This window comes from Eubalaena glacialis, chromosome 3 (assembly GCF_028564815.1).
Source record: "Eubalaena glacialis isolate mEubGla1 chromosome 3, mEubGla1.1.hap2.+ XY, whole genome shotgun sequence".
NCBI lineage: Eukaryota > Metazoa > Chordata > Mammalia > Artiodactyla > Balaenidae > Eubalaena > Eubalaena glacialis.
The window spans coordinates 43,364,135-43,486,030 of NC_083718.1; the positions used below are offsets into that span (position 1 = coordinate 43,364,135).

Here is a 121,896-nt window from a genome sequence, read left to right on the forward strand (position 1 = left end):
ACATTCAAGGGCACCACTGTCTTACCTCAAGGGAATGGAACCAGTTCAGTTTTCAAAAGTTATGTAAGGAGCCACAGGTGGCTCCGTTAATTGGCTTTATATTTTTTTATTTTAGTACCTCTTAAAGATTGACATCCCTGGAGCTCTTTCGCTGGCCTGCCCCAAATCCAACCCTGCACCTTCTCTCCAGCCATTCTTGTGCTCTGATGCTTTGCCCCAATTCCCCAAACACGGCACACTTTCTCAGTTCCCTCCTACCACCACCACCTTTGCACCTGTTACTCCATTTGTCTGGAATACTGTCCATCCCACTCCCTTATCCATTCTCCTAGCCCTGATCATGTCTGTCTAGAGGGCACAACTTGTCTTTCAAGACTCAATGCTAACTTTCTCTCCTGTACTCTGGAAAGCCTTTCCTAGCATCATAGAACAAGCAATTCCTCCATCTATAGTGTTCATAAACCACTTTGTACATAAGTCCACCTTAACTTGTTATTTATCATTATTTGTTTATATGGATCTCACAGTGGCTCAACTTCAAATTCCTTGTAGCTAGCATAAGCCCTGTAATAAAAGAGGCATGCAAAAAAATCTTTGTTAAATGAAAATATGAGAAAGCAGCTTATTAATAATCATGTAAGAATTTGGATGAGCCCTCAAGGACTCACGTTTCGATAGCCTCCAGCCCTGTGGCAGAGACTAAATACTGGGTAAAGAGCCACCCCAAGAGTATGGAGAGTGGCTCCTAGGCACATATGTTCATTCAGCAAATATTTATTGAGCACTTTTTATGTGCCAGATATAATGATAGGAATTAATATGCTGAGTGTTCATTAAAAAAGAGACAGAGATGGTAAAGAGTGACATGGGTATGGCATGACAAACCCTAAAAACATGCCAGAGTTATCCCATATCATTGGGTGGGAGTGAGGGGCAGGACAGCCTAGACACTGAGAAGAAAGAGACATTGGTGGCTGAGGAACATGTGGAGGTCGATCAGGAACACTTTAGAGGAAATACCCCTTCCCCCATCACTTCCTCCCTCCTTCCTTCATATTCCACCCATCCTTTAAGACTCAGCTCAAGCCCAGTTTCTTCCCTGAAAATTTCCTTGGCTGCCTTCAACCCACAGTGACCTCCTAAAAGAGCAATTAACTGTGTTCTTTACTCATTTAGGATGTGCCATATAATAGTCTGAATTACTTGCTGCTCATGTATATCTATCTTACCTGACCTATTAAATCGAAAACTCATCCTTCAACAAATATAAATCGAGGCCCCGCCAGGTGCTGAGGATACCCCAGTGAGTGGGACTGATGTGCAGTCTTGGAGGTGGAGGCAGTAGATGTACCAAGGAGACAGAGAAATGCAACCATTACAAATTCTGCTAAGAATTAAGAAAACAAAGAACTGAGACAGAAATGGAGAAGACTACACTGAAAGAGAGAACTAAGAGATGACCGGCTCCATAAGGGCGGGACCAAGGCTTGAACTTGTCTATAACCAGGTTCCCACACCCAGGGTCTGATTCAGTGTCTTCACAATTTTCTTGCTAAATATGCTCATTGTTGTCAGTTTTAATTTAAATTTGGTGAAATCTCAAATAAAGAGATTATTTGCACTATGTCTGTGTGTTCTGCTCACAAGTGCTCTACAGGTGTTCCCAAAGACACCAACAAATTTTTAAAAGAAGCTCCTTGGAAGACTAATGGGCACCTCCAACTTAACGTGTCCAAAATCATACTCTTGAGCTTTGTCCCAGATTTGTTCTACTCACTGTTTTCTTCGTCTTAAGTAACTAATGCAGGTGATTTTTTTGTTGTTTCTTTTGTTCACTGCAGTATCTCCAGCACCTAAAACGTGCCTGGAACGTAGTAGGCACTCAGTTGGCATTTGTACATTGAAAGAATGTACCAGCGAAGGAACAAACAAATGAGCCATCATACTCCATTGCCCTCAGCTTCCCTTTATATGTTACATTAAAGACCCACTAGAGGGCTGTAAATCACCGCATGATAAACGAGGAGTCAGTACGTCTGCACCAGCCCACCCCCAGACCTGTCCTGACAGGACACTTCGAGACTTGCATATTTAGCACGTCAAATCTCAGACAAGACGTTTGTGTGTCTTATCTCCACAATTACTTGGAGCCATTTGAAGTCATGGATTATGGAAATTCTTTAAAGTGCTTAATAAAGATTTCTAGAAATAAAAGAGAGAGATAGAGAGATTCTTTAGAAAGAGTAGAAGCTAAAAGATGTTAAAGAAAGGTGCACGACATAGTATGTGCTCAATAAATAACCATGTTCTAGAGGAAAAAATGAGGTGTTATGGAGACTGACCCTAATAGCGACCCACCACTTGATCTAAACAGAAGGACAAGATGAAGCTGAGAGACAGCTTTGGGTTTAATGGCAGGCAGCTGATGGAAGAGGATGATAAATTTTTCTTTGAGACCACATTGTGGTTAGTTCTAGCTCTGTCACATTTTAAAGAGGGATAGCGTCATGCTTGCACCCAAGGGTACAAGTTAGGGAAAGGCTGACTTCTGTTCAATACAAGGATAAACTTTCAGACAAAGAGAGCCACTCACAAATTTTATGGGTTTTTAAAAATGATATTTGTATATTCAGGATATATATTATCAAATCTCTAAGAATATTGATAATATAAATTGGTTAAGAAGAAAGTTAGAACGAATCACAGATGCTGAAGCCATAATGTGTATCTAAGGGACTTCAGGAGCGTTTAGAGAACACTCCTAATTTTCCCTTCATGGGGCAGCACAGTGAAATTGTAGGAGCAGTGAGCATGAGGTCTAGGAACCCAGGTTCGGCTAGTTCTGTTTTGATGAACTGTACGACCTAGGAAATCCACTTCACCTCCCTGTAAAATGAGGGTTTTAAATTTGATGACCTTTAATGACCCTTCCAGCTTCACATGAAAACTGAAAACTGAAAACCCTCCTCCTGAAAACTCACCGGAACTGCTATCAGAGCCAGAAAGCTGGTCTGCTTAGCCCTTGGTTTGACCCCAGATAACAGTTTTTATTAAGAAGCTATGTCTGCATTAGCTTTCTCATCATCTTCTTCATTCTTGACTTTTATCAGCAACATTTATTGAGTAACAGACACAGCGACAGGTGCTGGAGATAGAAAGATAAAAGATCAGCACTTGCCCTCAAAGAGGTGTCCCTGGAAAGGTGAGACGTGTAAATCAGCTTTCCCTATTTGGTGTGATAATCTCTCTGAAAGAGTTTTGCCTAAATGTCAAGGGAACCCGGAGGGAGGAGCCAGGCTCTGATAGGGATGGCAGGGAGTGCAGGTCAGGGCAAGTGTTCTTGGGGGAGGTGACCTCTGAACTACATCTAAAGGATGAATTAGAATTAGGAGAGAGGGGACTGTGGGTGAAAACATGAAGGCATGCAGGGGCCTGCAGGTTAGTGGACCAAAGGCTGTCTGTGGTTACCTTGTGAGACAGCCAGTTAGGTAAGCAGGATGACCCAGGAGTTGAGGCAATCTTCTGAAGGTGATGGAGTCACAGTGGAAGCTTTGAGCAGACAAATATTACCAGGCTGTGCTCTAGAAAGATCACCCCAGTAACAGAATAGAGAATGAATGTGGGAGGACAGGACTATGTTACGAGAGGTTATGGTAACAACTCAGGAGGAAATGATATCAGCTGAACTGAGGCAATGGAGGAGAAGGAGGGAGTCTAGAACCGTTTGGGTGGTAGATTAGATGAGATGCGGTGAGCACCCTGTGTAGGGGAAGTCGGGAGGACAACTCCTGGCTTGAGTGACCAGATGGATGGCGGTGTCCTCCACTGCAGGAGACGATGCTGGAGGAGGAGCAAGTTGGGGTGGGGGACACTGAGAGCATGATGAGCCCACAGGCCTATGGGGGGACTGGCCAGTGGGCAGCTGGATACAGACTCTCAACAGAGTAGTCTAGGCTGGAGCCAGAGAACTGGGAGTAGGTGCTGACAGAAGCCAGGTGTGGGGATGAATACGCCCCAAGAGTGGCAGAGAAGGGAGACTGGAGGTTATACTGGGCTGTAAAGGAAGAAAAGTCAGCAAAGGAGACCAAGAAACATGACCAAAGGGGTAGAAGGCAATATGGAAATCATCTCTAACCCAGGTTTCCAATAGAGGAGATCGTTTTAAGAATGTGGGAGTGGTCCACGGTGCCGGATGTTGCAAAAAGAGCACAGAAAGGATGGGCAGAAATGAAAACAGTGGATTTGGTCATTTGGAGAGCACAGGTGACCTCCCTGAGAGCATTTGCAAGTCGAGTGGGGCAGAGACCAGCCTGCGGGGGTTGCCGCTGGACCAGATGTGGAGGGCGGGCAACAGAGTGTGTGTGTGGACAGCCCCACACAGCCTTCCAGAGCAGCTGCGGGCCCGGCCTTTCTGTTTGTTTGCACCTGGGTCCTGTGCCCCTAGAGAATGAGTGACCTCTCCCGGAGGCATTTCCGCCCTCATTGTCACCACTCCCATGACCCCAGCCTGCAGATGACGTCACGTAACACACTCATGACATGTCACCCAGAGGAACGAGTGGTTCCTCACAGCCAACGCCTGCCCCAGGTTCCCAGCTGCTGCCAGCCACTGCCAGCGCGGTGGCCACGGCGACCTGAATGCAACCCACGGAGACCTTGGGAGAGGCTGCGTTTGCTTAGTGAGGAGGGTTTGGAAAGAAGTCAGAGAAGGAACTTTCATTTCGACTTTTAGGAGGCAGAACGCAAAGACACCGGCTCGGGCCTGTTCCACTATAGGGCCCTCCACGAGCTCCCAGGTGCCTCCGACCAGCAGCCGACTTGAGTCTGGATTCAGTCCGGAAGAGCCCCGCGCCCTTTGTGTTGTTTTTCTGTGCTAATCCTTTAACAAAGCCCAGCTAGAGAGTCACCTCCGTGCTGCTGCCTTTCGTTAGGGAGGACGCCCCAGGGCAGAGGCAGAAAGGAAAGCCTGCAGCGACAGCCTGTTGCGGTGACCAGTGACCGGTCGCTGAGCTCAGGTCCAGCACCGGGTAAGCCTTTCTCGCTCCATCTCACAAATGCCCACGGGGAATTTACAAATGAGGAGCTGGAGACACAAAGACATTAAATAACTGACTCAGGGTGCTGAGTGGCAGATCCAAACTGAAGGCCCGGTGGCGTCCAGTATGGGATCCAGGATCTTGACAGCTAGTTTGTGTGACTTGCCTGGTCTCATCTAAGGGGGAGAGGATTTTCAACAGCAATGGCAACCACCCAAAGTCTACCTTAGGTTCTGTTTTAACAGCTGCGCCTCGAGGCCTGGCATCTGCCTGCTGATCAGATTTCCCCACCCTCACTGGACCCCAGAGAGCTCAGCTACTGCAACCGTTAGACACCACGGCGAGAGGGGCTCTGAGCTCCTGCTCCCGAATCACCCGGACCTGACGTGGATGCCCAGCCTGGCACACAAGCTGGGTGAGACCACGGCAGTGACCCTGTAGAGCGGGGGAGATGGTGCCAACCTCCCAGGGCTTCACTGAGGGTTGAATGCAATAACGTATGCAGTGTCTGCCCCGCTGCAGATGCCCCAGACAGGGTGGCTATTAGGGTCTTTAGTGCAATTCTCTCACTGGGTGGAACCCTGGAGGACGGCGCAATCCCTAGACTTTCTGCTGACGGCCAAGGCTTCCTGAGGGGCATTTTATCCAACCTGGCCACCCTGGCCAGCATGGCTAAGGGCAAACACTTCCTCCACTGGCCTGGCTCATTCCCTTGGCTTCTGTCCTCTCTGCCTGTACGTGGCATCCTGCCTTGGGTGGGTTCTCAAGCCTGCATTCAAGGGTATTCGAGCACATTATCTCTCAAGACAAGGCAAGGAGAGCAAGGCCAAGACATGGCTGTTTTGGGGGCGGTTTAAAATCCACTTCCCCATTGATGAGCAGATGCAAACAGCCCCCAGGTGCCTGCCAGCCTTCTTTTTCTGCTCTTACCTTCTCTCTCTCCCTTGTTTCCTTCTCTTCCCATCCTCAGCTACCCATACAGGGCAGAGAGGGTATCTGAGGAGAGGAGAGGCCCTGGTCCTTGGCCTTTCAGACCTTATTCCCTCCCCCACAAGCCTCAGGTTTCAGAACTGGCTTCACTCAGGTTTGAGACATGATGCAGAGACCTCACTCTTCCTCTCTTCTTTTTCAGGAAACATCTGGAAGCTCTGCTGGGGAGATCTGTCACATGGCCTCTAGTGAACTTCAGACTCCTGCATATTCTGCCAGAGTTCTTTGTTTGTTGAATATTATGAGAAATCATATATATATATATGTATCTGTCTCCCAAATACATAGCTTGAACCCAAAGCACAATGTTGTTAGTTAAATCTCTTAGTTAAGAGAACCCAACACCTGAAATCAGAATTCACCACACACAGTAACTGGGAAGGGGATGATTGGAGACACAAACCACTCCACTTTATAAAAGAATTTGCTACTGATTATTTTAAATACCAATCTTCCAGAGTGCTCCTAAAACACGGTTTAAGTTGAAAATGTTCTTTGCACTTTTGTTTTTCTGGAGCAATGTTGTCGTGCATAGAGACCTAATTTGAGCAGGTCTTGGCAACTGTCAAACATACAACACTTCAGGTTCAGGCCAGGCTGTTGCATCATCACGTTGCTGCCCTCACACTGCCCCTGACCCTGGGCAGCAGCAGAGGGCTGTCCTGGAGCACGTGGTGAGCTGAGGGCACAGGTATACCTGGCCTGATGGATGTGGCCCGTGGAGCCGGGAATGATAACAGCCACTCCTCTGCGCCAGGCACTGTGCTTCTCACCCTATTCCTTCACTCTTCACCACGTACCCATAACTGGAGTGTCAGTTTATTCGCATTTTTCAGGAAAGAAAACCGAGGCTCGGGATGGTTAAGCCTAAGGTTTCAGGCCACTATAACAGTTCTCATCTGAAAAAGAGAAGGCAGAAATGTGCCCACCCACCCTACAGATCCTTAGAGGTCTGGCTCACGAGTCTCTGAGGAAGCTCCCTCAGCCCCTCAGCCCCTCCACTCCGGACCACCTAGAAACCATGGGCTCCTGCAAGGACTCTGGTCAGAACTAGTGCCTGCAGGGGGACAAGTCAGGGGTCAGCAAGACCCCTGGCTCGGTGGGCGTGCTCATCACACAGAGGGAAGGATACGGGTGGGGACGAGGGTTGTTTTTATAGATGAAGAGGCTGCAGCCTTCTCACAGCCTCGCCACAGAAAAAGGGAAGCCAGACAGAAACTGAACAACTGGGCCACAGCAAGTCCTGCCCAGCAGGGAGCTGGTGAGACAAGGAGGACCTGCCCTGGGCACACAAGGCTGGGGCAGGATGACGCTGTCCAGCATCACCCGTTCACCCGGGGACCCAGGCTGAAGGCTGTTTCATCTCTACACCGCCTACCCCCAGCTCTCCGTGATGCGAGAGGCCTGGCAGGCGCCTGGAGTGGCCCAGGCCTGGGCTGGCAGCCTCCAGGAGTAGTAACCAGGCAGGGAAGGGTGTCAGGACCTAGGAGGCCCGAGGAATCCAGGGTGTCCAGCAAGACCCAGTGACTCCCTGGAGTGACATGTTAATACAGAACCTGGGCTGTTCCAGTGCCTGGCAGAAATTTACTTCTGTGCTAATGGTGATGGAAGGGTTTGCTGTGCACATCACCAGGGCAAGAAGATTATGGAGAAAAGAGTTCTGTATTTCCTTAAGCAGCTCTGCAACCTCCTAGGCCTGTGTTTCCTCATTTGTAAAAAGTGGTCCACAGTACTCAAATCTGTCAAGGCATCAAAAACAGGGCAAGTCTAAGAAACCGCCAGTCTAGAGGACCTTAGGGAGCCATGACAATGACACCTAAATGTCATGTGGCATCCTGGAATCCATCTCGGAACAGAAAAGGGATGTTAGGTTAAAAAAAAAAGGAGGGGGGGACCACTACAGAAATCAGAATCAAGAATGGACTTTGGTTAATGATGTAACAGTATTGCTTCATTCTTTGCGACAGACATACCACATTAATGTAAGACGTTAACAATGGGGGAAACTGGGTGTGGGGCATGTGAGAACTCTCTGTGCTAGCGTTACAACTTTTCTACAAACTGAAAACTCTTCAGAAAGAAAAGATTTATTTAAAAAAAAAAATCAGCCTGATCTCTAAGCTCTGCGAACTGAGAATTTTGTTCTCCTTTACCAAATGCGGATTTCTAACACATCTTTTCAAGTTGCTTGGCAGCATCTTGGAGCTTTCAGTTACTAACTGTGTGCCAATGACAAGTGGTTCCTTAAAGGAGGCCCATCAGGGGTCCTGCCAGGCGCCATCTCCAGCGGCCTGTGAAACTGTGACACTAACATTGACAATAATGTAGCTACTCTTCTGGGGCATTGACTGCGTGCCAGCCGAGGCACAAGGCACCACAACCTGAAGACCAGATACTATAATAATCTCTGTTTACAGATGAGGAAACCAAGGGTCCAGGGGTTAAGTAATCTGCCAAGTTCAGACCACTAGAAAATGCCAGAACTGACCTTGCCTTTGCTTCTGCCCGACTCCAAAGTTTGTATCCTAACCACTGCTAAAGAAATAAAGCTGCACTTATTTTAATATATTTTATAATTAAGAAGCCTCTCCCTACCCCAGCCCAGAGTATACTGTATTCCAAACCCACACACTCTGAGTTCAAGGAATCTAAACCCATGGGCCAGAGTATGGCTGCATTCCCAAAAACACTGTGTGTAGACTATGTGTGAGACCCTTCCTGGAGCAGCCTCCAGGCTTTCCCAGGCTCTATCAAATATTGGTGAAGTCCTGTGTCTCCAGGAGCCCTTAAGGGCCCTCATGCCGCCATCAGCCCTGTGAGGGGAAGAGGACCAGCATGACACTGTCATGCTTGTGGGGGACACTGTCCCCCTTCCTACCCAAATTACAGGGCACATGGCAGGGTGGAGACAGGACCAAATCCAGACCAGGGCTGCCGTCATCAGACTGCTGCACTGTGTGACATTCTCCAGAAGCCACCTGGGCAGGGACGCCAGGGCAACTTCTGTGCAGGGCCAGGTCACCTGCCGTGGGCATGAGGGGAAGAAAGTGGCCTGTAAGATTTAGATATAGGCATTTAATACAAATATACCAGCACATGCTTGGACATGATTTTTAATGGTCTTGTATCTTCTGACCACCGAGATGAAATGGCATCACGAAAAATCAACGCCCATGGGAGGGAGGAGTTGAGGCAGATACCCAGCCTCCTGAGTGTGCAAGCCGGCAAATGATGGCACCATCCATGGAGATAAGGAGGAGGGGGGAGCAGCTCTGGGGAGGAGCTCATGCCGACCCAGACGTGGAGCCTCTGAAGTGCCTGTGGCCCTCCCACTGGGGATTCTGACACAAGGCAGATAGATGATCCGGGAAGGAGATACATAGAGATATGGGGTCATCAACAGGTAAATGGTAGTGGAAGCCACAGATGTGGGTGTGGATGAGGTGGCCCGGAGGGTGGGGTAGAGTGCAGGGCAGAGTGAGGTGAGCAGAGGGTCACAGGTGGGCAGACACCAGTCACGCAGCGTGAGTGGGGAGAGAACTCTCTATCTTCATGACTTTGCAAGCTCCTGCTCTGACGAATCCAAAGCCAGCCAAATTCTGCCTACAGTCACTAAATTAGGCATGGCGCCTGGAATTGAAAGTAGTTCTCCAATACATTGTTTTATGTAATTATTGGCTGCTGCCTTCATTAAGATCTACTGATCAAAGCGTTAAAACTGAGCTTATTGAGCCTGATTGAAAGAAAGAAAATTAGAATATAGAAGAGAGTTAGAGATGCCTTCCTTCCCCCCAGTACAAGCACCACACACAGCGCAGTGATGGGCTTTGGGAGGAAGTGAGGGGGGCGGTAGGAACGCTGGCAGCAGGGCAGGAGGAAAGGCCCAGAAGCAGCAGCGAGCGGTGTGGGGTGGCACTACAGCAGCTCAGCCTGGCCCAAGTGGGTCCATGCCCGGAAGTGACCTTCTTTCCTTCCTGCACCACACAAAAGAGGTGGCAGAGAGTGGGCAGTGTTGAAATTTGCACGCTACACAGGAAGCACCAGAAAGGGAAGTCTGCAAGGTGAGCATGAGCCTCTTTGTTCCTCTGGCCACTTTCGCTCTTGCCGGAGGTGCAGTGGGCTGGGCTCAGGGAGGCAGCCTCCCAGGGGAGAGCTGGGTCCTGGCAGCACCTGGGGGATGAGGCTTGCACCCTGGCCCCCACCAGGCCCTCCGCCTTGTCTGCCAATCCCAGGGAGCAGGTGCAGCTGCTCTGCTGGTGTGGTCTGAAGCCCACTGCCCTGGGGACAAGCACCTTGGCCCACCTCCTCAGCGGGTCTTCTCATGGTCTTACTTTCACACGCCTGCAGCATATTTTCCTCATAGACTTAAAAGTCGTGTCAACAGCCCACCTCTAGAAACTAAAGAAAAGGACCTACTTTTGGAAATTGTGCCTGGAAGCCCAACTGCTATACCTCTGTTATAAGTTGAAATATGTCCCCCCCAGAAAAGATACATTGAAGTCCTAACTCCAGGTACTTCGGAATGTGACCTTCCTTGGAAATAGAGTCATTGTGGATGTAATTAGTTAAGACAAGGTCATTTCAGTGGGCCCTGATCCAATATGACTGGTGTCCTTATTAAAAGGGGAAATCTGGAGACAGACAGGCACACAGGGAGAATGCCAAGTGAGGATGAAGACAGAAAAATGTGATGCTTCTACAAGCCAAGTCACATCAAAGTTGCCTGCAAACCCCCGGCAGCCAGGAGAGGGGATGGAACAGATTCTCCTCTCAGGCTGTAGAAGGAACTGGCCCTGCCCACACCTGGATCTCAGACTTCTGGCCTCCGGAGCTGTGGGACGGTAAATTTCTGTTGCTTAAGCCGTCCAGTTTGTGATACTTGTAACAGCAGCCCTAGCAGGCAAGCACACCTCTGCCCAGATTACTGCGTGGTCAGGCCCCACCTCTCACACCTGTGAAAAGGTGACTTCTTTTGAGAAGGAAAGGAGGGAGCTGAGTGTCCCAGAACAGAGTCTTCTGGCTTCTCTATTCAAGTTTCTATTCCAGATTCGCAACAAGTCACGCTCGGCCCTCTCCAGGGCCTGTCCATGACTCTCTGCATTTGGTCGTTCACGTCTTCATTTGTCGGTTGTCCATCTGTTTATTCATTCAGCATGTCTTTCTTGCCCACATCCTGTGTGCAAACTGCTGTTCTAGATGTTTGGCAACAGTGGGGAACGAGGCAGACAAAAGGCCTGTCCTCACGGCACTTTCATACGGTCAGAGGACGAGGTATTAGTCAAACAGTGCTGAAATCAGGGTTAATTCTGACAGTGGTAAGAGCTGCAATGACAGAAACAGCGATTAGCTGGGGGTCTTGATGTCCCAGCTAACCATGACCCTGACCCCCACCTGCTTCCACCAATTGAGGACAAGGATGGCTCAGTTACAGATAAGCAGCCTCGTAGTGCTCTAAAGGGTCTTGCCGATTGTGAAAGGCTGTGTTTCTTGGGTACAGACAGGGTTGTTAGCTTGTGTCTGCCCCATCACTGCAGCCGGGTATTTTGGGAGAGGTGCTTTCTAGCCAAGGTGGCAGGGACGCATAACTCCTGCAGTGGCTGGATTTCCTAGATAAAGACCATGAGGTGACAACACCACAGGGTTGTGAGAGACTCGGGTGGTCTCTGCTGGAGGTTGGGGGCCCTGAGTGTAGTTCAGGGCAGTGCAACTCGAAGGGTCACTCCCGGGACCACTAGTGCCGCCGGCCCCAGATCTACTGAATCAGGACCTCTGGGGTGGGGACCTCAGGAGTTGCCACTGCTCCCCAAAGACGAGAAACACTGGTATCAGGGACAAGCATGGCAGTCCGGACAAATGGAGTCCAGTTTGAGAACTGGCTCTCTGCTTTCTGAGGTTTAGTTCTCCTATCTTATAAGGGCATAAAAATAGCACCTAACTTCCGGTACCGACTTCTAAAGTTATGCAGAGGATATTAACTAAAGCATGTAAGTGCCTGGGACCTGGCACAAGTACAGTAAACATCAGCTAGTTTTTCTTTCATTATGATGTTGTTCTCCTGTCTGCATGTGGAGAGCAGGCCTACCTACCCTAACTTTGGAGCATTGGGAGGTTGTCAAAACCCTCAGCGTGACCCGAGGAGCCCTCTCTTGAACAGGCTGCCTGGCCGGCTTGGTGCTTTTTGCCACTCAGCAGGACTGGTGAGGCTGCTTAGCTCACTGTCTTGTGGCCCTGAGGGCTTATAGGCCAAGAGTTGTCAGGAATCTGGCCTCGACTTGCTCTAGGAAGTATGGCCTCAGATAAGGCTACACACGCACGCCGTCATCATGAGAGCAGACAGTGCAAAGTCAGTGCCTGGTGCAGGATCTGGAGAAGGAAGGCTGTGGGCACTGGGGGGAGGAGTGAGTGCAGGAGGGCGAGGTGATAAATAGGTGTGTGTGAAAGGGGAGGGAGCCATGGATTTCCCGGGAGGAGCCAGGCACCAGGCAGGGTGGGAGCACAGTCTTGGTGTTCATGTTGCCTCTTTGACTTCTTGATTAGGGCCCTTTAAGCACCTCTGTTCAGCTACGCAGGGAGTAGGAGGTTGTTTAAAGCTGTAATAAAGCTCTGTGCTTGAACCAGCTCTGCCACTGCTAGAGACAGCTGCCCTGAGCAGTTAAGAAGAAAACCACGGGAGATGTATGCACACACTGAGCTAATTCCCAGAATGTGCATTTCCTGCTCCGCCCCACTCTTCTGCCGGGAAGTTTTAACTGGGTGATGCTGGAGGGGGCCCCCCATGACATTAAGACTCCCAGGGCTGGCTGCATGGTGCAACTGGGCAGAGACCGGCCAGCCTCCTCTGGCACAGGGCGGGAGGCGGGGCGCACACACTTCTTCAGAGGACGGAGGCCCAACAAGGCTCTTCCTCAGCTCCTACCAAGGATTCCCTGGGAGGTAATCCGGTCGCTGGGCCACCATGCCAAGGTCACCCTGTCCCAGAGGGGGAGCCACAGCCCAGTTTGAAGTCCTTGCCTGCTAGGACACAGCCCTGGAGCGGCTGGGATGTGGTGGTCTCACCTGCATGCACAGGTAGCACCTTCCTGGTCTGTTCCTGACTTAGGTTTCCCTCTGCAGTGGGCTTCCCGACCCTAATCCCATCCCAAGCCCTGCAGAGATAACCAGCAAGGCTCTGGCATATTCCATGGTGTGCTCTCCTGCCACCCCCCACCCCACAATGAGGCTCACAGAATGGGGCGAGAAGGCTAACACCCCAGCAAAAGATATGCCAGGCCAGGGACAAATCAGAGAGAGAGAAAAACCGTCATCTATTCCTGTTGACCTTACATTCAGATATGTATTTTTGCCAATGATCCCGATTTTTATGACATGATTTATATGTCTTTTTGTTAACTGGATTCTTCAAAAACCACCTAAAATTGTTGATGAAAAACGTATTTTTTAGTGGTAGTCTACTCCTTATCTCAAAGGGGGTGAAATATAATTATGGGAAGAAAATGATCCCCAAGGCAGGGCACAGTCATGTCTAAGATATACGGAAAGGGCTGGGGTCTGAGTGACTTGGTGAGTTGGCCACTGTGCCCCGTCAGCTTCGGTCCCTCTCTCCCTGCCACCCTCTTCCCCTAGTCCCTGCCCACAGAAGAGGGTCCGATGCTCCTTTGCTCCTCCGGGAGCCCCACAGAGGCAAGGGAAGAAGGTGTCCCACCTCCTGTTAGCCCTACCCCCGCCCCCATTAAACAAGGCTTCTTGTCACAGCCGTCCTCCCGCAACCTCCTGCGGCCCGCCCCTGCCCAGGTCATCTCGAGCTCTGCCATCCTGTGGCTCCCAGACCTTCTGGCTCTCTCCCCTCCCCACGCAGGGTGCTTTCCTCTCTGTCTTCCTCTCTGTCTGACCCGAAGTCCCCAGCATCCTGTTGCATCTGATGCCCTCTTCCACTGAGAGCCCTGCATGGACTGCCCACTCCTGCTGGTAATTACCCCCAAACCTGAATCTGCAGCCATGCCCACATTTGTGTGATGGCCTGGAAAGCCTCAGGGCGTCAGGCTTCATGTGTGTCTCTTCTGTTCTGAGTGGCAGTTAGGCACAGTGCCGGACGCCGGCGCCCGCCCACTTGGGTGTGGGTCTGGCACTTACTGTGTGCCCTTGGGCACATCTTCTCGCCTATTTTTGTGGTTGTTATTTTAATTGTGGTAAAACACACATAACTTAAAATTGACCATTTTAACCATTTTTAAGCGTACAGTTCAGCAGCATTAAGTACATTCACATTGTTGTGCAAATCACCACCACTCATCTCCAGAATTCTTTTTGTCCTGCCAAACTGAAACTCTGGGAAATTCTGTCACATGTACAACATGAATGCACCTTGAGGACATTGTGCTAGGTGAAGTAAGCCAGTTACAAAAGGACAAATGCTGTATGATTCCACTTATATGGGGGTCACTAGAGTAGTCAAATCCATACAGACAGAAAGTGGAATGGTGGGTGCCAGGGGCTGGGCAGAGGTGGAAGTGGGGGGCTGTTGTTTCATGGGTACAAACAGTTTTGCAAAATGAAAAGAGTTTTAAAGATGGATGAACAGCAATGTGAATGTACTTAAACACTATCGAACTGTACATTTTTAAAAATGACCAAGATGGTAAATTTTATGTTGTGTGTAATTTACCACAATGAAAAAATCTTAAACTAAAAAAAAAAACAAACCCACAGCTGGAAATTCTGTACACCCCTCCCCTCTTTTTGCCTGAGTTTACTCATTTGTAAAATAGGAATCATCATGCTACCCAGCTAATAGGGTTGTCATAAGGATTTGCTGGGTAATATATATAAAGGGTTCACATCATGCCTGGCCGTCTGAGTGCGCTCATGTCAGCTGTTATCATTATTAATGTTTCAGGTTGAGCAGAGCAGGAAGGGGGCGAACCTGAAGATCTATTTTTCAGAGAAAGGGGACAGAGATGGCAGGATGACATGGTGGAGGTGTGTTTTGGGGGAGGGGAGTCTATTCTGGGACTTTGGGAATATGCCCCTCAAGAAGGAGGAATTCCTCAAGGCTTGTTGACCTGAACATCTGGGTCCCAGCAGAACCACCAAGGTCTCCCAATTATGTAGACTCTAATCTTTCTAAACTTATGCACAGCAGGCTGGAATTTCTGAGGCTTTTACCTAGCAAAAGGGGGAGCTGAACTCAGTTTTGGTACAGACCAGATAGGCCGAGTGCAGGAGAGTTTTCTGAAACTCTTAACAGAATAAACGACCTCCAAGTCCTTCGGCAGGCCTTTCTGGGAATACGGTGGCAAATTGTCTCACCTTTGAGTTGAGTAGATAGATCCTTAGCAATTTTTAAAAATGTATTCATTTTAAAAGCCTTATGACAATATAAAATGTAATGACATTTAATAAACAACTGTACTGACAGGAAAAAAATCACACCCTTGTGAATCCAGGAAGTATAGCCCCCAATTATATTGGGGTCCTACCCCAGTGAATCCTTGGTCCTGGACTCTGCCCCCCACGCCGTCCCCCCCTCTGTGACTGCAGGATGGCAATTGAACAGAGTCCCCCAATGCTGTGGAAAGATCCAGCTGCAGACGGGCAACAAGGACTAATGAGGGGTTTTACAGCATCTGCTGGACCAAATGTTTTCTGACATTTGTATTAACTCTCTTGGGCTCTCGCTCCAAGGCCTCTAATGACCTCATTTCCCCTAACTTTCCCCTCTGGCCGGCCCCAGGCAAGCACAGCTGTCTCCTGAGGGAGGGACTGGGGAGTGGGGACCACAGCCTGCTGCTCTTGCACCCAGCGTCCAGGGTGTGAGCGTGGACAGGTTGGGCTTGCATGGCTGCCTAGGAGTAAGAGCTGTGGGACCCCTCAGCACCTCACCCCTTCCCGCTGCCCTCCATCCTTAGGCAGTGGCTGCAGCAGTAATGCTGGAAGCGCTGGAGACATCGGTTTTTCTTCTTTCTTGTTTTATAGCTTTTTGAGGCTTAACTGACATACAATAAACTACACCTATTTAAAGTATGCACTTTGATAAGTGTGACATATGTAAACCCCATGAAACCACGAGATAATGAACATATCCACCCTCCCCTCCAATTTCCCCCCTCCCCCTCCAATTTCCCCCCTCCCCCTCCATACCTCCCTAATCCCCCCCCTCGAGGCAGCCATTGATCTGCTTTTTGTCACTATAAATTCATTTTATAAAATTTTACATAAATGGAATGGTACATTATAGTTTTTTTTTTTGGTCCAGATTCTTTTCACTCAGCTTAATTACTTCGTGATTCATTCATTGTTGCATGTATCACTGGTTCATTCCTTTTTGTAGCCGAGTAGTAGTCCATTGTATAAACACCATAATTTGTCCATCTAACTGATGATGGGCATTTGTGTACAGGTCTTTGTGTGAACATATGCTTTCATTTCTTTTGGGTAAATGGCTAGGAGTGGAATAGCTGTATCACATAAAAGGTACATGTTTATTTAAGAAACTGTCTCACTGTTTTCCAAATTGGTTGTACCATTTTACATCCCCACCAGCAGTGCATGTGAATTCCAGTTGCTCCACATTCTTGCCAGCATTTGGCACTGCAGGTCTTTTTTTTTTTTTTTTTTTTTATTTATTTATTGGCTGCGTTTGGTCTTTGTTGCTGCGCGCGGGCTTTCTCTAGTTGTGGCGAGCGGGGCCTACTCTTCATTGAAGTGCACGGGATTCTCATTGTGGTGGCTTCTTTTGTTGCACAGCTCGGGCTCTAGGCGCACGGGCTTCAGTGGTTGTGGCGCATGGGCTCCAGTAGTTGTGGCTCGTGGGATCTAGAGCACAGGCTCAGTAGTTGTGGCGCACAGGCTTAGTTGCTCCACGGCATGTAGGATCTTCCCAGACCAGGGATCGAACTCATGTCCCCTGCATTGGCAGGCAGATTCTTATCCACTACACCACCAGGGAAGTCCTTATTTTTTAATTAAAAAAAAATTTTTGGCCACACTGTGCAGCATGCAGGATCTTATTTCCCCAACCAGGGATCGAATCCGTGCCCCCTGCAGTGGAAGCGCAGAGTCTTAACCACTGGACAGCCAAGGAAGTCCTGGCACTGAAGGTCTTTAATCACAGACATTCTAATAAGTGTACTTTGTGGTTTTGATTTCCGTTTCCCTAACTAAAGATTTTGAGCATCTTTTCATATGCTTATTTGCCATCTGTATATCTTCTTTAGTGGAGTGTCTATTTTTAACATTGGGTTGTTTGCGTCTTTATTATTGAGTTAGGAGAATTTTTTAAAATATAATTTAAACATGAGTCTTTTATCAAATATATGCACTGCAGTCTGTGACTCGTCTTTTAATTCTCTTAATGGGGTCTTATGAAAAGTACAAAGTTTTGATTTTAAGAAGTCTAGTTTATCAATTTTTAATTTTATGGATCATGCTCTGGTGTCATGTCTAAGAAATCCTTGCTTAACAGAAGGTCACAAAGGCTTTTTCTTATGAGTTCTTCCAGATATTTTATAGATTTGGTTTTACATTTAGGTTTATGATCCATTTTGAGTTAATTTTTATATATGCTAAAAGGTATGAAACTAAATTTACTTATTTGCATATGTATATCCAATTTTCCCAGCACCACTTGTTCAAAGGCTATTTTTGCTCAACTGAATTGCCTTTGCACCTTTGCAGAATATTACTTATGCATTGTATTCTTTGGATTCTAAGACTGCCTAACAAAGTATCACAAACTTGATGGCTTTATACAACAGAAATTTAACTCTCTCCCAGTTCTGGAGGCCAGAAGTCCAAAGCCAAGGTATTGGCAGGCAGCACTCCCTCTGGAGGCTCTAGGGGAGAATCCTCTCTTGCCTCTTCCAGCTTCTGGAGGCTCCAGACATTCCTTGGTTTGTGGCAGCGTAACTCCAATCTCTGCTTCTGTCTTTACCTGGACTTCTCCCCAAGTATCTCTGTGTCTTCCCTTCTTCTTATAAGGATAACTGTCATTGGGTTTAGGGCCCATCCTTAATCCAGGATGATCTCATCTTAAGATCCGTAACTTAATTACGTCTGCACAGACCCTTTTCCCAAATAAGGTCACAGTCACAAGTTCCAGGTAGACATATGATTTTCATGGAGGGGGACAGGAGTCACCGCACTACTGGCATCTATGTGTGGGTCTATTTGGTTACTATAGCTTTATAATAAGTCTTTTTTTTTTGGCTGCGTTGGGTCTTCATTGCTGCATGTGGGCTTTCTCTAGCTGTGGTGAGCGGGGGCTACTCTTTGTTGCGGTGCGCCAGCTTCTCATTGCAGTGGCTTCTCTTGTTGCAGAGCATGGGCTCTAGGCACGCGGGCTTCAGTAATTGCGGTGCGTGGGCTCAGTGGTTGTGGTGCACGGACTTAGTTGCTCCATGGCATGTGGGATCTTGCCGGACCAGGGATCGAACCTGTGTCCCCTGCATTGGCAGGTGGATTCTTAACCACTGTGCCACCAGGGATGTCCTATAATAAGTCTTGAAATCAAGTAATGTTAGTCCTCCAACTTTGTTCTTTTTCAAAGTCATTTTGGCTATTCTAGGTCCTTTGTATTTTCATGTGAATTTTGGAATCAGCCTGTCAATTTCTACAAAAAAGGACTAGTGAGATTTTGGGGAGATTGTGTTGAATCTATTTGGGGAGAATTAACAGCTTAACAACATTGGGTCTTCCAAAATATAACCAAAGTGTATCTCTCCGTTTATTTAGATCTTCTTTAATTTCCCCCAGCAATGTTTTACAGTTTTCAACATACAGGTCTTTCCCATCTATTGTCATGTTTATCCCTATTTCATATTTTTTGATGCTATTGAAAAGGATATTGTTATTTTAATTTCAATTCTGTTTGTTCACTGATAGTGTGTAGAAATCCAATTGATTTGTGGATATTTACCTGTATCTTACAATCTTACTAGACTCACTTATTAGTTTTAGTGACTTTTTTGTAGAGTCAGTCAGATTTTCTTCATAGATGATCATATCATCTGAGCATAAAAACAGTTTTACTTCTTCCTTTCCAGTTTGGATTTCTTTTCTTTGCCTTATGCATTGGTTGGAATCTCCAGTGCAATGTTGGTAAAAGTAGTGAGCGTGGACATTCTGCTGTATACCTGATCTTAGGGGGAAAGTATTCAGTCTTTCACTACTAAGTATGATGTTAGTTATAGGTACGGTGACCAATTGTCCCAGATTTCCCAGGACTGAGGGATTTCCTGGGGTGTACCACTTTCAGTACTAAAACTGGGATAGTCCCAGGCAAACTAGGACAATTGATCACCTAGTTGTAGGGTCAGTTTCAACGATTTTTTCTCCTTATCATAGGTTGTATTTTCCTGTTTCTTTACACGTGTGGTAATTTTGTTTTGGATGCCAGATATTGAGAGTTTTACTTTGATGGGTGCTAGATATTTTTGTATTCATATAAATGTCCTTGAACTTGTTCCAGGATGCAGCAGTTTTATCCTTTCAGGTCTTTAAGATTTGTTAGGTGAGATGAAAGCAGTATTTAGTCTAGCGCTAATTGTTTTTCACTACTGAAGCAAGATCCTTCTGCGTAATCGCCCCATAAATTATGAATTTTTTCCCTGGGTAATTTGATAGTTTCAGACTTGACTGAAGTTGACCTCTACTGTACCCTATTTGGAGAATATGTATTAAATAACACCATCTCAGAGAAATGGGAGATAGAATTTGGAGACTAAGATATACCTTTAGAAATAAGATTGAAATAAAACTCTGAGGATTTAGGTGACATTATTCTGAATATTTTGGCTTACTTACAGATTTCTGCATTACCTTTCCTGAAATCAGCTTCAGAAGGTCCTTATCAAGATCTGCTACCTCAAACTTTATTCTACCAAAACCTTGAAAAGAAGGACACATCCTTAATACTACAATACCTGAGACAGAAGTATAAATGTGCGAATATTATTCTGTACTTTGTAGTAATGGGGATGGAAACTGGGAAAATAAAATAAAAAATATAAAGTCAAAAAAAAATTATGAATTTTTCCAATCTGGTGGGAGTAGGAAGTATTCCCAGCCCTGTGTGAGCTCTGGGCACTCTTTCCTTCATCTTTTTGGGTGGTTATTTCCCCAGCCATGGGTAGTTGCCTTACACACATATGCTGATCTGTGCTCTGCTGAAAATTTGAAGATTTCCAGGGTTTTCTCTGTGTAACTCTCTCCTCTTAGATACTCTCTTGTATGTACTATAGCTGCCTGGGTCTCCCCAGACCCCCAGCTCCTTCTCCCCATTCATAAATACTGCTGGGTTCCACCTCGGTTCCCCTTCCCTGCACTGTGGCTTAGACGTTCTCTCAAGGCTGTAAACTGGGGCATCTCTTGGGCATCACTGACCTTTGTTGCCTGCTGTCTGGTGTCTTAGAAGCCTCATTTCCTATATCCCTCCATCAGGCAAGGAGCTCCCAGCAGGTGTTATGCTTGCTCTTATCAAGCTGGGTGCTGCTCAAGCACAGATAAGACCTGGGCCTCCTCCTTCCTCTTTATCCTTTCTTCAAAACGTATTTAAGTCCATCACATTTTACTGCCTGGTTATTCTCCCCCAAATACCTGTTTGCTTTCATGTGACACAAATTATGCTTCAATCCCTTCAGATTGCCCTTTCTTCCCTTGATTGTTCCTGAGGCCACACATCCTCCAGGAAGTCTTCCTGGATGGAGTGAGATAGATGGTGCATCTCCTTGCCACACCATCTGCCCATGAGTTTATGAATCCTTTTTCCCTTGTTTACCATTGTCACAGCAGCTCCTCAGAACTCCCATCCCCAATCTGCACACCTTCAAAGCGTGCCCTGCACTTGCATTCCCCTGGAGTCATGCAACACTCAGCCCTAAGGAAGGGTTTGAAAGTAGACACTCCATGGGCTTCCTCATTTCTAACCTCCAATCACACCATCGCTCTGCTTGGAATGCTCTTCTGCATATTCTCCTGTCGAAATTCTACTCAAGTCCTAGTTAAATGGGGCCTCAATGAAACCATCCCAGGTTCCACAAGGCGTGGTAGTGACTTCTTTCTCTGTCCTCCCATGATCTCATCAGAGTCTGCCTTTGAACACGGCTGGTTGTGTCCAGGCCTTTCTCCCTGACTAGAGTGTGCCTTTCATGAAGACAGGGGCCATGAAATACTCATTTCTGTATTCCTGGCTCTTAATACAGGGCCTGGCCTGGGAGGAGCTCAGTGATTGAGGAGTAAATGACCAGATGAACTGAGGTCAAGTGGAAGCTGCAAAGAGCAGACTTCCTCAGCCCTTCCGGGAAAGTCTCAGGTGTAGCAAATCAGAGTTCTTCAGGGCCTCAAGGCAGGCTGAGGAGGGGGGACGTTTGGGCCATTAGGGTACATGGGTCAGCTCCGGGCAAAGCCAGGGGAGTGGCAAGACTCAGTTCAATGTCCAGCCTGCCGTGTTGACATCATCATGTTGCTGGACATTAAAACCTTGTAGAGGCATGCTCAGTGTGTTTGCGAAAGAGGACGCCCACCACATACACCTGCACGCGCTTGTGTGTGTCCAGGGAGCACTTAGGCAAACGCACGAATTACCACACAAGGTCACAGCCACGTGTAATTGTGCAGATGTGCACTTGGATGACCAGGCATGTAGAGATGCACGCGAGGCTTACGTGAACACACACACACACACACAGCCTCGGCAGTCTTTGAGAACCCACGAAACACAGCGAGTGTGATCACAGTTGTTAAAGGGCAGGGAAGTGAGAGCCCAGAGCAGACGCATGGGCTGTCTCCTGATAACCAAAGCCAAAGGATGCTTGGAGGGGCTGAACACTGAACGCCTTCCTTTCCTCTTTTCCAGAAAGTAGTCTGGGACTTAAGCTAGACCCTTGCAGCTTTGCCCCCATAAGGAACCACAGCGTCTGATGCTCAGCAGCTGGAAACAGCAAGGCTGTGTGTGTGTGTGTCCTCTGTCCAGGAGCTCCCCAAGGGCAGGGAGCGTGTCTTCTACAATGAGGCTGAGCCTCTCTTGAAGGAAGACCCCGGCTCCCTTGGGCTCCTCCCAAGGGAACAGGCATTGCTTCCTCCCCACCGTCCCACACCTGGAGGGCCCCGGAGGAGTGGTTCTGAGCTGGGTTTCTCAGTGACCTGTTTCACACTCTCCCCTACAGATCTTGGGAAATCCTGGCTGCCAAGGCCCCAGTGAGCCCAGAAAACCTTCGGGATTCAATCATTGGAGGCCTGGGCAGTGATTCCGTTCAATCCCGGCTGCAGGGCCCCCAGGTCCGGTGCGCTCAGGTTTCCTGGCAGATCGGAATCGCTAGGGAGTTGTTGAGAACCTGAGGTTTCCTCCATAATTTACATCCTTGCTCCTCCCTGGACGGGATCACATGGCCCGGGACCAAGTGGGTGAACACCATGCTGGGGGAACCTGATCTCCTAGGTCGGGTAACAACAACAAGGCGAACAATGCAAGGATTACCCTGAACTCTGGCCAGAGCTCAGGGAGATCCGGAGCCGACAGGAGGCCAGTGACCTGATAGGGCCGCTTAAGCTCAGCAGTGGCCTTTCACTTGCTGGGGGTGGAGGGTAATTGGGGAGGAGGAAGCTGAATGCTCTGGGAGCCTTAGGAAAAAGACGGAGGCTCTGTTTTGCCCAACCTCACTAGCCTGTGGGGCTGCTGAATGAGGTTACTCTGGTGCGGATGCCTCACTCCCCACCGTGTCTCTGCTGTTGACCAAACTGGAGTGTCTGCTGATCGTGCCCGTTCCTTGTTCTCTACCTGTGCTCCGGGCTCATCCCCTCCCCATGTCCCAAGTCTTGGTTCTCCTGAATCTGCACCCTTCTCTCTCCACTGGCTCCATTCCCTCAACGTATAAACACACTTGGGACTTGGGTATCTTAAAATAAATTCCCCTTTGTCCCTCCAGTCACCAGCCCACTTCTCTCCTTCCCTTCTTAGATCAGCCACTGGAAAGAGACTGAGGGCAACACGCCCTCCACACTGCACCCTGCCCACATTCCACTTGTCTCCACCTGCTCCACTGACACAGAGACACCCCCATGATTTATATACCCACAAACTCTCCTGGGCACCTGAATGTTCCACAGGCAGACTCTGAACTTGTTATTCATTCATCAAATGTTTTTAAAATACTTTCTTTGTGACAGACATTGAGCAATAAGGTGAGTACAATGAGGGTTAAAGAGCTTATTTGATGGTAAACAGATATGTAAACCAACCCTTACTGATCTGATTATTAAGGAATGCAACTGAAATCTGCCCAGAATGTTGTGAGAACCCAGGGAAGTGCATCAAACTGGGAGGGGAGGAGCAACTGGTCATAGTAGGCTTTCTGGAGGAATTGGGTTGGAACTGAGTTTTAAAGGATGTATAAGAAGTGGGTAGAAGAAATTGGGATTCTGGCTGCAGGACTCTTTCAATTTTAAGTGACAGGACTAACTTAAGCAAACCAGGACTATATAACTTGGCCAACTGGGTGAAGTGGCCTCAGAGCCTCAAAAATAGAACTACCATATGACCCAGCAATCCCACTACTGGGCATATACCCTGAGAAAACCATAATTCAAAAAGAGACATGTACCACCATGTTCATTGCAACACTATTTACAATAGCCAGGACATGGAACCAACCTAAATGTCCATCGACAGATGAATGGATAAAGAAGATGTGGCACATATATACAATGGAATATTAGCCATAAAAAGAAACAAAATTGAGTTATTTGTAGTGAGGTGGATGGACCTAGGGTCTGTCATACAGAGTGAAGTAAGTCAGAAAGAGAAAAACAAATACCGTATGCTAACGCATATATATGGAACCTAAAAAAAAAAAAAAAATGATACTGATGAACCTAGTGTCAGGGCAGGAATAAAGAGGTAGACGTAGAAAATGGACTTCAGGACATGGGGTGGGAGGGCGAAGCTGGGGCGAAGTGAGAGTAGCATTGACGTGTATACACTACAGAATGTAAAATAGTTGGCTGGTGGGAAGCAGCAGCATAGCACAGGGAGATGGGTTCCATGCCTTGCAGTGACCTAGAGGGATGGGATAGGGAAGATGGGAGGGAGGTTCAAGAGGGAGGGGATATGGGGACATGTGTATGCACATGGCTGATTCGCTTTGTTGTGCAACAGAGACTAGCACAGTATTGTGAAACAATTATACTCCAATAAAGATCTATTAAAAAAAAAAAAAGAAAGACGTACCACAATGTTCATGGCAGCACTATTTACAATAGCCAGGACGTGGAATCAACCTAAGTGTCAGTTTGGTGCTTTGCAATGACCTAGAGGGGTGGGATAGGGAAGATGGGAGGGAGGCTCAAGAGGAAGGGGATATGGGGACATATGTATGCATATGGCTGATTCGCTTTGTTGTGCAACAGAGACTAACACAGTATTATGAAGCAATTTTACTCCCATAAAGATGTATTAAAAAAAAAAAAAAAGCCTTCAGGTCTGCTGCTCTTCTTGTCTCTCCCTCTATGTTGGACTCATTCTCTCCTAACCAGTTAAGCTTCCTCTGTGTTTCAGGGGGCAGAAGGAGCATGGCCACAGGAAGTTCCAGGCTTATATCACTTCAGTTTGTTGACCCCACAAGAAAGAGAAAACTATCCCAGCACCCATATATAAAATCCCAGAGAAGGGCTCTGATTGGTCCAGATTGGGTCATGTGCCAATCCTGGACCAATCACTGAGGGCTGGGATACTATGATTGATGAGGCCTGGATCTCCTGCCCAACTCTGGGGCCGGGGAGCAGGATACTGTGATTGGTAGCTCCATCAGGGCCACATGGAATGAGACAGAGGAGGCAAGCCAAAGGAGGGGCTACTGAAAACACAAAAACAACAATATTCGTAATAGAGAACTTTCTAAACAGAGAGAATCGCATGTACAAAACTATACAACAGCCATGGAATGTGCCTGGGAATTACTAGTAGTTTCCTATAGCTGGATCTAAGGATGAACTTGGATGAGTGGCAAGAAATAAACCTAGAGAAGAAGAAAGAATTTTGGGGGCCATATGTGCTGAACAACAGAGTTTAAATATTATCCTAAAAGCTATGGAGAAGCTTGGGAAAATATTATATAATGTATTTATATGATCAGATTCTTATATTTGGGAAAAATTCCTCTTGGCCATAAAACTGTTCTTTTCTTCCTTATTTCAGTTAATGTCATCCCCATCTTGCCAGTTCCATGAGCTGAAATCTGGGGAACTTGGGGCTGTCTCCCTCAGCCAAGTTCTCCCTGGATCCGCTCCACATTAGCCATCCCTTTCCATTCTATGGCACTGTCTTAGTTCAGGCCCAGGTCTGTTCTTGCAAGGACTACTATGGTGGGCCCTGCTAACTTAGACCAAGGCATCCACTCTTCCAGGGAGGTTTCTGTGACCCAGCCCAGGCTGGGTTAGACCTAGTTCTCTCTGCTTCCATCCATAGTACACACCCTGCTCATAGCAGTCATCTCTGCATTGTAACTGTGCACCATCTGGCTCTGACCATATGCTCTGTGTACATAGGCTCTGTGGATGCCTCAGGAACATGACCCTGTTTTTCATTTCTTACCCCAGCTGCGCTGACGGTGTCCAGTACACTATAGACACTGGGTAAATATTTGTTGATCAATGAAAAGACAAATGAATAAATGAATCCCACCTCCTGCTACTGAGGCAAATTTAAACACACCCATAACTGAAAACAAAACAAAACAAAAAAGATTCTAAGGCCTTAGTGAGGCTCTCCGAAACAATGGTGTTTTCCTCATCAATTTCCAGGGCTCATGCTCTTTTTCTCTATCCTTCCAGCTCCTCTTTTCACTTTCCCTACCTCTATGGAACCGTGGACAGGGAATGTTGCCTGCCATTCCACTAAACAAAGAAGGTTGCCCGCCCTCAGTTCTACAAGGATCAAGCCTTTAGCCACTGCAGCCACCCACCAACCACATGCCCTTAAGGGAAATCAGGATGTAGAAAAGCAGGATGCATTCTGTGCTTTGGACACTGGCCCTAGATAGTTAAGATGCGTATCTAAGGAATAATTTCAAATGATCCCAGATTCTTGTCTCTTCCCGTGCATAGAAAAGTACTAAAATCATTAATTCGAGATGTCTGTTCTTTGTGATGAGCAATAATCTTTAGGTGTTCAACTACATGTTTGTTTGGTTTTTTTTCCAGCAAAAAAACTCCTCTATATCCTGGCTCCTCCCTTACCACTTCAGAGCAGTTCCTCAGAGCTACCTGAGAGGCTGTAGTCTCCTGGGCTACAGTCCTCAGCAGGTTCCCAAATAAAACTTAACTCACAACTTTTAGGTTGTGCGTTTTTCTTCAGTTGACAGAACTTTCTATCTTGTCTATCGCTGCACACTGAAGTCTGCAGTGTGTGTGTGTGTATACAGGAAATGCTTTGTAACAAATGCCCCCAACCATTAGTGGCTTAAAATATTGCACACACATTATCTCAGAGTATCTGTGTGTCAGGAATCTGGGCACAGCTGAGCTGGGCCCTCTGTTTCAGGGAGTGTCACCCAGCTGTAACTAGGTTTCATCTGGGGCCTGATCCACTTCCGAGCTCCCTTACATGGTTGGTGGCAGGGTTCAGTCCCTTGCTGGCTATTGGCTGGGGGCCACCCTCAGTTCCTTGCCAGGTCAGCCTCTCCACCATGGCAGCTGGTTTCATCAAAGTCAGCAAAAGACAGAGTCAGCTACATAATCTTTTGTAACCTAATCACAGATGTGACATTCCATCACCTTTGCTGTGTTCTATTTGCCAGAAGCAAGTTACTAGGTTCAGCTCATACTCAAGGGAAGGTTGTGAGTACCAGGGGATGGAGTCACTGGGGACCATCTTAGGAGTCTGCCTGTCACAGGGTGTAGCCATTAAAATCATGAATCTATTTGAATGTCACCTTTGCTCTTTCATACTGAATAAAAACGGAGCTCCATCAACACTTTTGTGTTAACCCCCTGATTAAATAAATTTATTTATTTAAATAAATACCTTGCTGTTTAACATTAAGTTGAAAACCAAATGATTTCTATCTTTGTTTACTGACCTCCTTATTTGCAAAGTGAGCCGACATATGTTTTGGGGCTAAGATGTTAGTTCAGAGTGTTGTGATTGCAAGCAAGAGGGGTAATAAGTTGGCTCCAGTAACCAAGGTGTGGGAAGGGCCTATGGACAGCTGCAACAAGACCTGCAGTGTCACCAGGCCTCTCTCTGCACACCTTGTGTCTGCATTGTCCCTCATGGCCACCCACAGCTCCAGGCTCCCTCTCCCAGCTTGGCCAGTAGAATAAAACTGAGACTCATGCTCTCAGGCCTTGAGGTCTAAATTGCTAAGAAGAGGCTCTGTTTTCCTTAGTTTGAGTCACATGCCCATCTCTGGACCAGTCAAGGGCAGTCAGTGGTGGTGCCATGGCACTCAGTTTGGGGCGGGTGTTGGGTCCCAGGGCAACCCCTGTGCTGGAGAGTGGTGGTTCTGTCAGAGCGTGGTTGTCTCCGTGGCACCACATGATTGGAGAAGGCCAAGCCAATTTGCTGGAAGAGGGAGGAGAGCTGGACAGATAAGACAAAAGCTCCGTCTTGCCCTCCCTGTGTGTCTCTCTCACAAGGCGCTTATCTAAAGGGAATAAAACTTGGGTGGTGGGGCAGGAATTGAAATCTGGGATCTATCCCCTCCCACTAGTTATATGACCACAGGCTGGTTCACTTCTCTCTAGACCCTGGCTTCACAATGCATGAGGAGGGAATTATAGTACCTGTCATTCTTGCTCCAGAGGGAGGCTGCGAGTGCAAGTTGTAGAGGACTGAATGGTGTCTCCCCAAAATTCATGTTTCCATAGGACCTGGGAATGTGACTTTGTTTCAAGAGTATCTGGAGATATAATTAATTAAGGATCTTGAGATGAAATGATCCTGGGTTTAGGGGGGCTCTAAATCCAGTGACTGGTGTCCCTATAAGAAGAGAGAGGGCACAGAGAGACAGAGGAAAAAGGCCACGTGAAGACGGAGGCAGAGATTGGAGAGGTGCGCCTACAAGCCAAAGGATGCTGAGCGCTGAGGGAAGCCACCAGAAGCCAGGAGAGAGGAACAGGGAGGTCTCTCCCTCACAGCCCTCAGAAGGAACCAACCCAGAAGACACCTGGACTTCAGATTTCTGGCCTCCTGAACTGTGAGAGAATAAATGTCTGTTGTTCTAAGCCATTGAGTTGGTGGTAATTTGTTATGGCAGCCGCAGGAAACGATACGTAAGGTTAAGATGAAAAGCGTGAGAAACACACAGCATTATGGGATCAAGAATGTTATTACAATAAGCACAGTGATTACACAGAAACCTATTAAACTCGGAGATCTTTTGCCTGGTTCTGAGTGCTGCCCAGATCTGTTCGTTATGTTGTCGCCACATCCACAGCCTTAATCCAGCCGTAGCCACCTCTCTGTCATCTGTGCAGGTGTGACCTGCAGCTTGGAAATCATCACTGAGCTCAGAGGAGGAAGTTAAGTGGACAGCTCTGGACAGTGGCCACTGAGTGCTCACCCACTTGCTGCCACTGTTCTAAGCACTTCATGAGGGCACCGTGCTCTCAGTGCTTTTTTGCAGATGGAGAGATTGAGCGCCGCAGTGAGAAAGTGGCGGCGCTACGAGCAGAATCCAAGGGTCAGGCTTCAGAGCCTGTGTGCGTGAACTGCCTCACCGTGCTCCCTCGGGCAGTGAGGGTCACCCCTTCCTGATTTACTGGGGACAACACAGCTATTACCAGAGCCTTGGGCTGCCAGCCTGCCCTTCCTCCTCCCATCTCCGCCCCCTCATCCAAGGCGATGGCAGGCTCTGAAAATCCCCGTGTTCTCTAACCCCACTCCATCTCAGGCCAGTCCGGACTTTGGTCTCCTCACTGGATGCCCAGCCCCCTGTAGCACGGGAAATGAGCTGGTTAGAAATGGGAACCAGCTATCATCCCGCTGAGGTGCTTCCTGGCAAGTGGCACGGCACAAGTCCCAGAGGAGCTGTGTGGGCGCCCAGCTGGCCTTAGATCCTCCGCTCACCAGGAAGCGTGGTCCTGCCAGCTTCAGCAGAGCAGGGCTCCGGGGGATGCCTCCCATCTCTAAGCCCTGAGCTTCAGAAGTTTTCAGGTCCCCTTTTTATCACTCCCACAACCATAAGCCCTCAGCCACCTCGGCCTTTACCCTCACCTCCGTAGGCCCTGTCCTCAGGCCCAGCCTTGCCCGCTTCCGTCTGAATCCTGCAGGGGTTCCCAACCCACACCAGCCCGGGGTGAGGTCACCCAGTCCCCTCATGTCCGAAGTGACCTCTCCTACTCCAGCACCCCCTGAGCTTCAGATCTGTGTTTTCAATCACTTATGTGACGTGTCCTGTTTCATAGCCGACCGGCTATGATGTCTGAAACTTCACATGTTGTCCTCTTCCGGCCCCAGTCATCCCAACCTGGGCAAATGGTGCCCTGATTCATGTGGTCGCTTCAGCCCCCCAACCCAGGGGTCATCTCAGTTCCTCTCTCTCTCTTTCACTTTCCACAGTCAATTCATCAGCCGGTCAGGTTTCACTTTTCTTCAGAATACACCACAAATCTGTCTCCGGTGCCTCAACGCCTGAGGCCACGCCCACCTCAAGCCTGGACCTCGTAGTTACCGCCCAGCTGGACCCTGTTTCCGTTGTGGTCTCTTTGACCCATTCTCTACACAGCAACCAGGCATCTTTGAAAACCCAGAAATCAGTTTCATTGCTCTGCTGAAAACCCTCCAATGGCTTCCACAGGACTCAGAGTAAAAGCTGAAGTCCTTGTGTGTCCTCAGGGGCCCGACCTCTAGCCCCCTCTCATAGACCCTCCAGCTGCACAGGCTTTGTCCGCCCAGCCCTGCCCACAGCTTCCCCACCAGAACGCGAGCCCCCGGTCCCGCCCTTGGAACTCTCTGCTCAGGTCTGCTAGCTGGCTGCCCACTTCCCATCATGCAGATTTCAGCTCCAGTGACCTCCCGGAGACATCTCCCTTGATCAACACCCCCTGCCAATCACACACTGATCATCTCCCTGTTTGATCTTCTGATGGCACTCGTCATAAATAAAATGACAGTCTTCCTCGTTACTGGAGGTAGTCATGTTCTGTAAAGTCTCCCTGAACAATGAATTAGCAAATATTGAGCCATCGGGGAAACACAGGTTTAGGCACCTATGAGCCTATTAACCGTGTTCTTTGTGTGTTTCTGTTTAAACACACCTTCTTTAAAATACTCCGTTGATTCATTAACATTGAACTCCCAGGACAACAGCACGCATGCCTGAGGGAAGCTTATGTAACACTCGCCTTCCCTGTGGGGCACTTCCCAGCCTTCTTGAACTTACAAACTCTAGACGGACAACTTCAGCGCTATGCTTGGGGCCATTTTAAACAGCGAAATCACCAACATAAAGCACATAAATGTTTAAAAAAAAAAAAAAGTGGCACTAAATAGACCACAAAAAGATGCTTGTTTATAGTATGAGAGCTGAAACGAGAAGCTTCTACCTCATCTGAATATGCACATCAGCCACTCAGGATTTTCACTGCTCTTTACTTGCCTCTGAATGACTCTGACAGTACTGGATGTATTGATCTTGGGGTTGCAAATAAGTTCTAGCAAATAGGTGAGCTTGCAAATAATGGAATCTGAAATTAAGGAGGATCAGCTGTATTTAGTTGTGTTATATTTCTCTTGACTAGAAGATAAGCTCCAGGAGACCTTGTCTGCTTTGTTCACTGCCACATTCCCAGCTCTTGGTACAATGCTTAGCACACGGGAAGTACTCAGTACATGTTCGTTGACTGAAAGAAAAAATAGAAGGCAGGAAGGAAGGCGGGAGGATGCCAGGGAGCTCCTCTGGGGGTGGTGGAGGAACTTACCACGTTCTTCGTCTGGCCACCTCCCCACCCCATGCTGTCAGGTGACACCCTGGTCTCAGTTCCCCAACCCAATGTCTGACCAAGAGTTGATGATCAGATTCTCTTTTATTCTCCCCTGGACTCTTCTGGGAGGTGAGAGTAAGGAGCTGCCTGACCGTCCATTTTAGTGTCTGCAGGCATTTGCACCTGCCTCTGTTTAGCTCTGATTTCGGTCTCTCGCAGGCAGAGTGCAGTCTCCTGGGCCAAGAGTCAGAAACCCTGATTTATGATATCAGACCTACCACCAATTAGCTGTGTGACTTTGGGGGTCATTCCCCCTCCCTGGCCTCAGTTTCCTCATGTGTTTTAAAAAAAGGATAAGGTCACTTATCCTCTTGTGTTTTGTGACAATCAAATAGCATAAGTGTATATAAAAATGCAGTGCAAACTGTAACGTTCCCTCCAATGGCATGTATTATCAGTGTTATTTTACCCCTGGTCCTCTTGTCGATGGAATATTAGATTACAAGGGGCTTAAACCGATCCTTGTCTCACACATCGAGAAGCCTGGAAGGAATTCCAAGATTCAGCAGCTTGACACTGTCCGGGCTCTGGGTTAGCATCTCTACCACGCTCTTGACTTCGTCACTAGACGGCTGTAGCCGCTCCAGGCTTTAGCCTCTCACACCGCCAGTCATCAGAGGAAGGTGCGGGCAGTGCGGGAGCGGGTTAGAAACATGAACCAGCTGTTGTCAAGCTCTGGTGCTTAATGTCAGGTGGGAGGGCACAGGCACTGGGGGAGTTGCTGATGGGGAGGAGGGAAGAGGCTCCCTCATCTATTTAATTTCAATCAAGGATGAAAACATCTTTCTCAGAAGCCCCCAGTAGACTAACTCTCAGATTCTATTGCCCAGGACTGGGTCACACTAATAAGCTGATTACTGGTACAGAATGAGATTCTAAACCAATCATGGTTCACCCATGGTTCATGGGTGGGGGGACGGCCCTTGCGGGCGGAGGAGCCAAGATCACCTGCCACATGTGCTGCCTCGTCTTCTCCTGGCCCTCCTGCATCTCCTCCTGCACCATCTCCTGCATCCCCTCCTGTAGCCCCTCCTGCACCCCCTGTTGCATCCCCTCCTGCACCCCCTCCTTCATCCCCTCCTGTATCCCCTCCTGCACCCCCTGTTGCATCCCCTCCTGCATCTCCTCCCACAGCCCCCAGCCTCTCTCACTGCCTCCTTCCAGGCTCTGCACTGTGGGCCCTGCCTTGCTCCTTCTTTCTGGCTCCTGCCATCCCTCCCAAGACTTACCATTTTCTTCTTCCTTTTCTGGGACTCAAAGTCCACTCCCTTCCCTTTCTTCTTTCGGACCCATAATACCTTCATACAACAACCACAACCGGAACGGTGACAACTACCGGTATCCCTGGTTGATAAAAGGAAAAGTCTTTCTCTTGTGCACTGACTTTCTCAGGAGATTCAGAAAGCATTTCAGGGTCTCATCAGGCCTGGTGGGTGGATGCGCGCTGTGGAATCAAGTCAGAAAGCCTTTCCTCAATAGCGACCCCCAACATTTACACAAAACTTGAGCATTTAGTTGGCCCTTTTCATCTAGCTTGACCCTCATGAGCACCCAGGAGGCAGAGAGGGCAGGCATAATAAGCCCTTTTGTCAGATGCATCACAAGGCTCTAGGAAATCAAGGAGGTTGCCAAGGCCGCGGAGCTCCTAGGAGCTGGATCTGGAGGGAGAATTCTTGGCTCTGGCCCAGGATTGCACGCCCCTTCCATCGCACCACGACCCCAGACAGCTCACAGCTGGCCTGTGTGAGTGTCCATTTTAGATTCCAGACAAGAAGGAGTTTGCCAAGTGAACAAGTTCCAAATAACAAAGTCCACTGCGTGTGCCAGGAAGGTCTAAAGCAATGCCAGGCGCAAGGGCAGAAACAATGGTTATTATGTTCCACTCACATAAAACTCCAGGGGTTCAAAAATTCCGTTCCCAGATCTTGTTCCCTTTGGTCTCACAACAGCCCTGTGAGGTGGACGTGGCAGGGCTGGTTACTGTTGCAGATGTGGAAACAGAGGCAATGTGACCTCCCTGGCTAGAAAGAAGCTGAGCTGGGACCTCACCCTAAGGTTCCTACTTCCCAGGCCTGGATTCTTCCCCTCACAGATGCATAACAATCATAAATCAATCTTAAACAGTCAAACAACCAAAAAACGATCATGAACATTCATCAACTTGCCCAGGCTCAGGACTTCTGGGGCTAACAGCTCGTCAACCAGTTTCTCAGAACAGAATGGGAGGCAACCAGAGCCTAGAAAGCAGTTTCGAGGAAATGGGGCCAAGAGAAGAAAGGACTTGGCAAGAGGCTAGGGGCAGGCCCGCTGAGCCAGCAACCCTGACTCAGCCCGGACACCCCAGGCCAGCAGCTGGGGAGCTCCCTGGGAGCAGGACGGGGCTGAGGGGCCTGGGGTGGGGGGGGGTCTCCAGGGTTCTCCTGCCAGCGGCAAAGGTTCACTCTGAATCCTTGCCTCGGCTTCGAGGCTCCTTCTCCAGGAAGCCTCCTGGGATTAACCCCTCCTCCGAAGCCCTTCAGCAGGGCCACAGCTAATCTCAGTGATGCCACCTGGGGTGTGTCAACACGCCGCTGGAAGGGCGACAGAGCTGTGTCCTCTCTCCTCTCCTTCATCCCCTTTCCAGTCCACCCAGTAAACACACCCAGCAAACAACAGCTGACTGGCCCCACCCCACCGTCCCGCTCTCCTGGGTTCTGGTGCTGGTTCCGTGGTGAGACTGGGCAGGGGGCGGGCTGAGAGGATGGCTCAAATAACAGCTGCAGTCAGTGAGGAAGGGAGAGGAAACAGAGATGCACAGGAGAAGAATGCAAACGGCGTTTTGTCCACAGAGCTTCTTGCCACCCCCTGCCCCTATGGGGAGCCAGTTCCTAGGGAAATCTGGTGGCCCCTAGACAGACCTCTTGGGTGTCCCTCACCGCAGTCCCCTGGCCCACTGTCTTCAGCTGTCATTGCGGTGGACGGCTCGGGTTTCCTGGGGACTTACACTCACCTCAAGCACGCACCCTGAGTCTTTCTGCTTTTGGCCTGGGGGCTTCTTTACTGTGCGGGGGAGGGGGGGGGTGGGGAGTGGCTGGAGGACACCCATTGCAAGGGCAACCCTCAAGTTTGGGGATGTTACCAGCTGCAGGGCCAACCCCTCACCAACGGGGGGACAGGAGGTGGAGAGTGACGGCCCTCCTCCGGCAGAGCTGCGTTCCCACTGCCTGTGATGGTGGCCTCAATAATGTCCCCAATATTACTTTTCCTCGTTCCTTTTCCTTTCCATGCCCTCTGCTCCCTGTCTCATTCCAGGAATCATCTCCCAAATAACTACCTGCCCCCAAAACCTTATCTCAGGCTTTGCTTAAGAGGGACCCCAAACTAAGACACCCCTCAGATGCGTGGTTATCTCTGCCCGTCTGGGCAGCCAGAGCTCCCGGCAGCCTTGCCCGCCTCCTCGGTGGGTCTGGTGTGCTTTTTTTACTAAGGGCGATAAAGGAGAAGAGGCTACAGCCCGGTGATCCATTTCCATTCCTGCAGCAGTTTAGCCTGCAACTGTTCCCCTGTCTGAGCCATTGCACGGAACTCCCCTGGAAAAAGAGGAAATCATAGTGGCTAAGAGGTCAGACTGCCTGCATCTGAATTTTGGCTCCGCCACTGCTGGTTGGGCGGTCTTGGGTAAGTCACTTAAACTCTGTGGCATTTCCTACATCTGTAAAACAGTGATAATAATAGTACCTACCTGCGGGGTTGTGAAGGTTAGAGGAGTTGGTGGGACATGCTTAGAACACCGCCTGGCTCACGGCAATGCTTTCTGTGTTTGGGACTCTTATCTCCTCCATAAGGGCTCCTTGTGCAGTGCCTTGGGGAGAGGGACAGAGCGGGGTCCCTGAGGACCCCCAGGGGCCTGGCTCCTTTCCATTCCTCGTTTCCTCCCTGGTGGTCCTGGTGGCAAGGCTGACTTCATAAACCAGTGACCTGCACTTGGTTAAATGCTCTGTTGTTTCCCATCTTGAAAAACTTTAAATTTTTGAACCACGGGCTCCACATTTCATTTTGCACTAAGTCCCACGAACTGTGTAGCTGGTCCCGCCTGGTGACTTAAATCTCGGGGAGAGGCCTCTGCAAATGATGAGGGTAAAAGGAACCCTGTCCTCTGGCCAAGCTGGGCTCAGCTTCTTCCCTCCCCTGAGCAGAGCAGAAATGCAGGCATAGTGGGAGCTTTTATCACAGCCAGCGTGACTGACATTGGCCCCTGGGGTGGGGACAGGCCTTAGGGGCCAGCTGGTCCAACCGCTCCCGAGTCCTGATCTCCTGCCCAGCACCCCTGGCACAGGCTTACCCAAGCCTCTTTGTGAATTCTTCTAGTGCCAAAAAGGACTCCTTTCATTGTCGATTCTAATTGTAACTGCCCTTCACCCTTGTGGGGTGTTTTGAGGTTCTCCAAACCTTTTCACAAGGATTATCTCACTGGAGTCTCACCAGCCCTCCGACACAATAGGCGTTTTCTTAGGCGTAGAAGTTGAGGAAATTGTAACTTCCAGATTAACAGCCTTTGTTGCCCCACTCAGCCTTTCCCTTCCTTCTATCAGCAGTTGAAATCTCACTTCCCCTATCAAGAGAGAAGAAAAAACTCCTTAATTCTTTCTAGTACTAAATTATTTTTCCCCCTGGGCTGTGGGGAATATAATGCCTTTTTTTCAGTTATGCTTCCTTTGAATAACAGTCATGAAAATGGCATGAGCTAAGCAGACTTTCAATGAACTGAAACTCAGAAAACTGAGCTGAGGTATTAGACTTCTGTTTAATGATGGTGGAATAAAGCAGGATCACAGAACCTCATTCCGTTTTTGCCCAAAGAAATAACACAGAAATTTTAAAACAAAACAAAAACCCAGCAACCTCAAAGAGCTGAAGAGTCCATCATACAAGGAAAGAGGGTAGAACACATGGCCCTTCTAAAAGGGCCAGTCAAGGAAAGAAGCAGAAGCTTCTAGAACCATGTGGTTTCATCCCGCCCCAGACTGGGGAAATAGGTCCATGGAGAAAATCCTGAGCCCTTCACCCGTGTCCTCGGATTTGAAGGGCAGCCGCCAGAGGGAGTGGGAAGGGCAAGGAACTACCTGAGAGTGGAGGTCCCCGGGACCCGGGGGCCTGCATGGGCAGGAAGGGCTGTCCTTGGCTTGCTGTCTGCCCGGTGGGTGCAGGGTTGACATGAAGACCCGGAGCCCCTGGAGGGGCTGCACAGGTAGAATAAGCCTCACATGCTGCCCTGCCAGTGAGCACACCCTGCACCGCCCAGATGTCTGTGGCTGAGCACGTGGCCACGCTTGCTGCTTCGCACCTGCTCCGTAGAACTAGTGCTCTCCTGCCTCCCTTACTTGGAGTAAAGCAAAAGCCTTTACTTTCATTTCCTTCTTGTCCGTGGTTTTCAGATTCTCCGTTGCTCTGTTCTGTGCCCACCGCCTCTCCTCCCTACCCGAACCCAACCATAAATACCTTTCAAATGAAAAACCCATGGGGCCTCCACTTGGGCTGGTCTGTGTTAGAATCTACCCCTGGGTAAGACAGGTAGCTCCAGCGGGGACGGGCAGGTAGGCCTCCTGTCACTCCTCCTCTTCCTCTTTCAGTAAAGAGTAGGTCAGTCTGAGTCAGTGCTTCGCCTGACACGCCACGTTTCCTCACTATTCAGACAGGATTCCGATTTATTCCAATGACTATTCCTGATCTAAAAAGCAGTGGATTCTGCAGGTTGAGTAGTCAACTAGATCATGCCTTTGCCTCCAAGGAGAAACTGCTTTATAAATTCCACAGTCATTAACTCACTCAGTCCCTTGCCTTTTTCAGTAGTTCTTTAGGAGAACAAAGCCAGGTTCTCCTCATTAGAAGCCAGCCCAGGACTTCTCTGAAGAGTATCATGCCGGGGCAGGCACAGATGTATCTCCACGTGTCATCACCGGCCGATGGCTCCTAGGTATTTCCAAATCTCTTCTAGGAGACCTGTTCTGCACTCTCATCTTTACCCTTCATCCTCTTTCTTGTGGAGTTCCACCTCCTGGTGTCAATACTCTGAAGAAGTTGTGTGAGTGGCGGACTGAACAGCCTGCTAGCTATCAGGCTGGGAAATCAAAGGCCCTTAGGGCCAGATGGGACTTTGAAACATCACCTTTGTATCACTTCTCCCCTCCAACCCTGAGCAGAGCCAGGCCTCAAACCCATGCCTGCTGTCCCAGCTCTGCCTAAAGTTCCTCTGTACTTTACCATGACACCTCCATAACCACAGGCAACATTTGATTCTAATCTGCCCACTTCCTTCTGATACCCAGATTTCCAAGAATTGAGTATACTGCACTTATGACTGGAAGTTAAATGTCAGTTCTCAAGATATAAACCTCAGAATCTTCTGCACCTGGAAAGGAAAAGGTTTTCAAAATTAGTGCAGCTTCCTAAATCTTTAGGATGCTGTCAATGCAGGCTTTTATATTTAGGATCGTATAAATTATTCATAGAGAACTGTTGGGCTGGTGGATAGCTTCCAACTACTAGAAATTATATTTCCCTCCCTTTTGATAATTAGTTCAAGGTCTTCACCACAAGCGACATCATGTCTCAGAAGCAAAAATAGGTCCCTATTAAGACTATGTAATGTCTTCTGTCTAGCAGGTCCTATTTCCTCTTTAGGCCCTAGTCTCCTCACCTTTCTAATTGGCTCTCTGACCACAAAGCCTTTTCTTGCTACTGTCTGGAGCCTTAGATAATTAGATATAGTCTGACTAGGTGAAGTTAGGAGCTTGGCTATGCTGATTGCATTTCAGTTTACCTAGGCCAAAGGACCCAGGGCTCTGGAAAATGAGATGGTGGGCATTATAGCCTATGCCACAGTGATACAATTCTAATGAACTGAACAGGTTATTTGGACCTTAGGCACAGCTAGGTGTAGGAATAGTTTATACCCTTTGTTAAACCTAGTTGGGGTGGGATAAAACAGCCTCCATTACGGAGCATTCAGCACAATGCGCTTCACATACACGATCTCATTTAACACTGAAAATACCTCTTTGAAAGTTTCCCATTTAACACAAGAGCATGAGGTTGAGAGGATAAGAAACTTGTCAAAGGGGTTGAGATTCAAGCTCATGGGACAAGTCCTGGGTTCTGCTGCCTCTCTGCGGGCTCCTACTTGGACAAGCCCTGGAACCCAGAGGCCACCATGATGGAGGGACGTTTGGGCACTTGAGGTAGTCATGAATTTACTACCTGCTGCCAGTTTCATACCTGGAATTCAGAAATGAAAGGAACTATTATGAGATTGAAATCTCTATCCCCTTCAGTCTGAAACAAAGGCATTCTCTTTACGTTGTACTCTACAGGGCAAAAATAAAAACAAAATACATTTCATGTCCATATCCAAAAAGATAAAAAGCATGGATTCCCGACTTTTTAGTGGCTAATTGTATTTCTGCAACAGCTGAGGGGAACACATATTAAAAAGTTATCTTCTAGGGTTTGGGAACTATTATGTTTATTTTAAAATCGGGGAAAAGGAAATTATAGAAGCTATTAGGTCCATTACCCCTTTAACAAGCATACCTAATCCTTTAGATTTAACTCTTATTTACTAAAAACAGAAATCCAACCGAGGCAATCTGCTGTTTTGAGGAAAACATTTGAATGGAAATCAAAAGACCTGGTTGTAGTCTCCACAATTCTATTAAGTAGCCATTTGAGGCTACCAGCAATGGACCAAAATTGCACCAGAATGAAATCCACCATCTCAGAACAAGGTGATTTCTAAAGTTCCAGTAGCTCTGAAATTCTAAGGGCCAATGAGTTATGCATCAATCAGTGCCAAAGATAATATAAAGGTTACTCCCAAACAAAACCTCCATTGTTTTAGATGGGTGTCCCTTTGATTAATGTGACTTATATGAATGAGTGATGGATCAACAGATCTAATCCTCTTAAAGTATTTGGAAACTCAAAAAATTTCCAGCTATTGAAATTATGGGCAAACTTGTCGAAGTGATAGAGCTCTTCTAGACCCATGTAGCGTCCTTTAATTATTCAAATAGCTGAGGAATTTTTTTTTTTACTGTGATAACTGGTCTTCAAAGATGGCTCCCAATGAGCCATGCCTTCCGGTGTTCATACCCTTTTGTAGACCCTCCCATATTGCCCTGTGACTCACTTTAGCCAAAGTGACATGGTGCCAGTCCTGGCTCTAAGCCAAAAGAAGTCTTGGTTGCTGCTACTTTTGTGCTTTGAGGGAGCCCCGAACTGCCATTCCTCTCACTGTTCCACACTAAACATATCAGAGTTCAACAGACCCAATACGGGCCCAGATGCCTCATTTCCAATGCCATCCTTTGTCCCTATTAAAAAGTGTACATATCAGGGAAAGAGAAAAAGCCCTATTGTGGGCTCTAGATTCCTTGATTAAAAGAGGCTCCTTGTCACCAATATTGAATTGTCCCTTTGTCTGGCGTCCTGGAGATGCCTAATGGCTGAGAGGCATATTTCTTCTGCTAAGAGGGCAAGAGTATCTAAAATGGCAGCTGGGATCCTCTAGAGGTGAGCCCTCAGGAATGGCAGTCTGAAGACAGTTCACATGGAAGTCGACTTCCTTAAGACCACCATGTTTGAATACTCCCTGGGGTCCTCACGTATCAGGGGTGTGTGTACCTGTTTGTAGACAGCAGACTTAGGCATTTTCTTTGTCTTTTAACACTCCTGGGTTCCTCTTCCTAGTACTCCAAGCTCTTCTAATCCCCTCCCAACTCCCCCCACTTCTAGGGATCTATTTTCTTTTCCCTTAGCTGTCCATCAGCTGATCCTGATAGAGTGTTAGCTGTTAGTTAACGAATAAAAACTGAAGACCTTTTCAGGGAGTTTTGCACCAAAAACGAAACAAAGGAATGAAGATGCAGCAATTGATATTTTAGGGGAGGTATCCTAGCCACGTGATTTCTCAATGACACCACTAAGACAGCTACTATAATCGCAAGGACTGCCCAGTGTTCCCTCTTCAGCAGTGAGAACTTTACCACCATCTCTAGAGTGAATCTCACACCTAAAAGGCAGAAAGTATTCCAAGGAGAGGCAACAGAAACTTTCCAGGGGAAAACTCAGGAAGGAGCTTTGTGATATGTTCATGATTTCTAGGAAGAAAAAAAAAAGTTCCAATTTCTTCCTTTGTAAAATGGGTTTACTCACCTAATTAAGAGTATTTTTCTGACTAGGAAAGGAGCCTGTCTCATTTCCAGTGGTTAGCCAACCCTCCTCCCACAATACGTTTGTGCGTGTGTTTATATGTGATCTGGGTAACTGATACTTAGTTTAACGTTTCTCAAGCCTTTAAGAGTTAAGAACAAGTTTATCCAAGTCCTGAGAGGTAAAAATTTATTGATTTATATTGTATCAGCGTGTTATGATATGGTCACACCTGCTCACATGGCTGACTTTTTCTTATAGCCAAAAGAGGAAATGTTTTCCTTTAAAAAATACATTTTTTCAGCAGGAAGAAACATTTTCTAAAAACAAACATTTTCCTATTAAGTGGAAGTTAAAAGCAATGGCTTTTCTTTTTTCCCCAACTCATGAAGAATAGGGCTGGTCAGCAACAGATCTCAGACTGCTTCAAAATTGCTTTCAGGCCTTTGCCCTCAGTCTGTTCTTTGTCTTCCACAGAAACCACAGTGGGGAAAAAATTACAGCCTCACCAAAACAGCAGCCTAAATCCAGATAGAAAAAGAAGAGGTAGGCTGAACTGTAACTCTTTAACTTATTTGGTAGATTGTGTAAGACATTTAAATACATTTAAAATTTTCAGTGGGATCAAACATACTGTCCAAAAAAATACCTAAACAATAAATGTTTTCAGTACTCAAAACAAAATCTTAGAGATGCCTGTTATCAGTTTACTTAGTTTTGAGAAATGAAAGCAAAGAACCAAATTTAGAAATATGCAAGCTTCCCATGCACTTCAGGAAAGATTTGCTGTTGTCAAATTCTTCAAATCAAAAGCACGCTCTGTAGGACAGATATTAATGCTTTCCCACCCTTTAAAGGGTCAGTGATAGGAATTTCCTGAGAGCAGTGAGTTTACTCAACACTAACGGTTAAATTAAAAAAAAAGCACAGGGCAGTGGTGTGTTGGAGACAGCCCCTACTGGCTCCCTACAGCTGACTGTTAAATTTTAGAGTTTTGCCAGCAGTTGCTAAACAGTTGTTATTAAAATTAAATTATATAAGCTTACAATGAGTGCTGAAGCTAAAAGTGGTTCACTTTAATTTGTACAAGAAATAGTTTAAGAGATCATGTATCAGATTGAATGACAATAAATTTGAGAAATAAGTGGATTACGATGTAATTCCATTATTTAAATCATGGTTGAATTGCGATCATAGATTGGCTACAAGAGTTCAGCAAAAATCAATTAAAGTATCCTGGGAGAATCAACTGGCTATATGGGATTTACAATAAAGTATATTTTATTATTATTTGTTAACTGTGTTTATATGTCCTTGCTATCAGCAAAATTTTAACAAACATATGTACACTTGAATACAGAATTTTTTTTCTAGGAGAGCAGTCTATTCAACATTTACCAGTATACCACTGGATGGGGAAAGTGGGAAGGAGTGGGGGAAATAGTTTAAAACCAAAGGAGGAAGTACAATGTTTTTTCATGGATTTTCAGTTTGCCCTCAGCATCCAACTGCCATGATACACGTCCACAGATGTTAATGCCTAAATATCTCCAGTAAAATACAACCACCCCATCCCCACTACTAAGAATTAAAAGCACTTTACTTGAAAAAAATCAACTTTATTTTTTCTAGGTTAAAAAAAATAGAACCAGCTATTAATTTTTGTTGAGAAAATGCTTCTTTTGGTGTTCACATCTAAATTTCTGAAAAGGTGATCTGGTTACGAAAATAATCCCAAATGCATTCATAAACCAGATCCACATGTGACCAGCCCTTTACAAAATTTAATTACAGTTGCCACAGCCTTTACATTCATTCTTATCATATATTACAACATGCAGATACACAAAGAAAGACAGGTCAACAAGCTGAAGTAAACATTATGGCATCAGGAAAATGAAAATCCACCTGTATAAAATAAATACAACTTTGTAATAACTGTAAAGAAAATGAAAGCACTTAATACAACAATGGCAATTCAATGTACAACTGTTTCATTACCCAATCATGAAATGAGTTACCGTAAAATGCATAGACTCCTTACATGTAAAGAATTTGTGCATCACAGTCATGTGTTCAACAGTTTTACACAATAAAAATAAAGCCATTCAAAATATGTGTGCACACCTCGCAACTAGATTACACTTAAGACTTTTTTTTGCTCTTTTAACTGTTTTAAAAAAATATTAAATGTAAAAATCCTCAAATGGAAATTTGCAGAAAAACCCTTATTTTATTTTCCATATGGCTACAGTCACCCTCCCCCAACAGTCCAGCACCCTCAGCTTATCCCCAGGGTCCAGTTCCTAATTGTTGGGTATCAATGCAAAATGATTACAATAAAGCACCAACCAGTGACTGTTCCAGAGAACACCTGGCCCCTTTGTGACTGAGAAATGTCCAATTTAGGTGGTTTTGGTCCCAAACGTATTAGTCTCTACTGCCTCATAAAGTGAACCAGTATACTTGCTGCCCAGGGTGGCTTTGACTTTGCCTTTCATGTTAACAGATGTAAGATTCACTGTACTACATTGCAAAAAAATAAGAAGAACCATTTTTATCCATCCTTTGTGGACCAGAGCTGACATACTCATAATGGTAACTCTGGAACGAAGTCCTATGTAATGAAGGAAATAATTGACTCTTCCTATTCAGCAATGCAAATAAAATTTTCTTAAATATAAAAAGAATCCAATAAGGCTATCCAGGATTAACTTTCTACGATTATAACCAGGTCCCAATAGTTCAGAACAGTCTGTAGGGAAGTGATTGTCAAGAAACGTTACTAAGACAAATCCACCAGAAGTGAGTAACGTGAGCAAAGAATGAGAGGCATTCTTAACACCGATGCACACACTATTAACACTACAGGGATGTTCCGAGGTTTACATTTGGTGATTTAACATTTCATTTTCACAAAAAGCCTCGTGAAAAATTACAATACCGCCAACTCTTGATTATTCATGGATTCCTTTTCTAGCCCATGGATTATTTAGGCTTTTGTGTTTCCTCTTCCTGAAGCTGTCTTTCCAAATCTTTTCACTACTCATTAACAGTCATAAATATATAGGCAATAGAAACTAATAAACTCAAATCATTTTTTAAAATTAATATGCATCCCTAGAAGAAAAAAAGTTTGATGATAATAAAAACTCAAACACCTAAATACAATTAGATTTTTGGCTTACTATGACTTATTACTGGATTAACTATCCAGTAATCTCTAGTTCTTTTACTGTGGAAAATTAAGGGTTGGTTGTAATATTAACAACTACTTAATAACATGACAGACCTGAACTCATAGCTAGCTTTAAAAAAACATCTACTATTTAGATTCTCAACTCGTTTGCCCACCCAAAACATCATTTTCCATTCTGTAACTTTTCTTTACCTTCTACTGGCATATAGCTTTCTCCACAATATCTGTATATTTCAACACCAATGACAGTTTCTGAAGTTAAGCATGAACTGCTGGGGTGGTCACTTCTGTAGTCACTGCGCCTGCCCGTGGCCAAGCAGATGCTCCCCTCACTGCGGCTCATTGAGACCAGGGTCCAGCAGGGAGTTCTCAACCCTCTCTGCTGTGTGAATCTAGACAGATCAGCTGAGACCAAGAAGTGCTGAGATTCTGCAAGCTACAGGCATAAAACTGGCACAGTTTTATTTTCTTTCCCCTTGACAAAATGTATATTTTCTAAACATCCTTTGATCTCACTTTGCAAAGAAAACACAAATTAGGACTTTTAATTCAGTTCTGTACAGTGGCATATTGCTGCTTCCCTGATTGCCATATAAAAACATGGATTCTCTCTTTACAGTCCCTAGTACAAGCAGGAGAACTCCAGTTACTGATAAGGAAAGCACTATCAATGCTCTCAAACATTTTGCCAACAGAAGAGAGAGAACATGTTGATAAAGAATCAAAGAGGGATAGGGCAGATCAAATACACATCTATTTACAACTCACAGATCTATTTTCAAAAGTTAACTCACACATCTATTGGTATTTGTCACTCTACAGACTGTTGAAATGACTGCGCTTGAAAAGTAAAGCATCTTACATAATAGTCTGTTTAACATATACAGTATATTAAACAATACCACGTTCCTTTGGAGCACAGTGATGGCAAAAGAGGCCCTAAACCACATTTATATATGCACGTATGCATTCCTCTCTCTTTTTTTTTTTTTTTTGGATGGGAGAACTAGCCACGCTATCTGTGGCTTGCTTAGCAATGAGGAAAAGGTCTATTGGCTAGGACTGTGCATGCCATACTCGACAGTGAGCAACTTATCCCCCAGATGGCTGACTAATCTCTCAAATGAACAATTTCGATTCATCTTGTCAAGTAGTGTTTGCTGGGCCTCAAACAGAAGCATCTTTAAGCTTCTTTCCGTCTTCCTATCATTATCTATACCTCTATATTGAGATTGGCTTCACCTATTCACTGTCACTGTAAAACACATAAGGAAATGCTTAGATTTCCAAAAAACTGCATTTTATAACAACCATTACCAAACCAAACACATTAACACTGTCTTCTGCATTTCACCAGTAGTAGTCTAATATTCAATGAGGTATTTCAGGTAACGCATCATTCTATTTCACATAGGCATTGAATTAACCCTAAAGATGAAGCTGCTGTGGGCTTTGATTTGGTGTTGCTTTGCCTTTCCCACATAACTGGGAGAAAATTCACATCTTTTCAGTTTTTTTGGTTTATTGAAGAATAGATAACACTAGCCTTTACTTTTATTTTCTGGCTACTTCTCAAAATTGTCATTTGTACGATTAGTGGCGATAGGGGAACCTACAATGCACACATCACAGATAACTACCACTGACTCACTAGGATCTAAATAGTTTTATAGTCCCAAGCCAAAAAATAGCCTCTCTCTCAACACTGGGAGTGCAGGTGATGGGCTGATGGCATGCCAGCACTTTTTGAGAAGTGTTTGGTTCTACTATGAGGTCAATCACATGAACATAGTGACAAATTAAAGAAAAAGAAGTTTTCTAGAAATAGAAGCTTGACTTTATCCTTTCCAAAAGCAATGGGAAGAGACTGAGAAGCCTTTTTGCTGGTCTCTCTCCTGGTTACACCACTCTGACATGGGCAGCTCCTTGATGTGCTAAGGGAACACAGGTTCTGGGGGTGCCACGTGAGAACTTGTCACCATCTGAAGCCAGTGCCTGGCTTATCTCTTATTTTTCTAATAAACTAGTCTATTTCACCTTAAATTTATCATTCAAATTTCTTACCTTAACTTGTTTCAACCATCCCCATATGCATTTAATGCTAATATGCAAAATGGAGAAAAAAAAAAAAGGCTCTGAGCGGGACGGAAGCCTCGGTGTGGCTGGTGCCCAATGCAGGCAGCGCTGGAGAGCGCCTGCACACAGATCCACGTGCAGACAGGCAGCCTCTCAGAAATCCCACTCGCTGATTATGCTTATGTTTGTTTTTAGGTTATAGTACTAATCCTTTGCTATATATGCATCTGATAAAAGTGCATTTTGTAAAAGACAATCATCAACCTATGATATGCCTTCTATACAAGAAGATAAATCAAGTGACCCACCCCTCATACAAGGGGAAGCACTAGTGCATGTAAACACAGCATTGGACTGAGCTGGTCTTTCTGAAGAACACATTCTAGTACCAGAATATGTCCAGTGGACACTGCTTTGCCCCCCAGAGCATGCTTGACACTGAACTTCACGTAGCTGTGGAAGACCGGAGTGTCGCTGCGAACAACAGGGAAAGAGTTCTTCAGAAGGTGTCGACCAGCTCCCCTCGAGGTTACCAGTAACACAGCAAGAGTTGGTGGATATGAGGGCGCTCTACAGCACTGCCTAACAGAGACTACTAGCTAAAAGGAACGGATGCATACAGCATTCTGAGCTTGAACTAGATTAACAGGTATATCTGCTGGCAACAGAATTTGTCTCAGAGAGTCTTCTAGGATGATTTTATGATTTCCTCTTCTCCAAAAGTGATGTTTGCTTAAATGTGTGGTGGAGTGTATCTTTTTAAAACATGAAAAGTCCTTAAAACATATTTGCAGGTCATTATATTATTGATCCTCATTTTAGTAGAGTTTTAAAATATCCCAAAGGGGGATAAATATTAATCCATCCATTGAATTTCCTTTTCTTTTTTTTCTTTTAATATTCTGATTTGTACATGTAAAACAATGCACACTTATGAAAGTCCAAGCTCCTGTGGTGACCTTGACAAGTCCAAGTCAATTCCTAAAACAGGCAATGGTAAAAATACTGAAAGACGTTGTACCACATATAGCCTGACAAAAATGCAAAAGACTGTATGAGAAATATCCACGCGTTGCTGAGCATCATTTCCCTGGAAACAGCTTCCTCCTGGCCCTTGGGAGGTGGAAAAGCCCCTAAAAGACAAGATAGAAATAATTTGTTTTACTGTGGTGGTAGGTGTCCTAGAATAAAAGTTGAACATTAGTTTAACTAGAGTTTTTTGCTCTTGTTTTTTTTAAAGCATCTTCTGTGACTTCTTGTTGCTCTTAAAGAGAGATATCATTTGAAATACAATTTTCAAACCGCTAAGCCTTTTCCTGCCTCTGAGTCTTTGCCTTTATTCTCTGGCTGGTACGCTCCTCCTCCACCTCAGTGAATGGCAGGCTCCTTGCATTCTTCCAATATCAGAAAAAGACCATCCATCTAGTCTCCCCTTCCCCGCCAGTCACTCTTATCTCTGTGTTTATTTCCTTCTTGGCACTTTCCACAATCTGTATTGATTCCAATCTACCTTTTCTTTTTTCTACAGACTGGTTTACTCTCTGTCTCCTGCTGGAATATAAACTGCATGACAGAAGGCACTATGGTTGCGTTGTTTTCCACTGCATCCCTATAGATTTCCACAATGGCCAGGACACAGGATGTGTGACTCAATTAAATAATTTCCAGGGAATTCCCTGGCGGTCCAGTGGTTAGGACTCTGTGCCCTCAGTGCCAAGGGCCTGGGTTCAATCCCTGGTCGGGGAACTAAGATCCTGTAAGCCGTGTGGCGAGGCCAATAAAAAAGAAAAAATTTCCAGAATAGCATAATTTATACTAATTCTTCTATTTACAAATTAAATGTTTTTGCCACAAAAGGGGTTGTAAATTACTGATATTATTTTCAAAAGGTAATATGGTTTATGGAATATGTCTTAATAAAAAGGAGAAACACAAAGTAAACAGATGTCTTTAAATTCTCTTCTGGAAAGGAAGGCTAGACCACTTTGGAGCAATATTACCTAAGGTCATCCTGAAAACACTCTTCAGCATTTCAAATAGTCTTTGTCCTTGCTGATAATCCCCTAGGATAAGCTGATTCAAGAGAGGATTTGCTTCTCACAAACAATTTACAGAGAACGCTTTTAAGTTTCAAGGTCTGTTATACAAATAGCTTTCTTAAAAAGAGTTTCTATTATTGTTGCTACTCTTTAGGCCAAATATCATAAAGAGATTGAGATTGAAAAAGAAGACAGATCTTGCTGGCCTTTTAGCCTTCTTAGATATCCATCCTAGCTCATCTTGAAAGAAATTTCTAGAGTAAGACCAAGGAATGCACACAGCAGAGAGAGGCATCTTGTTCAACTAGTCTTACTAGGAATTCTAATGGCATACACAATGTCCTACTCCTGTCATATTAATATGCACTACTCCAAAGCCCCAGGGTCGGAAAGTTGAGGAAGGAATCCTATTGAGGACAAAGTGAAACAACCCTAAACATAAAGAAAAAAGCCTTAAAGGTAATTAACAGTATCAGCCTTTCCTTATTAGTATTAGACCTTCGATAGTCTGAGTCAATATCTACTTTAATTCTGTACCCAAAAAGTCTAGGTGGGAAGAAAATTGGGCCTCTACTAATCTAAAACCCCATGGCTATTCTCAGGCCCGGGACAACTTTCTCTTCATCTTTTTATCCCTATTGCAGGGTCTAGAAAATAGACCTATGGCACAGCTAACTGTGAAAGCACTTTGGTATGCCTGGTGTTCTACCAATGTTATTTCCTTCTTTCCTAACTTCCTTTTTTTCCCTCCCTCTCCCCTCCCTGCCTCCTAGGTCTTTTTCGCTCATTGTAGTTGTCACAGAACGTAGAGAATATTGAGTATAGAAAAGGGATCTTAGGGTAAATGTCTCCCTAGGAGAAAAATGTAATAAGGTTATATCCATGAAAACTTAACATGTAAACTTTATCCCTCCATGTAAAGAAAAGAATAAAGCACGTGAAAATGCAGTTATTTATTTATTTATTTATTTGGCTGCACGACACGTGGGATCTTAGTTCCCCAACCAGGGATTGAACTCATGCCCCCTGCAGTAGAAGTATGGAGTCTTAACTCCTGGACCACCAGGGAAGTCCCTGAAAATGCAGTCAAAAGTGATCTGAAACAACTGTATGGTGACGGTATCAGTCAAACAATCTAGTACAATGCCAACACATGAATGATATTTGTTATTTCATAAGACAGACCATATAATCGTAAATGTATGCTGGCCGTCTTCCAGACTGTGTACTCTCTTAAACTAGATCCATTTATACAATGGATACTCACCATTTGATCTTTCCACACTGGCTGATGAAGTAAGAGCCTGAATAAATTTCACATAAATTTGTCTTTATAAAAATTCTAAGCTGAAATTCTTAAATACAGAAATACTGTGATTCCTTTAGGGTATCTGAAGAATCGAAAAATGGTTATCTCCCCTAAAGTACATCTTTGAAACTATCAGTAACATCAGGAACATGTATAATAGGACTCTGTGTACCTGTTTCATAAAAATGCGATAAGAGGTCCTCTTTTTCAATAAAACGCTGATAGAGCCAGTCAGCAAGGTTATCAGTCTCCAGGGGTATATCTTTAATTGGAAAGATCCTATCAAGAGTCAGAAAAAAAGCAGAAACTACTTTAATTCAGAAGTCAAAATCATTCAGAACCACAACTTAGCTTTAGATTATCCTATATCTACAAATAATTATTGAGAAATACCTGTCTCCCCATGTTTGTAGGTTTAAGTAGGAATGGTTTTTGGAACAGGTGAAGTTTTAAAATGCAGTTTCTTTAGAACACATTTAGAGTACTCAGACGCTAGGCCAAATAATGCATCTTGGCAATGTTCCTTTGGTGGGAATGCCTATGAACCAGACAGACTCTGCCTAAATTGGTGTCTCTTTGTTGATCATATCAGAGATACTGGTTTCATGAGCAGGGCCAACTCTTACTGACTGGGCGTGGTTGCTGGAAAATGATTCTGAAGAATCTGTGTCTGTGTCCTTACTCAACAGGAAATGGGCTGGGATGATCAGTGATATATATCCATTGCAAGTGAGAACAGAACAGTGGCAGCATGAGTAAGTATGATACTGGAATCGACCTTGAAAAGGCGTTTCTTTTCTTTTTTGTTTTCCAGTTTTGAGGGGGAGGTGTTCTTTATTTTTTTTCTTCATCATAGGTATAAAGGTGCAGTTTTAAAAATCTGCAAAAGATTTGTTTGTATGAAAAAATGCAACCTACCTCCTCTGCCCTTTGTTTCTCCCCCCACAGAGGAATCGATTTTTACCTCTTGGTATTTATCACCATATTTCTTCTTCAGTTTTAGGGCTTATCTACTGACTGTCGAAGATGAGGACTAAGCTCCTTCCTCTTCCTGTTCCCACCACACATGTACATCCTTCCCATCTTCCCAATGCACTTGTATGGTCATTTTAATTATCACAATATTTGATGTTTACACTATTATAATCATGTAAATATATTCAAAGGTAAGCCATGTAGTAAATCATGGCTACTTTTCCTTTCCTCCCCAATTTTTGTTCTCCCTAGATTGAGCAATTGCATTGTTTTCTATGTATACATAACCAATTCAACCACAAACTCTGGACCAATTGTCTAAAATCAATTCTCTAGATCTATCCTTTAAAGGGCCAGATAGAAAATATTTAGACTTTGCAGGCTATTAAGATCTCTCTTGCAACTACTCTACCCTGCTTTGCAGTGTGAAGGCAGCCATAAACAAGGTATAAATAAATTAGCGTAGCTGTGTTCAAATAAAATTTTATTTAAAAACCAGGCAGTGGGCCAGATCAACCTGTGGTCTAGATCTCCTCCCAGGCTATTCACATACATCAGAAATCCTTTCAATTTCACCCTCCTGAGGAAACTTCACCCAGATTCTGGATTTGCTGCCTGTAGTTTTCATCCCGCAAAGGCCCTTCACCATCATCCTGGGGATTCTCTGTACTCCTGAAGTGGATTTAATGTTTCCTACATCTCATGACTTCCTTTTTCTGTATTTCTTCCACATTTTGATGGAGTACATCCTCCAGCAGTTTCTTGAGAAAAGGTACTTGAAATCTTGCATTTCTGCCGATGTCTTTTTGTCTGTCCTCATACCTGGTTGATAATGTGACTAGATATAGGATTCAGGGTTGGAATTCATTTTCTTCCATCTCTGTTTTTTTGTCCTCCTTTCTGAGAGATTTCTTATTTAATTTCAAACTTTTTACTGAGTATTTTTTTTTAAATCATACTTTTAGTTTCTAAGGGCTCTCTGAGTGTTCCTTTTTTTATAAAATGCTATTACTGTTGCAATATCTTATCTCTACGAGAATCTTATTTCTATGAGAATTATAATGGGAATTTAAAAACATTCACAAAAGTAAAGAAGAAGGTTAATGAGCTCCCATGTACTATTAGTATTTTTGGAAGCTGTACTTTCCCTTTACAGTCTCTGTTCCTCCAAGTGACCTTCTTATGTTTGTTTTAGTCTCCATCTTTCACAGTAGAGGCTGATTAGATTCCCAATTATCTGGGGATTCTTTGTTGCTCACTCACGTTTACAGATGTGGGACTAAACAGCTAATTGAAAGTTCTCTGCCTGTGAGTGGAGTTTGTTGACTGTGATCTTCCCTGAGGATTATCTGGCTGGGCCATTTAAATTGGTCTTTCCTCTTGAACTCACTATTTACTCATAGAAAGATCCTCGAATTTCCTGCCTAGAGAGGAAAGCCCTCATTGCTAGCTTTCTGGTGGCAGAGTGAGATGCCAGGGCTGGGAGTCTCAACACTCAGCACGCTGACATCACCTAACCATGTTATTTTCATTACGGGACTTCTGCCTCAACTGCACCTGGTGTTCCTGAGTCCAAAGAGCCTCTGTTTCCCTCTAGAGCAGACCTCCACTATTTGCCAGGGTAGGGAAAAAATAAGCACCCAGCAATGAGGTATAGGGTTGGGGTTCTGGGGATCTGAGTTCTCCTTAAACAGATTTCAACTAGTCTTCCCAGGTTTAGCAACTTTCCACCTCATTTCCACAGGTACTGATGCTGGCAGTTTTTCACACTTTTGGCATTTCAAGGGAGGTAGTAGATTCAACTCATGTCTACTTCCGTGCTCTTCCAAAATCCCAGTAAAGTAACACTAAAGAGGTTTTTTAAGGTGTAAACCCACAAGGATGGGGCGAACGGTAGGAAGGACAACAGCAACAAAACTTGGGATGTTGGAAAACAGAGCAGTAAATAAGGTAACAGAATCCTAAGCCAGCTTTACCCATATTAGTGTGTGTGTGTGTGTGTGTGTGTGTATCCTTCTATACCACGGAGGCAAAAATGAAGCCAGCTTCGAGTCAGCCACATAAAAGTAAAAGGATAAAGTTGTTACCGAGTATTACAAAGAAGAATTCCTGACAGAGTTCCTTTAATATCAATATTGATACAATCAGAGGAGTAGAGACAAAGGGTTAAAATTTCAAATGAGGAAGAGTCCCTGGGCTATTTAAACAGGCTTGTTTTCCCATCTCTTCAAAGGATAACTTCTATCCTTTGAATTATAAGAAACCCTCAAATTAGAAATAATAGTCCAAGAATTTTATTTTCTCCTCTTTCTGCTCTCCCCATTTAAACTGAGAATGAGGGCTCCTACCGGGAAAGTTACCAAGGATACACAAGATCCTAAGGGTGCTTGGACAGGCTACTTCACCTGCAGTGTACATGAAATCCTGCAGAATTTAGCCATTAGGCAAACATATTTCTATGGAAAAATGTCCTCAGTGTTTACCATATAATGCTAAGCTCACATCTCACCCTGCTGTATCTTTGCTCCTCAGTTGCAAAAGGCCTAACTCCCTGTCTCAAGCCACTATCTCCACTTAAAGTGATTTTTAAAAGGGAGATGATTAAAAACAAAAGTCAGTTTTGTGAAGTTGTTTTTCCTAACTCCTTTCCTGCCCTAAAAAATCTCTTCAGGTACCTGGTTGCATGAAACAGTGATGTATAGGTAAAGACTGAATGTCTCTATCAACCAAACAATTTTATAACCTTAATTTGCAGGTAGGAAGATGAATTAATGCAAACAATGACGATTTTGTTTTTACCTTTTCTATATTTACACTTTCGATTTCTTTTTCTTATCACATTGCCTAAGACCTCTAGTACAATGTTGAATAGAAGTGGTGATAATGAGCACCCTGCCTTTCATTTTTGATCTTTCAGGGGGAAACATTCAACAGTTTACCATTAAGTATATTTGCTGTAGATTTCTTTGGTAGATACCATTAATCAGGTTAAAGAAATTCCCTTCTATTCCCAATTTGCTAAGAGTTTTCTTTTTTATCATGAATAAGAGTTGCATTTTATCAAGTTTTTCCATCTACCGAAATGCTTATATAATTTCTCCCTTTATTCTGTTAATGTGATTAATTAAAGGAACTGAGTTTGAATGTTAAACCAAACTTTCATTCCTGGAATATATGCTCTCAGTATATAATATGATGCATTTTAAATATTTTGCTGGGTTAGTCTTATATCTATAATCATGTAAGAGATTTGCCTATAAATTTTCCTTTCTTATAATATCCCTGGTGCAGGTTTTGGTATCCAAGTTATGCTGGTCTCATAAAACAAGCTAGGAAGTATTCCCTCTTTTTGATGCTCTGAAATAACTGCACTTAATGTCCTTTAATTTTTCTTTTTAATGACTATAGGATCTGAGGTAATGTCCCCTTTTTCATTCCTGATATCAGTAACACGGACCTTTTTTTTTTTCCTTGATCAGCCTTGCCAGGAGTTGATCAAGTTTACAGTGTTTTCAAAAAACCAATTATTTTTGGTGTCATTATTCTTTCTATTGTATGTTTTCTATTTCAGTAAATTCTCCTTTACTATCCCCTGTCTTCTACTATCTTTGGGTTGCATTTACTTTTCTTTTTCTAACTTCCTGAGATAGATATTTAGATCGCTGATTTTCAATTTTCTTCTTTTCTAATGGAAGCTTTTAAGGCTATAAATTTTCCTCTAAACACAGATTAAGGTGTATCCCATACATTTTTATAGATCATATTTTCATTATCATTCTGTTAAAAATATTTTCTAATTTCATTGCAATCTCTTAATACATGGTAAACATTAAATTCCTCTACTCACGATTGATGGGCAGTTTCTCATCTTTTGTTATTATAAACAATGTTACAATGAATAACACTGTGCAAATGTCCATTCATATGTGTATATCTATAGGATAAAATTCCAGAAGTGAAACTGCTAAGTCAAAGGCTAAATGTATAAGTAATTTTGAAAGATGTTGCTACACTGTCTTCATAAAGATTATACCAATTTATACTAGAAATTTATGAGAATGCCTCTCACAGAAAGATTTTTAAACTGGAGAATAATAAAATCAGAAGGTTCTGATTTAGGTATAGAAGATGGCTAGCAGTGTTTCACAACTGGGATATGCCAATTTGGGGACACATTCTTGGGAATCCATCTATGAGCTCTCTTTAAGAAAACAGATATCTTATGTTTTCATTTTAATATTAACCTTAATAAAAATATTCTGAATCATATAGATAAACATGTGAGTAAGTACTGCCATGTGACTTTGGTGCCTATGTTTATAGTCATTTTGGCACAATGCAGTACTACTTTAAAAGGCCAGAGAAGTTAACGGGGGGCATACTTAAGAGCAAAATCTATTCTTTCACCTCTTAAAAGTCACCTCTCCCTGTGATCTTTAACATCCATTAAAATAAAATGAGAGGAGTTCTGCTTCTTGTAATTGTAGAGTAGTTCATAGGTAACAGTTATAAATTCTGGACAAAATGCAAAAAGTAATTAGTGGAAGGCACTGGAGAGTGACTAAAGGCAGGCAGATATTGGAGGAGAGTCAACACTTGGCAGACAGCAATGGCACTGGTTTTCCAGTTTTTATAGCTTTTAACCGGAGAATAGTTCCCAGTTAGTGCCATGCAGGGAGTTAAAACCTATGTAAGTCTTACTGGTTGAAGAATCAGAGGACAGAGATTAGGGTGACCATAGCAGTTGTAAAGTGAGGAATCCCAGAAAGAAGTAAGCACTGAGTGGGAGCCACGACTTCTGAGTATAATCCCCACTCAGATCTCTGGGTAACCCCTGAACTATGTATGTATGAGGCAGACTCCAGCAGAATAAAGCCAGCACAGTTCTGGGCACAAGGGAGATGCCCAGAGCTATGCAGGAAATATAACTATTCAGGAAATTTAATCATTTGTTTCTTTTTCTTTTTTCCAAATTAAATGTCCTTAATATTTGGATTTTTAGGAAAGTCAGTTAACATCATCCTGATACTAGAGGAATGTTTTGTTTGTTTGTTTCTTCCATGGAAGTGTTGTTTTTTTTTTTTTATTTGTAGTATAGTTGATTTGGGGAATGTTTTAAAATTAACAATTTAAACTTAAAAATCAAATTTTATTTTTTAAATGAATGGTATTACAAATTACTGACTTTTTACTTTTAGATAATTTAATACTGTCTTAACACAGTTTTGTAATATAAGTAGTGCTCTTTAAACTATTCACCTCTACCACACCAGGTACAGTCAAATGGTTTGGGAAATTATTTGTATTACTTTTTAGCCTCTAAAAATATACTATTTCTGTAAATATAAAAGCAGGTCTAATCAACCTAAGGATAACTAAGCAAGAGCCATAGAGATAAAGAATATACTTGGGCTTCCCTGGTGGCACAGTGGTTAAGAATCTGCCTGCCAATGCAGGGGACACGGGTTCGAGCCCTGGTCTGGGAAGATCCACATGCTGCGGAGCAACTAGGCCCGTGAGCCACAACTGCTAAGCCTGCACTCTAGAGCCTGCGAGCCACAACTACTGAGCCTGCGTGCCACAACTACTGAAGCCCATGCGCCTAGAGCCCGTGCTCCCAACTAGAGAAGCCACGGCAATGAGAAGCCCGTGCACCACAACGAAGAGTAGCCCCCGCTCGCCACAACTAGAGAAAGCCCACGCACAGCAACAAAGACCCAACCCAGCCAAAAATAAATGAAAGAAAGAAAGAAAGAAAAGAAGGAAGGAAGGAAGGAAGGAGGAAGGAAGAAAGGAAGAAAGAAAGAAAGAAAGAAAGAATTTCCTGAAATAGTATTTAAAGCATCTTTATAAGGAGAAAAGTGACATTGAAAATAAGGCTGAATTAATAGAGGAAGTTTGGGTTTACCAATTAAACTCTTGAAAGAATGTGGTGAGGTTGGTGAAGTACCTAGTGCTTTAAATGGGGTGAGTGTGGGAGTGGGGCTGTGTTTTAACAGAAAACCTACCCTTCCACTCACCTAGAACAGCTGGGACATCCTCTTGCCTTAGGAGGCAGCCAGGAGGGCAGACCAAATGCTCCCTCAAGAGCAATCTACCTCTATTACTCTGATTGTTTGGTCACCATGGGATTAAAATATTAAAACAACTAATCTTCTAATATGGCAGAGTGTCAAATGCACTGAATACCAGTCCTCTTGGAATCAAATAAAAGGAGTTCTTGTGGGATATAAATAAATAACAGAAACAAATCTTTCCAATACCAATAGCTATCCAATGAAAAATCAGCTCTTAATTTTCAAGAAATAAAAATTATTATCAGTAATCCAGAATGTGCTCTTAAACACAGAGTATTCCACCAAAATCCACAGGATTAGATTTAAGAGCACTAGATAAATTATACTTTCAAGAAAAGATATAAAATAATGCTTAGCTGGCACCTATACAGTCTCACTAGAATTTTCATGCCACAAAGACTCCCAAACGTGAGCTAATAAACACCATGGCTAAATCCTCAATGCAATTATGCCAACTACATTCTAGGAGCTAATAAGCACTGAAGAAGATAAACTGTTTGTGCTTTCTAAAAGCTAATAACCTAGCAGAGGGATCAGAAAAGCAAAAAGTCTAAAATCAGAATGTGGTAAATGTTATATAAGGAGTTTAAACAATTTCTGTGTAAGTTTAAATGAAGGGGTGTGCATGTCTACTTATGACATAGGCTACATGGAAAAGGCATCACTTGAGTTGGCCTAAAAGAGTCAGTAGGATTAAAAAACTTAAAACAAATTTTTAACAGAGTAACAATATGCATATAGTTTTCAAGAATCAGAGTAGTATAAGGTTCACAATGAAAAATAATAGACCTATTTTTTCCCTCCTCAGATCCCTGTTCCCCAGATACAACCCCTTTCAACTTTCTTTTGCTGTTCACTTCCACATTGCTTATAAACATGCTAGACTGTCCAATTTAAAGTGTATTCATTGACTTCCTACTAAGGAAGATAAGGATTTGGCTTTCTTCTACCTTTGTCCTCTGCTCCTTTGGCTTCCTCCTCCTCCTCCTCTCCTACAGTTAATAATTCCTCCTCAGTGTCAACTCTGTCCTTTATAACTGTGCTTATTAGTTTATGTTCTATTTATTTTCTTATGTGTCTGTTTCCTCTATCAGACTGTGCTATACTCATCTCTGCATACCCATGTGCACATCAGCGCCTGCTCCTTTGTGGGAACTCAAGTTTGCTGAACTGAATTAAATGCAAAGTAATCCGCCAGCATAAAACATGATGAGGTGCCATCTGTAGACAGCCACAATACCACAGGTACAGTTAACTGACACCACCAGGGCTGGTATGACAAGAATAACTCAGAAATGCGGAAACTACTTGTCACCAAAAATAGATTTATGGACAAGAACAGATCCTGTCAAATTTAACATATCAGAAGATCTCCCAGCACTCAATTCCCAGAAGTTCTGCTTTGAGCCATCGTCCTTAGGTAAGCTGCTCAGGCCTCATCCTCAACATTCTAAAACGTAATATTTGTAGCTTCCTCCTGCATCCACTAGAAAGGTTTAAAAAACAACCCACTCAGCTATCTGAAAAAAAATTTCAGCTACTCAGATATAATCTTTTATCCACTTTAATAGAGGAATAAACCAAGGCTCTAAGGTAGCAAACCTAGGGTCATATAGGAGAGAATTTTGAGTGACTTTTTAAGGTTTGTGTAGAAAGGGAGATGGCAAATACTCAGCACCTAGACTACTGCTTCCCTTCACAGTCAGGGACAATTGAGCCTGTGACGCCCTCCCCTTGAGTCCTGCTCCTTGAAACAGTCAAAGCCATAGCAAACTAACATGCCACTTGAGGGCATAAACAATGAGATGGCATTGTTTATACCTCAAATTTATTTATTGTATCTTTATTCGTATTACATCCTTTGAGACACAGATGCTTGCTGAATGAACTATCCAGTAAGCAAAGTATAAGATTGGTATATTTGCTTAAGAGAATCACTATTATGTTTTCCATGAGTCTAATGACATTTAAAAATTTTTCTTAAGGCTTTTTTTTTAGAGTAGTTTAAGGTTCACAGCAAAATTGAGGGGAAGGTACAGAGATTTTTCCATATCTCCCTAATGACTTTTAAAATAATTTTTTATTTTGAAATAACTTCAGACTCAAAGAAAAGTTACAAAAATAGTGCAAAGAATTCATATATATGCTTCACCCAGATTCCCCAAATATCATTATTTCCCATATTTACTTTATCATTCTTTTTCTCCATATATATATATTTTCTGATGTATATATTTTCTGATATATGTATATATATATATGATCTTTCCTCAATTTTTGAGAGTAAGTTACAGATGGTGTGCCCCCTAAATACTCCCATGAGCATTTTCTAAATACAAGAACAGTTTCTTATATAACCATGCTGCAATGATCAAAATCAGGAAATCAACACTGATACTATTATCTAATCTACAATCTACAGATTTCATTCAAATTTTGCCAAGTGTCCCACTAATGTCTATAACAAAAAAAAGAAAAGAAAAAAGACAGAAACAAAGGAATAAAGAAACAAAGAAACAAGAAAAGAAACAAAAAAAAAGGTACCATGCTTTAGGAAGAGGAGAATAGCAGTGAAATAAATAAGATAGGGTGAAGTATCAATATCAATAAAGGGAATATATTTTTTAACATCTTTATTGGAGTATAATTGCTTTACAATGGTGTGTTAGTTTCTGCTGTATAACAAAGTGAGTCAGTTATATGTGTACATGTATCCCCACATCCCTCCCTCCCACCCTCCCTATCCCACCCCTCTAGGTGGTCACAAAGCACTGAGCTGATCTCCCTGTGCTATGCGGCTGCTTCCCACTAGCTATCTATTTTACATTTGGTAGTGTATATATGTCAATGCTACTCTCTCACTTCGTCCCAGCTTACCCTTCCCCCTCCCCACGTCCTCAAGTTCACTGTCTACGTCTGCGTCTTTATTTCTGTCCTGCCCCTAGGTTCATCAGAACCATTTTTTTTTTTTTTTTTTTTTAGATTCCATTTATATTTGTTAGCATACAGTATTTGTTTTTCTCTTTCTGACTTACTTCACTCTGTATGACAGATGGTTTTCTCAGGGTATATGCCCAGTAGTGGGATTGCTGGGTCATATGGTAGTTCTATTTTTAGTTTTTTAAGGAACCTCCATACTGTTCTCCATAGTGGCTGTATCAATTTACATTCCCAGCAACAGTACAAGAGGGTTCCCTTTTCTCCACATCCTCTCCAGCATTTACTGTTTGTAGATTTTTTGATGATGGCCATTCTGACCTGTGTGAGGTGATACCTCATTGTGGTTTTGACTTGCATTTCTCTAATGATCAGTGATGTTGAGCATCCTTTCATGTGTTTGTTGGCAATCTGTATATCTTCTTTGGAGAAATGTCTATTTAGGCCTTCCGCTCATTTTTGGATTGGGTTGTTTGTTTTTTTGATATTGAGCTGCATGAGCTGCTTGTATATTTTGGAGATTAATCCTTTGTCAGTTGCTTCGTTTGCAAATATTTTCTCCCATTCTGAGGGTTGTCAATAAAGGGAATATTTAATAGGCAAACATACTCCAGGTAAGAAGTAATGAAATCTGAGCTAGGCTATGGCATTGAAATAAGAAGAGGGAATAGAAACAAAGATTGCAGAGGTACCTTTCATAGGAACTGGCGGCTGGATTTGAGAGAGAGGATAAAATTTTAAAGTGGAAGAGTCAAAGAACTCCAAAATTTTTATTCTGGGTGAGGGCAGAATGATGTGAACATAAACCCCAATTGGAAAGCCAGGAGAAACAAGTTGGTGTGAAGGAAAATGAGTTCAGTTCTAGAAATATTAGGTTTGAAGAAGCAACAGGGTATCCAGGTGGAGGCAAGGAAGTTAAGTCAGGATTTGGAACTTGGCAGAAAGACTGAGAGCTAGAGGTACACCTACAGAGGATCCATTGCTATATAGTCTCCTATTATGGACTCAACCTCCACAGGAAAAAAAAAAAAAAAGAGGACTAAAAACAGGCTCCTAGAGAAGGTCTATACTTAAGTAATCACTGTGTGTTTGTGTGTGTATTCCTGTATTAAATGGAAGGTTAGACAAAAAGACCTAGCTAGCCCCTTCTACTTCTCAGATCCAATCCAATGACTTTAAGTAACTAAAATATAAATAATGATCAGTGAGAGTTATGCTTAACTATTATTCACTTAAAATTTAAGCTCTAAGAATTTTTTTGAAAATTTGGGGGACATAATATTTCCAACAAAATTTAATTAGAAAACGAAAAGCATTTTTTGAATACCAATGGCAGGCATTGTCCTTGACTCTAGAGAAATCTGAAAGTGAAAAAAGACATGGTGAGCCCCCAGAGGGCCAACAAGGTGGGATAGAACACTTCATTTCCAAAGCTTATTATGTCCAGATTCATATACTGAAAAATAACTTAGCAAATCAGATTTTAGGTTATATCTTGGTTCTATGTTAACAGTAAAAAATTTCTTTCATGTATATCTATAACTTCTTATAAACATTTGAGAAGAAATTAAGCATATCTTCTAACTAGAGGATAGAGATTTTATCTTATTTGAAATGACGATTCACCTCTTTCAAATCTTCAACTTCATTATAGAAATACAGAATTCAATCCATAATACAGTCAAACCTCAATTAAGACCACTTATTTAATACCATAAGCATCCTGAATGGTGCCAAACTAAAATGCTTTGTTTTCTTAAAGAAAAGGGAAAAAAACTGCTGGGGCAGAAAAGAAAAAAGAACTTGGGGGTGGTGAACATTAATAAAATCAGCCAAGCAGAACTAAAAACTTGAAGATTAAATTTAATGTGTAACTTTCCATTTTCCAACTGGAAGCTTTGAATAGTGACTTATGACTAAAACATCCAGCCTTTTCCAGGGAAAAGCTAGGGCCCAGAGGCAAAGCAACAGAAAACAAGAGATGACAAGAAAAGCAGACAGGAAGAAGAGAATCAGAAGTAGAGGTGAAATGAGCAATAATTGTAAGTGCTGATAGAGAAAAGGCCCATAAGAAAAACTAAAGACAGGACAATGTTTCCTCTGCTGGGGAAAAAAGCCACTTTTAGTTCAAGAGGCAATCTAATGACCTCACTCCCAGATAAGTAATTTGGGGGCCAGGGCTGAGGGTGGTAAACCTCTAAACATGCATCATTAGTACCTGTGTGTACCACTTAGGTGTGAACCACTTTAGTGTTACTCACAGTTACTGGGAAAAGGTGACGTGAAACCTCATTATGTTGAATAACTGATTTTTACTATATTAATTATATTCTACTTTATTCTAGATTTTATACTAAAAAATTATTATAGAAATTTAAGCCTCACAAAAATTATTGATGAAACACTAGAATATGAAAATCTAGACTATCTATATAATTTGAGCAGTTCAATACCTTGATTTAAAGGGGTAAAATCTATTTGGTATCTATTAAATAGTATGCATTTTAAATGTGAACTTATTAAATTCTTATAACTACCCGACAAAAATGCTTTTGTTGCAATTACTCAAATGATTATTAAACCAAAATTCTAAATTGTGGGCAATTTCTTTTTTCAATTAATTTTTTAAATTAATACATTCACACCGTTAAAAAAAAAAAAAGGCCTAAAATAGTACAAAGAGAAGTAAGATTCCCTCCCCAGAGGCATTCACTGTCAACAGTCAAATACCAACCATTCAGCAGTCACTGCGCTGCCTTTTTTTGGGGGATGGGGGGGGACAGGGGAGAGGCAGCAATTACTTTTTGGACTTTTAAGTGCTGCATGCCAAATATACAATTAAATTATAACTAAGCCTTTATTATACTGGTTTTTAAGATGCCTCCCAGTTTCAGAGATGTTAACATGTGAAAAAATATGTATCTTAATGGGTGAAATATGGTATATGATGTCTCGCTGATTGTGTTTTTCAGAACTTAAATGTAGTATCTAAGAAGTAACACTACTTTATCTCTATGGGATGGGCTTCAAATATCACCTTTATAACTATCAACTATAAGAAATATAATTAGAAAATCATCAATCATACACATGTTCCCAAGTAAATCTGGCTTTTCTAATCTTTCCATTGATCTGACCCTGCCCTCATACCACACTGCTTTAATTACACTAAGCCTTGACATCTGGTAGGAAGAATTCCTCTGTCTTGCTCATCTTCAACACTATCTTAGCTATTCATTTATCTTTACTCTCTCAAATGAATTTTAGAACCATTTGTCAAGTTTCCAGAAAAACCCTCCTGGATTCTGATCATAATCCTCCTGGATATAATGTAATTGCAATTATGTTAAATTTATAGATTAATTTGGGAGAACTGACATCTCTATAATTTTCAGCCTTCCCCTCTATGAACACAGTATCTCCTTCCACTTATTCAGGTCTTTTATGTTCTTCAATGCACTTTTATATTTTCCTTCATAAAAGTCTTCCACATTTTTTCTTAAGTTTTATTGGTAGATACTTTATAGTCTTCTTGCTTCTCAGATAAGTATCTTTAAAAAATTACATTTTCTATTTATGTCATTATAAAGGGATAATATTGATTTTTTCTGTGATGATTTTATATCAAGATTGCTAAACTCTATAAATAGAAGGTGAACTCAGTTTCCTGGGTTTTCTATGTAGACTATTGTGATGGTTAACTTTATATGTCAACTTGACTGGGCTAAAGGATGCCCAGATAGCTGGTACAACATTATTTCAGGGTGTGCTGTGAGGATGTCACTGGAAGAGACTAGCATTCGAATCAGTAGATTAATTTAAGAAGATCGGCCTCACCAATGCAGGTGGGCAGCATCCAATCCACTGAGGGCCTGAATAGAACAGAAAGGTGGAAGAAGGGTGAGTCCACTCTCTCTGCCTTAGCTAAGACATCCTTCTGCTCTAGGACATCAGCTCTCCTGTTTCTTAGGCTTTCAGACTCCCTTCCTCATCATTCTCAGACCTTGGGACTCAGACTGAATCACACCACTGGCTTTCCTGGTTCTCCAGCTTGCAGACAGTAGATCATGGGATTTCTCAGTCTCCATACCAGGAGAGCGAACTCCTAGAGTAAATCTATTCTTGATCTCTCTATATATCCTATTAGTTCTATTTCTCTGAAGAACCCTGACTAATACAACTATCTGTCATATCTGTCACCCCAATTGATGATTTATAGCTCATTTTCCAATTAGGTTTAGAACATTTTCAACATCTTTATAGTTAGGGACACAGTGGGGAAAACCCCTTTTTAATGGCTCATCAAACAAAATAAGACTATGGACCTTCTTATACCATTACTATGAGGGTATCTTAGGCAAACGGATTCTCTTTATGTGTTATATGCCTGAAGAGGCCTCAATTCTAAGTTGAAATTTCTGACATCATTGTTTGGGGTTAAAGGGATGGAATAAGGAAGCATCACTTTTTCCTCAACACACTGGATATATTTGTTTTAAAAATTTAAACTAATAACACTGTTCAAAAACTATTTCTGACAGACATCAGATATTATTTACCTCCTTCACAGAAGTAATAAGCATCACAACTTATGAAGTATTTCTTGTCAAGCAAATTCAAACCTCAATCTGGTGAAGTTTTAGTATCTACCTACTAATTTATAGGAAATATAGGGGGCAGAGGAATACACAGGATACAATCAGCAAAACCAAATTTGTATAAACTCTACCGGGCAAATAATATGGTATCCTCAAAAAATAAGCTACAAGGAAAATAAAAGGTAGAGGGGGGAATCTGTACACAAAAGAAATTTAAGAGATATATCAACCAACTGCAATCTAACTGAATCCAAACTGTTTTAAAAAAATAATTTATGAGATAATCCACGAAATTTGATGACTGACTAGATATTTAATGATATTAATGAATTGTTATTAATATTTCAGGTATGATAATAGATAATGATTTTACAAAAAGAATTATTACATTTTAGAGAATATATAATAAAACATTTACAAATGAAATGATATAATATCTGAACCTTCCTTCAAAATAATCCACTGGGACCTGGGAGATAACACAGAGGAAACAACCATAAGTGTACACCACAAGTACATAAGTGTACACCATAAGTGTACAATAGGTACATGGGGTTTAATTTCTAGGTTTGAAATTTTCCATAATAAAAAGTTTTGGAGGAAAAAACTATTTCTGAAATTATAGCCCCTAAAACTGATAAATACTTGTGACTTTTTTGTTTTGTTGTTTTAAGAAGTAAAGGGGACAAAACAGAAAGAAAAACAACAGTGATATATTAATCACAAATATTTATAGGCTTATGCATAAAATTACCAACATATTATAACTCTGTTTTAAAATGTTGGCAATTTTTCTTATAAATAAGTTATTCTGTAATTTTAATAATACTCTCCAACCTAACATTAGAACAGGTTAAATATATCTATTATAAAAACAACTGAAACATGGGGTAGGGTAAGCTATATGTATGTACTAAGACATTCAGCATAGTGTTATTAAAATCAAGAATAAAACCTGAAAAGCCTATGATCAATAGGGAAATAGGTAATTAAATGTATCTACTAACCAGGATTTTGGAAAGCCACTAAAAATGTAAAGACTTCATAACAGGACTTAAAAATGCTTACGAAATTTGTAATCTTAACACCCAGTCCATGTGTAGTACAGGTTTAATGTTCATTAAAATGCTATGTGGGGAAAAGTAGAATACAAATAACTTTTATGCATATTACAACTACAGCTACACTAAAAACATACATAAAAAAATATTAAAAGGAAATATGAAAAAGGAATTTTATGTGAACATGCTGGGAAAGATTTTTTTCCCCTCTATGACATATTTTTCGTAGTTACATGCTTTTATTTTTAAAAATAAATTTAATATTTTACAAAGTACACAATAGAGAACATCTAATAACATGAAAGAAATTTAATCCTTTAATCCTCCAAATCTAAAATATTATCATTTCGGCATATTATCAACAAAAATTATTAGTGAGATACTTTATATTCCTTTTTCCTACTAGTCTTTAAAATTCACTGTGTATTTTACATTTACAGAACATCTCAAATCAGACTAGCCACATTTTCAGTGCTCAACAGCATATGTGGCTAGTGGCTGCTGTTACTGGACAGTGCATGTCTAGAGAGCATGAACCTTAGCATTCACACGTTCAATAAGTATTGCATTCTAGAAATGTTTTATTTCCTTTATTGATAAAAATATCCTGAGGCAAATACGTCAGAATGTTAACATTTGTCCATTCTTGCTAGTGAGCATATTTTCTTTAAAAATATTCATTGAATACTCCTTTTCTGAATTAATTCCCCCTGCAAACTGTAAATAATTTCTTACCCAAAGTCCCTAATTGAACGCCTTCTCCAAAGTTACCAATGTTCCAGTCAAATTAGACATGAAAGTAACACCTCTGCTTTCAGACTTATCTATGCCACTACACTCATGGTTATAACTTATTTTAAGATTTTTTAAAATAAAAGTATAAGCTATTTCTGCACAAGAGAATCATCTTCTCCAACTCACTTTCCTAATTTGGAGTGAAGCAGACATTTGTATTAAGGACAGGGGTTACTTTTGCTTTTATCTCTATAAACATTCTATCCCTGTAATTAAAATTTAATTCATGTTTAATTTTGCTATTAACTCCTTAACAACAGCACACTGTGCCCATTACTACTTTAATAGGAATAATCTGTCTTCCAATGCAACAGTAATATGAAGGGGAGGAAAAACCTGTTCCCCTCAAATCGTTCTCATAGTTAAGCCTTAATTCCTCTTTTAAAACAAGCTTCACTTTTGAAAGAGATCCATAATGTAGTTGTATCCAAAAATAACAAAAAGGGGCTTCCCTGGTGGCGCAGCGGTTAAGAATCCGCCTGTCAATGCAGGGAACACGGGTTCGAGCCCTGGTCCGGGAAGATCCCACATGCCGCGGAGCAACTAATCCGTGCGCCACAACTACTGAGCCTGCGTTCTAGAGCCCGCGAGCCACAACTACTGAGCCTGTGCTCCACAACAAGAGAAGCCACTGCTCACTGCAACTAGAGAAAGCCCACGCACAGCAATGAAGACCCAATGCAGCCAAAGATAAATAAATAAATAAATGTTTTTTAAAAAATTTATTAAAAAAACAAAAATAACAAAAAATATTTCCCCAGTTAAATAATATATAATATTGGGAAGTAAAGAACAAGACATCTTTTAAAGTAATAAGTAGTTTAGATCCAAACTATGGGGAATGCTAATTTGTTAGTACTGGATTTATCAATAACCCATACATACTTTAAATATATTAATAATAGTACTTTGTATTTGTAAGGTGCTTTGCAGTTTTTAAAACACTTTTAAAATCAGTGTATCTGGTATAGACAATCTTATTTACAAAGCAGAAATAGAGACACAGATGTAGAGAACAAACTTATGAATACCAAGGGGGAAAGGGGGAGGGTGGGATGAATTGAGAGACTGGGATTGACATATACACACTATTGATACTATGTATAAAACAGATAACTAATGAGAACCTACTGTATAGCACAGGGAACTCTACTCAATGCTCTGTGGTGACCTAAGTTGAGAAGGAAATCCAAAAAAAGAGGGGATATATCTATACATATAGTTGATTCACTTTGCTGTACAGTATAAACTAACACAATATTGTAAAGCAACTATACTCCAATAATAAATAAATAAATAAATAAAATCAGTGTATCGTTTGTATTCACGGCACTGTTATTTACTACCTGTTTGTAGGATAGGATCTAATAAATAACCATGTCACAAATTTTTTACTTTTTCATTTGCATGGTATTTTAGGGAAGTATTTCACAGCATATAATAACATGTATATTTATCTCTTCCAGAAATCCTAAAAATCAACATAAACCTAAGAAGTAAGAAGGGAACTGAGAATGTAGAAAACTGCTATTGGAAGAAAAAAGTTTATTTCAGAACATTTAAAATTAGCTATTGCATTCTTTTCCTTTTATTCCTAAGCATCAGTACAGAAGTGTAAAATCTAGAAGAACATTCTGCTGCACATTCTGGTAACTAGATATTCTTCTCCTATTTAAATAAAGACTTAATGTTTTCTAAGCACTTAATTTTACTAACGCATTATGACTGAAGTTACTCGGTAGGGAAAATGCCTTTCTTGCTCAGAGATCTCCATACACCTGTCACAGTATGTTCCAGTGAGATATAGAACAGGTAGTGGAATCCCTGGTAGCCTTGACAATAATTTCCAAGAAGAAAAAAGAAGTGTATTAAAGAAATTTAAAATGGCCCAACCACTGATCAATGTTAAATGAATGATGGCAATTGTATTATTTCCCAAGTGTACTCTGATGGTCAGGAACGTCACAGCATAACACCAGAGTACTCCAGCCATCCAGAGGAACACTGTGCTGCTCTCAGCAGGCTCCAAGATGAATCACACAGGCAAGGACAGTTACTGCCTGGCATGACATCTACCGAAAATATAATGAAGGCACTTCATATATACAGAAACTTATTACAAATTCAATACTTATGAATTGTTAAACTTCTCTTTAACCTGTTTGTACTTTCAACTTGGAGTTTCTCTTCCCTGGTGGTCTAGTGGCCAGGATTTGGTGCTCTCAACTTGGAGTTTCTCCTAGAATTATGTTTCATTTAGTCACTACTATCTCCAAGTTTGCTTTGATTTGATCTAAAATGACTGCATTTTAAATGGTACTAGTGCTCTAGGATTTCTCTATATTAGCTCTTTTCAAAACCTTCTACTAATTGTATTATTTCTTTTGAAATGGCAAAATTAAAATACATGCAATATTCTAAGTGGGATCTGATAAATGCTGAGCATAATGGAATAATTCCTTTCTGACTCTCACATGTATAGTCTTCTAAATTATACTGGAAAAAAAACCTAGCAATAGTACTAACTTGTCCAGCTACACCAAATCACCAAAGTGATCATTTCAATTAAACTCTCTAAGAATGGGTGCTGCTTTATTTTTAAAAAGTCAGTTGGGATTAAGAAGAAAACAAACACTTTCTATGTCATGTGAAGCAAAATTGGCTTGGACCAATTTGGTTTAACAGTAATGTTCTGGATAAAATATAAACTTTAACTGCAGGAAAAAGAATACATTCATGAATAGACTTTTAAATCTGCCTATAAGTCAAGATAAGTAAGCCAACATTAAGCAAAACTACCATTTTTCAGTGAACTTTATAGTTTCCAGATCACCTTTTCGTATCTCTCTGTGCACCGATTCCCCACTTTAAGCAGTCAATGCTACTTAGTTTTTCTTGACAATCTCCTCATATTAAAAGAGAAAGAGATCCAACCCCATTATTTGTATTATTCACATTTGCATATATATGATTTACAATGCTGCATTTTAAATCTCTTATTCTAATTGGAAACACCTCATCCTTGTTTAAAAATTTTAAAATATAACCACACAACTGGAGAGTCTGAACAGAAACCAATCCTTCTGAGAACAGCAAACAAGCAAACAAAACAAACGAAAAACCAAAAATGGGTAAGGACCGCCATGTTTGTTTAAATTTACTTTAATTTCAATGGTGTTATTCCTGACAGGACAAATCGAAGATATGCAATAAACAGATTATTTTGGAATTGAGAAAGCTAGGGGTAAAAAAAAAAAAAAAAAAGCCAAAAAAACCCCAACAACGAAACACAAAAAAAAAACCAATCTTTTTTTCCCTATCCCCCAGGGTGTCTTGGTGGCCTAGAATAACACATGAGGAAACCAAGTCAACCTATGGCTGATAGAGACTTATTCCTGGGAGCTGCTAAGAACAGGGCCCACATCCCTTCTCACAAGCTTCTTGCAAGTCCTCAAAATTATCCTAACACCAAGACACCTGTCTTCTCCTGTATCTTTCAACTGCCCTCCCCTTCCCACCTGAACACAGGTCCTTCTCTTTTCCTACCATTGGTTAGATAATGATCTCTATTAAATTTCTGCAAAGAAAAGAGTCTGTCCCAAGACTCATAGGATTTTGTGTGTTCGTGTGCATTGTGTGTGTATGTATAAATAAACATGGGGCATAATTTGTACTTTAATGCATATTTTAGGGTATGATTCTATGTCATAATTTAATCTCAGCTAATTTAACATGTTAGAATTTTCTTTATTATTGCTATGTCTGCTAATAAAGTTTTTATAAAAAATTTATTTCTGAGAAGCTTCTATTTTATTAATAGAAGTATTTTTCTGTATCAAACAAACCACTCCTCATCTTCTATCTACTACAGTATTTGGTTTCAATCTCTAAATCAGGGGTCCTTAATCTTTTTTTAACCCTTAATCTATTTTGAGAATAGAATGAAAGCTATGAAACTTCTCCACAGAAAATTACAAACATACACAAAATTCTGCATAGAGGTTCAGTTAAAAAATTCTCTAAGGTCCATCCATGAGACCCAGAGTTAAAAACTCCTTCTCTGAGTGAATTTGAGTGTTGCACTTGCTCTTATTAAAATAATTTTGCTAAAAATGGACATTTCTTCAATTTCTAAGATCCCTTATGATTCCATTCAGGTTTTTTTTTCTGTCTCTATAAACTACAATTTCTTCTATTTGTTGGTTAAAAAAGAAAAGCAAGGTCAACAATAAGAATGCCTACATAATTTAATATTTTCTTTCTTGTCTCAATTCTTTTTGAGTATGATATGCTAGGAAGAGCTGCATATATCCAATGCAGATACAATCTACATGTGGCCAACACATATATCCAACAGCCATGTATTCTGGACTTGGGCACTGGAACTGAGCCTCATTTATAGATTACAATTTAAAAACTTACTGAAGGCTAGATATGTTTCATATACATGAAAATGAAACTGTTCCTGGAGAAATTCTTCCAGGGCCAAGCACATTGCCTTGTATATACTAAGTGCTCAATAAGTTAAGTAAAATGGACAATACATGTAGAATGGAGTCAGAACAATCACCAAGAATTACTTTCTTACTTTATACATGAATGCATAGTTTGGCAATGTAAGTTACACAGCAAAATCAACTGTAATTTTATAGTCATCCCTCACACATCAAAACCCCAAACTGTCCTATACACTAATGATGAAAAATCTGAAAGAGAAATTAAGGAAACACTCCCATTTACCATTGCAACCAAAAGAAAAAAATACCTAGGAATAAAACTACTTAAGGAGACAAAAGACCTGTATGCAGAAAACTATAAGACACTTATGAAAGAAATTAAAGATGATACAAACAGATGGAGAGATACATCATGTTCTTGGATTGGAAGAATCAACATTGTGAAAATGACTATAGTACCCAAAGCAATCTACAGATTCAATGCAATCCCTATCAAACTACCAATGGCATTTTTCATAGAACTAGAACAAAAAAATTGCACAATTTGTATGGAAACACAAAAGATGCCGAATAGCCAAAGCAATATTGAGAAAGAAAAACGGAGCTGGAGGAATCAGGCTTTCGGACTTCAGATTATACTACAAAGCTACAGTAATCAAGATAGTATGGTACTGACACAAAAACAGAAATATAGATCAATGGAACAGGATAGAAAGCCCAGAGATAAACCCACACACATATGGTCACCTTATCTTTGATAAAGGAGGCAAGAATATACAATGGAGAAAAGACAGCCTCTTCAATAAGTGGTGCTGGGAAAACTGGACAGCTACATGTAAAAGAATGAAATTAGAACACTCCCTAACACCGTATACAAAAATAAACTCAAAATGGATTAAAGACCTAAATGTAAGGCCAGACACTATAAAACTCTTAGAGGAAAACATAGGCAGAACACTCTATGACATAAATCACAGCAAGACCCTTTTTGACTCACCTCCTAGAGAAATGGAAATAAAAACAAAAATAAATAAATGGGACCTAATGAAACCTAAAAGCTTTTGCAGAGCAAAGGAAACTATAAACAAGACGAAAAGACAACCCTCAGAATGCGAGAAAATATTTGCAAACGAAGCAACTGACAAAGGATTGATTAAAAAAGAAAAGCAAGGTCAACAATAAGAATGCCTATGTAATTTAATATTTTCCAAATATACAAGCAGCTCATGCAGCTCGATATCAAAAAAACAAACAACCCAATCCAAAAATGGGCAGAAGACCTAAACAGACATTTCTCCAAAGAAGCTATACAGATTGCCAACAAACACATGAAAGGATGCTCAACATCACTAATCATTAGAGAAATGCAAATCAAAACTACAGTGAGGTATCACCTCACACAGTTAGAATGGCCATCATCAAAAAATCTACAAACAATAAATGCTGGAGAGGGTGTGGAGAAAAGGGAACCCTCTTGCACTGTTGCTGGGAATGTAAATTGATACAGCCACTATGGAGAACAGTATGGAGGTTCCTTACAAAACTAAAAATAGAACTACCATATGACCCAGCAATCCCACTACTGGGCATATACCCTGAGAAAACCATAGTTCAAAAAGAGTCATGTACCACAATGTTCACTGCAGCACTATTTACAATAGCCAGGACATGGAAGCAACCTAAATGTCCATCGACAGATGAATGCATAAAGAAGATGTGGCACATATATACAATGGAATATTACTCAGCCATAAAAAGAAACGAAATTGAGTTATTTGTAGTGAGGTGGATGGACCTAGAGTCTGTCATACAGAGTGAAGTAAGTCAGAAAGAGAAAAACAAATACTGTATGCTAACAAATATAAATGGAATCTAAAAAAAAAAAAAAATGATTCTGAAGAACCTCGGGGCAGGACAGAAATAAAGACGCAGATGTAGAGAATGGACTTGAGGACACAGGGAGGGGGAAGGGTAAGCTGGGACGAAGTGAGAGAGTGGCATGGACATATATACACTACCAAATGTAAAATAGATAGCTAGTGGGAAGCAGCCACATAGCACAGGGAGATCAGCTCAGTGCTTTGTGACCACCTAAAGGGGTGGGATAGAGAGGGTGGGAGGGAGACGCAAGAGGGAGGGGATATGGGGATATATGTATACATATAGCTGGCTCACTTTGTTATACAGCAGAAACTAACACACCATTGTGAAGCAATTATACTCCAATAAAGATGTTAGAAAAAAAAAACCCAAACTGTAATACTTAATAATTTTGAGTTTTAAAATTTGTTTCAAATTATTCCAACTTTGTTTTTATATTTGAAAACTCTAATGGTTTACACCTATGAAAATATGCTACCTATTTACTTCCAATGGGTATGTAATTTGAGTAGTTTTCTTCTTTAAAGGAGGGCTTTTGTGGCAATTGTGATCCTCCTTGGGACCAACCACTCCCTTAGTAACTTAATTGCCATGTGTTGAGATCTTTGACAAGGAGATAAATGGCTTATAAAGCGATCAGTTCTATCCAGGTCTTATCAGCATCATTTTTTGATATGAATACCTATACACATTTACCTCAAACACTTTAAAAAAAGAAAGGTCTATATTAAAAAAATCTCAAGGAGCTGTTGCAGAATATTCAATAAATGGTTTTACTGTTGTTTATGGAAAAGACATAGGCATATTAAAATATTAAAAATTTGAAAGTGTAAGTCATTGCTAAATTATCAATTCAATCATTTAGAAAATCTTACATGACTTAATGATTTAAAAACACATTCCATTTCTATTAATACAAATCTACTTACCCCAATTGAGTACATATTTATCCTTGATATTTGCCCTTTAAGTTAATTACTTTCACTCAAGAGTGTCAGGCGATCAAATAATCATAGTGCCTCTAGAATGCCATTTTTAGAGACTTTTATCACTCAGTGGAAATAACTACTTCAAATGATATTTTCATATTAAAAATTCAGCATAAGAATGATTTTGAGCCAACTGTTTTCACTATCAATTATAATTTAATATTAAAACATTCACAATGTCCTGAGATAGTACTTTATGTTGGCTTTACGCTGAGTACTAATGTGGAATTCTTACCTGTAATGTACATGTGTGACTACCGGTTTCCTGTATCCAAGGATCCAGGTTTGAATATCTATGGGTTCAGCTTTGGGATAAGCTATGGTTGTATCTATTATCCACTGGAGGCCTTTCGATTTTTTATCTGAGAACAATATAAAATTGGATAAATTTTTATATTATTTGCAGCAAATAACATAGTATAGAATTATAAAGCATACTGATATATCCTTTGCTTTAAGAGAATGAACTTTGGCGTTACTGTTCTATATGATGCACTTAGGATGAAATTAAGCATTTCCTATTATATTATAAAATGGCTGAATCTCAGACAAATTAAACAACAGAGTGCTATAATTTATTGGACATGCATCATTTAAGCATTCAGTACAATTATGCAGTATCAAGGTCTAATTTACATTTTATCACTCATAAAAACTGGCCTACAAAAAAAGTCAGTAGCTAAAGTATCACATCACAAAAGCGAAAAGCAGACCTTAAAACAAAAAACTCCACTCACTAAATATAACACAATATAATACAAACACCAAGTTTTGTGATACTTGGGAGGCATTAATAAATATTGAAATAAGGCAATAAAATTAAGCATTTTATTGATGCACATGATCATCAGTTGCTGCTCTTGTTCAAAACAAACAAAAAACTCCTCCCATTTTAGCAAGAGTTATATAAAAATAAAGCAATAAACCTGTCTACCCTTTGGTAGGTACAACAGGTAACTACCGTTATGAGAGGGGCTGGGGAAGTTCTGTTTACTTTGGTCCTCTGCACGCTGTTTTTATTCCCAGCACGGAGTACAAAGTTGAGCAAGAATTGAGACAGGAATTATCAAAGAGAACGCTGATAGCTAAACTTTAAAGTGTAATGGTCTATCCTTTGTTTGAAGTATTTAAAGGATCCCTAAAAAAATAAAACTTATTTCTAAATATAAGGCCAAATGTACAGTAGGAATCAATAATATTTTACTTAAAATGTCAAATAATTAAAAACTGGCCTTAAATTCTTTTAAAATTTTAGACAACATTTTGAAGGGGAAGAAATAATCATATAAGAAATAAGCTTAAAATTTTTAATTTTTAAATAACATATTGCTAAAGGAACAGAGTGTATGTAAAGAGACACATTTTAACAAGCTACCACTGATGTACATATTAAAATGTTTAGGGGTAAAGTACACTGATGTCTGTAACTTACTTTGAGATGCATTAAAAAAACCCAACCAAGATGGACTAATAGATGGATAGAAGGATGGAGAGAGATGTGATAAAACAAATATAGTAAAGTGTTAATTATAAAATCTAGTTGGTCAGCTCATGGATATTAACTGCAAAATTATTTCAACTTTTATGTATGTTTGAAAATTTTTATAATAAAATGTTTGGGAAAAATCACCAGAGTTCAGTTTAATATCTATTAAATCATACAATAAACAAAAAAATACTAATCCTTTTAAAGTTAATTAGAGGGACTTCCCTGGCGGTCCAGTGGTTAAGACTCTGCACTTCCATGCAGGGGGCACAGGTTCAATCCCTGGTCGGGGAACTAAGATCCCACATGCCGCACGAGGCAGCCAAAATAAATAAATATATAAAAACTTAAAGTTAATTAGATACAACTTAATTTTTATATGTGTATGGACCGACTGCACATTAAAACAGACATGAAGGCATGGTTTGTGTTTATATGGAATAAAATACTAAATAGTGAGTATGAATACTAAAGAAAATAAAACACAAAATATCGATATCAAAGCAGAGAAGCAAATGGCAAAATACAAGTAAAACTAGTTTTGGGGTATACAGTTTTCTAAAATTTTTATGATTTTCCTAAACTGCTAGAATAAAAATTTTTTTCTTGATAGGTAAGAAGTAGATTTATTTAGAGAGATACACATTCCACAGACAGAATGCTGTCCATCTCAAAAGGCAAGACTGGCCCTGGGAGAATCACACTCCACAGACAGAGTGTGGGCCATCTCAGAAGGCGAGAGGCCTAAATTTTAACTAAGGTAAGATAAGTAATAAACAATTTCACTTTGGTTATAAACAGAGATTGCGTCTCTCCAAAAGAAAAAACCATTTTTCTTCCCTCTTGTGTAATCAGTATGACAAGTGCCCATTCCTCTGAGATCTAGACCACAGGGTATTGACTGGGTAAAACTATTTAAAAGCAGCGGTATTTATTAGTGCAATTATTCCTATTTGGAAAACCTTTGCCTTCAAGCTTTGGCTTGGCTGACATTGCCACAGTGTCTCTCCAGCAGTGAAGCTATTCTGAACCTTCCTTTTCTATTAAAAGACTCTTTCAATTTGTCTTTTTAATAGATGATGAAACATTAAGAGAGCTGACTGCCAGGCAGCTGTTTGGAAAAAACAAATGAAAGGAAAACTCAGCACAATCTCACGGGCATTATTTCTATGTTTGGTCCTTACCGTCATCTAAAATAACACATATTTCTGAGGGCCAATCATTCCCATTTTATTTTATCTGAAGAATATTAAAAGAAATAGCAAAATGCTACTACGGAAACAGGCCTAGTAAGTTTCTTTCAGCTTTTTAATTTATAATTTATCATCAAACTTTCATAGTGTCTTGGATAAACTTGTTCAAAACAGTCTTCATGCTGTTGGCACAAATATCTTCTGCAAATATGCACAATTCACTAGGCTATCTCCAAGACAGTTGCATCTTTTATTGTTCAGTTTTTTTTTTTTAATAAATTTATTTATTTATTTATTTTTGGCTGCATTGGGTCTTCGTTGCTGCACGTGGGCTTTCTCTAGTTGTGGCTTCGCTGTGGTGCCCGGGCTTCTCATTGCGGTGGCTTCCCTTGTTGCGTAGCACGGGCTCTAGGCACGCGGGCTTCAGTAGTTGTGGCTTGCGGGCTCTAGAGCGCAGGCTCACTAGTTGTGGCACACGGGCTTAGTTGCTCCGTGGCATGTGGGATCTTCCCGGACCAGGGATCAAACCCGTGTCCCCTGCATTGGCAGGCGGATTCTTAACCACTGCACCACCAGGGAAGTCCACAGTTGCATCTTTGAGTATGGTTTACTTTTTCCTGGTCATAAAAGTAATACATACTCACTATATTTTTTTAATTCAGAAAAGTATTAAGAAATGGAGAAAAATTATCCATAATGTTACAACTCAGAGAAGCAATCACTGTTAATATTCTGAAATCTTTCCTTTCACTGATTTTCTACTGCCTTATTATTTACATATTTGAGCTCATATTGTTTACATAAGAGTTGTATGTTTCTCCCACCCCGTTAACATTATAGAGTATAAGAATTTTCCAAGCCAATAAACACCATTTGTCATGGCTGTGTTGTATTCTGTTAGATGGATATTTAATAATTACTTATCTGTTCTCTCTTCTGGCTATTTCCAATTTCTTGCCATTAGAAATAATGCTGGGGCTTCCCTGGTGGTGCAGTGGTTAAGAATCTGCCTGCCGATGCAAGGGACACTGGTTCGAGCCCTGGTCCGGGAAGATCCCACATGCCGCGGAGCAACTAAGACCATGCGCCACAACTACTGAGCCTGCGCTCTAGAGCCTGCGAGCCACAACTACTGAGCCCACGTGCCACAACTACTGAAGCCCGCGCACCTAGAGCCCGTGCTCCACAACAAGAGAAGCCACCACAACGAACAGTAGCCCCCGCTCGCCGCAACTAGAGAAAGCAACGAAGACCCAACACAGCCAAAAATAAATAAATTTATTAAAAAAAATAATGCTGTGATAAACTACTTTGCCAGTATTTCAGATCATTCCCTTTTGATAAGTATTATTTGCAGTAGAATAACTGAATAATTTATCAACATTTTAAGACTCTTAGTAAATACTGCCAAACTTCATTAAACTCATTCTCTGTATTAAAAACAAAAAAACTTTCTAAATTTGATAAATGCAAAAAATATAAATCATTATAATTCCATTTGTATATCTATGATTAGTTTTTCAAATTTGTCATTTCTATTCCTGTATCTTTTAATCCAGCAATTCCACTTCTAGGAATTTATACTACAGACATGTTCCACAAATCTGTAAGGATATTTACAGGAATGTTGACTGCAGCAGTGGGAATGGCCATGAGTAAGGTGTACAGTAAGGGAGAGACACCTTCGACTTTATACATTCCTATATTATTTGAATAAATTATTGTAAGCACGGACTACTTTAGGAAATAGAAACATTAAAAAGTTATATTTTCATCTTCTCCCTCAGTATTATTTCTATTTGACAAAAATTATAAATATAAAAAAGAACAAATGTTATCTTCTGGAACTCCAGAAAATCCTTTAATTCCAAGAAAAGAAAAAAATGCTAAAAACCATCATACCTAATTCCTTAGCATCTCCTCCTGCTGGACTTCCATTTTCCTGTCGTGCTACAAGTGCATTCAAAATAATTTTTGTTGCCCCAATCCTTGGCAAAGTGACATGTGTAAGAAATGGCAAGTTATTTTTCTTGGCAAATGCCTGACTGGTTTCTCGCCTCTTCCTGAGGAAGCCCCCTTCTGGAAACAGAACAATCCATTTTCGATCTCTGCTCCTGTAATTATTTTCTAGGTGCTTCTTGAGAAGAAGAAGCTGTTGGTCACGATGAGATTTTCCCTAGAAGGTAGACACACATAGAGTAAGTACAGTCACATTTGAAATTTAAAGGCTGTAAAATTAAATAGAAATAACTGCTTCTAGAGTAAATCCCAATCATAGGCTAGAATAGTGATTTCCCCCCACTTACTTCCCCTTTTGACCACAGTGGAAAAAGTAAGTTATAAGCACTTACATAAATAAACCCTTTCCTCTGAAGAAAAAAATTGCTCTAATTGCCCCCGAAAGTTCGTTCATTCATCATCAGTGAGTATTTACTGAGTACCTACTACTTACTTGCCAGGCACTGTCCTGGAGATAGAGAAGTAAGAGACCCTCACGAAGCTTACTTGAACGGGGAAGATATATAACACATATGCATATGTATATGTGCATATGTATAAATGCAACCGGTGATAAGGTTAGGAAGAAGAGTAAGAGACTAGAGAAGCTCAACAGGGTCAGGAAAAGCAGCTCCAAGGAGGTGAAATTTGAGCAAACAGCTGATAATGTGAGGGAATAAGCCATGTGAAGATGAGTGGCAGAGTACTCCAGGTGATGAGGAGAGAAAGGACAAAGGCCCTGAGGTGGGAACATGTGTGGCATGTTCAGAGAACTGTGGCAAGGCCAGTGTGGCTGAAAATTGCAGAGAGAGGCGGAAGACATATAAGAAAGGCCTTGAGCTTGGTTAAGTAGTAGTTTGGGATGGAACATCATTAGATAGTTTTCAAAAAGGGAGAGTCATGATCTTATTTACATAAAAAAAAATCTGCTGGCTCCAGTGACAAAAAGACTATAGGAAATAAGTTAGGAGACTCCTGTAGAGTCTGGACAAGGCAGTTTGATGAGATTCAACTGTGGGATATCGATGAGAGGTGCACACATTCAGGAAAAAATCTGAAAGCTAACAGGACATTCTGATGGACTGGATCTTAGTTGTGAGGGAAAGAGAGGAAAGAGGATAACTTGGAGACCGAAAAGAGGAACCTAGAAGCATTTTTAGGAAAGCCCAAAACCCATGACTAAATATAAGAAGGTTCTTCCTTTCAGTATGATCAATTCGCTAATAATTTTCCAGCCAACACAATTACAGAAGCTCCCCAAAATAATTTGTATACTTTGTCTTTAGACTAAATTATTCTAAATGCAAACTAAGTAACAATTTTCTTAGCTAATTTATGGAATTGAATTGATTATAATTAAGCTTTACTTATTAAGTTCCCAAGAGTACATGTAAAATATTTTTAATATTCTTGGAAATATCTTGTCAAAAATGTTTAGAAGCAAAGTCCCAAGAGATTTTCTTTAACATTAATACTTTTTTTCTCTCCCCTTCCCCCATGTTATAGATTTTTATTACTATCTAACAGGGAAAAAATTTTTGCTCTTCAGAAATGAATTTGTAAATCTCTCCTGTCTTCCCCTCCAGTGACACTCTAAGATATTAGGTTAGTTTCTTCCTTAAGTTGTTCTGATCACTGTTTATTTTGTCTCAACCTTGTTGTGGCCAATCCCCATTCCCAATTCTTCCTGGGGTTCCAGTGCCTGCTTTTTTCCATCTCTCTGCTCAGAAAAACCAAGGGTGTTTCCAGAAAAAACTAGACAATTACACAGAACGTGAAAAACAAAAATATGTTTTGTGTATAAAACTGTCTGGAGGGGACTTCCCTGATGGTCCAGTGGTTAAGACTCTGTGCTCCCAGTGCAGGGGGCCTGGGTTCGATCCCTGGTCAGGGAACTAGATCCCACATCAGGGAACTAGATCCCACATGCATGCCACAACTAAGAGTCCTCATGCCACAACAAAGATCCCGTGTGCTGTAACTAAGACCTGGTGCAGCCAAATAAATAAATAAATATTTAAAAAACTGTCTGGAGCAAAGTATAATATATGTGTTTGGGGAGACCTATTTTCATAGAGCTTAGAAGTTTTTCTACACACTTCTAGCTTATTTCTGAATTTGTGATGCTCAGAAGAGGCTTAATTAGATTCACCAGCAATTCATTACGTAATTACTACGTGCAAGGTACTGCACCATCCAGGGTGAAGTGGCTAAATATATAAACACCAGATAAATGTGGCCTTACCATACATAAAAACTCTTGATATCATATTTTGGTTATCCATTTTTGAGAAAATAAAGCATGTAGCATATCAGGGAAACACTATAATGTAGTGCTGACTTTTTCTTTTTTTCTTTTCTTTTTTCTTGCCATGCCGCGCAGCATGTGGGATCTTAGTTCCCCGAGCAGGGACTGAAACCGCAGCCCCTGCATTGGAAGCGTGGAGTTTAACCACTGGACCGCCAGGGAAGTCCCTGTATGCTGACTTGATAAGAGGGTATTATTCTTTTTCCTATACTAAACTATTCCTAATGCTTGCGACCCATTCCCAATCCACCTTCCTCCATCACACCCGTACTCATTCTTTAAATTTATGCCACACATCATCTCCTCCTCTAAGGTCTTTCTGGATTTACAGAAATTTGACATACTCACTTTTCATACTATGAATTCGCAAAATATTTCCTCTTATTTATTTATTTAATATTCTCCCGACTGGTAATCTTATTTATTTAACAATCTCCCAACTGCTAACATAGATACCTTCTGTATCATATAACGGTGACTTGTAAATAAAAATAACAGTGATAATATAGATGATGATAGTGGTAGTCATGATGAAGATGATGAAAGTAGCAGGGACTGTTCTGAGCGTGTAACACATATTTCTTCATGTAATCCCCACAGCAACTCTGTGAGAGGAGTACCCATTATTCTCATTTGAAAAATGAGGAAACTTTGAGAGGTTAAATAACTTGCCCAATTCACACAGCTAAGAAGCAGAAGAGCTGAGAATGTGGCAGGCGCTTGGTAAACTGTTTAGAAGCGAGGAGGGTAGAGATTAATTTTAATTAGATTTTAATGTTTATGCATACTCAAATTCAGACTGAAATAAATGTTTTAGGAAAAAAGATTCCCAGCTCCCTGAGATAACTAGAACTGGCTCTATCTATTATAACTGGTTTTGTGATGCCTCTTTTTACAATAAAGAATCAGATTGATCAGGCTATCACTGTGGAAAAAAATGCTCATTACTTACCTGTCTGATAAAGAAGTCTCCGTGAATTAGAGAAACAATTCCAAAGTTTGTGTACTTAAAAATATGATCCATCAACCACATCATTTGAGCAACAACCTAAAATATTTAAAGCAATAAATAAATGTTGAATAGAAAAAAAAAAAACAACCTGACTATAGTCTAGCCAGTCTCTAAATTTTAAGTATAATCATCCAAGCATACTTTTAATTAACCTATCTTAAATCTAATGTTACTTCTACAAATAAAGCACTACATGAAAAATTACAGGTCTTCATGCATTATTTAGAAATGTGTTGTATAATTTCCAAGGATTTTGAGATTTCTCTGCTGTTTTCTGCTATTGAGTTCTAATTTGACTTCATTATATTAAGATAACCTATTCTGTATTAGGTCAATGTTTAAAATGTATTGAAGTTTGTTTTATGGCCCAGGATATAGATTATCATTGTATATGTTCCACAGATGATTAAAAAGAATGTGTATTCTGTGTTTTGGGGTGTAGTATTCTATATGTTTTGATTAGATTTTATTGGTTGATGGTGTCGTTGAGTTCCATATCATTGTTGATTTTCTGTCTATAAGTTCTATCAGGTGCTGATAGATGGGTACTAAAATCTCCAACTATAATTTTGTATTTATCTATTTCTCCTTTCATCTCTATCAGTTTTTGCTTCATTCATTTTGAGGTTTTGTTGTTTTGTGTTTATGCATTTAAGATTGTTATGCCTTCCTGGAAGATTGGTCCTTTTATGTAACGGTCCTCTTTGTTTCTATTAATTTTCTTTCCTTTGAAGGTTACTTTTTCTGATATTAATATGGCCAATCTCACTGTTTTCTTTGATTACTGTGTTCATGATATATATATATATTTATATTTATATCGTTTACCTTAAAACTAACTAGTTCAGTGTATTTGAAATGAGTTTCTTGTAGACAGAATATTGTTGAATAATATGTTTACTCCACCAATCTTTCTTTAACTTGCTGTATTTAGACTATTTAAACATAATATATTTATTGCTATGTTAGTGCTTAAAAAAAAAAAAATTACAGGTCTTGATTCCAAGTCTTGGATTCCTAAGTCACAGGTATATACATATCACTGGTTAACAAATAAAACTGAATTAACTACTTAAATTTGAACTTAATGATTTCCAATTTGTTCTATGTAAACAAAACCTTTGGAAATTCTTATATAACTTTTAAAGTTATTTTGAAACAATACAATATGCCTAAGTTATCAAATGAGGGCTACACGTTTAATTAATAAGCACTAAGGCTTTATAAAATGTGACCTTAACTTAATGGCTAAGATATTAAAAGTCATAAAATATAAAGATATAAATATAAAAATTTATAATAATATAAAATATAAAAATATCCAAAATAAAAGAACATTAAAGAATTCATTTAGTCAATAAATACACTGTAAATTTTTTAAAAATTCATTTAGTAGAATGATTTACACATTGTTATATCATGAAGAGTATTTGTTAGTTTATACAAGGCCATACTCTTTGCCAGCATAAAAATACTCAGTTTCTTAAACACAAAAATATTATCCACTGCTGATAAGAGTTAATAGCCATACCAAAAGCAGAAGACTTTATTTCAAGCAAATTTCAAAATTAAAAGTAAGTGTAAACAGGACCTAGTTAATGAATTGGTTAATTGTTCTCCCCTGCTGAGATAACAGCATTCCTTGTTATAAGCCTTAAATAAATAAAGTGAAAACTACAGCCTCCATCAAGAAAGCAACAGAGTTCCACTTTGGTTCCTATAGGAATAACAAATGTAAACTTCATCTCTGAGCACCAAACTGTATGAACTAACATATAAGGAAAAAACTAAGCATTGACATCCATGTGTTGCTTTTACAAAAACATTATAAAAGCCCACAAATATATTCAAGCTTCTGATGTAATTTTTCAGTATCACTGAATAGTTCAGTTACATGACTCCTATTCCAACAGTTTTACCATATAAAATAACTTTAAAAAAATAAAGATACATACATGAAAGACTGATTCCCAAATCAATTAATACAGAATAAAATAATCACCAACATCTCATTTTTGAATCTTGTTTTGCTGTGTAATGATAACTACTTTGTTTAGATAAATTGAGATCTGAACTAAACGGAATTTGCTGAAAAGTGCCCCAAGAAACAAAACAAAAAGCAAGTGGATTCAACCTGTAAAACCTTTGAGCTTTATACACAGTATGAAGTGTGGCTGCAATTTATTGCTCTCTGGGTTTAATACCAACACTAAAGTAACTAGCTTTTATGTTTAATCTTACATTTATAGTGGATTTACCGCCTCAGTTAGAAGGGTAACGTAAAACAAATTCAGTAAGACAGCCAAGCTATCTTCTGAGATTTGTATGGATAATTCTGTCCTAACTTATTTTAGGGGAAACGTTACCAGTCAATAAATATTTATTACATATCTAAAAGTTCTATTGATAGAAATAAAAATTCTTAGTTTTATCATCAATTGCCACAAAAGGGCAAGACTCCTCACTTCACAGATACTTATTAAAAAGGTACTAGCACGTTTAGAAAATATAACTAATCCTTTGTTTCATATTTCTGAAAAAATGAGGTCAGTAAACACAAGCTGCCTGAATCAACTCTGTCGACGTTTCACAGGCTGTCACTCAGAACGTTGTTAGGTATTTCCAAGGGACAAAATTGCTCTACATCAATTATTCTTTACCCGGAAGCACGCATTTTCTACATGTCAAAACATCTGGGGAGGCTTACATGAATGGCTCCATTCTTTATATCCTTCTGAAATTTTAGTGGAGTCAATGGTTTGCCAGTTTAGAAGTCTGCAAGGACAATTTTGGCTGTCATAATGACTAGGGAGTTCTACTAGCATGTAGTAGGTTGCAGCCAGGTAAGGAAAACAATGTGCAGCAGGACAGTCCAGAACAACAGTGCCGTCCTACCAAAATGCAAGCAGTGCCCCCACTGAGGAACAACGACAGGCGCTACAGGAATTCCTGAATTCAAAAAGCTATGTTATACTCACATCACCATTAAACTAGTACTTTTAAACTGGCCCACAATTTAGCATTAGCTTTCTTTCTTTGAAAGTGCCCATGGAGTATGCAATTAATCAAGTAAACATTCCTACTTGTGAAGGTAAATTAATATTGCCCTATACTTATTACGCAGGAGGCAGAGATTTTAATGCTTCCACCTTTTTATTTCTCAATTACTCCTTTATGAAACAAGATAAAAAATTCTTCAAGGTTTCAAATTATTTTGTAATATTAGATAGTAATATCAGTATAATTAATCTGAAAATAAAAACAAAATAACTCTGGACAGAAAAATGAACCAAAGACCAACTAACTAAAATCTTTTTACAAAAGCAAACAAATAAACCAAAATTTTTTTTGTCCACAATATCGGTGAACCTCAGATTACCTGATACTCTGGTTAATACAGTTATCATCTCTGCCAAACTGGAGTTACAGTAACAAAGTTAGGCATATTTATACTCACCCTTTTAAGCACTCTTTGAGATTCAAAAACCAATAGAAGACACTGTAGGCCCTCAGAAAAATCACTATAAATGTAAGTATCTTATCGGTAAGCATAAAAATGTTCTCCTTGATACAAAGCCAAATAAACTAGTTTTTACACAATTTTAACATCAAGAATTTAGGGGACAGGCAGTAAATATTATTATAATGCAAATATATCTACACAGTGATATTCTTTTATTTTAACAATTCCGAATATAAGATTCTGAATATAAGAAAGGACTGAATTTATTCAACATTCTAGCAAAATTATGCCTCTGCTTTTCAGATAAACAACAAAAACAGATTCCATAATAAGCAAACATATTTTCCATTTACTGTCACCTCATTTTCTGACCCCTGAGCTGCTGAATCAAACTCTCTTGCTTTAAGGGGATAGTATCTTATAGGATGGTCTTCTATATTTATAGTCGGTGACCATGAATATGAAACACTTATAAAATACCTATTGATTTGTTTCTTCACTATTAGGCCAAATATTAATTCCATTAATTTTATATATTTTCTATTTATTTACTTTTCTATGAACGTAACCGCTTTACCTTCTCTTAAGGTAACAATTCTTTTAATGTTAAGGACTGACTTTATTTTAAACCCTCCCAGTTTACAGGTATGTTTTAGTTAGCAATATAAGCAATGTGAAATCAACAGTTCAAACACAGCCCTAGAACACTGAATAAAATGGCCCTAATATCTTTCCTTTCAATTTGCTTTCTAAGTGAAATCCAAAATAATATTTACTTTACTTTCTTCTGGCTAAAGATCCCCAAGATCACCTAATTCCCTGTCCAATTTTGCTCTTCTATCTTAAGCAAACTGCTTTTTGTGTTTGTATTTCTCAAACTGGCAATCCACCACTCACTTCAAGACAGCCCCATGCTGAACCATATTAACTTTGCTTTCATTTCAGTTATCTTTTTTAAAAAACAGCTTTGTGGAGATATAATCCACATTATCCCAGTTATTTTTCTTGAGGTCTGTAAATTCCTCTCTTAGAGTAATTTAGAGTTATATACATAGTATATTTCTCTTTTTAAATTTTTCTAAATTTTCATGAAAAGTATACATATTAAAGTGTAAGTCTACATTCCCAACTGTGGTAAGACCGTTAAATTGATTCTCTGTTAACCTCCCCTTTCTGCAGTCTATCTCTGCCTTCAGGATGGCTTACCAGTCCTTTGTCCTGGAGGCACATCATCAAAGTACACACATCTCCTGTTGCCTGATGATTCACCAACATTACTGCTTCATCTTTTGAAATTGCTTTAATATCTTCCCCCCATTCCATCACTGTAAGAACAAAGTTTCAAAGCTGTCATTTAAAAAGTTTATACATTTCCAGAAGCCTTATATTAGAAACACTGGTGCACATTAATGATGATACATCACTTAGCTAAAACTTCTAGAAGTTTAGAACTAAGTTTATTTCCTATAAAAACCAGGATGTTCATATTTTATAGAGACCCAAAATATCCGTTAAAATGTAAAACGGCCATACCTTTGATTTAGAAATTCTATTTAAGAGTTTATCCTATAGAAACATTTGTCCAAACAGGCAAAGATATGCACAAAGGATATTTATTGCAACTTAAATGTTCACCAACAGGGGAATGGATAATTTTTATATAATGGAAGAGTATAAACCCATTAAAAGAATGGAGGATATCTACATACACTAACCCAAAAGGACTTCTTATCAAGTAAACAAAACATACCACAAAACAGTATATATAATATAATCCCATCTTTTCAAAGAAGGAATAAAATTTACATGTAACTTAATACATTGAAAAAAGTCTGGGGAAATGAATTCAAAACTTAATACTAATCATCATTGGGAGGTGGTTCCCAAAGCCCCCTTAAATTCTACTTTATAATAAAATATGCAAGTATTATAAAATGTATAAGCATTTTCATTTTACAAGAAAACTAATTAAGGATGTTACATTTATTAAAAATCTCCAGATGAAAAGTCAATGTACCAAAACCTATATGTACACTCTAAGGAAAATAGTGATATCTCCAAGTAGTTACGCCTCATTTTATACCAAATTTACTACACGCAAAAAAATAAAATTGAGCATCAGTGTCAAACATCAGGACTCTACAAAGAAGGTTCTAGGTTCCTCAAATGTCTGACGTGAATTACCAGAGGCTGAATATATGTTAGCATTCACTCATCTCACTCACTGCTATAAGGAAAGAAGTTGAGTCACCTGTGTGTAATAGTTCTGGATGAAATAGGGATGGGAGACCTGTTGCTCACCTGCTTTACCTCTGCCAGCCTCCCTCCTTCACAGTCACCTTTCACTGTCACCCCAATATAGCGGAGCTCCTCATGAGAGTTCATTTGAGAAAAGAGTTCTGCTAATTTTTTCTTTTTGTTAAAAGCCATTTAAGGGCTTCCCTGGTGGCACAGTGGTTAACGCTCCTCCTGCCAATGCAGGGGAAACGGGTTCGAGCTTTGGTCTGGGAAGATCCCACATGTCGCGGAGCCGCTAAGCCCGTGCGTCACAACTACTGAGCCTGCGCTCTAGAGCCGGCGAGCCACAACTACTGAGCCCACGTGCCACAACTAGTGAAGCCCCCGCGCCTAGAGCCCGTGCTCCGCAACAAGAGAAGCCACCGCAGTGAGAAGCCCGCACACCGCAACAAAGAGTAGCCCCCGCTCGCCGCAACTAGAGAGAGCCTGTGCACAGCATGGAAGACCCAATGCAGCCACAAAAAAAAAAACACCAGCCATTTAAGCAAGGCATCTATGCATTCATTTTAAAGATCTTAAAGACGTGTATTAAGGGAATTTCAGCTGGGCTGAACATATATTCAGTTGTGGTACCTACTTGCAAAGTGAGGTATTCCAGTCATTCTCTCAGAAGTTATTACTAACACACAAATAGCTTACACTGTATGGCGAAAGTTTTTAAGTTTTCAAAATGAATGCAGAATGGAAACTACATTACAGATGTCAAGTAATCCTTAAGGAATAGACGTAGAACACTGGGGACAGCCCAGCAGTACCAACTTTCCTTCACAGCGGCCTTTCCTTTCCCAAGTTGCCAGTGAAGTTTAGCTGACAAGCTAACTTTACTGAAACATACTTGAATAGCTGATATACATTGTGTGTGGGAGCAGGGGGAGTATAAATTGGTACAAGAGTTTTGGAAGTCAATTTGGCGATATATATATGAGAACTAAGAAATGTGAAAATCCTTCTACCCAGCAATTCTGCTTCTAGGATTCATCTTACAGATATACTTATTCATGTGTAAAATGACACATATGCAAAGCTCTTTATTGCAGCATTGTTTATAAGAGCAAAGATAACAACTAAAAAGAGAGACTAGCTCAAATTCATAGAAATTTCTAAAATGGCGGTTGACAGAAGGGAAAACTGGGGAGTTGTTTAATTAGTATGGAGTTTTGGTTTTGTAAAATGAAAAAGGTTTGGAGATTGGTTACACAATAATGTGAATATACTTAATACTGACACTTAAAAATGGTTAAGAAGGTAAATTTTATGTTATGTGTATTTTGTCACAATTAAAAATAAAAAGGGAGACTAGTCAAATTATAATATATCCATGCAATGGAATATTATGTAATCATAGCATTTTTACACTAATATGGAATGATATACTCTAAGTAATAAAAGCAGAGTGCAGAACAGTGTGTGAAGAGAGAATATATTTACTAAATGAAAACTCCTCATATCACGTCTCTGTTGACAACCCTTCAATGAATGTGCACGTGCCGCACACACGCGCGCACACACACACACACACACACACCATTCTTTCATTAATTCATTCTTCACTCAATAAATCAGCATCAGGCACTGTGGATATAAAACAAATAAGAACAAAAGTATTATTCTAATGCAGTTAAAACACTCAAGAAAAGTCTAACTTGGTTCTATAAATATTAGGCTATTAAGAGGTAATGTGGGGCTTCCCTGGTGGTGCAGTGGTTGAGAATCTGCCTGCTAATGCAGGGGACACGGGTTCGAGCCCTGGTCTGGGAAGATCCCACATGCCGCGGAGCAACTAGGCCCGTGAGCCACAACTACTGAGCCTGCGCGTCTGGAGCCTGTGCTCCGCAACAACAGAGGCCACGATAGTTAAGAGGCCCACGCACTGCGATGAAGAGTGGCCCCCGCTTGCCACAACTAGAGAAAGCCCTCGCACAGAAACGAAGACCCAACACAGCCAAAAATAAATAAATAAATAAATAAATAAATAAAATTAAAAAAAAAAAAGGAGGTAATGTGGAAAGTCTTCTAGCTCCACATCTATATAAATAGATGTTTCATAACCAAATAGTCCTTTAATGCAATTTCTGCTACATGAATGGAAAATACTAGATACCTAGGCCTGTGCAGTAGGAAAGCATACGTGTGAATATAACTGCAAATAAAAATAAGTTTTCTACTTAAAATGTATCTTACTTGCTTTATATAAAGTAGATAAATCTAGTGTGTTGGTTTAAATCTCAAAATATAAATTGAATTTAGAACTCTCTGTTCTGGCTTAGTGTCCCACCAAATTTACATCCACCCAAAACCTGTGAATGTGACCCTATTTGGAAACAGGGGCTTTGTAGATGTATCAAGTTAAGATGAGGTCATAATGGATTAGGATGGGCCCTAAACCTATATCCAATATGACTGGTATCCTTATAAAAAGAGGGAAATTTGGACAGAGATACACAGGGAAAATGCCATGTGACAATTGAGGCAAAGACTGGAGTGATGTGTCTACAAGCCAAGGACTGCAGACAACCACCCAAAGCGACCAAGAGGCAAGGAAGGATCCTTCCCACCAGAGCCGTCAGACAGAATACAACCCTGTCAGCACCTCAGTTTCAGACTTCTAACCTCTGGAACTGTGAGAGAATAAATTCCTGTTGTTTTAAGCCATAGGAACTTTGTTTGTGGTACTTTGTTATGGCAGCTCTCTGAAACTAATATACTCCACCCTCCTCAATTTTCCCCATCCTTTCTCTTTTTCATTCTATTCCCCCAAAATTATAGTTTTTTTCTAACCAACTATAGGAAAAGAACAACAGCACTGTATTTTAAACATCCAGAATATTATCATAGAAATCTACCATTATGTATTATAAATGGTTCTCAATGTTTATTTCTATAATACTTTCAGGGTATAATCATTAAGAGTTAATCCAATACATATTTTATCTCTCAGCCATAATTTAGCTAAAATTAATTTTCAAACTAAATGTCAATTTGCTAAGATTCACACACATACTAAATTAAACAAGTGAATGTAGAAGGATCAACTTTTTAAAATTGTCCTGATGTAGCAATAAAGTCATGTTGGATTTTATAATAATCTAAATTTTATTCAACAATAAATTTCATTTCCAGTATCTATGGTATTCTTCTTTTACCAAACTATTATATACTTCAAAGATCACTGTTAGAAAGTTATATGACTAACAAAATCAAGATTAAAAAATGCTTGTAGGGCTTCCCTGGTGGTGCAGTGGTTGAGAGTCTGCCTGCCGATGCATGGGACACGGGTTCGAGCCCTGGTCCGGGAGGATCCCACATGCCGCGGAGCAACTAAGCCCGTGCGCCACAACTACTGAGCCTGCACGTCTGGAGCCGTGCTCCGCAACGAGAGGCCGCGACAGTGAGAGGCCCGCGCACCGCGATGAAGAGTGGCCCCCGCTCGCCGCAACTGGAGAAAGCCCTCGCACAGAAACGAAGAACCAACACAGCCATAAATAAATAAATAAATTTATTAAAAAAAAAAAAAGCTTGTAGAGAAAAAGCATTTATTTTATGTATGAAATAGCTATATTCCTCAAATCATACCCTGCTATCCAAACCAGTAAGTATAACAATGGAGCCAGTATCTTAATCAAGGAATAGAATTATTCTCATGTTAAAGAACAGAAGCTATGGATGCCTGCCAGTTCTTATATTGTACTTGATTAGAAGGACAAAAATATTTTAACACACTGTTCTGTGAAAGGAATTCTCAAAAAAGAACTGGGTCAGGTCCACTATTTCCAAAGGGAATGAAAGACAACTGAGTAAAAACTGGAAGAAAAGTTCCCTAGTTGTAATTGAATTTTTAAAAATTCTTGTTAAAAACCAAAGCCAAAGATTATCACCCACTACACACACACACACACACACACACACAATTAATAAACCTCCCCCAAAAGTTTTAGACTAAAATTGATCATGAGAGTTCACATCTCAAAAAGAAAATAAAAACAACAATAAACCATCACAATTTCCTTAAAAACAGTGATGCTAAAGCTGTTATACTGACCCACAAAACAGAATTAATGTGGAGAAGAAAGTTTGCTTTATACACGACCATAATAGCTTACTTCTCAAAGTGCAAAAAAAAATGCCTGCAAGCTGATGCCACAAACTATTTTACCATTCTGTGACTCACTTAAGAAACATTAATAATATCATTATGCTACTCAAACATATGTGAAGATGATTGAGATATAAATGACAGAATCACAGACGTCCTGGGCAATTAGATTACATGACAGTTGAAGTTACTTTTGAAATCACTATTAACTAAAAGAGTCATACAACTACTGTGTCACGTAAGGTCAGGTATTCTAATATGAATAGTAAAGATTAGAGAGCAAAAAAACACATGAAAGAATCTCATGTAGCTCAAGAACTGTGGCTTTCAGTAACACACATTGGAGGCAGAGTGGGTTGGATTCATCCAAAGTTAGGGGTTAGCAGAGGAAGATAAAAAGGGAGTGAGGACGTGAAGGGTAGCCGTGAGAAAGTAGATTAAGGTACTGATTAATGGAGAGGAGACTGGTGAGGAAAGGAACCAAGCAAGGGGGTAATTCACTAAAGAAAACAGAGGGAGGGCTATTATAGTAGAGATACTTGAAGCCATCCCCCATCTCCACCTTTACCCATCCTACTCAAACCCCCATAGATAGGGCCCAGACGTTGTGAGAAAGCCCCCGGGTGAATCTAATGTATATCTGTAAATAAGAACCACTGGAATTTTAGCTCTGATGAGTTTTGTTTTATTTTCTTGAAACAAGTATATTGAACATACTAGGAAGTTGTGGTCAGTGCCCTTTTTTTGGCACTTTAATTAATTTAATTTAATTTAAGAGGTTAAACTTGAGGAGGCAAGGCTCAAGGTGTAGCTTTTGGAGGGGTTGTTTAACTAAAAGAATAATAGTAGCATATATTATTAAATAGATATATAATTAAATACTAATAATCTTAATAGCCAACATTTATAGAATGCTTACTATGTGTCAGGCATTAATAATTAGTAAGAGAAAATAATTCACATTATTTTCCTATATAATCTTCACAAAATCCCAAATGTACAGACACTGTTATCCCCAATTTACAATTGAAGAAAATGAGACACAAAAGGTTAAGCAGTATCTTCAAAGTTACACAGTTAGGAAGTAGGGGAACTGGGATTCAAAACCACTGTATCATGCTGTCACTGCTGGCAGGCTACATCAAGGAACCTTGAGAACAGTAACGGGTAAGTTGCCCACACAGCCCCTGACGTTGCCCATGATTATGCCAAGAAGTGGGGTGGACAAGCCAAGTCCCAAAGTCCTCAACAAATAAGGTTAGTGGGCGGCAACAATAAGGAATGGTGCAGAAGCCAAGGATCAAGTGTTTTTTTGCATGACAGTTGAATAATAAACAAGTCTAAAGAGGCAAAGAGTATCTAAGAAAAATAAAAATCAACATTGTCTTTGGGCCCAGGATACAGGTATCTTAAATTTAATGTGCTCAATACAGAACCAGCTCTTTACCCTAGTCTTCTCCATCTCAGCGAAGGACACTATCATTCACCCAGTCAATTCAAGACCAAACCTAAGACCACTTTTGATTCCCCCCTTTCCTCAATTCTCCATATTTAATCCATCTCTAAGTCCTTTGGACTCTATCTCTAAGACACATCCTGCAACCTCTATGTCTCTCCTTCTTTACTACTACTACTCTAGGCCAAGCCATCAATAGCTCTTTCTTGGACTTCTGAAGTGACCTCCTAACTAGTCTTCTCACTTCCACTCTAGCCACCTGCTTAAAAGAAAACTTTAAAATAGTTGCTAATTTCAAATACCAGTATAATCTAAATCACCACTGGCAAGAATGGAAAAAGAAAGAGCAAGAAAGTCAAAGATAATAAGTGGTAATTAACTCTAACTGGTATTGAGATTTGCTTTAACTTAAACCTAGACAGTTTCCAACAGGGGAGATATTGGTATCTCGGGAGAAGCAATTCTTCCTGCAGTCATCAGCATTGCAAAACTTTTAGCACACCTGGCCAACATTCTCTGTTACAACCCTCAAGAGCCTACACATTTCCAAACATCCCACCCCCACCTCTATCCATTTAAAACCACTAAGTTAGAAAGTTCAAAATGGTTTAGGTCAATATAAGCCTGTGGTAAAATCAGAGTGAGGTTAAATAACAAATGAGAATAGTGCAGACAACATGAGGACTAAGTGAACATGTGTTTATTAAAAACAAAGATCAAGCCCTCTGATGCCTAACCTTTACCCACTCAGCCCCAGGATATGGCAGCAAGAGTTTGGAGGAGTCTTCTCTAGGAAATCTGATCAGCTCAAGAGAGAAGATCTAAAAATATTGACATTTAGGATTCTCCAGTGAAGTATTCCAATCAGATTATCCTACAATGAGGCTTAGTGTGGACAAGACGCAGCCACTAACAGGGCTACCAATCAACTTTATAGTCCCCTACTCTTAAATAAGAACAGATCATCATGTATTACCAGATACCCAGAAAAAGCCTTTAATGTGAAAGACACAAAATAAAGCAGCCTATTAAAGAAATTGATTTTATAGTCAGAAATCTTCCAAAAAATAATTCTTCTGGCCCAGATGATTTCACTAGCAAATTCTGCCAAACATTTAAAAAAGAAATAACACCAATTCTATACAATCTCTTCCAGAAAACAGAAAAGAAGGGAAAACTTTCAAGTTTACTTTATAAGGCCAGCATTACCCTTATACCAAAACCAGAAACAAACAAACAAACAAACTATAGACTTATATCCATTAAAATCCTCAAAAAATGTTAGGAAATGGAATCCAATAATATACACTGCAACCAAGTAAGGTTTATCATCACAGGAATGCAAGGTTGATTGAATATTAAAAATTAATCAGTGTAATAGTCCACCATATTAACAATCTAAGGAAGAAAAACCTCATGATTATATTGGTATGGTCTGAAGGTCTGTGTCCCCCTAAAATCCAAATGTTGAAGTCCTAACCCCCAAAGGTGATGACATTAGCAGATGAGGACTTTGGAAAGTGAGTAGGTCATAAGGGTTGAGCCCTCATGAATGGGATTAGTGCGCTTATAAAAGAGATCCCACTGAGCTGTCTAGCCCATTCTACCAAATGAGGGCACAGTGAAAAGGCTATGAACCATGAAGAGAGCCCTCATCAGAAGGTGACTATGCTGGCACCTTGTCTTGGACTTCCAAGCCTCCAGAACTATGAGCAATAAATTTCTGTTGTTTATAAGCCACCCAGCCTGTGACATTTTGTTATAGCAGCTCAAACAGACTAAGACACATATGAATTGATGCACAAAAAGCACTAAACAAATTCCAATATACATTCAGGAAAAAAACTCTCAGTAAACTAAGAACAGAAAGGAATTTCCTCATTGTAATAAAGTGTTTGTACACAAAACCTATAGTTAACATAATATTTAGTATTAATTATATATGAGTGCTTTCTCCCTAAGATTGAGAACAAGGCAAGGATGTCCAATCTCACCTCTCTTATTTAACATGATTCCAGAAGTCCTAGCCAGTTCAATAATGCAAAAAAAAACAAAAAACAAAAAAGAAAAAGAAATGAAAGTCATACAGGTTGGAAAGGAAGAGATAATTCTGCCCATATTCACAAATAGCATGACTGTCTCTGTAGAATGTCCCAATTAATCTACAAAAAGCTCCTATTATTAATAAGTGAGTTTAGCAAAGTTACTAAACAACTACAAACTTAACAGTAAGTATCAATCATATTTTTATACTAGGAATGAATGATAAGAAATTTTTAAAAATTAAATCCCACTTACAATAGCTCAAAAAATATACTTAGGTATAAATCTAAAACACATGGACAGGATCTGTATGCTGAAAACTACAAAGTGCTGATGAAAGAAATCAAAGAAGGCCAAAATGAAATGAATACCATGTTCATGGATTGAAAGATTCAACACATTAAAGATATCAATTCTCCCACAAATTGATCTACAAGTAAAACACAATTCTAATCAAAATGCCAATAAGAATTTTTGCAGATACAGGCAATTGGATTCTAAAACTTATAAAGAAAGGCCAACAAACTAGAAAAACCAAAATAACTTTGAAAAGGAAGAATAAAGTTGGAGGAATCACACTACCCAATTTTAAAACTTACTATAAAGCTACAATAATCAAATGGCATGGTATTGGTGAAGGATCAGACACACAGATCAACAGAGCAGAAAAGAAAGCCCAGAAACAGACCACACAAATATGGCTAAATGATTTTTGACAAAGGTGTAAAGTCAATCCAATGGAGAAAGAATAGTCTTTTCAAAAAACAATGTTAGAAAAATATGAAACCTAAACCTATACCTTATACAACAATTAATTTGAAATGGATCATATAGTTAAATGTAAAACTTAGAACTCCAAAACTTTCAAAAGAAAATTTAGGGGAAGACCTCCATGACCTGGGGTTAGGCAGTGTTCTTAGACTTGACAGGAAAAGCATAACTCATAAAAGAAAAAAAATCAGTAAATTGCACTTCATCGAAATTTAAACCTTTTGCTCAGCAAAAGACACTGTTAAGAGAATGAAAAGACTGGGAGAAAATATATGCAATCACATATCCAACAAAGGATTTGTGTCTTTGTATCCAGAATACTTATAGAACTTCCAAAACTCAGCAGTAAGATAACAAACCACCCAATTAAAAACCAGGCAGAAAACTTGGACACCTCACCAAAGAGGATATAAGGATGGCAAACAACCATATGAAGATGTTCAACATCATCAGCCACTAGGGAAATACAAATTAAAACCATGATGAGCAACCACTATACATTTACTAGAATGACTAAAATTAAACATACTAATAATACCAAATTTTGACAAGGATGCAGAAAAATTGGAACTTGTAGACACTGCTGATAGAAATGCAAAATGTATAGCCACTCTGGAAACAGTTTGGCAGTTTCTTATAAAGTTAAAAATACACTTACCATCTGACCCAGGAAACCCACTCCTGGGTATTTACCCTAGAGCAGGGGTTAGCAAACTTTTTCTGCAAAGGGTCAGCCATTAAATATTTTAAGCTTTGCAGGCCACATATGGTCTCTGTTGCAAATTCTTCTTTGTTGTTTTTTACAAACCTTTACAAATGTAAAAGCCATTCTTAGCTCATAGGGCCATACAAAAACAGGCAACAGGAAAATTTGGCCCATTGGGCATAGTTTGTTGACTCCTACCCTAGAGAAATGAAAACTTAAGTTAATACAGAAACCTGTACATGAATGTTATACCAGCTCTATTCATGATTGCTAAAAACTAGAAACAAACCAAATGTCCTTCAGTAGCTGAATGGATATAAACTGTGGTACATTCATACAATGGAATACGACTCAGCAACAAAAAAGAACATTCTAATGATACATGCAACAACTTGGATGACTTTCAAAGGCATGCTGAGTGTACGAAGTCAGTCTCAAAAGGTTACATAATGCATGAATCCATTTTATGACATTCTCAAAAAAGACAAAATTATAGTGAAAGAGAACAGATCAGGAGCCAGGGGTTAGAAGTTGGGGGAGAATGTGATTACCAAGGATAATGATGACTAAAGCATGGCAGAACTACAGATAATTTTTGCTCTGTTATTTTTCTTTCTTTTCTTTATATTTTTCTGTTTTCAGCATTTGACTTATTACTTTTGTAATTCAGGAAGGTTTTTCTCCCCAGATCAAAGTATTAATGGAAGATACTACTACTGGGCTGCACTCTTTTTATTTGTTTCTTAAATGTTCATTTTCTCACTTTCACTAACTAAAAACCTCTCCCCCTGAGTAGTCTGGTTCAAATGTATTTTATTAAACCACTGAGAGTTGAAGTAGCTAAGACTTTACATCTTAAGTTTCTTTTTATAGTATGTTCCAATAGAAGTACTTCACTCTATGCAAAATGCTCAACTTGCTCAAAGTTTTGTTTTCTCAACCTTTTAAATAGCTTCTTACATTCACTTTTAAGTTGACCAACAGAACACTATACTAAATTCAGAGATGGGGATTTAAATCAAAGGTACTTCAATTTGTTTCCATTGGGAAAAGTGTAAGCAGTGGGATTAAGTAGTATCTGCCTTAGGCTGCTAAAATGAGTAACTGGAAGAAGGGAAATTCTAACTTCTCCTAAAGGTAAAGGATTGCACCAAATTGCTAGGAAATAAGTGGGCAATGTAGGTACTTCTCTGCTTTGCTACGAGAGCTCTAAATAGTTTTAGAATCAGACTATTACATATGGTAGGGGTTTTGATTTTAATGAAGTTTACAGCTAGAAAGGAATTTACAGATATCTGAATCCAAGTTCCTCACTTCACAGATATTTTATCAAATACAAGAAACAGAACTCTACGGCTGCTTCTTGACTGACCAAATTAGTTGCAAAGAAAAACATACAGATGGTGAGGATAATTAATTTACAGCACCTCCTGCTCACTATCCCCTAAAGCACTTACTGATGTATTCATTCATTCAACTAGTTTTATTCTCTTCATAGAGAAACAGGATTCTACCACTGCGGGGGACATAAACGTACACAGGGATTCTATCACAAAGTAATTAACTCATTAAATTCAACTATAGGAACTTAGCAAAAAAGAAAGAAAGAGAGAAAAAGTAAAAGGTGAGAGAAGAGAGAGCATGGAAGGGCAGAAGTAAAAGACTGAAACAGAGAACATTTTAAATAGTACAAGCAATTTTGCCAGCCTTTCCAGTCCGCAGATCTATGCCCTGGAGGAAGCTTGAGACTGGAATTGTGAATCTGCTGCTCCTCATCAATGCCGCTGGCATGTGCCTGTCATCATGCCAGCATCCTACTGAGGCAGCAGCTCACTGAGCTGGATGATTTCAGTTTTTTAAAAAATACATTTTCTTCCATATGAAACTTAAGCAAACTTTCAAATTGATGCAATATGATCCCTGCCCTCAAAAGGTCTGCTCGCTTATTGGGAATAAAAGATAAATTGGGGATTAATGCATTACACATGAAGATATGTACCACAGGAGGCAGGGAAAGAAGAAATCATTGGGAGCTAAAACATGAAGGGAAGAGATACCAAAGACATGGGGGAAATGGCCTTGAACAGACAGTTGCTACTGGGAAAAATGGAAAATGAGGTTGTATCTGTAAATAAGAGGTCAGATTACAGAGATACCTTTAGAAGTCAGATACTACAATTTAGGCCAGGAGATGTAAAATCCCTTTTTTTGTCACCAGGCAGGTGACAGAAGTGAGGGAAGTGGGCTTCCTATATGACAGAAGAGAGTGCACGCCCCACCCCCAAAGAGGGCAGCTACCTATCCAGCTCCAGGCTGTTGCTGATATCTGGGAATGTGGACCCCGGTTACCAGACCCTCCAATTTTTTAAGAGTAATTGGAAATTTGAGAGTTTTTATGAAAGTTAAATAAAGAGGAGATTAACAATGGAGGAAGGTTCCTGGGCAAGCAAGAAGGAATGGAATCTAAGCAAAGGGACTGGCTCTTGATAGAAAGGACATTCTGCAATGTAACAGCAAGAATAAAGGAAAGGAATACCAAAAGATGCAGCTTAAGAGGTAGGCTTGGGCCAGGCTAGTAGAGCACCAGAATTCTGCACATTATCTCACAAACCACAGAAACCCAGCAGGAAAGGAACTGACAATATGTGGGATGGAGGGAAGGGATGAAGGGCTGCAGGGATGAGGGAGAGTAGCTAGTTGTTAAGTGGGGGATTTTTTTTTTTTTTTAAGGTGAGAATGTCTTTAGTATCTTTATATCCTGGAAGACTAAGAGCAAAGATAGAAGGAGATAGTAATCAGTAAGGTGAAGCAAGAGAGATGGGATGTTAGCTTTGGGTAACAGACTTATCTACAGATGAATGAGGGTGCGAAGAAGTTGGGAGAGGAGGACAGAGAAAAGGGGAAGACTCTCCACAGCACGGTTCCAGGGCACTAACCAAACCCATGGCAAAGAGGCAATGAGAGGAGTTAAAAACTGACCTGGGGGGGCTTCCCTGGTGGCGCAGTGGTTAAGAATCTGCCTGCCAATGCAGGGGACACGGGTTCGAGCCCTGGTCTGGGAAGATCCCACATGCTGCGGAGCCGCTGGGCCCGTGAGCCACAATTACTGAGCCTGCGCATCTGAAGCCTGTGCTCCGCAACAAGAGAGGCCGCGATAGTGAGAGGCCCGCGCACCGCGATGAAGAGTGGCCCCCACTTGCCACAACTGGAGAAAGCCCTCGCACAGAAACAAAGATCCAACACAGCCATAAATAAATAAAATAAAAATTTAAAAAAAAAAAAAAAAAAACTGACCTGGGTAAGAGAACTGCTCAGAAAATCACCACGAACGTAGATATCCTAAGTGGAGCTGAGCTAGACAAAATTGGGGATGCCCTTAAAATGAAAGAGCAGAACGCACATACAAGCATTCATGCCAGCCAATTGTCCAAGAAGCCTGAAGCAAAGAAGTTCATGGTTGGAGCTAATATACCCTCTGAGTTGAGGCTTGGCCATACTCCTAAGCTTTGAAACCTAGGATACTAAAAGAAGAAAGTACTAAGAATATAATCAAAGGAGAAACGAATTAATTGTACCACATATTAGAAAAACTTTCTTATTTTAAAGGACTTTCACTCATATTCTCTCAATTGCCACAGCAGCACCATAAGGCATAACAGGCCATATATCAATCTTATTTTTTTCTTTATGTGGGTGAATAATTTTTTTTTAACATCTTTATTGGAGTATAATTGCTTTACAATGGTGTGTTAGTTTCTGCTGTACAACAAAGTGAATCAGCTGTATGTATACATATATCCCCATATCTCCTCCCTCTTGCATCTCCCTCCCACCCTCCCTATCCCACCCCTCTAGGTGATCACAAAGCACTGAGCTGATCTTCCTGTGCTATGCGGCTGCTTCCCACTAGCTATCTATTTTACATTATATCAATTTTATTTAAAGATAAGAATCTGAGACGATATTGTAAAAGATAATACTGTAAGTAAGCACTATAAATCTGACTGAAATCTAAGTCTGTTGGACCCTAAAACCAAACTATGGATAGCCCCTGTCTAATGAAATTATTAACCATTCAATTAAAAGGGAAGTGTGCTGTTTTCAAGGTATAATGAAAATAGCATGGGCTTTAGAGTAGAAGACTTTCATTCAAAGACCAGCTCCATCCCTTGCTAGCTCTGTCATCCACATTAAGCAAGTTACTTAACTTCCAGAAGTCTTCCTTTTCTCATTTGTTTAATGGGGTTGATATTATTTCCCTCTCAGGACTGCTTTCAATATTTATAGGAAGCCACATGTAAGCACTTGCTAAAAGGTCTGGCACATCAGGTACTCGATCAAGGTAAGTTTTTCTTCTCACTGGAAGGATTACCAGTTATCTATAGTTTACACAGAAGTTAGTCTCCTTGCAACAGAATTAAGTAAAAAGGATTGGAAAAGGCTTTTATTTTAACAGTAAATCTTATTAGAAGATAAATAGTTCCTAAAGGAACCAGAGAAACTAACTCAAAAAACATACTATAAATTGAAGAATCTAAGTCACAAGAAGAAAACATCATTTCAAGTTTGGTATTAAAAGGAGACATGACATAGAGGAGAGACTAAATAGACTAGAATACACTAAGGTGTAAAGCTCTTCTCACTGAGCACGGAGTTCAAACCTGGAGTCCATAGGGTCCATAAATGGACTTCAAAGAGTTGTGAACCTCTTGAAACTGTTTGTAAAACTGTGAGCATGTGCAAAGGTGCTGTGGTCAGCCAAAAAATGCTCCCCTACCTCCACTCCACAAGATATCCATGTCAAACCTCTGGAACCTGTGAATGTTACATTATACGGTAAAAGGTGTGATTTAGTTAAGGATCTTGAGAAGAGGAGCTAACTCTGGATTACCTAGATGGACCCTCAATCAGTGACAAGTGTCCTTACAAGTGACACACAGAGAATAGACATAGAGAAGAGGAGGCGGCCACAGGACCCTGAGGTAGAGCTTGGAGTGATGCAGCCACAAGCCCAGGAATGCTGAGAGCTACCAGAAGCTATAAGAGACAAGGAATCTCCCCCTAGAGCCTCTGCAGGGAGTGCAGCACTGCTGACACCTTGATTTGAACTTCAGTCCTCCAGAAATGTGACAGAATTAATGTCTGTTGTTTTAAGTGCTTCTGTAGTCACTTGTAATGACAGCCATAGGAAATTAATATAGGTGTACTTTTCTGAGAGGAGGGTGCAGAGCTTTCATCAGACTCTAGAAGAGGTTCTTATGAACCCCAAAAGGTAAAAGAACTACTATGTAGAAGATTAAGCAAAACCATCTACAAACAAAGGAACAAGAAATTTTTTTAAAACCTGCAGAACAAGTAGTTACTTGGATAAGGTCCCACAGTTAGTCAATATTGAAGTAAGAAAATAACAAGCTGTCCTATGATATCTAATCCAATATTCATTTCACTATCTCTTGGAGTTCAACCCTACAAATGCATTAAAAGGCATTGATTCCCAAACAAATAAATAGCCTGTTAAAAATATAGGTTCTCAGGCTCCATCTCAATATATTGATCAGAATCTCCAGGGTAGAGAAGTTCATATATGTACATGTTAAAGCTCCTCTGATAATGCAGATGTGCAGACAAATTTGGGAACTACTACTATAAGGCAAGGATCAGTAAACTTTTTCTCAAAAAGGTCAGATGGTAAAACTTTTAGGCTATGCAGGCCAAGAGGCAAAATTGAGGATATTATATAGGTATTTACATAACAAATTTGTTTTTCAAAACATTTCTACAAATTTTTTATTGACAAAATTCAAAATATAAAAATAATTGAATACAACTTTTTGCAATATTGGTCTACTAATGAGAAGAATAAAATTCTTTCTTGCGAGGGGTAAGATTTTACTTAATTGGGGTTCAAAGTTAGTGTTTCCTATCATCAGCTCAAGATCAGTTGCAAACCGTCATCTATAAAAATCTCCTGAGCTGGAAAGGACTTACAAAACAAACAGGCAGCGGGCTGGATTTGGCTTAAGGGCTGTAGCTTGCCAACCTCTGCAGGAAGGTATAAGGAAGAAGACCAAGCCACAGCCCCTGCCCTGAAGCAACTGACAAGTTAGTTAAAGACACAGGAACAGCAAAGGTGAAATCAACAGTGAAAAACATGAAGCAGAATTCTGAATGTTTTATGTTGTAGAGCAGTGAGTCCTAACTGTTTCAAGTATGAAGAGTCTTTTTTAATGTCACAAAATGTGACAAGCCCTGGGCCTGGCAATACGGGCACTCAGAGCACAGAGGAATGATACATGAAATCTGAGCATTTCACCAACACTTGTCTTACTGTCCTACATTAGTAGCCTAATAAATATTTGGTTTTATATCTTGTAACAGTTACCCCCTCCATCATTAATAGACTGTTTCTCAAAGTGAGTGGTATAGCATTCTAAAATTAATTTAAATTTAAAAAAAATGTGGCAGAGATCTATGCTAGTAGTTTTTTTAGCAATGAGTGAAAAGATCTGTAACAAAAAGCAACTGAAAGGCCAAAATGCTTTTAAGGGATTTCTTATTAATCAAAACAGCAGCTACATATATTTGAAAAGTATTAACATGTATTTATAAGACCCATTATTTACACAACCACAGATGTTACTTAATATGTGTATGGATTCTCAACCCCCTGAGGGAACTCTGAAGCACTGCCGAAACTCTCAGCCCAAAGGTTCATAACCACAGTTACAGAGTAGATGCCAAAGAGGTTCAGAAAGAAGGAAAGAGTAGAAACTGGAGTAGGGGGCAAGGACATCATAGGCTTAGATAAGGAGATAAATTTTCAAAGAAACTGAAGAACAGATTTTAGGGACAGGAAGAATATCAATGAGAAAATGCAGAGGGGCCAAGGGAGAGCACCTTTACTGAATAAGAGTTGAGAACAGGATCAAATTATGGAGGCTCTGTCACCAGAGCCAGCATCTAAGTGCTTTCCATGTTTCATTGTATCATGGAGCCCTGATAAGCTTTCTCTCATTCAGTCTTAGAATAGATTCCTAAATACTTGAGGCATGTAAGTAAATGACCCTGGTTTCATCAGGTACAACTCTAAGTGGATTGAAAGCTAAACTTTTAAATCTTAAAAAAAAATTCTAAAGCCTTCCCTTGACCCAATTTCTCTCCTGCAACTATCACTCTCTATTCCTTCAGAGCCACGCTTCTGGAAAGTCATACATTCATGTTTCCATTTTAGCTCCTCCAGTCACATTCATCTCCAACCCACTCCAAGCTAGTTTCCACTTCTACCACCTCAACGAAGCTGTTCTTGCCAAATCAATGAAAGACTAAACCAGCTCTCATCTTACAAAAGGTAAACTCTCAGCAGGTCTCATGGAGATCCCCAGCCCTGGAACACTGCTGACTCTGACACACACTTGTAGGGCAGGCATTCGTTCTACTTCTCTAGCTGCTCCTTCCCAGGCTCTACCACCCTCCTCTCCCCAACCTCCAAATGTTGGCATGCCCTCAAAGTCTGACCCTGGGCCTCTCATCACTCAGTACTTACAATCTCCCTAGGTGAACCCACCCATCTCCATGGCTTTAAATACCATTGGTAATTTCCCAATTTATCTTTCTAGCTCAGGTTTCTCTTCTAGCTCAGGTTTCTCTTCTGAGTTCTAGACTGCATATCCATGTCCACTTCAGAGCTACACTTAGATGCTTCTCACTCAGCCTGTGTTCAATTTTCATCCTTCCTCTCAACATTGCTCCTTCTCTGGGCTTCCCTATCCACCCAGCATCGCACACCAGAAACCTCATGGTCACCCCCGTCACCTGCGCATGTATTCCATCCTTTATGTTCAATTCCTCAGCAAGTCCTGACAGATTTCCTCCTATAAAACTCTCCAATTAGTTCACTCCTTTCCATGTCCACTGCCGTCACCCCTGGACCAAGCAACTATCACCTCACCTGGGGAAGCTGAGAATCTTCCAGAGGGTATCGCCTGCACACTCTCACTTCTCTCTAGTCCATTTCCACAAAACAGGCAGAATTACAGACACGAATCTGATTTCATCGTTACAGTTACAAATTTCAGATATGAACCTGGGTTCATCATTCCCTTGCTTAAAATCCTTGCATTGTTTCCTCTTAGGATAAATTTCAAAATCCTCAGTAAGCACTCCAAGGCCTCAGTGGACTTGGCCTCATCGGCTCACGCCCACCAACACCACCACCCCTACTCCTCTCTTCATTCACTCCATGCTGCAGCCAACCTGGCCTTCCCTTTGTTCCTCAAACATGACAAACTCTTTTCATCCTCTGTATATGTGGCCCCTCCCCCAGCATCACCTGGTCCACTCATACTTGAAGTCTGAGTCTCAATATCACTTTCTCAAGGAGGCCATTCCTCCCTGACACCATCATCTCCAGAACAAGCTCTCTGTTACTTATTCTTATAGCCTCTATACTTGTTGTTTTAACACTTGTGATTACACGGTTATCATGTGACTCCTTCTGTCTCCCACATGAAAAAGTCAACAGGAACTGTCCTGTTTTATTTGTCACTGTTTTATTTCCACCACCAGCATGGTGCTTGATGGAGAAAGCACTCAAATATTTGGTATTAGAATAGGTGACTGAATGAGTTAGAAGGTAGTTAAACATAAATTGCTTTGAAGCATTTCATAATTTACAAACATAAAATTCAGTTAATATTTTAGTTAGACTATGGCTTAAATTACTAACAAATTATTTTTATTTATTGATTAAAGCACAAGAACTATATTGAGATATACTATTAGCTAAGTGTGAATATCCTCAAATGTATTTCTAAAACTATTCCATAAAGTTAGCTTTTATTCATTTAGACATACCTTTCCCCCAAAGGTTAATATAATTGTTTTCCTAGGCATAATATAATAATAATAATAATGGTAATAATAATAATATTATTATTTATAGAGTACCAAACATCATGCTATTCACTTTACATTTAAGCTTCACAAGAGATAAATATTATAACCTCCATTTTTAAAGATGGTGAAACTGAGGCTCAGAGAAGTTAACTAGTTCAATGTTATACAACTAACAATTGGTGGTAGCAGGACTCAAACTCATACTAACACATAAGTCAATGTTTTGGGACTTCCCAGGTGGCGAAGTGATTAAAAATCCGCCTGCCGATGCAGGGGATGCAGGTTCGAGCCCCGGTCCGGGAAGATCCCATATGCCATGGAGCAACTAAGCCCGTGCGCCACAACTACTGAGCCTGCGCTCTAGAGCCCGTGCTCTGAAACAAGAGAAGCCACCGCAATCAGAAGCCGGCGCACCGCAACAAAGAGTAGCCCTCGCTCGAGGCTACTAGAGAAAGCCTGCACACAGCAACGAAGACCCAACGCAGCCAAAAATAAATAAATTTAAAAAAAAATTTTTTTAGGTCAATGTTTTTTTCTAATACGTCATGCTGTCTCCAATATCATACTTATTTAGCAATAACTATTATTTGTTAAAAATACAACACCTGTATATAAGTATTTGAGGCTTAAAACAGCTTTAAATGATTATTTCAGCTTTAAAATGACTGCCTAATTTAGTCTCTCATATACAAAAACTAATTCTATCCCACCCATAAAAAACAGCCTGTGACTCATTCAGAATGACACCCTTTTTCCTTATCCATGTAATCCATACTTTATTCTATAACATAAATTTAGCTTCTAGTTAATTTTCTTCTCTGCAAAGACCTCAATTAACTTTAAAATTAAATTAACTTTAAAAAATGGAACCATCACATGAGCGGGAAATCTGTATATTGAGCTCCATTTTTCAGAAAACTTTTCGCAGAAGCATTTTGAACACATAGTTCATAGCAAACTCAACTATTCCCAAAGCCATCCATCAAAGTAGAAACTATGCCAAAAATCCTTTTGGTAGAAATTAATCTAAATCACACTCTCTAACACAGTATTATACAAATCAATAACTTTGCTAACTGGCAGTAGGCAGTCAATAAGCATTTGATTGATCAATCACACAAGATACTTCTACAACTAAGGTCCTGTTTTCTTGACAGAGCAACAGGAAAGAAATATTGTTATTCCTAATCACACTATTTCTAAGACAACTTCTAGTGAAACACATAACTAGTAAGCATTTCCTCAACACAGAGGTAAAAAGGGGTTATTTAACCCAATTACGAATGTTAATTCTTGAAAAACACGGTTTTCAGTAAACACTTTTAAATCCAAAACAGCTTTAAACTAGTTCTGATTAGTGAACTAGCCTCATTATTGAAGTCATTATACATATCAAAAAGCATCATGAATTTTTAAAGAATTAAAATACAGCAAAATACACTTAACATTAAAACTTAGTACAAAACTACAGTAATAAAGAAAGCGTGGTACTGGCATAAGGACAGACATATAGATCAATGGAACAGAATTGAGAGGCCAGAAATAAACCCATATGGCCAACTGATATTCAACAAGGGTGCCGAGATCATTCAATATGGAAAGAATAGTCTTTTCAACAAACAATGCTAGAACAACTGGATATCCTCCACATGCAAAAGAATGAAGTTTGGACCCCTACCTTACACCATATAGAAAAATTAACTCAAAATGGATCAAAGATCTAAACATAAAACCTAAACTCTTAAAATAAAACATAGGTATAAATCTTCATGACCTTGGATTAGGCAGTGGTTCCTTAGATGACACCAAAAGCACAAGCAACCAGTGAAAAAATAGATAGGTTATAGTATATAAAATACAGAAAAAAATCTTATAATTCAATACTAAAAAGACAATAATCCAATTTAAAAATGGGCAAAGGATTTGAATAGACATTTCTCTAAAGACATATAAATGGCTAATAAGCACATGAAAAGATGCTCAACATCATTAGTCATTAGGGATATGCAAATCTAAACCACAGTGAGCTATCACTTCACATCCACTACGATGGCCAAATTAAAACAACAACGACAACAAAAAACCCAGAAAATAATAAGTATTAGTGAGGATATGGAGAAATTGGAATTCTTCTACACTGCTGGTAGGAATGTACAATGGGACAGCTGGTATGGAAAATAGTTTGGCAGTTCCTCAAAAAGTTAAACATAGAATTATCATATGACCCAGCAATTGGACTCCTAGGTCCAAGAGATTTGAAAACATATGTTCACCCCCAAATTTGTATATGAATGTTCATGGAAGCATTATTCACAATAGACAAAATGTGGAAACAACCCAAATGTTCATCAACTGATGAATGTATAAACAAAATGTGGTCTATCCATACAATGGAATATTATTCAGACATACAAAGGAATAAAGTACTGACACATGTTACAATATGGATGAACCTTGAAAACACTATGCTATGTGAAAGAAGCCAGACATATAAGGCTAAATATTGTACAATTCCATTTATATAAATGTCCAGAATAGGCAAATCCATACAGACGAAGTAGAGATTAGAGGTTGCCAGGGGTTGAACGGAGGAGGAAATGGGGAGTGACTGCTAAAGGGTTTGGGGTTTCTTTTGGGGTAATGAAATGTTCTAGAATTAGTCAGCGCTGATGGTTGTACAATATTGTGACTATAGTAAAAACCATTTATTTGTTAAATATAGTGAAATTTATGGTATGTGAATTCCATCTCAATTTATATATATATATAAATTTTTAACATATATAGTAAAGTTATATTGATCATAGTTTAGTCTTTTGATGATTCAAAAACATCTTGATGTGTTTAAATTTACAGGTGTTTTATCCCTTAAAGTGTCAAATAATGTAAACTCCAAGTTAATAGCATATGCAAAATGTGTTTATAAACCTGATTCATAATGGTTTCTTAAAGTTTAATGAGTAATAAAAAAGTTTGGGGAAAAGTGTTTTACTAGCAAAACTTGATCAGATCTACCAAACCTTAAGAAAAAGTATAACCTCATAACTAAAATTTATGCATGCTTTTTACAATACTATTTTAAAATTATCTGCACTATAATTTAAAGAAACAGATATCAACTAGACTTGCTTTGTTTTTCATATTCAAAACATGAAAAGCAAAGAGAATAACCAATTTTTAATAATCTAGATTTTTATATGACTATATTCAAAAGAAGAATTGAGACATTCTACTAATTAACGAGTGCACAAATAACAGGAAACATTTTACTAGGCTAGTAATATGGTACATGAAATTTGAAAAACCTGTGACCACAGTTCTTACTAATGGAACTTTATATTTCAGTTTTCATCACATGCCTCTGCTACCTGAAATCAGCAGCTGAGGTCACTAACAAGCTTTCAGTTTTAATGGTAGAAATCATTAGTATATAGGCACTATTAAGGCATATAAATGCAAAACTATCATATGCCCAGCAGAAATAGCCTAGTAATTGTTACTTGAGTATTTTTAAATGAACATCATCTGAGCCTCTGGGGTCCAGGCAGGTAATGTAAACGAGCAAAGCAGGTCCAGAGTAAAACAAGGAAGGTGAAGTGGAGAGCACAGGCCCATGTAAAGGAGGCGGTCATCACTTAGCTCCAGCAAACTGCTGCCAGATGTGAGAGCCCCACACAGCCAGATTTCTAATTTCTCAAGAGCTGGAAATCTTGGTTTTATCTTTCATGTTTTGGGAAATCCCCCTAATTTTGAAATGTTGGCAACTAATTAAAAAAAACGTTGAAATACTGCAAAGGTCAAATAAAGCCCATCAGCTGCTGAATATGGCCACTAGTTTGCAAACTCTGAAAAGAAACTCTTGAAACTAGTTTGTAACAGATAAACTATAAATGGACTATATTTAATAGAGATAATACACTTTTTATTTTACTAATATATATTATATATACTTCATATATTTAATCATTATAATAGACTATAAATATATTTTCAAAGTTTGGGGGTACTAGTCATCCTTAAAGTTTTCAAGGTGGTCTATAGACCAGACCCTAGAGAGCAGTAGTAGTGTTACATTTCATTCATATTCCTTACTCAAGTATCAAAGGTAACTCACTTCTTCCATTCATTTTGGTGACATTTTCTGACTGTAGCCAAGTGGAAACAGAGTGGATATCTTAACTATACTCCAGTGATAAGTATTCCAAGAATCAAAACAGTTTGAGAACCAAAACCCAAAACAGTTTAGGAGGAAAAAAAACTTGGGGAGGCTATTTCTTGCTTTTGGACAGACCTTAAATTAATTATGTAATAAAGTTGGTCTCCATTTTATAATAATCAACTAGTAGTGCATTAGAATGGAGACAGAGTTGACTGAATTATAATTACATAGTTGAATAAAAGTCTTATGTTGCACTTTCTGGCATGAACACAGTAGAGTTATAGACGTGAATCTTCCTGGAAAATATACATAGCAACAAGGAGAAAGAGGAAAAGAAAACCTCACAAAACTTTTCCAGCAAACCTAGGAGAAAAACAAAAATACAAAAACTCCAAAATACATGAGAGCTGACTGAGATCAAACAAAGCTGATATCAGACAGAATGTATATTGGGAGTGGAGAGCAGAGAGAGACAGAACGTGTGGCATGTGATGAGGAGGGCCCAATAATGGCAGATCTCAGAAAGCAACAGCAAAAACGCACATTCTTAAGGAGAGGGATTTACACTGGCATGCTGTGGCTGTGTCCCTCCAGTCATGGCTGCAAAGGAAGGAGTGGGAAGTCCAGAATTGGTGGCAAAAAGCCTCCTAGACTCAGTCTGGTTTGGAGAGGCAGAGGACTTGTGGCAACACAGAGAACACACCCAGGCGCCATATGTAAAAAAAACTATCTCTGAGGCAGAAATCTGGAAAACTACCCTGGCCCCACCCACACCTCCTACAAATAACTGAGGAAAATCCAATTCACTAAATCACAGGGAATAAAAAGGTAACTGGCACAGCACTGACTTGGAGATACTATAAGAAAAATGGTAGAAACGAGCAGCATAACGTACCAGCTGTCAAACAATACTGCTAGAAAAACATTACAATGGAGAAGATGAAAACTATTAACTAAATATTCTTGCATGAATTTAAGAAAATCAATGAAGCCACCCCACTATGAAGAAGCTCACAAAGCATAAATAAAATAAGAACTCAAGGAAGAACTGTCTAGACAACAGGAACAAAGGAAGCATGAATTGGCAGAACTCGAAGGAAGAAACAGAAGAAAAAACAAAAGCATCACAGAAATGAAGAAGAAACTGAAAGCAGAACAACGAGACATTGCAGAAGACACAGTAAGAGACATTAAAGACAGAAACAAACAAATGAAAAAGTGTTTAAAAGGATTAAAGAGAAAATAATAAATAAAAAAGATATACAAAGGGAGATCCAACAGACATATAATTAGGGTCACCAAGAAAGAAAACCAAAATGATCAAACAAAATAAATATTTAAAGTTATAATTAAAGAAAACTTTCCTGAAATAAAAATAGATTTGAATCTACATATTAAAAGGCACACATGTGCCAGCATATCCTACACCAGCATATCCTAGTAAAATTACTAAATACTAGAGACAAAGAGAGAATCCTTTGGGGCCAATAGGCAAAAAGATCAAATCATTAATCATGGGAAAAAATTCAAGTTGGCTTCACACATCTCTACAGCAACATTTAATGCCAGAATACATCTGTACAACACCTGTAAGATACTCAAGGAAAGAAAGAGTGAGCCAAGGATTTTATACCTGCTAAGCCATCCTAAGTGTAAAGCTACAAAAAGAAGTTCTGAAAATGTTGTAAGAATAATATTCCCATATTATTTTCATGACTCGTTACTGAGAAACTACCAGAGGATAAACTTTAACCAGCCGCAGGATAACTGGGAAAAACTTCTGCAAAAGTGCTTGGGTGAGCATTATATATATTTAACTGAAAAATTAAGACTAAAATAGAAAGAGATAAAGGTGATAAAACAGAACACAAACATTATAGGCTATAACAATGTATAAATTCAAATAACAAAAATTGGGTGAAGGGAGAAAGTGAGCAGGAAGTATAATAAACTTACTGCTTACCTTGATGTAACAGCTGGGAGTCAATAGATAGCCTTAAAGCTCACAAATCAAGCAGTAGAAGTAAAAGCATACATAATAGTGCAAATGTAAATAGAATTGTGAATAAATACTGTTCACTATTGACTAAAACTGGGTGATGCAGAAGAGAAAGGGGAAGAGAGAAGAGAGTATTTAAAAAGAATTTCACTTTTCTTCATAGAAAAAAACTAATAGTTACTATGAATAGAGAACTAAAAATATCTTATAAAGTAACTAATAAGACAAAAATACAAACCTTTCTAAATATCGAAAGAACAAAAAAGCAAAGAAAGACTACACAGTGAAAGACTTAACATTTATATAATTAAAAACAGAAAACACAAAATACAATGACAGAGGCCAGACAAAACACGTCTGACATATCAATAAATGTAAATGGATTCAACTCATATTGAAAGAGATTTTCAAATTGACTCATAAAGCAAAACCTATCTCCATGCTGATTTAGAGATACATCTAAATCAAAGTAATTTAAATAGTTTGAAAACAAAAGGATGGGCAAAGATATACACGGCAAATGTAAAAAAAAAGAAAGTAGGAATTGTTTGACCCAGCTCTTTCTGACTCCAGAATCTGAGGTCTTATCTATAAACAAAAACTGCAAATAATGTTTCATGTGCTTCTGTAATAGTGCATGTATAGGGTATGTGTACATGAATGAATATACCTTATATATTTTTAAAAACTATAACAAATTACTCAATTATATACAGTTTTTGAAATAAGACTAGATATCAAATTTCTGAGTTTAAAGAATTTAGTAATATTTACCTTTAATGGTATATAAAAATTTTTCCATATAAAAATCAAAACACTACTGAAAACTCCTCACCTGGATTTATGTCAAGATCAGCTGTTGATCTAAAAGCATGCAGTAACTCCTTATTCTGATGACAATCTACTGTCAAGCACTCACAAACTAAAATTTGAGTTGTTCTCTGAATCTTAAGGAAGTGGGATTTTAAGAAATTTATAGTATACTACAAATTATTCTGTTGAAGCAACAATTTTTTTTTTAACCTCTTGCAGAAATCCACAGCTATAATATTGCTTTCAGGTGTTAAAGATCTGTAGCTTCAGAAAGAGATTTCATGCCTCAGAAACAAAAATATGGGTAGTAAAAATTAAGAAACATTCTAGGAATATTATATAAAGGTCAATAACGGCTCTACAAATACAAAAATACACTTGTGGCAGCATCAACTCAGTTAATGCAAAAGAGGAAGTAATTGTGAAATCTGTGTTTCAATTTCAACATCAATAATAAAAGGGGGGATAATAATAGTACCAACCTGATAAGACTGTTTTGAGCATTAAATGACTGAAACACTTAGTACACTGCTTGGCTTATATTGCAATAAATGTTAGCTAATATTATCATCACAAAGATATAAATTTCAAACTGATGTATTATTCAAATCTTTTAAATCTATTATAATTACTGATGACAGAATTAGCCCCACAGAGAAATATTTCCCTAATGGAAAAAAAAAAGAATGTAAAGCTGCTCCTTTCCTAAATGCCCTACTCCCTCTCTGCTACCACCTACCCCTGGCGCGAGATCAGGAGCCCTTCCTCTTTCATCCCATGGTACATCTCCATTAGAGCATTATACCAGGATGTGTTCATTGTTGTTGGCACTGTCTTCCCCACCAAGGCTGCTGTGAACTCCTTAAAGTCAGTGATTATGTCTTTATGCATCTCACCTCCAGGGCACCTGTTCCCACACATAATATAAGCTCAATTAAGGTGTGTTAAATTAACAAATGTGGTATTGTAGGTTTCGTGTGTGTGTGTGTGTGCGCGTGCGCGCACACGTGTGAAAAACATGATCCAGTTCAGGGTTTATATTCTGTGGATTGCAATGATCTTGATAACAGACTGAGCTGCCTTAGCTGCCTACCTTCCTGAAAGGTCCGTTATCAAGATCAGGAAGGCAGGCAGCTAAGGCAGCTCAGCTGGGACCAAGAATGAAAGAAGGGATCGTTCAAGAAATACTTAGACACTTACAGAGTACCCTGTGAGCACCAGGCAATGAACTGGGCTCTAGTGTTGTAAAGAAGACCACATCTCTGTCTATAGAGAGCTCACAGCCCGGTGGGCACGGAGCAGGTAAGGATCTCCCTCCAACTAGCTAAGTAGAGATGTTAAAGTTAAAGCTAGATCAAGACAGCTGATGCCCAGAATTCTCCTAAATTTCAGTGCTCTTTCCACGAGAACAATGCCTTTCAAATGTTGACAGGGCTCATAGCAAAAAATGTATTCTGTACCACTACCCAGTACAGATACATACACTTCTGATCTTTTCTATTTAATTATTTTCTATTTCACTTTTTTAAAATGTTCATCTTGACACATTAAATTGGTTTATGACTCAAAGGTGGAAAAATACTGCTCTAGAAGATATATTTTAAAACTCTCTCTAAAATGTCAGTCAGATATAATTCCTAATAATTAATTTTTCTCACACAACGAATGTCCCAGCAAAAAAAAAGTAAAACACTATCAAATAATCAAATAACCCCCAAAGACTTGACAGCTGTCACTTGGGGAGTGGGAGGAAGCTAAACCTAATCTCCATCAGCTTTCTCTAAAGTAAATACCCGATCTAAGGGAAACAGCTACTGCTAAGCAAAAACAGGGGGCTTGGTGGCAAGTCCCCTGGCACCTCAGCTCTCTTCCAGCCAGACTGTGGCTCAAAAGACTCTCATCATTCTACACAAGAAATTCTGGAGCTTCCACTTACACTGAATATTTTTAAATTATTTTGTGTAAGAGAATTTAATTAAATGTGTTTGGATGGGAAACAATGAATTTATTAAAATAAGTGAATGAAAATCAAAATAAACATCTTATTTTAAAAAAATCTCTCACTGATATTTGTCAATCTTCACTTAAATTGAGGGCAGGGGAGTGTACTGATTTATCCCAGATCTGAATAAAGCATGTAGAAGTGAATCATTAATTAAGGTAATAGGTTTTTTGGTTTGCTCTTGAAATAAGAGAGCAAGGCAGTATACAACTTTTCCTCAACATAGGATGCTTATACAGCACTTCCCACTAAAGGAAATGTGATAACAACAATCATCACTACCTAGCAGCAAGTTAGAGATGAAGAAACCCCAATATTCTCAGAGTTATTTCAAGAAATGTATTCCCCTGAACAGATGTAAAGTCAGAAACACGCAGAAAGACCAGAAAATCCCTTTCCCTCCTCTGTGTCCACAGACAGTACTCCAGCTCTGAGAACGCAGATTAAGTACAAGAATGTTCAGTCAAGTTCTTGGGCTTACTAGCCTCACCATTCCCCATCCAAGAAGCATGTCTGAGTTTAAAGGACTCATTTTTTTGTGACATTTGCCTCAAATTAAAGGACAATTTTATAAAACTTTAATAAATCTTCCTGTCTTCCCCAAAAGAAATCTGTTTAGAACTATGTTGAGAAAAATATTCTTTTATAAAGATAAAATGCATTTTTTTCTAAGAAAAAGGATTATGTCATACCTATTATTTATCAGCTCCATCCAATAGAACTTTCTGTGATGATAGAAGTGTTCCATTATCTCACTGTCCAATACAGTAGCCACTAGCCACCTAGTACCGAGCACTTGGAATGTGATTGGTGTGACTGAGAAACTGAGTTTTAAATTTATTTCATTTTAATTAATTTAAATTTAAATAGCCATATATGGCTGGCAGCTACCATATGGGACAGTGTAGATTAGATAATCAACTTAAGTCCTCAGCAGCAAAGCTGAGTAATTGACTTACCTTAGACAGAATGTCACAATTTGAAAATATGATATTCTACACCAATATTCAATTTTCAGCTTCCTAATTAATATTTAGTTAATTAACATTTAAGGTTTCCTCAGAAGTGGCTTTTCAACAAAGTTTGGCAATTTTTATTCTAGAACGTGAACATACTAGATCTGCTGAGCAGGATTCCTTTGGCAACTTTCAATTTTCCATCTGTGAAACTTAAGCACAGGGAAAGGGGAAGAAAAACAACTTAGGCCCACCCTCCTCCCGATACAAAGGTAAGAAATTAAACACATAATCTATACAAAGCCTAATACAACCTCCTAGACTCTTCCGGGTACATCTGCTCACCAACCCTTGCTTATGTTTGCTTCTTTAGACCCAGTCGTGGCTTTCAACAGAAGTCATTCCTACATTTGCTTGACCTCTTGACTGTGCTCTGTTATGACCAGACCCTCGAGAAGTATTCTACTTATAGGAAAACCATTTAAAATGTACATACTAAAATATCCTATATTTAAATGAGACCAACTGATCAAATGGTCAAAAAGCAGTAGCTTGAAGGAGAGCAGATGCTTCAGAGAGACTAAAATACGCAGATCATGCCAAGACCACCTTCCAAGCAGGTGGCAAAAGAAAATGCGTAGTTCTATAGGCAGCAAGGAAGAGACTCCCCAAGAAAATATGCTTAAAAATAGACTGCAGCCTTGCTGTGGCCATACGATAACTAACTTTAACTTCAATCAGCACCATTGCACTCCTTACAATCTCAAGGTAAATGCCAAATTAGTTTTTTCAAGCTTCTCATCATGCTAATACTTATACACAAATACTCCACAAACACACACACAGGCACAAGTGTTTCAGTAATTTCATTATTTTTAAGTAGAGTGAACTTCCAGAACTTGTATCTAAAAATACTATGAGCTCATTTAAAACAAGCAAACTTAAGTATACTGTGCAAAGAGCAAAGCCACTAATACCGCATAGCACACTAGGGGAAGCTCAGACTATACAGAGCAAAGCAATTCTATGACAGCAGTGCAGTTCAGGTAAGAATTCAACACCATAGATGAAAACTTCACTTTTTTTCTCTCCCACTACTACTGCTACCACCAGGTCCCAAAAAAAGGACTCGAAGTTCACCTACTGTATCTAAAGAGCATTGGGATCTCAACAAGACACATAACAAAGAAGCAATGCCTACACTATTCCCCAGGCTTCAGGTCTTGCAGAATAATAAATGGCATTGCCACAAGGAGAAAAGGCTTCATCTGGGGCAACTAAGAGCACTCTGATCTAGCAAGAGACTGTCAGACTCCATAAAAGCTGTGTGCTGTCAGTGCCCTCACACGTGTGGTTAAAATCTGGAGATGTAGCCTGGGCAGGAAAGAGGGAGACAGAAAATTTTCAATGGGGAACTGCAGTGCAGTTCCACCCTAAGAGTACCCTCCTCGCTTTTCCAAGATACGACCTACAGCACCTGCGGCACTATCTCTAAGGAGCTTATCAGCTATAAAATTCTATGATAAAGCCTCAATGTCTAAGACAAATGCCAGAAACCTCAGTGTTTTTTTCTTTATCCTAATTCTTAGAGGAAAAAAGTCAAATAAATATAATAAACAATACAGAATTTTCACAGCAGGGGCATAAGTTCTCAAAGCACATAAGGCTTATAAGCAGAAAATAAACACTACTTATTCCGTTCTTTAAAAGTTCGCTTCAGAATAGAATTAATAAAAATCTACTAAAAGACACTCAGAAGATAAATTAGCTTAACAGGGATAAAACTTAATTTCTTATACTTAATATTCTAATATAGAATTATGAGATAAAACATAGATTCTAGTAAACCAAAGAAACACGTAACAGAAAAGAAAGCCATTTTTTGCTTGGCTTCAAATGTGAACACAGTACGACACACTGTGAAAAAACTTATTAAACTATCTTAGCACAAATGGGGCTCAGTAGTTTTTCTTAATGCCCAATGATTATGGGTTAAATATCTCACCTCTTCATTTTCCAAGCCCTGAAGCCCTATAAAACTCACTCCTATTCCTCTAGGAGAGCTTTCACAGACTGGTTTTAATAGACGTCAATCATTTAAAAACATTATTTAAGGAATTTATCAATATATAATTATGATATTATACTTCTGAAAATATCATCCTTCCTAAATTAGGATTCTGGAAAAAAACAACTCAATAGAATTGTTTTCTATTTATTTTTTCAATAGTCAAAGCATCTTCCACCCAAAGTGTAATATATATATATATATATATATATATATTTGAAATCATGGCTCCTGACTTAAGCATAACATTACAAAATTTTTAATATGCATTTAAAAAGTGCTCTCAGTCTTACCTGTATATCCAGCATACCATCCCCAAGAAGCCACCATTCCTAAAAGCCATTTGTACATGATTCCTTCAATATACCAGAACCGCTTACTGTCCAGCAGTCGAAGGGGCTGAAGCACAATTACATAGCAGATGTAGGAGGAAATAGCAACCAGGTTGTTGGCGACCATGAAGGCAAACCTCATCAGGGCTTTCACCAAGATCCAGCCCAGCCACGGAGCTTCTTCCAAAGTCACAGCCATTCTCACATTGGAGACTGTCCTGTCTTTCTGAGATGAAAAGAAAATTCATTTAAAAAGGAAAATGGATTAAACACATCTAGATAGTCACCAACAGAGAAATCACCTCCAGCACAAAAATAAATGAAAAAATCAAGAGTCTAAGCTTTCCTAGTGTATTACCTCGGCGATCTGTCCGGGAAATTCCAGAGGGGGACAGAGAGCAAGGGAGGAGGAGCCGCACAAGGTCAAGGGAGCTGTTCACGGAGGCACAGCTATGTCATAATATATTTAGCAAATGATAACACTATTCCCACCAACTAATCTGTGGCCGGCCCGCACCGCGTCTGACTGCAGTCTTCTGTTGGACTTTAACGAAGAAAAATAGACCCACTTGCTTCACACACCCTCAGTATCTCCAAACTGACGATACGAGTGAAAAGAAGACTAAAACGGGGACCTCTCGATCAGATCTCCCAGACACTGCGACCTCGGTACCCTCACCACCACCCTTCCTGCACTGATTCATTCCTTTAAAAGGTCTCTCGCGTTAGCAAGAAGAGTTAAGTTAAAATTGTTCATTTGCGGCAAATCGGGTCTTGTGTTCCTTTTTTTTTTTTTTTTTTTACAGAAAAAAAGGGGGGGGCGGCAGAAAAGAAGGCAAAAGGGTGAGAGGAAGAAAGTGGGCGATAAGGAAAAAAGGATTAAGGACAGGAGTAGGGGGAGGGGAGCAATAGCAGAAGGAGGTGGAGGCAAAGGGCCAGGGATGAGGAGCACCGTCCCCGACCAGAGGGCAGGGAAACCAGGGATGATGAAAGAAGCGGGGAAGAGGAGGCGACGGCAGCGCTCAGGGGGCGGGTGGGGCCCGCCGCGGTTTCCGCGATGTGGAAGGGTTAGGGCGGCGGTCTCGGCCCTCGCGCCGGGCTCACCTCGGCGGGCGCGGGCGGCGGGCGGTGGAGCGCGGGAGCCGGTGGGGCCGGGGGTCGGCGGCCCGGGACGCGGTGCTGCGCGGCGGCGGCGGCGGGTGTCCCCGGCCGAGGGGTCGCGGTCATGGACCCGGCAGCGGCGGCCGAGGCGCGGCGCGAGCGGGCGCGCGGACACCCTACTCCCCTCGCGGCTGCCTGCGGACAGAGGGACGGCGGGGACTCAGAGGCCAGACCTGTCACCGGGGCGGGTCCCGGGGAGGCGGGCGGATGCCCAGCGCCCCCGCCTCCTTCTTGGGGCCTACCGCGCTCTCGTCCCTCATGCCGCCGCCGCCGCCGCCTCCTCCCCGGACCACGCGACTACGACACCCCTTCCCCGGCCCCCCAGCGCCTCCCCGGGCCCAGCCCGCCGCAGCCCCGGGGCCTGAGCCCACCGAGCCTGGGGTTACCTCGGGCTGGCCCGGCCCCGGCTGGGGCTACGGGAGCCAGAGGAGCCGGAAGACTGCATGGCAGGCGGAAGGAGGAGCGGCGGCGCCCGGCCCCGCTCCGGCTGCGGCGCGCACTGCGCCCCGTCCACGGCGGTGCCGAGACTCGGTCCCCAGGGCCCAGCCGCGTTCGCCGGGGCTGGCGGGGAGGGGCGGCGGGGAGGAAGCGGCGGGAGTCGGGACTGCTGCAGAGCCGCCCCCAGAGCGCCCTCTAATGAAGGCGCGGCCGCCGTCGTCCGCCTGCTCAACCCGCCGCCGGCGCCGCCAGCGCCAGGAATCCCGCTGTCCGCGGATCGAGGCCCTTGGGGCTGCCTGACCCCTAGGCCGGGACTTGGCTCAGCCCGGGACCGAGGAAGAGGGCCGCTCGGAAAGATCTAGGAATGAGCACCAATTCTTACACCACACGAGTGATTTGGTCCAAATTGAGAGCCGCTTTTTAGCCAAAACAGCCGTTTTTCATTGTTAGGGCTCTGTCTCCTGACAAACGCGATCGCTGCCCAAACTGGAAAGCTGTCTCCTTGAAGACTGAATGTCCTCTTCTCTTTTCCTAATGAAACCCAGTTGCTCTCATGGCTTTTCTTCTGAATCTCCCCAGAGTATTAAGGTCTAGAGTTTAAAATCAATTCATGTTAAGTGCCAGAACTCTTGTTCCTGGAAAGCTCCTGGAAGAACATTAATGACAATTCTGATGCCCCATCCATCCTCTCGCCCCCTCCGCCCCAAAAAGAATCCAGTGGGAATGAGCGGTCTACACAGAGACACTGAAATTTAGTTAGTCAAGGAGGGAAAAGCACGTAGGCAGTGACAGTCATTGAGTAAGTGCTCAAAAATTTGTGGCCATAAGTACCCTGGACAGGCCTGGTTATTCCCGAGGTACCGTAGTTGCATTCTGTTTCAAAGGTTGGACCACCAGAAGAAAAATAGAGAAATCGCCCAATGGCCTGCCCACCTGAACATTCTCATATGGCCTACCTAAATTTCAGTATTTAAAAAAAAAAACTTATAAAATCTTGTTATATCCCTTAAATGGGGGGAGGAGGGGTGCACATTTTTTTGTGCTCCTAGTGAACTGCCATGTTTAAATCAGAATGCCACTTATTTCGCCTACAAAATGTTTATCACTGTGTTTGTTTTGGACTCTCAACGACTTCTCTCTCTCTCTCTCTCTCTCTCTCTCTCTCTCTCTCTCAGCCCTTAACTTCAGCTCCTCTTTGGCTCACAGATGAAGAAAAGAAAACTCACCTTACGAACACGTGAAAGAATATATTCTATTTCTATTCCCTTGGGTGATGAGGAAATATGAAAGCACAGAGCCTGGCTGAAATAATTTATTAGATTTCTTTCCATTTATTATTAATTTGTTTTTATTTATATATGTTGCTTATCTATTTCACCAGTATTATATTCTAACTGTACAGGGCATAAAAAGGCACAGACCTTGTCAGAGATCTTTCTGTATAAGATCAAATGATGTATAGCAATAGAAAAGTTAAATATGACCTTTCTATTCCTTGTATTTCCTCTGAGAATTTAGGTGCCAGGGCAATAGCATCTTTAAATAAATCTCATGAGAGAAATAATATATGTACTGTAGATTATTGTTTAAAATATGTCATTATACTCTTAAGTGGGTAAGACAGGTAAGGCATATATTCTTCCAAGAATCAAGAATAAACTCCCCTAAGATTCCATTAGGTCCATCCCATTCAGCATTCCTCACATGCTGGCAAACACTGGCTGACACCTGGAGAGAGAGAACCTACCATGTGATCTGTACCCGGTTCCTGGGTCACAGAGCATCTGCCAGAGCTTCAGATACTCCAGCACTTGCTGAGATGTAATTAGTACCAATCAGTCATGCCCAGAAAAGGGCCAGAGGTTGGGCAAGACCTTGCACAGTGGGTGTCAAACTTTAACATGCAAAACATCACTTGTGGTGCCTACAAAGAAGATTCTTGGACCTCATACCAGAAAATTTTAATACTCTAGGTCCAGAGGGGCCTGTGAACATGCTTTTTAAAAAATGTCATAGGTGGTTCTGATGCAGGTAGAATATACAGACCATGCTTTAAGAAACTCTGACCTAGAGGTATCCTGAGATAATCACATCCTTTTCTTGACCCTTCATGATTTAAAATCATTTAATCATATCTGTTCTCATCTGTATTAGTTTGCTAGGGCTGCCATAACAAAATACCACAGACTAGGTGGCTTAAACAACAGAAATTTATTTTCTCACGGTTCTGGAGGCTGGAAGTCCAAGATGAAGGTGTTGGCAGGGTTTGTTTCTTCTAAGGCCTCTTGCCTTGGCTTGTGGATGACCATCTTCTCCTTGTGACTTCACATAGTCATCTGTCTGTGCATGCAGGTGTCTGGTGTCTGTCTCTTTGTGTCCCAATCTCTTCTTACAAGGACACCAGTCCTTATACCAGTCACACTGATTAGCACCCACCCTAGTGACCCCATTTAATTTAATTACCTCTTTAAAGGCCCTATCTCCAAATATAGCCACATTCTGAGGTACTGAGGGTTATGGCTTTAGTATATGAATTTTAGGGGGACACCATTCAACCATAACATCATCCTTCTACTGTTTACACTGCAGAATTCTGCCATTTCAGTAGCTCTTTATGGGAGAGATGTGGAAACCCTAATCTTGAATCTTTCAGCTAGTCCTCTCTTGACTGGCTCCAACTTCATTAGACTTATCTTCAAGCTAAGCACATTGTGTTTCAGGTGTAGGTATGTCCTCTTTCATTGCCCAGGGTGAATGAGGGGGCTTATCTTTTTAACTTTCTTGACCACAGCAGCGTGTTCAGTTTCCAGACAATTCACTGTCTACCATGGATAAGGAACTGCATTTGGTCTGGCTTCTTCAGGGAACAATTTCAGGTGACGCTTATATTTATTTCTTGTATTTCAGAGTTCATTTAAGATATATGTTTTGTATTCTTTTACCTTACATATAATACCTCCCTCTTGCCTATATGTTCTTTTTGCCCCGCCAGTTTTCAGTTTACTGAGGCAGCCTCCTGAGATTTTTCTGTAGCTTATTTTCACAATACCACAGGCAGACAGATGCATATATGCTCTGAACGACTGTAACAAGAAGGTTGGGATGGCCAGTTGTTCAGGGTAGAAGATCTATAGAAAGCAAGGGCCTTCTTCAATGACTAACTAGCCTCCAGTCCCCTATCCAGCTACCTTAGAGCCAGGTTTATCAAAACACAAACATAAATTAAGAATTTTGCCACCTTCCTATAGTACAGCCCAATAGGGGAAGAAGGAAAACAAGGAGACCCCACCCTATAGCCACAAGAGTTATAGTTTCAGTCTCAAAAGCCCACATTTGAACCACAAGAGGATGGTCCTTTGAAAGAGAAATATGACTTCTCACATTTCCAGGAGTCTCCAGACATTTTAAAACAATCTAACCACAACACCTGAGAAGGTTTAATTCCACCCATCTGGTCCACATACATCCAAGAAATTAGGTTATAACCAGGGAGGAGCTCCCTTGGGCAGCAGAATCCCCCTGGGCTCTCCCTGTTTCCTGGCGGCAATTATAAAACATTTCACCTACCTTTACCGGTGTCTGCACTAAAGCGCCAATGCAATATTTCCTCTCTAGGGGAAACCCAACCAGCAGTTTTATAAACATGCAATGACTTGATACCGG

At 40.6% G+C, this 121,896-nt stretch overlaps 1 protein-coding gene across 3 annotated transcripts; it reads right to left on the bottom strand.

Moving 5' to 3' along the window:
- Positions 1-46,348: 46,348 nt before the first annotated feature.
- LPGAT1 (lysophosphatidylglycerol acyltransferase 1) lies at positions 46,349-118,416 on the bottom strand. 3 transcript variants are annotated; one of them, XM_061185567.1, is made up of 8 exons: positions 118,182-118,361; positions 116,596-116,860; positions 85,250-85,368; positions 80,521-80,616; positions 77,165-77,438; positions 72,819-72,945; positions 48,986-49,092; positions 46,393-46,598 (listed from the first exon to the last, which is right to left on the bottom strand). In XM_061185567.1, the coding sequence occupies exons 2-8, from the start codon at positions 116,831-116,833 to the stop codon at positions 46,447-46,449; spliced, it is 1,113 nt and encodes a 370-aa protein (XP_061041550.1). In that variant the 5' UTR covers positions 116,834-116,860; positions 118,182-118,361; the 3' UTR covers positions 46,393-46,446. The 3 variants fall into 3 exon arrangements, with proteins under 3 accessions (XP_061041551.1, XP_061041550.1, XP_061041549.1); XM_061185566.1 differs by lacking the exon at positions 118,182-118,361 and adding an exon at positions 117,739-117,807; XM_061185568.1 differs by lacking the exon at positions 48,986-49,092 and having other exon boundaries at positions 46,349-46,598; positions 118,182-118,416.
- Positions 118,417-121,896: the final 3,480 nt, after the last annotated feature.

Coding starts and splice junctions, on each gene's coding strand:
- LPGAT1 (XM_061185567.1), bottom strand. CDS start 116,833: ATGGCTGTGACTTTGGAAGAAGCTCCGTGGCTGGGCTGGATCTTGGTG. Junction 80,617..85,249: donor GCCTCCAGGACAAAGGACTG/GTAAGCCATCCT, acceptor TAAATATTTTAG/GTTGTTGCTCAAATGATGTG. Junction 77,439..80,520: donor GAGACTTCTTTATCAGACAG/GTAAGTAATGAG, acceptor TCTACCTTCTAG/GGAAAATCTCATCGTGACCA.